This window comes from Grampus griseus (assembly GCF_964374135.1).
Source record: "Grampus griseus genome assembly, chromosome: 2".
Classification (NCBI taxonomy): Eukaryota; Metazoa; Chordata; class Mammalia; order Artiodactyla; family Delphinidae; genus Grampus; species Grampus griseus.
In genome coordinates this window covers 13,797,576-13,928,459 of record NC_139018.1, presented here as the reverse complement: position 1 = coordinate 13,928,459, position 130,884 = coordinate 13,797,576, and the positions used below count along the sequence as shown (strand labels likewise).

At 43.1% G+C, this 130,884-nt stretch overlaps 1 protein-coding gene across 1 annotated transcript; it reads left to right on the top strand.

The window, feature by feature from the left end:
* Positions 1-16,168: 16,168 nt before the first annotated feature.
* On the top strand, positions 16,169-129,200 carry KCNK13 (potassium two pore domain channel subfamily K member 13; the record flags this gene model as incomplete). The annotated part of the gene is made up of 2 exons (XM_082648901.1): positions 16,169-16,508; positions 128,308-129,200. The coding sequence occupies 2 exons, from the start codon at positions 16,169-16,171 to the stop codon at positions 129,198-129,200; spliced, it is 1,233 nt and encodes a 410-aa protein (XP_082505027.1).
* Positions 129,201-130,884: the final 1,684 nt, after the last annotated feature.

The window sequence follows — 130,884 nt, the reverse complement described above, 5'->3', positions numbered from 1 at the left end:
CTGCTTTGTGTCTGTGCCCTTCACACGCAGGATCGCGCTCTCCTCAGATGACTTAGAGCCTTCTCGTTTTTTCTTCTGCGTGAGGCTCATTTCCAGGTTGTCATCAGCTCCTTCATCGTAGAATTTAGAATAGAGGTCAATGTTAATTTTGTTTTGTTTGGGGTTTTTTTGTTTTGTTTTGTTTTGTTTTTTTGCGGTACGCGGGCCTCTCACTGTTGTGGCCTCTCCCGTTGCGGACCACAGGCTCTGGACGCGCAGGCCCAGCGGCCATGGCTCATGGGCCCAGCCGCTCCGCGGCATGTGGGATCCTCCCGGACCGGGGCATGAACCCATGTCTGCTGCATCGGCAGGTGGACTCTCAACCACTGCGCCACCAGGGAAGCCCCAATGTTAATTTTGAAAGATTTTTTTAAGATACTAGTTTTCCAGACTGTTCCTCAGAGGCCGAGGATGTTCACATCAGAAAGATGCTGGGGTGGGTTAGGGACGGGGGCTCCTCCCTTCTCCTTCCCTGATCAGAGGAGCCTTCCTTCACCACTTTTATATATTGGCTTCTCTAAAGGATACTATCTGGGTGGTTTTTTGTTTTGCATTCTGCTTAAAAACATAAAGTGAAAAGCCACTGAATTCGTTTAACCAGTTTCTTCCACTGGTAAGAAAAGTTAGGCTTAATCCTTTTCGCACCCTGCCTTCTACTTCAGGGGCATTCAAACCCTATATCAGATGAGCCCAGGTGCCTTGGAAGGCAACAGGGAAGGTGCCCTGGACTGGTAGTAGCGGTGGGACCGGCCCAAAGCAGGAGCCCAGGAGTCTGAGCTGGGTGTCCAGGGGACTGCCATCAAAGACCTTTGATTCCCACCAGCACAGTGGTCCATCCTGGGTGGGCATGGGGGGAGTGCCAGCCTCCAGGCAGCAGGGGAGCATCACAACCGCCTCAAGTAGTCGGCCAGCTCCGGGCAGGACCCAGGAAGCCTGGGCTGCTCGGGGCCCGGGCCCAGCCAGTCAAAGGATAGCAGACTCGGGTATGTGGCTCATCTGATCCACATGACTGCAAAGTGGGTCGGAGCCCAGAGCTGGAGTCAGGCTGCTGGGCTTTGAATCCCAGTTCTGCCACCACTTCTCTGTGCCTTGGTCCCCTCACCTGTAAGATAGGGGTGGGGTAATAATCATTCCCGTTGCAGAGGCTCATTGAGACTGTCCAGTGAGTTAGGACATGAAAGTACCTGCACAGAGTGGGGACTGTACAGGGGACACCCTTGAGTCCTTAGGCTTATCCTCATTTTCCTGATAAGGAAACCTGGACTCAGACAGGTGAAGTGCTTGTCCAAGGTCACACTTCTAGAAGGTGCTCTCACCAGTGTTTGGACCCAGGTCCGGCAGCATCCAGAGCCTGTTCTGTACTTCCAGGGGGCCCAGGCTCCCGGGCAGTGTGGTGGACAGTAGCCGAGGAGATGGACCATTTTCCCCCAATCCACTGTGGACAGATACTTTTATAGGATACAGGATCAGGGGCTTGGATGTCACAGCACTGTCAGATTGCTCAGAAAGTTTCTAAATGCTCACTTTTTCTTTCTGTACTCATCACAGGCTGGCCTGGTCCACAGCCACACTTGGAGCGGCACCCTAGACCCAGCAGGGACCCAGAGTGCCCTTCTGGAAGCTGAGACAGTCTCTGTAGGATGTGCTGGTTAGGTACATCAAGGTACAGTTAGGGGAGGTCCAAGGTCAAGGGGCATGTACCCAGTGGGTGTGCAGGCCCAACCCCGGAGAGCTGCCTCCTGTGGCCCTTGCCCTGGTCAGCATGGGCTCAGCGAGGCAGGGCTAGGCCAGGCCAGCGTAGTACCAGGTCAGTACCACGAGCTCTCTGGGCACAGTTGATAGCACATGTGGAAAATAAAGTAATGCCTCAAGAGTAATCAACATGGGGTTGATTAAATCCCATGAGGTTCAGCAAAACAAGAGGTTCAACCCCATCTGGTCCTTTTATTAATGTGACTGGCTAAATTACCCAAAGTGCTACAAAAAAGCATCATCAACGCCTGTTAATTTTTTTTTAATATTTGTTTAGTTATTTGGCTGCGCTGGGTCTTAGTTGCGGCACAGGGGATCTTCATTTCAGCATGAGGGATCTAGTTCCCTGATCAGGGATCAAATCCAGGCCCCGCTGCATTGGGAGCCTGGAGTCTTAGCCACTGGACCACCAGGGAAGTCCAAACACTTGTTAAGGTTTGAGGAAACCACTTCTGTTATTCTCAGGTTGGGGTTCAACAATTATTTCTCCCCAACTCAGGGAACCCTCGCCTCCCCTCTATCTGCCGTAGCTGCGTGCCACTTTTTATCCTTTTTCCCCACTTCCTTCCTTCCTTTCAGATGTCATGGAATCACTTATCCAGTGACTTTATACCTGCTGAGGGCAAACTTCCGTATAAAAGAATCCACCCTCTTCTTCGCAAGCTGCCCGATACAGGAGACTCATCTGCTGAGTAAGGAGTTTCTCTGCATGTGGACGAAAGGAACCTCTGCCTCTTTTTCTTAAAAAGTTTTATCTTGTTTTTTTGAAATCTTACCTAGCATCCTTTTACAGAGATGGACATGTAGCCAAAAATCTAAATGAGATTTTCATATTGGACAATGAATTTCAACAGTATTCTAAATGCTTAAGCATTTAAGAGACCCTCCCCAAACTTTTGGAGGCAGGAAATTGTCATCCCTGACACTTGGTGACTTAAAGGAAGTCACTTGGCATTTAGGCAGGAGGATTCCATGTCCCCTCACTTCTCTGGTACTCTCTGGTGAAGAGAGGAATGATCTGCCACCAGCTTCTTTCTTGGGGGAGGGAGGGAGATGGGATTTTTAAATTATGTTTTATCCTCATACTCCTGGGAAAGGAGGCCTAGTTTTAACCATAGTTGATAAAAATCAGCCTTAGAAATTCACTGATTTGGAGACTATTTTTCTACATAATGTAATAGCTGATGTTCCCTGACTTCTTCCTATGTTTCAACTCCTGTACTTAAGTGCTTGTTTAATCCTCACATCAGCCTTCTGTCTTTTTTTTTTATCTTTATTGGAATATAATTGTTTTACAATGTTGTGTTAGTTTCTGCTGTGCAACAAAGTGAATCAGCTATACGTATACATATATCCCTGTATCCCCTCCCTGTCTCACCCTTCTAGGTCATCACAAAGCATCGAGTTGATCTCCCTGTGCTATGCGGCTGCTTCCCACTAGCCATCCATTTTACATTTGGTAGTGTATATATGTCAAAGCTACTCTCTCACTTCTTCCCAGCTTCCCCTTCCCCCCGCCCTGTGTCCTCAAGTCCGTTCTCTACATCTGAGTCTTTATTCCTGCCCTGCCACTAGGTTCATCAGTACCTTTTTTTTAGATTCCATATACGTCCGTTAGCATATGGTATTTTTCTCTTTTTGACTTACTTCACTCTGTATGACAGACTCTAGGTCCATCCACCTCACTACAAATCACTCAATTTCATTCCTTTTTATGGCTGAGTAACATTGCATTGTATATATGTGCCACACCTTCTTTATCCATTCATCTGCTGATGGACATTTAGGTTGCTTCCATGTCCTGGCTATTGTAAATAGTGCTGCAATGAACATTGTGGTACAAGACTTTTTGAATTATGGTTTTCTCAGGGTATATGCCCAGTAGTGGGATTGCTGGGTCATATGGTAGCTCTATTTTTAGTTTTTTAAGGAACCTCCATACTCTTCTCCGTAGTGGCAGTATCAACTTACATTCCCACCAGCAGTGCAGGAGGGTTCCTTTTCTCCACTTCCTCTCCAGCCTTCTCTTAAATAACATCCATAAGATCCCACAGTGAGCAGCAGCACCAAGCCTCACTTTCCTGGTGTGGAAGTGTTCTTGTGTGGAAATTATATAGTTGTCCTTAATAGAAATTATTAATACCACATAACTTCAGATGAACATGGTTTCTGCATCAGATTCAGTATGCTTAAAATGAGGATCTTAGATTTGATTTTGTTGCAACTTTTTTTTTTTTTTGCGGTATGCGGGCCTCTCACTGCTGTGGCCTCTCCCGTTGCAGAGCACAGGCTCTGGACGCGCAGGCTCAGCGGCCATGGCTCACGGGCCCAGCCGCTCCGCGGCATGTGGGATCCTCTCGGACCGGGGCATGAACCCGTGTCCCCTGCATCGGCAGGCGGACTCTCAACCACTGCGCCACCAGGGAAGCCCTTGTTGGAACTTTTTTTCCCACATGAGAGTAAAAATTCACTTTCTAAGAAACAATGTCTAACATCATTTGATCCATTGTGAAACCATTTTTGGGTGATCTAAGTGTTTGATTCAAATCTTAAGACATTTTGAGTTCCCCCCGCCTTACTGTAGAGTTAGAGCTTTAACTAACCCCATCCTCGAGAATTCCTTGAGAATACTTGCTTTTGACTGAATATGTCAAAGAAAAAGGTTAGATAGGCATTCTTTTTTTACATTCGTAAAATGTAGCAATTGTGTTGATGCCTGAATGATACTAATTGCAATGATAAAGTATAATGACAGAAGTCTGTACAGGAACTCAGTGACTGGCAGAAATAAATTAGCTTAACAATTGTATGGAATTAAACCTAAAATTCTTTTGATTATGTGCTAACACGTGTTATGCACAGGTCACATCCCATTATGATTAAATCTTTGCCGAGTTTGCTAAGTTTAGTAGCCCACTTATTTCAAGCAATATGCAGGACAAAAGTACTACAAACAAAACTGTACAATTTCTTACTGAATTTCTATCAACTAGTAAGTTATATGTCTTAAGTGGCCGTTGCTTACATAGTAGGATTCACAGGCAGAAACAAAAGATGAGGCCAGAAAAGGGGCTCCTGGGAGATGCCAACAGAGCAGCGTAGAGGCAGGGACCACCTCTGAGCCCCGTCCCTGTCCACCGATCCCTGAGGAGTAACACTGACCCACAAGTACTGAGTACTTGCTGTGTCCCGGCTACTGTTCTGTGACTTATGCATATTAACTAACTGAATCTTCATAAGAACCTGATCAAGGAGGCATTATTATTATCCCCATGTTACACATGGGGAAACTAAGATGATTTGTCCAGAGACAGTCACACAGCTGGCAAGGGGCAAAGCTGGGCTTTGAACCCAGGCAGGACTGCTGGGAGGAGCCGGGCAGCAGGTGTGGCCAATGCTCCAGTCAAGGAGCAGGGCTCCCATACATGATTTGTAGCTGTAGCTACAAAACCAGGTGCACTTTCAGACACTGTAACAGTGCACGGTTGGCGGGACAGAACCCGCTGGCAGTGCACAAAATCAGCCACTAAATGCCGCCTTAGCGTGCAGGGCTGAGCCACTGCAGTGTTAAAGCCAGAACCCGGCAGTGGAGCCGGTTCCTTTCAAGAGAGAACATCGATGGCTGAAAACTTTGCCTTGTTGAGTGTGTTCTCTTCAGTTCTCTGAAACCTGGCGTTTCCACTGACTCAGTAGATCTAAAGCACAGAAAACTGGCGGCGTAGAGGATGCTGGAGGGGGGAGGGCAAGAGGCAGCCCAGGAAGTGGGGAGCAGGGATGTGTTGAAATGAGGGCACCTCATATATTTAAGGAGGGGTGACGAGTAATCACAGAGCCAAAGCATTGCAAGTCTGGGTACGATTAGTAGCCCAGTTTTTACAACAGAGTTCCAAGCAGGTCTCTCAGCGCAGAATCCAACTGCTGTGTATAGGTTACACTTTATTCTCTCTAGATCTACCAGACGCTCTACTGAAACTGCAGTCTGATTAATGTTAATCGGTCGAAGGCACTTGGCTCAGTTTCTCCTGTTCCCTTTGTAGCAAGGTTTTCGGAGAGCCCCATTGCAATGGCCAGTTTTCTTAATACGCACAAAGAGACTCTCAGAAGGGAAAGGCAAAAGAGAAATTGCATCCGTAGGGAATTTATTATGGGTTATGATAGTAGGTAACTTTATATACATCATCACACGTGGGGCAGGTTATACCTCATTTTATAAGAGGGAAAAAGTAAGGTTCAAGGTCACAGAACTAGTGTGTGTCCCTTTGTGGCCCCAAGGACACAGGTGATGCCACTGTGCGTGATCTGGGTGGCTCTGTGTTCATAGGTTCTTTAGAAATTAACATTATGACAGCTGAATGCTGATTTTGTTTTCTTCAGATAATTGACATTACTAAAATTTAAAAGCCTCTGTAAATATTTGTTATTTAATAATACTTTATTAATATTTTTACGAAAGACTACATTAGTCAGGATGCTTTTATAGTTACAGAAACCAGATTAGTTAGGCTTAAGCAATGAAAGAGACTTCTAACACGAGTCTAGCAAATGTCAGAGGATCATAATGTAACCAAGTCTACCTTCAAGTCTCAGCTCTGCTTTCCAGAATCTGGACATCATTCTCAATCAAGCGCTCTCCACCTGGAGGCTGAAATTCCCACTCCCTCACCACCACCGCACGCTCCAGGATCCCATATTATATCCGGCTAGTCATTTCAGAGAAAACAAAATACTTCTTTTCCAACTGCGCTGGCCAAAGTCCCCTGACACGTCCGATTGGTCAGGTTGAGTCATGTGTCCATCCATGATGCAAGCACTCCAGATCAGAGCCTGCCCCTGCTGAGGAGGGGGCAGGTGCAGAGTTCACCAAAGACAAGTGGAAGATGCCTGAGGGCCAATCCAGAACAAGAAGTATCTCTAGGTGAAGTATTAATATTGTGCCAGAGGAACCTTCTTTATACCTTTTTCTTAAATAATGTGTGCAAGCATGCAGATTTTGTTTAAAAGTAAAAGATGCAACTAGAGATTATCATACTAAGTGAAATCAGTCAGAAAGAGAAAGACAAATACCATATGATATCACTTATATGTGGAATCTAAAATATGACACAAATGAACCTATCTGTGAAACAGAAACAGAATCACGGACATAGAGAACAGACTAGTGGTTGCCAAGGGGGAGGGGGTTGGGGGAGGAATGGATTGGGAGGTTGGGGTCAGCAGATGTAAGCTAGTATATATAGGATGGGTAAACAACAAGGTCCTACTGTATAGCACAGAGAACTATATTCAGTATCCTATGATAAACCATAATGGAAAAGAATATTTTAAAAATATATATGTGTAACTGAATCACTTTGCTGTATAGCAGTAATTAACATTGTAAATCAGCTATACTTCAATTTTAAAATAAATAAATAAATAAAAGCAAAAGGAGACCAAGAAGGAAATTTTAAAATCCAAGTTTCTCAAAAGCTGGTTATATAAGTGAACCCTTGTAACTTGAGTGTTCTAAAGCAGTGATTTTTCAAACTTCGGGTCACAACCCTTTAGTGAATCATGAATCAGTTTAGGGTGTCATGACCAGCACTTTTAAATGAAAGATAGTAGAAATTATCTGTGTGTAGCACAAAGTAAGGTTATTATTTTTTTCTTTCTTTCTTTTTCTTTTTGGTACGCGGGCCTCTCACCATCGTGGCCTCTCCCATTGCGGAGCACAGGCTGCGGACACGCAGGCCCAGAGGCCATGGCTCACGGGCCCGGCCGCTCCGCGGCATGTGGGATCTTCCCGGACCGGTGCACGAACCCGTGTCCCCTGCATCGGCAGGCGGACTCTCAACCACTGCCCCACCAGGGAAGCCCCAAGTAAGGTTATTTTTGTTTCAATTTGTGTGAGTGGGTTCAGGGTTACAATCTAAAACGTATTCTTTCCCAGGTTTGCTAGTTCACCCACTCTGAATGAAGACAGATGGTCACCTGGGTGATGACTTGAGGTTTTACCAAAGCCTGAGCAGTGACTCACTCTTCATGAGAATTGTCTAGCCCCAGCTCTGCTCCCTTCTGCCATGAGACCTTAGGCAAGTCATGTGATGCCTCTGAGTCTTCATTTTCTCATCTGTTATGTGGGGCTAATAGCTATCCTTCCTGCCTTGTGCGATTGTTGTAAGAATCAAATGAAATGGAGCTCCTAAGCACTAGTAAGAACTCCCTCAATGTAAATTGGAACGATTCTTGATAAGTACCAAACTGGCAGTCTCTCCCTGGGGCATTTAGAGAATGGTTAACTCAAGTGTAAAAAATAAAACCCATGCCTTCTGAAAAATTAGCTACTTGCCACAAATATTGCTCCTTCACCCACTACTAAAGGCAGGTTTTTCTGACAGACGGGGGTAGATTGAAGAGTCCTTGCATGCAGCAGGGTGGCTAGTAGGCCTCTGGATTCCAGAGGCGGGGGCTCTATTTTCAAGGGAGTCTTTGTCCAGGGGCCCAGGCTCTCAAACGCGCCCTGAACAACTCTGCAGAGCTGACCCACATACTTCCTGCCCTGAAAGCACGGATCCATGTTGCCTCCTGCCTCTGGGAAAGAGGGGTCCTCATGGAGGCTGAGTTGGGACTGAGGGTGGGGTTGGGAGTCCATGTTCACGTAAACCCCACGTGTGAGTTGACCCTTCGGCCCTGGGAGGAAGTCCATTTTACAAATGAAGAAACTGAGGTGCAAAGAGATCTGTGAACTGCCTACAGTTGCCTTCTTGAAGACAGAGGGATGCCTCTGATACCACAACAGCCTCAAGCAATGGGCGTCTTTACTTGTGCTTGGATTGGCAGAATCTTCCTTAAGAGAGAGGAATGAACTGTGTGATCTCAGCCACTTACCTCTCTAGGAACAACCTGGGAGGAAGCACTTAGGAAGAGCCCAGCCTAGCCCTGGTTCTGCCCTTCCATTCCATTCTTCTCTGGCATTCCAGGACACACTTGGCCGTGTATGACGTCTCCCCTGGGTCTCTAGTTCCTGCTCTTGGTGTGGCACCCATCCCCTGCCCAAAGCAGAGCTGGGTGGCCTTAAAAATAAGTGCAGCTGTGGGGAGAGGGGATTGAATGCATGAGGGCACGTTTAGGGGTGATGGAAATGTTCCTAGCATGATGGTGGCATTGGTTACACTTTACAAAACCCCTTGCATTATACACCCAGTTGGTCATTTTTATTGAATGTGAATTATAGCTCCATAAAGCTGCTTTTTAAAAACTTAAAGAACGTACAAGCTCAGATATGTGCATTGTATGTAAATTCTACATAAGAAAAGATCAGGAGCTGAACTCTAGTTATATATATACTGAAGTATTTAGGGGCAAGTGTATTGATGTCTGCAGTTTATTTTGAAATGCTTTAAAATAAGGTGTATTAAAGGACGAGTAGATACATGATAAAGTATAGAAAAATTTAATTGTACAATCTAGATTGCGACTCTCAAATTCTTTCGACTTTGGTGTGTGTTTGAAAATTTCACTATCAAACGTTGTGGGGAAACCACGTAACTTCCGGTTTCTGGCAGCGCCAAATGGCTCCTATTGAACCAATTCTTTCACAAATAAAAGTTATACGCTCTGGGGTGGAGCTTATACCAGCCACTGAAAGCGACCAAAAGCAGGCAGAAAAGAAGAGAGTCAACGGCGGAAAGAAAAGCACTCCACTGGGTGAGTTTCCTGTCTTTTCACCACTTTGGGCCTGAGGTCAGGTTTTAGTCTGAGGTCAGGTTTATGCATGGCAGGTAAACCACCACCAGTGGGAAAGCTACAGTCTTCTTGGCTTGGAGATCCAGAGTACAGGGTTTGGAGCGTCCACAGCCTCTGAGAGTGAAGAGGGAAATGACAGAAGAAAGAGCCAGAGGGGATTCCCAGTGTGTTTGTAAACTCTCCTCAAATCTCTGGCTGACCGCGGAACCGTCAGTGCGTGGCTAAGGCTAAAAGAACTGAGCTAGAATTTGAGATACTTCCCGCTGTAGAGATAATATTGCAGTTGAGTTCAGCCAGGTTTACTGCCTGTTTAAGAAGTATTGTTTTTAGAGGAACAGAATCCAGAATTTCTCCATCATAAATTATATACAGCAGTCACTAGCCACATGTGATATTTAAATACGTTAACATCAAATAAAGTTAAAAATTCAGTTCCTCACTTGCACTAGTCACATTTCAAGTGCTCAGTAGCACCACGATGGACCACTTTATAGAACAGCATAGATATGAGATACTTCCCTCATCACAGAAGTGATGGACAGTGTTTATCTGATCAATTAAAATGTGGAGATTGTCAGAACTGACCAGAAAAATGGAAAGAAAGAAGACTGAACTGCTATATGCTGTCCATAACAAATCCACCTTAAATATATATAAAGACAGAGATAGGTTAAAAGTAAATGGAAAAGATACCATGCAAATGTTAAGTAAATGAAGCCTGTGGTAACCAGATTAATATCAGACAAAATAAACTTCAAAGCAAAGAGTATTACCAGAGATAAAGACAGACACTTCATAAAAATAAAAGGGTCACTACATCAGGAAGATATAATAATCATAAATGCTTATATTAAATAACAGCTTCAAAGTATGTGAAACACAAATTGACATAAAGGGAGAAATAGACAATTTGACAGTCATAGTTGGTGATTTTAATACTCTCAATAACTGTTAGAATAACTAGAACAAATGTCACTAAAGACAGAAGATCTGAAAAACACTTATCAACAACCTTGACGTAATTGGCATTTATAGAACACTACGTCCAACAACTGCAGAATACATATTCTTTTCAAATGCATATGGTACATTCACTAAGACCATATTCTGGACCATAAAACAAGTCTCAATACATTTAGGAATACTGAAACATACCAAATATGGTCCTCTGACCTGTGAATGAAAAACACTGCCTGCCTTATCAGTAAACAAAAGATGTGGCAGCCATCAAGCCACTGCAGCCACTCCCAGTGGTGCACCCTGAGGGAAAGCACAGGATACTGGCCCTAGATGGCTCAGGTGCATATCAAAGGAATGATTTCAATGAGCCCAGACGTTGCATCTTCCCATACCCCGGAAAGTGCTAAATACATTAACTTGAGATACCCAGTTTTCTTTACCAGTAATCTTTTGGTGTTCCAGCTACCTGGTTTTTGTCGGAAAACTCCTATATACCCTGGATCCTCCCCTCCCTCTTCAGAGCAGTCCCTCAGAACTACCTGAGAAGCTGTGTCCTGGGCTTGAAATCCTCAGAAAGTCTGACAAAACATAATTCTTAACTTTCAGGATGTGCCTTTTTTTTCACTTGACCACATTGAAAATGTTATAATTTGTCTTTAAAAACAGACTTAAAAAATTAACACAGCTAAATAATTTGTGGGTCAAAGAAGAAAAAATTGGAAAATATATTCAACAAAATGATGTAGAAATACAGCATACCAAAATTTTTAGGATGCAGCTAGCCCAGGGCTAACAGAGATTTATAGCTGAAAAATGTGAACATTGGAAAAGAAGATCTAAAATTTGTGACCTTACCATCCACTGTAAGAAGTTGTAAAAAGAAGTAAAGTAAACCCAAAAGGAATTAGAAGAATGAAATATGAGTAGAAATCCCAAGTGGAATTTATCCCAGAAATGCAAGGTTGGCTTGACATTAGAAAACAATAAATGAAATTCAAGATATTAACAGAATAAAGGAGAAAATTATATGATCGTTACACTAAATGCAGGAAAAGCATTTGATAAAATTCAGCACTCATTCATGTTTAAAAAAAACCTCTCAGAAACAAAAGTAAAAGGAAACTTCCTCAACCTGATAAAGGGTATCTATGAAAAACCCACACTGTAGTTAATGGTGGAAGAACTAAAGGCTTTCCTGTAGGATCATGAACAAGACAAGGATGTCTGCTTCCACCACTTCTAGTCAGTATTATACTGAGGTCCTAACCATTGCAGCATGACAAGAAAAAAAAAGGTAAACATCAGAAAAGAAGAAGCAAAACACTATTTCAGATGCCATGGTTATTTACATAGAAAATCCTAAAGGGGGACTTCCCGGGTGGCACAGTTGTTAAGAATCCTCCTCCCAATGCAGAGGACACGGGTTCAATCCCTGGTCCAGGAAGATCCCATATGCTGCGGAGCAACTAAGCCCATGCACCACAACTACTGAGCCTGTGCTCCAGAGCCCACGAGCCACCACTACTGAGTCCAAGTGCTGCAACTACTGAAGCCTGCGCGCCTAGAGCTGGTGCTCCACAACGAGAGAAGCCACCTCAATGAGAATTCCACACACCGCAACATAAGAGCAGCCCCCGCTCACCGCAACCAGAGAAAGCCCACGCACAGCAATGAAGACCCAACACAGCCAAAAATAAATAAATAAAAGAAAATCCTAAAGGAATCAACTACTTCAGCTAATGAGTGAATTTAGCAAGGTTGCAGGAACCAAGTTAATTTGTAAAAATCATTTGCATTTTTACATACTACAGCAAACACTTGGAAAATAGGATCTTGATATTTCATTTACAATTTCATCAAAAAACCAAAATACTTTAGAATGAATTTACAAAGATGTGCAAGATCTCTACATGAAAATTTGCTAAGTCTGAAATAAACTGAGGGCTATACCTCATTCATGAATTAAGATGTCAATTCTCCCTAAAATAGATCTGACACAATCCTAATCAAGATCTCACAAGGTTTTTTCTGATGAAATTAACAGGCTGATTCTACAATTTTGATGGAAATGGTAAGATGCTATAATACCCAAAGAAAATCTTGATAAAGAAGAGCGAAGTTGGAGGACTCACACTTCCTGAATTCAAGACCGATTATAAAGCTACAAGTAATCTAAATACTGTGGCATTCTTATAAGGATAGACAAATAATGAGCAGGATACAGATTCCTATAATAAATTCACTTTTTTCTTTTCAGCAAATGACACTCAAATAACTGTATAGCCACACGGACAAAATATACCTCGACTCTTTTACCTCACGCCATACAGAAACAGACTTAAGATAAATCATTGACCCATGTACAAAAGCTAAAACTATAAGATTTCTACAGGAAAAAAACCTGTAAAACTTACGCAACCTTAAGGGAGGTGATGATTTCTTATTACACAAAGAGATCCAAACATAAATGAAATGATTGATAAATTGGGCTTCACCAAAATTAAAAACATAAACATCAGAAAACATCTTTGAGAATTAGGCAATCCAGAGACTTGTTGAAAATATTTCCAAGATACATATCTGAGAAAGGACTAGTATCCTGGATCTATATAAAGAATCCCTACAGTTCAGTAGTAAAAAAGAGAAACAAATCTTTTAATGGATATTCAACAGATTTTACAATATTTCAAAAGATAAAAAAGCAGATATACGAATGGCCAACAAGCACATTAGTCATCAGGGAAATGCAAATTAAACTACAATGAGATACAACAACACATCCACCAGTATGTTTAACATTAAAATGACTGATACTGCCAAATGTTCACAAGGATGTGGGACATCCAAGACTTGTATCTTGTTGGTTAGTACAGCTACTTTGGAAAAATGTTAGGCAGTTTCTTATAAAATTAAATACACACCACCCCTATGACCCAGCAATTCCACACCTAGGTATTTACCCAAGAGGTATGAAAACATATATCCGCAAATACTTGTGCGAGAATGTTCCTAACAGTTTTATTATTTATGATGGCAAACATTTTTAACAGCCCTGGTTTCTATCAATAAGAAGAGAATGAATATTCAAACAATTAAAAAGTAGCAATAAAAGAACAGATTACTAAGGCATATAACATGGATAGATCTCAGAAATACAGTGCTTTACACAAAAGAATACATAACTGTATGATTCCATTTATATGAAGATCTAGAACTAAGCAAGACTAAGTTCTACAAAGTGAAAACAAGTTGATGGTGGAAAAATCCAGAACAGTGATTTCCTCTGTAGGAATGTGGGTAGGGATTTGCTGGGAAGGGACATACAATATTTGGTTGACAGGCTGCATAGGTAGGTGTTTAATTTGCAAGAGTGTATGCATTTGTGAGACCTCATTTAATGGTACACTTAAGATGTGTGCATTTCATAGTATGTAAATTTTATCCTCCCCCCAAAAATCTGGAAGTAAATAGGGTTGTGTTGAACTCTAGGTAGTAATATGCAGGGAGAACTTGGGGGGTGGGGTGAGGAGGGGGCGTGTAGTGATGTCTACAACTTACTTCGAAATGAATCCAAACAAGATGGGTTGATGGATGGAAAGAGGGATGGATAGATACGTAATAAAGCAAGTATAGTAAAATGTTCGTTGAGAATAAGGCTATTCACTGTAAAATTCTTTCAACTTTATGTTTGAAATTTTTCACAATAAAATGGGATGGGGGAGTAATTGCAGGACTCAGCCAGTGTGTATACACATGCTCCTCCTGTAAGTGCTGCCACCTAAAACTCTTGCCCTCGATAGGCTAGATAAAAGAGGGGTATCTGGGGGTGGATAACGGGAGAGGAGTGGGAGAGGAATCCTAGCAGCATCAGGGCTTCTTATGGCAGATGTATTGGAACCCGGAAGTGTGTTTTTTTTATTCTCTGCTCTTGGGGAGTATAGGTGGGTGGCCTCTGAGCCTGGGGTCGCTCTCTTGGGAGGCGAGGAAATTCTCCTTAGTTCGAAGATGCCCATTCATCTTTCCTTCTTGTATTCATATTCACTCCCAAATGCTAGGGGCTGGTGATTCCGAAGGGGCAGTGTGTGGCTGGGTACGCAGGTGGGGGCGAGATGTGTCTGAAGGGGACGGAGCGCCCTCTTCTGGCCCTGGAGGGGCCCACACAGGCCCGCTAAGCACCTGACCTGACCCTCCTCTTGAGCACCCACTCCCGGGATCTGTGCGTCCGGGATGGGAGCGCCGCAGCCCCCGGGTGGCCCAGCAGGGAGCCGGGCATCAGCAGGCGGAGACTAGTGCTGGGGGCGGCTCCGCGCGGCCGGGAGGCGGAGGACGGGGTGGAGTCGCCACCGCTGCTGCCAGCCGAGCGGCTCCACCTGTTGCAGCGTCGGAGCGCGCGGACCAGGCAAGGCAGACCGCGGCGTGGACCTCTGCTCCCCCCGCAGAGGGACCCGGAGGACAGTGCTGACAGAGCGGCGCGGAGGGTGCACTCCCCGGTGAGTGAGACTCGAGCGCGGCGCCAGCGCCCCTTGAAAGGCGGGGTCTCGGGGAGGGGCCCCGGCGGTTTGCTAGCGAGCCTGTGGCTAGGGTGGGGTAAAGCCCTCTCAGCGGAGCCCTGTCGGCGCAGGATCTCTGGAGCCCACCGAGGCAGCCAAGCCAGGGTGCAGGAGATGGAATTCTCCGGGGTCACTGCCTCCTGCCCGCGTGCTCCTCCAGTCCCCGGTCCTTGGCAGCCTCCCCAGAAGCTGGGGCTGGCTCGCGGCGTGCGCTTCGAGCGGGCGGATCCGACACGTGGGGGTGGAAAACGCCCCCGCGCAGGATCCAGAAGCCAAGGGCGTCTGGTCGGGCAAGGCTAGGAAGGCTGCCTGGGGGAGAGGCCCCTAACTTCCTTCGCTCCGTCACTCCAACCTCCCTTTCTGGTCTCCTCCTCCAGCAAGTCGGCCCGCCGGACGCCGCGCAGCGTCGGGGGCGGGCGGGAGGTCGGAACCCGTGAACCGCGCTCTGCGCAATCCCTCTGTCCGTGCGCCCGCCCGGGACCTGCTCCAGCCTCTAAGCGCCGGCAGCCGGGCCGGTGACCCGAGAGGCCCGAGGCTCCGCGCGACGCCGAGCCTGGGACACAGCACTGCGGCTGTATCTGAGGAGGCACTTCCAGCACTAGCGGACTGAGAGCCCGCGTCCTAGACGTCAGCGGCTTGAGAAGCGACGGTCAAGGAGACAGAGACCGCGGGGCTCCGCTCACCCGTCAGCGCCCGAGGCCCCTTGCTTTGGGGGAAGGTCAAGCCCACCCGAGTTTGCCTTGAAGATGCGCCACGCCCCCTCCCCAATCTGAGCCGGGCAGGACACCAGGGGGAAGCAGCGGCTGCATCCTCGTGCCAAGCAGAAGCGGACTCCGTGCCGGGTCACTCAGCTCTTCAGCTTTTAGGAGAACTCTTAGGGGGGCGGGGACGGCGGCGAAAATGCGGATTTGAAACCGGGAGTCGAGGCGGACGTGGGGGGCTGGCGCTGCAGGAGCGGTCGACGCGGCGGCCCCGGGAACCGCGTGGCCTGGAGGAGCGTCCGGCGGTCATGGGCGAGCTGGCTGTCGCGCGGCCAGGGGCAGACTGAGCGTCGGGCCGAGACCGCACCTCCCGGGGCGCCCGGGTGACAGTCAGCCGGCGGACACGGCCGCCCGGCTTGGGGCTGCCCCGGGGGTTTAGCCATGGCCGGCCGGGGTTGCGGCTGCAGCTGCGGCCCGGGCCACCTGAACGAGGACAACGCGCGCTTCCTGCTGCTCGCTGCGCTCATCGTGCTCTACCTGCTGGGCGGCGCCGCCGTCTTCTCGGCGCTGGAGCTGGCGCACGAACGCCAGGCCAAGCAGCGCTGGGAGGAGCGCCTGGCCAACTTCAGCCGCCGCCACAACCTGAGCCGCGACGAGCTGCGCGGCTTCCTTCGCCACTACGAGGAGGCCACCGAGGCCGGCATCCGCGTGGACAATGTTCGCCTGCGCTGGGACTTCACCGGCGCCTTCTACTTCGTGGGCACCGTCGTGTCCACCATAGGTAAGTGGGCCCTGCGGTAGGGCGGAGGGGCGACCATCCTCGCTGGCGTTTTTCTGGCCCGGCGCTTCGAAGGGCGGGACCGCGCTTCCCAGCCCTGCATTCATCCACCTCCGCGCTCGGCCAGGTGGCACCGATGTGAGCTGTTGCCTGATCCACAGGTGGTATTGCCTCCCTGCTTCTTTAAGTGAGGTCCACGGACCAGCTGCGTCAGCATCACTTGGGAGCTTGTTATAAATGCAGTCTCAGCCCCTCCCCAGACCACTTGAGTCAGAATCTGCGTGTTAAAATCTCTAGGGAATTTGAGTGATCCTTAAATTGGAGACGTTCTGCTCTGGGAGTGTTCCTAGTTAAGGAGACTGAGCTTGAATTCATGGAACATTAGGGAGAAAGCTTACAGATCGGGACAGGAGCCTATAAACATGAATTGAGTTAGTACAATGCGTGAGGCACTGGTCTGAGGGGGAGAAACAAATTTTAAAAAGACTGTCCATGACTTAAAACTTAATAGAGAGAAAAAATAGATCGAAAACAAGATTGGAAGTAAGGAGGCAAAAGTGCTAATGAGGATGGAAATTGTTTTCTGCCAGGAGGAAGCAGGTGGGGGTGGGGAGAAGGGACCTATGGGCTGAACCGCTAAGTGTTGGCCTGATTGGGCTCTGGAAACTAAAAGTGCTTTACACTGCGGAGGAGGAGAGAATTGCGTTCAGGGTCCAGTGAGCTCCCTGATCTGTAGGGAATAGTGGAAGGAAAGCTAGGGGAGTCTCCTGGCTAATGGGATGGAGGGGGGAACTCTAGTGACAGACTCAGGAGCTACAGCTTATCTAGAGGCAATTGGAAGCTATTGAGAGTTTTTGAGCAAGCGTGTTTCATGGCTGCCGTCAGTTATGCCTTTATTACTAGCAGAAGGAAAAAGATTGGGAGTCTTTGCACCACACTCCTAAGGACTGTTCATGCGTAAAGCATACTTGAGTGATAAGGGGGTTGGGAAAGATGCTGTAGAAATTCTGAAGAAAGCAGAGAGCTGGAGCGGAGGAGGGGGCTTTGAAAGGCTGCGCAGAAGGGGAGCGGCTCCCGGCTGGCTGCCGGAGCACCGGAGCCGCAGCAGGGCCGGCAGGGGGCTGTGCAGGGGCTTGGCTGCCGTAGCCCCTGTGCTGCCGGGAGAGCTGTCAGTGAGGCGGTGACAAGGCGGACTTCTTTGAAGCTCCCACACAAGGTTGTCTTTGGTAGACGTTCTTTCAGGAGAAGGAACACAAGGTACAACAGGGATCAGCCTCAGGCCTGATTAGTCAAGAAAGACTTCCCAGGGTTAGTCTAGAAGCCCAGGGCTTCAGGTGGTGAGTAGGAGGCAAGGTGGAGAGGACTGGCCTGATTCCAGATACACGGGCTGCGTCTGAAGTGCTTTGTGCTGAACTGCCCAGCTCACCACCGCAACCCTGTCTTATTTCAGGCGGCCCTGCCCATCCGTGGGCCGTTATGACACCACAGTAACTGGGTATCTGGTAAGAAAGACTTTCATAGCATTCTCCACGATGACCAGAACACGGGCCCTGACGGGGATGGAGACAGAGTAATACCCTCCACAGCTCTCTCCCCCAGCCCACGTTCTCCACTGGACTCTCCTAGCAGAATTGCCTAAGTCCTCCCATTTCTCAAAAGACAGTTCCAGAACTTCTATGTAGGGAGGACTTGGGGTGAGCAAACTGATTGGGAAGGGTTGCTGTGGAACTTTCCTTGAATCTGCTATGTCTGTGTAGCTGGTACAGGGTTTTGATTTAGATTATTCATTTGGGGGTGGTTTTGGTGGGAGATTGGGGAGCTAAGTCCTCCCCACGCCCTCCACAGGCCCCCCCGTTTGTACTTCCCATGGCCGTGGACGTAGGAAGGAGCAGAGTGTGTGTAAAGACTGGTGAACACCAATGCCAGAGGAACCGCGGATGTCGTGGATGGGTGGGCATATAAGCACACAGTCATCCGGGGGCACAAATAGAATAATGAAGCCTGATGGAACAGAAGGAAACCTGGACCGAGAGTCTGGACTTGGAGCTACTGACCCTGCCTGTACGTTGGGCCGGTTCCTTAACATTCTGAGCCCCATCCTTCTCTTCTGAAATACCTACAAGTGCCCACCTTGGAATCTGGCACATTGTAGCTGTTGAGTAAATATTAGTCCCGTCTCCTTCCCACACCTGCCCCTAAGCCTGCCCCTCTCTCAGGGTTCTTGCCAGGGATAATGAGCTCATATAAGTGAATGTTCTTTGAAAAGGACAAAGCACTATGTAAGTATGGGCTTTTTTTACTTTCTCATTTCTCACATGTCCTTAAATTGTTTCATTAATCGCTGATGTAATAACAGCACTTGCAACCCTTTATTGGGGTACATAATTAGGCACATACTGTGATTATTATGTGAATATGTGATGCAGCTAATTTCATCGATTAACCACAATTTCAATCAACACAATTCATATATGTGATATGTGATTCATATGTGTGAAGTGTGATTATCCCTGTTTTATAGATGAGGAAACTGAAGCTTCATGTTCTTTGTAAAATAAAGAAAAAAAAAAAAAACCCATCTGTAATGACATCACCTAAAGTTGACCATGGTTGACATTTTGGTCATTTTTTTAAATTGAAGGTTAGTTGATTTACAATGTTGTGTTAGTTTCAGATGTACAGCAGAGTGATTCAGTTATACATACATATATATCAGTTTTTTTCAGATTCTTCTCCCTTATAGGTTATTACAAAATACTGAGTATAGTTCCCTGTACTATACAATAGGTCCTTGTTGTTTGGTGCATTTCTTTCTATTCTTTTTCCCTATAGACACACCTATGTACATATGTATTTTTCTAAATTTGGATCATATTCTATAAACCCTTTACATCTTGTATTTGAATCGTAGTATTACATGATGGTTTTTTCTTCTAAAAATTAGTTCCACTCTGTTTTATTCTGCAAAGCTGTTGAGGTAACAGATAACAAGAAAGCATACAGTAGAATAATCATAAAATGTAAATAAAACCTCAGAACTAGGAAAAAAAGAAGAACAGAAATATGGAAAGCAGTTGGATCTAGGAAATCGGTAGAGAGGAGCTTTGTCTTAGCTGAAGTTCCCTCAGAAGCAGCTTCTGAGCCAAGAATTTGAGTGCAAGCAGTTTATTGGCGGATTCAAGGGAGACAGGGAGGTGAAGGAGGAAGTGATACAAGAGAGGGAAGTCAGTCAGTATAGGGTATGGTATTAGGCAGAAAGCATAGTGGGCAACTGATCCTTAATCTCAAGTGGAAGCTTGAGAACAGTGCAAAGCTCATTAACCGGACTTACCCCAGGCAAGGGAGCTGGGGTATTTATACACCCACACTAGTCAGAACGTGGTTAAAAGCTGCTTGGAGGGTGGGGGAGGCACAAAAATATAATTCCCAGGTACTTCTGTCCTGATTTTTCATGGACGGCCCAAGAGTAGCCTTCTGATAAGATATAGGCACTGGCCATTTGAAGTCAGGCCAGTGTGTCCAGAAATGATAAAGGAGATGCCAGGGGGTGAGGACTCAGTACCACCAGTGACTATTCAAGCTTCAGATTTGGCTGCAGGCTCCATGGCGGAGTCATGACCCACACTGGAATTTTGTTTTTTGGCTGTGTTGGGTCTTCGTTGCTGCACGCGGGCTTTCTCTAGTTGCAACGAGCGGGGGCTACCCTTCATTGTGGTGCACAGGCTTCTCATTACTGTGGCTTCTCTTGTGGCGGAGCACAGGCTCTAGGCATGCGGGCTTCAGTAGTTGCAGCACATGGGCTCAGTAGTTGCGGCACACGGGCCCTAGAGCACGGGCTTCAGTAGCTGTGACGTGCGGGCTCAGTAGTTGGCGGCACGTGGGCTCTAGGGCATGTGGGCTTCAGTAATTGTGGCACACGGGCTCTAGGAAATGCGGGATTGAGTAGTTGTGGTGTGCAGGCTCAGTAGTTGTGGCTCATGGGCTCTAGAGCGCAGGCTCAGTAGTTGTGGCACATGGGCTTAGTTGCTCCGTGACATGTGGGATCTTCCCGGACCAGGGCTCGAACCCGTGTCCCCTGCATTGGCAGGCTGATTCTTAACCACTGCACCACCAGCGATGTCCCCACACTGGAATTCTTAGTAGACAAAAGGAAGCATACACCTTTTCCCAATATGCAATTCTCAAAAATATTTTCCTCTTGGGATTTTATATGGGAAACATTGCATAGGACAGTGGGTGATGCTCACAAACAACAGTTTCCTGGAAAATGCAACTGAGGATTTCATGCAACTGTCGTTTAATTTAAAAGTCAGAGCAGAGTAAAAAACACTGTGGCCAGTTTCTCAGAAGTTTAAACATAGAACTACATGTGACCCAGAAATTCCACTCCTAGGGAATATATATCCAAAAGAATTGAAAGCAGAGACTCAAACAGATACAGGAACACCTCAGAGATGCTGCGAATCCGGTTCCAGACCACCGCAATAAAGCGAATATCACAGTAAAGCGAGTCACATGAATTTTTTTTGGTTTCCCAGTGCATATGAAAATTATGTTTTCACTGTGCTGTAGTCTGTTAAGTGTGCAATAGCATTATGTCTAAAAAATGTATATACCTTAATTTAAAAATACTTCATTGCTAAAAAGTGCTAACCACCATCTGAGCCTTCAGTGAGTCATAATCTTTTTGCAACAGTAACATCAAAGATCACTGATCACAGCCCACCATAACAAATATAACAATAATGAAAAAGTTTGAAATATTGCAAGACTTACCAAAATGTAACACAGAGACACGAAGTGAGCAAATGCTGTTGGAAAAATGGCATCAATAGACTTCCTCGTCACAGGGTTGCCACAAACCTTCAGTTTGTAAAAAACACAATAGCCGTGAAGCACAGTAAAGCAAAGCACAATAAAAAGAGGTATGTCTGTATTTGTACACCAGTGTTCATTGCAGCATCGTTCACGGGAGCCAAAAGGTGGAAGCAACCCAAGTGTCTATCAGCAGATGAATGGATAAACAAAATGTGCATACATACAATGGAATGTATGGACAACGCAGATGGACCTTGAAAATATGATACTTAGTGAAATAAGCCAGACACAGAAGGACAGATACAATTCGACTTAGATGAGGTGTTTAGGATAGGCAGATTTCATAGGGATGGAGAGTAGAATAGAGGGTACCAGGGACTGAGGGAAGGAGGGAAGGCTTCTTTAATGGCATTTTTGTTGGGGATGATAAAAAAGTTTTGGATATAGAGAGTGGCGATGGTTATACAACAATGTGAATGTATTTAATGCCATCAAATAGTACACGTATGAATGGTTAAAACGACAAATATTATGTATATTTTACCACAGCATAGAAAGAGCAGAATATTAAAACACGACTCAGGGAGTTGATTCTGAAAGAGGCTGGTGATCAGACTTGAAACAAGAATGAATTTGAAGCACTCAGAGAAGTAGATTGACGTTATACTCTGTAAGTGATCTTCTGTAAATATCTTTTTCTCTCAAATAGGCATCTATTAGGCATTTGTTTTTGTGTTTGCCTGTGTATTTATAACTCAGCTTCTGTCCACAAAGGATATGAGATCATTTGCATATTGATATGGTCAGGGTAGCCTTAAGCCTTGGGCTACCCCGTCATCTCAGTAGCTTAACACAACAAGAGTTTACTTCTTACTCAGCCAAAGCCCATTGCGGGCGAGGTGCTTTACCAGGACAGTTGTCTCCTGGGTTGGCCCAGTGTTCCAGGATTCTTCTATCTTATGGCTGCTCTTTATCAGCTCATGCCTCCAGTACTGCCCAGGAAGGGACAGAAAGGGTTGAAGAGTGCAGCCACCTGCAATTAAACGGCCACCACCTGGAGGTGACAAGAAGTCACCTCCACACGCGTTTCATTGGCCAAATCAAGTCCCATGGCTACACCCAACTTCAAGGATGTAGAGAACCACACTCCTCCCATTAAGTCCAGAAGTGGATAAGACTTGATCTCGGTGAACAGCACGGATGCCTACCGCACATATATGCACTAGAAATGGATACTAATGGATTTAAGACATTGGGGAGATGAGAAAACATGAGTAGGATAGGACAGTGAAGCCACACATTGTTAATACACAGAGGTATATGTCAAAAGGACCCACGTAATTGCCAGATTTGGCTGTGAGTTTTCCAGTTGTTGAAAGAAAGAGGCAAGGGCAACCATTAAATGGTTCCTTTTATCCAGGCTGGCTGCTTGGAAGACACCCAGCTTTTTTAGATGGGAATAAAAATTTCTCCTATAGATTGTCATGAAAGGGACAAGACAATGTGATGAGTAGTCTTCTCCACTGCATCTCAGCTGTGAAAGACAACCCTGTGCTCCTGCACGGCATAGCATCGCTCAGTACAAGGTGCAGTTCCGGAAGAGCCCCTCTGCCTAAGTCCAAGGTCATGCAGGGCGGTGTCCAGCTTCCAATTGTATGGTCCAGTAAGAACGTCTAGAATTCTCTACTGGCGGTTCCCAAGGTTCACTGTCCATAAGTACTCACCTGAGGGGAGTGTGGTGCTTCTTAAAATGCAGGTGTCTGGATCCGCCTTTCAGAGCTCCTGATGCATTTTAAGAAACTTCCCCAGATGGCTCTGATAGAGGCAGAACAGGGAGCACACTTGAGGCATGTGTGATAGGAGTTGGCCTAGGGTTGAAAATTGAGACCACCCCCAAGGATTCTTGCTACTCAAACAGTGATCCGTGAATCAGCAGGACAAGCATCACCTTGGACCTTGTTAGAAATGCAGAGTCTCAGGCCAACCCCAGACCACCTGAATTAGAAGCTGCTCTTCAACAAACCACCTGGTGAATTGTAGCCACGTTAAAGTTTGAGAACTCGAGTGTAGGAGGCTGTTATGTGATATTGTGATGTTGCTGACCAGGGGAGGCCCCTCCCTGAGCTTTGAAACTTAGGCAAGCCAGTGGCAGGGCTAGAATGGAGAGGGGTGAGATGTGCTTGTCTTTTGCCTTGGTGGACCTCCTCACCTGCTGGTGATTAAGGAGGCGAGGGGAACATTAATTTAGAACAACACTGGGACTTCCCTGGCGGTCCAGTGGTTAGGATTCCACGCTGCCACTGCAGGGGGCCACAGGTTTGATCCCTGGTCGGGGAACTAAGATCCCACATGCTGCGTGTCGAGGCCAAATAAAAACAAAAAAGGGGAAAAAAGGCGCAAATGAAAACAAATGAGATAAGGAAAAACTCTTGAAAAAGAAAAATCTAGAACAACACTTATCAGATGCAGGGATGTGCTGCGTCTGAGCTGAGAAAGTGGCTTGTATGGGTCTGGGAAGCTCAGACTCAGAGATGACCAGCCCCGCCTCAGTGGTGGACCACTCAAAGTAGGCGACCAGATCTTCAACACAGTTTTATCTATTTTAACTAAACAGAGATGATCATAGTGGCGCCCCTTTTTGGACCTGGGTGTGGTTCATGATTAGCACCTGTGCAGCGGTATTCTACAGGGCTCTCGTGGGGTTCAGGAGCCGGGCAGACAGGTGTGTGATTTGGCCTGGCCAATGTGCACACCTATGGGGTGCTGGACTGGATGTTGTTTTCAGAATCGTTTTTTTTTTTTTTCTACATGGAAAGAGCTTTTGAATCAAATTATATTAGATCCAAAAAATAAAATACTGGGAATCACCACCTTATAGTCTAAAGCTATGACCGAACATCAAAGATGATGAACAGGCATTGCGAAAGAGTAAAAACATCCCCTGAATACATTAATAAATATCATATGTTAGCAGATGTCATACGTGTGTCAAGATTTAACTGACACATTGAATTGGCACTTTACATTTTACAAAGCATTTGCACACAAATCTTAGGAGATGGGCAGAGAAGTTACTATCAATTCCATTTTGCAGATAAGGAAACTGAGGTACCGATAACATAAGTATTTTATGACCACGTGGCTATAAAGCAGCAAAGTCAAGATTAGAACCGGATTTCATTTCGTTTATTGTCTGTTGATAAAAGAAATACATATTCATTTTAGAAGACTGGAAATATATGGGAAAGTATAAAAAAGAAACTAAAAATCACCCATAATTCTACCATCCAACAAGAACCACTGTTAATATTTTGGTTTATCATATTATATTGGACCTAAAGTACTAAAGATTTTACTGAATCTAATATGCATCATTATTTTATGTACCATTAAGAAAGCAAATAATGCTGCCAGTTAGATCTTGACATGCTAGCAATTGTGAGATTATCCTGATTTCCGAGATATTAAAATATTGGGAAAAATATCTTAAAATCACTGAAATATATTTTGTATCTGTTTTCCATATAACCATTATAACATGAGCTTATAACAACTCTTGTATAAAATGAGCGTATAACAACGGATGTAATTAGGTAAAAATGAATCTCATTATAGTTAGAATTTCTTTGATTTATATTAAAGTTGCTTAATTTTAAATATTTATTAAAAATAGAGTTCATCTCTGAATCAACTAGCTACTCCCCCATTTTTCTTTTGGGAGCAAGAGATATTGTGTTAATCATTGTATGGTTGTGCTTTATATTTTGAGAATTTTAGCCGTTTGCCATGTTTGTATCTTACTTTCCATCTGTTACTTTCCATCTGTCGTTTCCTGTTTAATGTTTATTTAGATATAGAAACATTTTTAATTTATGTACCATTTCATATTTTAGTTTTTCCTTCTGATTTCTTCCATTGCTTTTGTGCTTAGAAAATCTTTTCCCGTCTGTAAGAGTGCTTATTGGTTTTTTTTGTTTTGTTTTGTTTTTGTGGTACGCGGGCCTCTCACTGTTGTGGTCCCTCCCATTGCAGAGCACAGGCTCCGGACGCACAGGCCCAGCGGCCATGGCTCACGGGCCTAGCCGCTCCGCGGCATGTGGGATCCTCCTGGACCGGGGCACAAACCCGTGTCCCCTGCATCGGCAGGCAGACTCTCAACCACTGCGCCACCAGGGAAGCCCTATTGTTTTTTTTTTTTAATTGAGGTGACATTGGTTTACAATATTATGTAAGTTTCATGTGTACAGCGTTATATTTCTACTTCTGTATACGCTGCAATGTGCTCGCCACCAGAAATTTAGTTTTCATTTGTAGCCATACAGTTGATCCCCTTTACCCATTTTACCCTCACCCTGCCTCTTTCCTTCTGAGAACCGCCACTCTGTTCTCTGTATTTACGTGTTTGTTTTTGTTTGATTTAGTTTGTTTGTTTATTTATATTAAAAAAAATTTTTTTTTGCGGTACGCGGGCCTCTCACTGTTGTGGCCTCTCCCGTTGCGGAGCACAAGCTCCGGACGCGCAGGCTCAGCGGCCATGGCTCACGGGCCCAGCCACTCCGCGGCATGTGGAATCTTCCCGGACCGGGGCACGAACCTGTGTCCCCTGCATCGGCAGGCGGACTCTCAACCACTGTGCCACGAGGGAAGCCCTGTTCATTTATTTTTTGTTTTTTATATTCCACATATGAATGAAATCATATGGTAGTTGTCTTTCTCAGTCTGATTTATCTCACTTAGCATAATACCCTGAAGGCCCATCCATGTTGTCACAAATGGTAAGATTTCATCTTTTTATGGCTGAGTAGTGTTCCATTGCATGTATATATGTGTGTGTGTATCACATTTTCTTCATTTATCTGTTGACGTGCGCTTAGGTTGTTTCCATATCTTGGCTATTGTAAATAATACTGCAGTGAACATTAGGGTACATATATCTTTTCAAATTAATGTTCTCATATTCTTTGGGTAAATACCCAGAAGTGGGATAGCTGGGTCATATGGTAGTTATATTCTTAACTTTTTGAGGAACCTCCATACTGTTTTCCACAGTGGCTGCACCAATTTACATTCCCACCAACAGTGTAGGAGGGTTCTCTTTTCTCCACATCCTTGCCAACACTTGTTATTTCTTGCCTTTTTGATAATAGCCAGGATGCCAGTTTTTGTTCAGTATTTTTTCAGCTGCTCTGCACTTTTAGTCATAGCAATAGTTGTTAAAACACTTTAAACTATTGTTTCATGTGAACAATGATGGGTACATTTTAAGACTGTAGCCAAGGAGCAGTGCTGCTCATGGGGAATGAGGGAGCAGAAAGCGTGGCTGGTAGGAATTTGCATGCATTCATTCCAGGTAGGGTCATCTCTCTTGGGATCTACTACCAAATTTTCACGGGGAAGCTCTCAGACTGTCCATTCTGAGAACGCTGGATTTGTTTAATTATTTGTTTCCTACTTAGGAAACTTCAGTACCTATCTTGGAATTAGAGACTTTGCAGGCCATAGCTCTTACTCTCCACTGCCCAGCATTCTCATACACACACGTGTTAATTTCAGCTTGTTTCACTAGAAATTCTCGTTTATGTTATAAAACAGCGATTTCCTCTTCTTTTACCCTAAATTCCCTCCTGTTCTCTCTTCCCCTTCATACCTTTCTCTGTGAAGGAGAGATGGCTTTGGTATGAATGTAACCCAAATAATTCTGGGGCTCCTTAGGGTTCTTAGGGTATAGTGTTCCCTACAAACAAGCATGTTCCATTAGCCCAAAGTAATGGAAAAATAAATTCAGTTTTTGCTTGTGTATCTCTAAAGAATCTTAGGCTCCAACTTATAACACAAAGGAAAGCTAGCTTCCTCTCTCCCCATCTCCCAGTCTCTCATTCCTCAAAGGAATTCTGGAGCCTTTTATCCCGAAACCCCTCCCCAAATCCTCCCCAACGGGCAGCCCTCTCAGTCTTTCTGTCCTTCCTTGTCTCTTCTCCCCCATCTCTCTCTGCTCTGTATTATCATGATTGACTTAACCTCTCCGACTTCTTTTAGCTTCCCTTCATTCAGCCTAGTGTTCATAGTAAAGCATAGCCCCAAGAGCGGACCCCACAAGCAACAGTCCTTTCCCCTGAGGAGGAAAGAGAGGAGGACAGGGGATGGTTCCTATCACCAGCCCGTCAGTGACTTTATACGCGGGGACACTCCCACCCTGTAGAGGAACACATTCCTGTGTTTGGATCCAGAAGCCCACGGTCCTGCTGAGGACAGTGGGGAGACACACCTCATCAGGACACATCTCCATCGTCGTGCTGCTCTCCCTTCGCCCTCCAACCTTCTGCCTCCTTCTCTTCAGCTTATCTGATTGCTGGACATTATAGCACTTTTCTGAAATGCTGCACGTTTAGCACACCCACCGCATCTTCCTTTGGCCGGAGAGCCGCCATAGAAGCGTCATGAAATGCTCAGGATTTATTGTTCCCATTCTCTGATCAACCCCCCAGCATCTCTGCTATTGATCACCTCTTCTTGGAAGGGAAATCCTGTGGTCAGTGAGCCCAGGGGTCAGACCAGGAATGCAACTGAGTGGGACTTAGAGATGTGGGACATTAGGGAGCAGTGGAGCATGTGCCCTGGAAAGAGCAGCCCCACCACAGGCATTCAGATTCTAATTGCAAAACAACATTGTCCTGGCCAGACAGGTCTGAGGACAGCTCGACTCCAGAGTGTGAGTCCCTCAGTTAAAGCTTTGATCATCCGTGAGCTCCAGGCTGCTTTCCCTTTGGGAGGGAGAAGGATAAGAAGCTCTGAACTCTTCTTCATCAGTAGCAGCATCTTGATCTTTGCAGTTCACTTAAGTACCTGTTTGTGCAGGACACTTGATCATCACAGAGGGGAAATCTAACATATTTGCTGTCACGTTGTACACCCACTAATCTCTAAAAGGAGATGGGGGTAGTTATCAATATATTCTCTTAACTCTTCTGATACTCATGACTAAACATATTGTATTGTAATCCATAAGTACCTACTATTCTGGTTTTTTTCCTTTCCTTTTATGTTATTTCCTATACACTTTCTCAAGAATTCCATGTGTTCAATTAATGTAGAATAGTTTATTTAACGGTCCTTAAATTATTGGATTTGGGGGTTATATGTGATTTTTTTTTTACTCTTGTGTTTAATTAAAAATTATGAAATTTATTGGGTGCTTTACCATAGGTTAAACCCAGTACAATCTTTACATATGTTTAATTCTTATAACAACCCCATAAGTGTAGGTACTGTTAATATTCTCACATTACAGACCAGGATCCGAGGCCCAGAGAGCTTCCAGGCAGTGTCTGAAGTTACCCAGTGGAAGTAGTGTGGGGCATCCCTTTAGAGCTTATACTGTGACCCACCACTTCTTTGCCATTTCTTCCTTTGGGGTCCGTGTGGGGAGAATTGCCAGTTAAAGAGATCACAACCTCTTTTTTCAGTGGTGATGGTCCTTAGGCAACCTGGGGTAATAGAAGAAGACAGAGATAGCCTGGGTAGCAGAATGTCAGGATGGTAAAAGGTTTGGGTGGTGTTCTGCCTACCTCCCAGGAGTCCACATAATCAGAGCCTGTACTTCCCATTGGAATATTTGATGTCCTCTCAAAGTTGCAAGCGTCCTCCCATCACCATGACAACTAATGTGCCTGCCCCCAGAATTTTACTCTCCAGTTTGGACATATTTGATCCCAGAAGTCACTTCCTGACTCTGCCCATGAACTCTTGGAATACTGGCACCAAAGTGGTGTCTTGGGTCTTCCCTAGTATTAAGCATCTGATGAAGATCAGGTTGACCTTAGAGACCAATCTTAGAGACCAACATCGATCTTAGAGACCAACCAGGCAAGTGGTTTTCAAACTATGCTCCAAGGACCCCTGGGATTCTTTGTGGTATATAAGTACTGTCTTGAGAGCCAAGGGGGACACATCAAGTTCTTATCTTTGTTGTATGTATTTATTTATATATGTCCGAAATAGTTATCCTATTCTGCTACCTTTTTATTGACTATTGTTTGGAATGTAGAAAAGATTTTTATATACCCAAATACACTCATTTTCACTGGCATTTTTTTCTATATTTTTTCATAAATTTAGGTCCTCTCTGTGGTTGAGATAAGTATTCTTATCCATTCTCTGTTTAGTTCTAACTCATCTCAATGTTTTTCAAAAAGACTGTTTTATAAATGCTTTTTTATGGCTGGCTATATAATTATGCTTTGATTTATTTCTAAAATTATCACATAATAGTTTGAGAATGTGCATTTTCCAGAGTTCTCTTTTTTATTTGAGTGTTTCTGTGTATCCTGGTATCTGTATATATTTCAGTTGGATTTTTTCTTACCTTACAGAATTTTGGAGCAGGAGGGAACATAATCCCCAACCACACTCCAAGCCTAGTAAACACACCCAAAATAACATTTGTGTGTTTGGGGACATATAAATTCAGTGTTATTGATTTCATCACTTGTGTAACTTTAAATTTTATTAATAATACTTTTATTTACTTCTTTATGCTTTCTATGCTAACTATTTTTAAACTTACATTTGATTAAATTCCTGCATTATATTAGCAGAGACTTGCTGACTTTTGGATCATCTCTCTAGTTTTAATTTTTAAAATAAACCACCTAATTTTTTTAATTTCCCGGTTTTAAAATTTTTATTTTTTTATTTTTGGCTGCATTGGGCCTTCGTTGTTGCGCACAGGCTTTCTCTAATTGCGGCGATCGGGGGCTACTCTTTGTTGTGGTGCGCAGGCTTCTCATTGCGGTGGCTTCTCTTGTCGTGGAGCACGGGCTCTAGGTGCGCGGGCTTCAGTAGTTGTGGCATATGGGCTCAGTAGTTGCGGCTCGCGGGCTCTAGAGCACAGGCTCAGTAGTTGTGGCGCACAGGCTCAGTTGCCCCGTGGCATGTGGGATCTTCCTGGACCAGGGCTCGAACCCGTGTGCCCTGCATTGGCAGGTGGATTCTTAACCACTGCGCCACCAGGGAAGGCCCTACCATGACTTCTTTATCCATTCATCCATTGATGGACACTTAGGTTATTTCCAAGTCTTGGCTACTGTAAATAATGCTATGGGATTGCAGATATCTTTTCAAGTTAGTGTTTTCATTTCCTTTGGGTAAATACCCAGAAGTAGAATTGCTGGATCGTATGGTAGTTCTATTTTTAATTCTTTGAGGGAACTTCATACTGTTTTCCACAGCAACTGCACCAATTTACATTCCCACCAACAGTGCCCAAGGGTTCTGTTTTCCACACACCCTCACCAACACTTGTTACCTCTTTGATAACAGCCATTCTAACAGGTGTGAGGTGATATCTCATTGTGGTCTTAATTTGCATTTCCTTGATGATTAGTGATGTTGAGCAACTGTATTTCTGCTTTGGAAAAATGTCTATTCAAATCCTCTGTCCAGGGGCTTCCCTGGTGGCGTAGTGGTTGAGAGTCCGCCTGCCAATGCAGGGGACACGGGTTCGTGCCCCGGTCCGGGAAGATCCCACATGCCGCGGAGCTGCTGGGCCCGTGAGCCATGGTCACTGAGCCTGCGCGTCCGGAGCTTGTGCTCCCCAACGGGAGAGGCCACAACAGTGAGAGGCCCGCGTACCGCAAAAAAAAAAAATCCTCTGTCCATTTTTTTTTTAACATCGTTATTGGAGTATAATTGCTCTGCCCATTTTTAAATTGGATTGTTTGGGGGGTTTTGCTATTGAGTTGTCTGAGTTTTACATTTATATATATATATAAAATATTTATTTATTTATTTATTTGGCTGCACCGAGTCTTAGTTGTGGCACTCGGGATCTTCGATCTTCGTTGTGGCATGCGTGATCTTTTAGCTGTGACTTTCGAACTCTTAGTTGTGGCGTGCGGGATCTAGTTCCCCGACCAGGGATCGAACCTGGGCCCCCTGAATTGGAAGCGTGGAGTCTTAGCCACTGGACCACCAGGAAAGTCCCTATATATTTTGGATATTAACCCCTTATCAGATAAATATGATCTGCAAATATTTTCTCCCTTTCAGTAGGTTGCCTTTTCATTTTGTTGATGGTTTCCTTTGCTGTGCAGAAGCTTTTCGGTTTGGTGTAGTCCTTGTTTATTTTTGCTTTTGTTGCCTTTGCTTTTGGTGGTTTATAGTTTCTATCTCTCTTTTCTCTCTTAAAGTAGATGTTCATTCAATCTTACTCATCTGTGGGGTTCCTTCTTTCTTAGTTTCCTGCTACTTCCTATAAGCCACTTCCATTCCCACCAGAATCTTGAGATCTTTCTTTGGGACTTAAAATTTGAAAACTGAATTTATGCTACAGTTAGCATTTTCCCCACTAAGGGCTTTTTAAATTAATTCTGGCTGTTGATGTTTTCTGCTTCAGATGTTATATTTTTGGTATTTGGTGTGGAGGCCTGCTATATATACTATTTCTTGACCTACTGTATTTTTAGACTTAGTTTCTTTTATTTAACAGCCTGTGACTTAATACCAACATCTGTAAAAACAAATGTGTAGAAGGCATGCTTTGACCACACAGGGATTTACTGGTGTTCCATTTCATGGAATGATGGATGGAGACCATCCATCTGGGAGCTTATAACTTGAAACAACAACTATCACTCTCTCTTCAGTTAATTAAGACAGATTTCCTGGAGGATATGAAGTCTAGGGGCTGTTTGGGAAGAGTTGATGACCTGCTTATTCTTTCAACAGTTCTTTGAGTTCTGGAAAGTAAGGCTCAGAGAGAGTCAGTAAATTTCCCAAGTACACACAGCTGTTAAGGGAGTATATCAGCGTCAAGTTACCAGACCCAAAAAGTAGTGGTTGAAGCAGACAAAATTTTACTCTATTCCAGAAAAGAGGTCTGCACTGCATATAGACAATTCAGGGCAAGTGTGGTGACTGCATAATGTCAACAGGGAGTCAGGTGTCTTCAGCTCTGCTATCCCTAGGATGTTGCCCTCGTCCTCAGGGCTCAATGTGGTTGCTGGAGCTCTGGCCATCATATCTACACCATAAGTAGCAGTAGTAGGAAAGGGAGAGTCTTTCAAGGTCTGAGGTCATTTTCTCTAAGAAGCAGACTCTGGGCTAAATGTTTGGGTGGAAGTGATTTATCAAGGAAGTACTCCGGAAGAGACTAGTAGGAGAGTGAGGGGTGTGAGGATGGGAAAAGGGAAGAAGCCAAGTAGGAGGTTATCTTATGGAGCTCTGCAGCATAAATTACACCTTGCGGTTTGTCCCACCTTGGGGCAGAGGAACTGGGCTTTTAGACGCCCACACCAGACACTCACTGGCTCTGGCTGGGGTGGGAAGAACGAGGCACTTTGCTGTTTCTGGGGGGGAAAAATCACATTAAAAAGGGCGGGGTAATCCTTTGTTGTGAGGTTGTCCTGTGCATTATAGGACGTCTAGCAGTGTCTCTGGACTAAAGAGAAAATTTTGAAACACAGGGTTTGGAGTGTTTGCCTCTGTCCATGCCTCACCCACACCCCGACACCTCACCTTTAACTTGAATTGTTAACTGTAAAGTGGCTTTGTTCTTTTCTTTTAAAAAATATTTTTTCCATTAAAAAAATTCCTAAACTAATATATGCACATTTGAATAGATTTTCAAATAATTCAAAAGTGTTTAAAGTGAAAAATCAAAGTCTCCTTTTACTTTCTCATCCTACTCCCCAGAGGTAACCATTGTTTTTTTTACACATACTGGGGTTCTCTTTTCTTTTTTTGGTAATAGCTTTATTGAGCTATAATTCATATACCATAAATTTCACATATTTGAAGTGTACAATTCAGTGGTTTTTAGTGTATTCACAGGGTTTTGCAACCATCAACACAATCAATTTGATGACATTTCATCATCTCCCAAAGAAACCCCATCCCCTTTAGCAATCACCTCCCATCCCCTCCAGCCCTAGGTAACCACTAATCTACTGTCTGATTCTGTAGATTTGCTTATTCTGGACATTTCATATAAATGGAATCATATAGTACACAGCCTTTTGTGCCTGGCTTCTTTGACTTAGCATAATGTTTTCAAGTCATCCATCTTGTAATACATATCAATACTTCACTCCATTTTATTACTGAATAATATTCTATTATATGGATGTACCATATTTTATCTATCAGTTAATCAGTTGATGGACATTTGAGTTGTTTTCACTTTTTAGCTATTATGAATAATGGTGTACAATGATGAATAAGTGTACAAGTTTTTGTGTAGACATATGTTTTTATTTATCTTGGGTAGATTTGGAATTGTCGGGTCATATGGAAACTCTATTCTCAACCTTTGGAAGAACTGTCAGACTCTTTCCAAGTAGGTGTATCATTTTATATTCCCAACAGTGTGTGAGGGTTCCTATTTCTTCACCTCCTTGCCGAGACTTTCAATAACCTGTCTCTTTGGTTACATCCATCCTGTGGATGTGAAGTGGTATCTTATTGTGGTTTTGATTTGCATTTCTCTAATGACAAATGATGTTGAGCGTATTCTCACGTGTTTTTTTTTTTAGTCATTTATATATCCTCTTGAAAGAAATGTCTATTCAAATCCTTTGCCCATTTTTAAATTGTTTTTTTAGTAATTGAGTTATAAATGTTCTTTATATATTTTAGATTCAAGTCCCTTATCAGATATATAATTTGCAAACATTTTCTCCCCTTCTGTGGGTTGTCATTTCACTTTCTTCATGGTATCCTTTGAAGCACAAACATTTTAAATTTTGGTGAAGTCTAATTTACCTATTTTGTCATTGTTGTTGCTTATGTTTTCAGTACTATATCTAAGAAACCATTGCCTAATCCAAAGTCACAAAGATTTGTACCTGTGTTTTCTTCTGAGAGTTTTATAGCTCTGCTCTTACATTTAGGCTGTTGATCCATTTTGAGGCAATTTTTGTATATGGTATGAGACGTGGGTGCAGCTTTATTTTTCTGTGTGGTATCCAGTTCCAGCACCATTTGTTGGAAAGACTATTCTTTCGCCCACTGAATAGTTTTGACACCCTTGTCAAAAATCAATTGACCATAAATGTGAGGGTTGATTTCTGAACTCTCAGTTCTATTCCACTGATGTATATGTGTATCCTTATGCTAGTACCACACTGCCTTGATTACTGTAGCTTTGTAGTAAATTCTGAAATCAGGAAGTGTGGATCCTCCAACATTGTTCTTCTTTATCAAGATTGTTTTGGCTATTATGGGTCCCTTGAACTTCCATGTGAATTTTAAAATCAGCTTGTCAGTTTCTGCAAAGAAGACTTCTGTTGAATCTGTAGATCATCTTGGGGAATGTTGTGATCTTAAAAGTATTAAATGTTATAATCCATGAACATGGGATGTCTTTTCATTTATTTGGATCCTTTCATTTCTTTCCAATGCTTTGTAGTTTTCAAGGTATTGAATATAAGTTTGGCACTTCTTTTGTTAAATTTATTCCTAAATATATTATTCTTTTTAGTGCTATTGTAAATTAAATTGTCTTCTTAATTTTATTTTGAATTGTTTATTGCAAGTGTAGGGAGTACAGTTGATTTTTATATATAGATCTTGTATCCTGTGATCTTGCTGCACTCATATATTCTAATAGTTTTTTAGTGGATTCCTTAAGATTTTCTATATAAATATTATGTGATAATATCATCTATGAATAGAGATAGTTTTCATTCTTTCCTTCCAATCTGGATGTCTTTTGTTTCTTTTATTTCATGCCTCCAGTACAGTGTTGAATAGAAGTGGTGAGAGTGGACATTCTTGCTTTATTCCTGATCTTGGGGGGAAAGTTTCGGTCTTTCACCATGAAGTGTGATATTAGTTCTGGTTTGTTTTGGTAGATGGCCTTTATTGGGTTGAGAAAGTTCCCTTCTATTCCTACTTTGTTGGGTGTTTTTATCACAGAGAGGTGTTGGATTTTTGTCAGATTATTTTTCTGCATCTGAGATGATCATGTGGTTTCATCCTTTCTGCTACTGATGCTAGGGTACTGCATTAATTAATTTTAGATATTAAACCAACCATGGATTCCTAGGATAAATTCCACTTGGTCATGGTTTATTATCCTTTTCATATATTGCTGCATTTGGTTTGCTAGTATTTTGTTGAGGATTTTTGCATCTATATTCAAAAGATATATTTGTCTATTTTTTTTCCTTTCTTGTGGTATCTCTGTCTTGCTTTGGTGTCAGGATAATACTGGCCTATAGAATAAGTTGGGAAGTATTCACCTATGGTTCTTATATAACTTTCTGAGGTTGCCCAGCATATACAACTGTGGTATGAATGTTCAATAATTTGTTCCTTCTATTGTGGGACATGTGGTTTGTTTCTAATTATTTGCTAGTACAACAGCTCTATAAAGCATATTTTAAATTTTAATATTTAAACTTTCAATTGTAAGTATTTGTAGGTACTGCTAAACTTTTGAGTATTTTAAATTTTAAAATTGTCTTAACCAATTTGTAAGAATTTTGTTATTCTCACAGCTAAAGCATATTGTATTCTTCTTCTTCCTTGGTATTACGCTAAATGCTCTAGATACACAATTTTTCATCCTGTGATGTAGGATTATTGTTTTCCTCATTCTATTGGTGAGAAAACTGAAGCACAGAGGGATAAATAGCTTTCCCAAAGTGATACAAGTAGTAAGTGTTGGAACTTTAGTTCAAACTTTGTTTAGCCATGATTTAAATTTTGGAGAGGAAGTTAAGTCTCTGAGATAGTATTCTAGTGAAAACTGAAATAAAACCTATGACTCCAGTTCTATTTTTACCATCAATGGATTTGATGTTAGTGATGAATATTATTTGCAAGTTATCGTTTTGAAGAACCTGGGCTCCCAGGCTGTATAATAAGGAAGACATCTAGATGTCCCTCACTGGGTTTGAACAGTCTTTTCTCCCTTCTTATTGTCTTAGAACCACACTCAGCACCCATCTTATATCAAGCAGAAAATTTAGTTTGGTTCAGTCAGAATTTATTGAATCCCTACTATGTGTCCAGCCTGATAACCTGGGTCCATGCATAGCATTCAGGAGGCGTATAAATTTGGATGGGAAAAGAATTCCGTCTTTATGTCTACTAACCTCGAACTAAGCAGCCTCTAGCGTTTCCTTCAATAGAGAGTATAGGCAACAACTCAGAGGCAGAATGAGTGGCACCTGTAGCTTTGTCACCAGAAGAAATCACAAATGTGTTCCTTTTATTTAAGAATGTGGCAGATCCCACCATGGTCATCCCCCCTCAACATACTTCAAAATCATGGTAGTTGTTAGGCCTGTTCTTGTTATTTAATGATATAATAAAGTTGCTCATATACTATATCACACATTTGTTTCCTAGTTTAATAACTTTGTTTTAATATAGTTGCTTTTGTAATTCTATGCATTTTATTTCATTCATTTAAAAAAAGCATTCATAGATGGAACCCGCAGGCTTCCCGAGATTGCCAAAGGCTCTATGTCACAGAAAACAGGAAGTGAGAACCAGACTGAGGTTAGGCTGATTCTGAATGAAGACAGAAGGGGAAATTGTAACTGTTGTTATTGCTTCTCCTTGCATGGCTGGCAAAGAGCTTTAATCCACTTGCAGTTGTTTGAAAACTGACTTGAAAGACTTATTGCTCAATCACTGTGCATAATCTCATCTTTTCCTGATGATTCAGAAGACATTTCAGGATGTTGCAATGTCTTTTTTTTTTTTAATTTTATTTATTTATTTTTGGCTGTGTTGCGTCTTCGTTGCTGAGCGCGGGCTTTCTCTAGTTGCGTCGAGTAGGGGCTGCTCTTCGTCCCAGTATGTGGACTTCTCACTGTGGTGGCTTCTCTTGTGGAGCACGGGCTCTAGGTGCGCAGGCTTCAGTAGTTGCAGCACGTGGGCTCAGTAGTTGTGGCTCGTGGGCTCTAGAGCACAGGCTCAGTAGTTGTGGTGCACGGGCTTAGTTGCTCCGCGGCATGTAGGATCTTCCTGGACCAGGGCTTGAACCCATGTCCCCTGCATTGGCAGGTGGATTCTTAACCACTGTGCCACCAGAGCAACCCCTGTTGCAGTGTCTTGAGGGTCAGGTTTGGAGCATAAAATACCACACTCCCTCGGAGCAGTGCGGAAGCAGTAAGTGTTTAGAAATGTATTTATAGGGTGTACTTTTCCTAGGGTCACAGGCTCGGTTCAGAGCTGCCTCACTGTGTCCTTACCTTTGTGTTCTCAGCTGATGATGGTGTCCCTCTGACTCTTAGCCCACCGCCTCTCCTGTGGTTACAGTGTCACATGTACTCTTTGTTGTAAATACAGGTTTGGGAATATATACTACTTCTTCGTGGTTATTTAACATTACTTCTAGTTTAGTATTTAAATTAGAAGATGCAACTTTGGCCAAAGGTGACATGCTTTATTTGACCCACAGATGCTGGTAAATGTTTGACAATCAGCTTAAAAAACAAACAACCCTATTTGTAGCATTTGCCTGTTTCTGTGATGTAAATATTCCCCAAATGGCTAATTTCAAGCTATGAACATGAAGTCACTGAAGGCAAGAGTAGAGGAAATATCCTCTTGTGAGCCTATAGCAGCCAGCTCCAGGACATGACTGTGGGCTGCAGGGTGTTGGAGAAAATTCAAATCAGCTGTCAACTTTTAAAAATGAGATTTCCAGTCAAAGTCTAGATTTCTGATTTCTCTTGGAAAATGGGAAACCTGGCTATGCTGGGCCCACATTCCTGCATGCCAACCACTGGGTGAAGAAGAGCTATGGGTGCTCCCTTTGGGGAGCCCACTGGTTCCCTGGTCCCACCCCATCTAGGTTGAGTGTTACCTGCCATTCATCAGTGTGTTTGACTTCCTTCCTGTCGCCTGGCTTAAGCACTGTGGTTCTTCCTACCTCTTTGAGATATAAGAACCAAGTGATCTCGTCACCTGGCTCTTTATCAAAAAATCAAGAAGGAGTTGCAGAGTTGTGTCCTGTATGAAAATACTTTTTAGAAATTGCTTCCAGTTTGATCATGGGACAATCAATTTTCCCCTGATGGGATGCATGGAGATTTTATTCCACTCTTGTTGGTTTCTCTCTGATCATCCCAGATCAGTAGGCAAAAGAGCTTTTCTTCTTAAGCTGTGTAATAAATGAGGTTGAACTAGAAAAGCATGAACTTTATGACAGGCTAAAGGTTTTCCTATGGGAAATTAAGACCCACTAACTGGAAATGACGAAAAGTAACAAGTTCAAAGGAAACTCAGTGGAGTAATTAAAAATGTATCAAGCCCTGTACAGTAGGCAATAGACACAGCACAGTGAAAGGAAAAGAGCATCTCTGAGTTCTCCTTGGATACCGGCCATGTTGATTTTGGATAATGCCCAAGTGTCTGGGGGAAGGATCATTCTTAAACCTGGGACGCCAACCCCGCCAGAGTGATTGTACTGTAAATACCTCATTATTTATGGGTATTAAGGGACCCAGAAAAGGTAATAGACACTTTAATACCGTGTTCTTGGGTGAGGTGGAGTGCTTCTGCAGATGATTTAGGAATTTGAGGTTTAGAAAAGGGCTAAGGGAGAGTCTTGGAGTTTCCAATGCTGAGGGATGAGGGAAAGTCAGTCAGAAAAGCAGTGATGTTAGGAATTGCATTATATATGTACTTACTTAAACATTGGCAAGAGTGTTATTTAAGAATAAAGTCAATTTCATTGTGGGAAAGGGAGCTCCATTTTTTTAATTCAAACAGAAAGTCACAAAAATTATAATCATCCTCAACATTTCACTCAGTCCCATGTAATTAATTTTTTTTTATCTTGATCTTTTGTTAGCACTTTTATGAATTCATCAGTTTTCCATTAGAGTTCTGAAAATGCTTATTCATTCACTTCAGCAGTATAGTCAGTTATCAGAAACCTGTACTTGTCAGAGTCTTTTCCATGAATTCCTTGAAGATGAAACGCTTTTATAGGAACATTTTTGCAAAAGCGTCAGAGTACACCCAGAACTGTCTGTAAATGACAAAACACTTAAAAATGACCACGGTTAAAGACTTGATGAAAGTTCATAATAATGCAATTGACAAGAAAATTTAGTTTTTTCTGAGATATACATTTTTTTTTTTTTTTGCGGTACGCGGGCCTCTCACTGTCGTGGCCTCTCCCGTTGCGGAGCACAGGCTCCGCACGCGCAGGCTCAGCGGCCATGGCTCACGGGACCAGCCGCTCTGCGGCATGTGGGATCTTCCCGGACCGGGGCACGAACCCGTGTCCCCTGCATTGGCAGGCGGACTCTCAACCACTGCGCCACCAGGGAAGTCCTGAGATATACATTTTAAAGTAATAACTAGAATTATGACTTATAACATTATACCAGAACTTGTAAGATTTTTAGAAATTTCATGTAATGTCTGAAACATTTATATTAACATATTTCCATACAAATAACCCAAAGAAAGTTTAGTATTAGTTGTTTTCTTTGTTTTTTTATACTGCAGGCTCTTATTAGTCATCAATTTTATACACATCAGTGTATATATGTCAATCCCAATTGCCCAATTCAGCACACCACCATCCCCACCCCACCGTGGATTTCCCCCCTTGGTGTCCATACATTTGTTCTCTACAACTGTGTCTCAACTTCTACCCTGCAAACCAGTTCATCTGTACCATTTTTCTAGGTCCCACATACATGCGTTAATATACGATATTTGTTTTTCTCTTTCTGACTTACTTCACTCTGTATGACAGTCTCTAGATCCATCCATGTCTCAACAAATGACTCAGTTTCATTCCTTTTTATGGCTGAGTAATATTCCATTGTATATATGTACCACAACTTCTTTATCCATTCGTCTGTCGATGGACATTTAGGTTGCTTCCATGACCTGGCTATTGTAAATAGTGCTGCAATGAACATTGAGGTGCATGTGTCTTTTTGAATTATGGTTTTCTCTGGGTATATGCCCAGTAATGTGATTGCTGGATCATATGGTAATTCTATTATTAGTTTTTTAAGGAACCTGCATACTGTTCTCCAAAGTGGCTGTATCAATTTACATTCCCACCAACAGTGCAAGAGGGTTCCCTTTTCTCCACACCCTCTCCAGCATTTGTTGTTTGTAGATTTTCTGATGATGCCCATTCTAACTGGTGTGAAGTGATACCTCATTGTAGTTTTGATTCGCATTTCTCTAATAATTAGTGATGTTGAACAGCTTTTCATGTGCTTCTTGGCCATCTGTATGTCTTCTCTGGAGAAATGTCTATTTAGATCTTCTGCCCATTTTTGGATTGGGTTGTTTTTTTCTTTAATATTGATCTGCATGAGCTGTTTATATATTTTGGAGATTAATCCTTTGATTCATTTGTGAATATTTTCTCCCATTCTGAGGGTTGTCTTTTCGTCTTGTTTATGTTTTCCTTTGCTGTGCAAAAGCTTTGAAGTTTCATTAGGTCCCATTTGTTTATTTTTGGTTTTATTTCCACTACTCTAGGAGGAGGATCAAAAAAGATCTTGCTGTGATTTATGTCAAAGAGTGTTCTTCCTATGTTTTCCTCTAAGAGTTTTATACTGTCCGGTCTTACATTTAGGTCTCAAATCCATTTTGAGTTTATTTTTGTGTATGGTGTTAGGGAGTGTTCTAATTTCATTCTTTTATATGTAGCTCTCCAGTTTTCCCAGCACCAGTTATTGAAGAGATTGTCTTTTCTCCACTGTATATCTTTGCCTCCTTTGTCATAGATTAGTTGACCATAGGTGCGTGGGTTTATCTGTGGGCTTTCTATCTTGTTCCATTGATCTGTATTTCTGTTTTTGTGCCAGTACCATATTGTCTTGATTACTGTAGCTTTGTAGTATAGTCTGAAGTCAGGGAGTCTGATTCCTCCAGCTCCATTTTTTTCCCTCAAGACTGCTTTGGCTGTTCGGGGTCTTTTGTGTCTCCATGCAGATTTTGAGATGATTTGTTCTAGTTCCATAAAAAATGCCATTGGTAATTTGATAGGGATTGCATTGAATCTGTAGATTGCTTTGGGTAGTATAGTCATTTTCACAATATTGATTCTTCCAATCCAAGAACATGGTATATCTCTCCATCTGTTGGTGTCATCTTTAATTTCTTTCATCAGTGTCTTATAGTTTTCTGCCTACAGGTCTTTTGTTTCCCTAGGTAGGTTTATTCCTAGGTATTTTATTCTTTTTGTTGCAATGGTAAATGGGAGTGTTTCCATAATTTCTCTTACAGATTTTTCATCATTAGTGTATAGGAATGCAAGAGATTTCTGGGCATTAATTTTGTATCCTGCAACTTTACCAAATTCATTGATTAGCTCTAGTAGTTTTCTGGTGGCATTTTTAGGATTCTCTATGTATAGTATCATGTCATCTGCAAACAGTGACAGTTTTACTTCTTCTTCTCCAATTTGTATTCCTTTCATTTTTTTTTCTTCTCTGATTGCCGTGGCTAGGACTTCCAAAACTATGTTGAATAATAGTGGTGAGAGTGGACATCCTTGTCTTGTTCCTGATCTTAGAGGAAATGCTTTCAGTTTTTCACCATTGAGAATGATGTTTGCTGTGGGTTTGTCAAATATGGCCTTTATTATGTTGAGGTAGTTTTCCTATATGCCCACTTTCTGGAGAGTTTTTATCATAAATGGGTGTTGAATTTTGTCAAAAGCGTTTTCTGCATCTATTGAGATGATCATATGGTTTTTATTCTTCAGTTTGTTAATATGGTGTATCACATTGATTGATTTGCATATACTGAAGAATCCTTGCATCCCTGGGATAAATCCCACTTGATCATGGTGTATGATCCTTTTAATGTGCTGTTGGATTCTGTTTGCTAGTATTTTGTTGAGGATTTTTGCATCTATATTAATCAGTGATATTGGTCTGTAATTTTCTTTTTTTGTAGTATCTTTGTCTGGTTTTGTTATCAGGGTGATGGTGGCCTCATAGAAAGAGTTTGGGAGTGTTCCTTCTTCCGCAATTTTATGGAAGAGTTTGAGAAGGATGGATGTTAGCTGTTCTCTAAAAGTTTGATAGAATTCACCTGTGAAGCCATCTGGTCCTGGACTTTTGTTTGTTGGAAGATTTTTAATCACAGTTTCAATTTCATTACTTGTGATTGGTCTGTTCATATTTTCTGTTTCTTCCTGGTTCAGTCTTGGAAGGTTATACCTTTCTAAGAATTTGTCCATTTCTTCCAGATTGTCCATTTTATTGGCATAGAGTTGCTTGTAGTAGTCTCTTAGGATGCTTTGTATTTCTGCGGTGTCTGTTTTAACTTCTCCTTTTTCATTTCTAATTTTATTGATTTGAATCCTCTCCCTCTTTTTCTTGATGAGTCTGGCTAATGGTTTATCAATTTTGTTTATCTTCTCAAAGAATCAGCTTTTAGTTTTATTGATCTTTGCTATTGTTTTCTTTGTTTCTATTTCATTTCTTTCTGCTCTGATCTTTATGATTTCTTTCCTTCTGCTAACTCTGGGTTTTGTTTGTTCTTCTTTCTCTAGTTCCTTTAGGTGTAAGGTTAGATTGTTTACTTGAGATTTTTCTTGTTTCTTGAGGTAGGCTTGTATAGCTATATACTTCCCTCTTAGAACTGCTTTTGCTGCATCCCACAGGTTTTGGATCGTCGTGTTTTCATTGTCATTTGTCTCTAGGTATTTTTTTATTTCCTCTTTGATTTCTTCAGTGATCTCTTGCTTATTTAGTAACGTATTGTTTAGCCTCCATGTGTTTTTGTTTTTTACGTTTTTTTCCCTGTAATTCATTTCTAATCTCACAGCGTTGTGGTCAGAAAAGATGCTTGATATGATTTCAGTTTTCTTAAATTTACCATGGCTTGATTTGTGACCCAAGATGTGATCTATCCTGGAGAATGTTCTGTGCGAACTTGAGAAGAGAGTGTAATCTGCTGTTTTTGGATGGAATATCCTATAAATATCAATTAAATCCATCTGGTCTATTGTGTCATTTAAAGCGTCTGTTTCCTTATTTATTTTCATTTTGGATGATCTGTCCATTGGTGTAAGTGAGGTGTTAAAGTGCCCCACTATTATTGTGTTACTGTTGATTTCCTCTTTTATAGCTGTTAGCAGTTGCCTTATGTATTGAGGTGCTCCTATGTTGGGTGCATATATATTTATAATTGTTATATCTTCTTCTTGGATTGATCCCTTGATCATTATGTAGTGTCCTTCCTTGTCTCTTGTAACATTCTTTATTTTAAAGTCTATTTTATCTGATATGAGTATCGCTACTCCAGCTTTCTTTTGATTTCCATTTGCATGGAATATCTTTTTCCATCCTCTCACTTTCAGTCTGTATGTGTCCCTGGGTCTGAAGTGGGTCTCTTGTAGACAGCATATATATGGATCTTGTTTTTGTATCCATTCAGCAAGCCTGTGTCTTTTGGTTGGAGCATTTAATCCATTCACATTTAAGGTAATTATCAATATGTATCTTCCTATTATCATTTTCTTAATTGTTTTGTGTTTGTTTTTGTAGGTTCTTTTTTTCTCTTGTGTTTCCCACTTAGAGAAGTTCCTTTAGCATTTGTTGTAGAACTGTTTTGGTGGTGCTGAATTCTCTTAGCCTTTGCTTCTCTGTAAAGCTTTTGATCTCTCCATCGAATCTGAATGAGATCCTTGCAGGGTAGAGTAATCTTGGTTGTAGGTTCTTCCCTTTCATCACTTTAAGTATATCATGCTGCTCCCTTCTGGCTTGTAGAGTTTCTGCTGAGAAATCAGCTGTTAACCTTATGGGAGTTCCCTTGTATGTTATTTTTCATTTTTCCCTTGCTGCTTTCAATAATTTTTCTTTGTCTTTAATTTTTGTCAATTTGATTACTGTGTGTCTCAGCGTGTTTCTCCTTGGGTTTATCCTGTGTGGGGCTTGATGCACTTCCTGGACTTGGGTGGCTATTTCCTTTCCCATGTTAGGGAAGTTTTCGACTATAATCTCTTCAAATATTTTCTCTGGTCCTTTCTCTCTCTCTTCTCCTTCTGGGACCCCTATAATGCGAATGTTCTTGCGTTTAATGTTGTCCCAGAGGTCTCTTAGGCTGTCCTCATTTCTTTTCATTCTTTTTTCTTTATTCTGTTCTGCAGCAGTGAATTCCACCATTCTGTCTTCCAGGTCACTTATCCGTTCTTCTGCCTCAGTTATTCTGCTATTGATTACTTCTAGTGTAGTTTTCATTTCAGTTATTATATCGTTCATCTCTGTTTGTTCTTTCTTCTAGGTCTTTGTTAAACATTTCTTGCATCTCCTCGATCTTTGCCTCCATTCTTTTTCCAAGGTCCTGGATCATCTTCACATCATTATTCTGAATTCTTTTTCTGGAAGGTTGCCTATCTCCACTTCATTTAGTTGTTTTCCTGGGGTTTTATCTTGTTCCTTCATATGGTACATAGTTCTTTGCCTTTTCATCTTGTCTATCTTTCTGTGAATGTGGTTTTTGTTCCGCAGGCTGCAGGATTGTAGTTCTTCTTGCTTCTGCTGTCTGCCCTCTGGTGGATGAGGCTGTGTAAGAGGCTTGATGGGAGGGAGTGGTGGTGGGTAGAGCTGACTGTTGCTCTGGTGGGCAGAGCTCAGTAAAACTTTAATCCACTTGACTGTTGTTGGGTGGGGCTGGGTTCCCTCCCTTTTGGTTGTTTGGCCTGAGGCAACCCAACACTGGAGACTACCTGGGCTCTTTGGTGGGGCTAATGACAGACTCTGGGAGGGCTCACACCAAGGAGTACTTCCCAGAACTTCTGCTGTCAGCGTCCTAGTCCCCACGGTGAGCCACAGCACCCCCCCAGCCTCTGCAGGAGACCCTCCAACACTAGCAGGTGGGTCTGGTTCAGTCTCCCCTGGGGTCACTGCTCCTTCCCCTGGGTCCCGATGCACACACTACTTTGCGTGTGCCCTCCAAGAATGGAGTCTGTGTTTCCCCCAGTCCTGTCGAAGTCCTGCAATCAATTCCCACTAGACTTCAAAGTCTGATTCTCTAGGAATTCCTCCTCCCGTTGCTGGACCCCCAGGTTGGGAAGCCTGACGTGGGGCTCAGAACCTTCACTCCAATGGGTGGACTTCTATGGTATAAGTGTTCTCCAGTCTATGAGTCACCCACCCAGCAGTTATGGGATTTGATTTTACTGTGATTGCGCCCCTCCTACCGTCTCATTGCGGCTTCTCCTTTGTCTTTGGATGTGGGGTATGTTTTTTGGTGAGTTCCAGTGTCTTCCTGTCAATGATTGTCCAGCAGCTAGTTGTGATTCTGGTGTTCTCGCAAGAGGGAGTGAGAGCACGTCCTTCTGCTCCGCCATCTCGGTTCCTCTCGGAGCTCCATTTTTAAAGACACTTCTTTTTGAACCTTAACCCAGTGAGACGTTTTTCATGACTCCTTTGTAAAAACCCTCTACATTCTCATGATCTCATGTTTGTTTGAGAGGCGATAGGACCCAGTGCTAAGTCATCCTTCCCTTCAGATTCTTCTTTACAACAATTTGTGTAAAATGAAGAGAGGAAAGGGTTTTTAACTGATGGACTGAGTTTATTAAACACAGATGCAGTAAAGCCACAGTTAAAAACAAAGAAAAATACTGAGGTTTGCAGGCAGAAGGTAAGGAAACATGGAAGATAGACGTCAGAGAGAGCATTTTGAGGTAGAAGGAAAACCCACCAGTGAGGAAAGAAGATGGGTAGGATGTAAGATACAGAAAACAAGCTTTTCAGACATCAGCATCTTCATTTCTTTGTCTTTAGAGAAGCATCATGATGCTGTGAAAGGGCAGGGAGACCAAACAGCCACCACTGGTACCCATTTTGCACCAGATGCTAAATATCCTCTGGGCACTGGGCAGACACTCCCAGTAGGTGCCCAGATTATAATAATTAAATTGTTGAGCCCTTCAGTGTGCCAGGCACTGTACTAAGTGATGATTTGTGTAATAATCATCCTGTTTGATCCTCAGAACAACACTCTGAGGTAGGTGATGATGTCGCCATTTCAGAGATGAGCAAACTGAGCCTTAGGAAACTTGCTTCTCATCCCACAGCTGGCAGAAGGAGGAGCAGGTCCATCTGGCTTCAAAGCCCACACTTTTTCCAGACTGCTGTGTCACCTTCACCAGCATCAGATTGTATTGTGAACTAATTAATTAGTTGAGCATAATGCTCCCCAGAAACATGATGTAGAATTGCCACTGTTCTCCTAGCACTGGCGAAAAAAATTAATTCAAAATATCGGTGAAGATGGAGTCAGCTCCACTTCCACCTGATTTTATTCTTCCTTGATAGTATTTTTTTTTAAATAAAAGCTATTACCATTGCCCTGATTACTCTTTGCCACCTCTGCATTTTCAACAAATCCAGAGTGAGTCAGGGAGAATGGTGGATGCTTCTGATGCTGTATTCCAAGGAATCCTAATCCTGCCAGTGTGCGCAGCCTCAATTAGACGTGGTGTGAATATTGCTAAAGGGCTAAAGAACCCAAGGAGAGCAGACAGTACTGGGCTTGTCTGAGGATCCTCTCTCCCAGTCACTTGCAGAGAACATGATGAGCTGTCTCAGTTCTCTAGGGTGAGTCCCTTGCAGAAGACACGAAGTTCTCCTTGACCATGCGTGGGTGGAGACTTAAATCAAATCTTCATTCATGGAACTCTGGAATACAGTCCTCAATCTTTCTCGATAACTTAAATGGTCTTATTCTGTAGCTGAATTAGTGCCTGGCATTTGGAAATGCTGATTTATCACATAATTGGCTTGGCTGTATTGGGATTTGTTTAATGGGGTTTGGTGGGTGCCTCTTCCTTCCTCCCTCCCTCCCTCCCTCCCTCTTTCCCTCTTTCCCTCCCTTCTTTCCTTTTCCTTTCTTTTCTTTTCTTTCTATTTATTTTGGCTGCATTGGGTCTTCGTTGCCATGTGCGGGCTTTCTTTAGTTGCAGCAAGCGGGGGCTACTCTTTGTTGTGTTGCAGTCGCTTCTATTGTCGCAGAGCACGGGCTCTAGGCGCACGGGCTTCAGTAGTAATGGCGCACAGGCTCAGTAGTTGTGGCTCATGGGCTCTAAGTGCAGGGTCAGTAGTTGTGGCACACGGACTTAGTTGCTCCGTGGCATGTGGGATCTTCCCGGACCAGGGATCGAACCCATGTCCGCTGCATTGGCAGGCAGATTCTTAACCACTGCGCCACCAGGGAAGTCCCTGGTGGGTGCCACTTTCCCGCTCTGGCTCCTTTGTCTCATTACATCATATCTCATCGCTTCTGCTTCAGCATTCACTCCATGGGGAAGGGTGGGGAGTCTCCCAGTACCTTTAGGTCTTGCTGTCCACATGGAACCGTGAATCCCCTGTCTATCTCATTTACTTCTGTGTGTCTGCAGCTAGCACACAATGCCTGGCACACCACAGGCCCTCAGTAAATGTTTGTTGAGTGGATGAATAAATGGAACTACTTTCCGTGCGTTTTGACTGTGATGTCCTTGTGCCCTTCCTTTGTCGCCACTGGATGAGAACCCGGCATTCATATGATCTCCCAAAATGACTGTTTCTTCTGATAGCCAGAGAAGACAGTGATCCAGCGCAAAGCCCCGAACCGGGGCTGCTCAAATGAATTATCAGAGGTGAGACAAGTGTGAAGTGACTTATCTTAATGTTTAATAAAGCAAAACAGGGCTTCCCTGGTGGCGCAGTGGTTGAGAGTCCGCCTGCCGATGCAGGGGACACGGGTTCGTGTCCCGGTCCGGAAAGATCCCACATGCTGCGGAGTGGCTGGGCCCGTGAGCCATGGCCGCTGAGCCTGCGCGTCCGAAGCCTGTGCTCCGCAATGGGAGAGGCCACAACGGTGAGAGGCCCGCGTACCGCAAAAAAAAAAAAAAAAAAAGTTAACACGATAAAAAAAATAACTGATTCTGTGAGAGGAAATACCAGAGTGTGGAGTTCTTGCTTTACTTGCTTCCTTTTCCTCTGTCTTAATGAGATCGAGTCCTATCCCTGGTCACCTAGAAGGAGGACTAGTCCCCATTGCACGTGCAGCACAGCATCATCAGGTTTATTGGGCACCTACGGGATGATGTGCTACATTATCAAGGATTTTTCTCTAGAATTAAAGTTTTCTCTAGAAATGCATTTGTCCTAAACTTGTTTCTAAGTTAATCATTTTGTTAGAAACATTTTAATGAATTAAATGTTTGTGTACTGATATTTATCATGTATCAAGATTTATTATAGTATTGGGTTGGCCCAAAAGTTCGTTTGGGTTTTCCTGTAACATCTTATGGAAAACCCGAACTTTTTAGCCAACCCAGTATCATAGTGAGAATTTAGCTTTCTAAGCCTAGAATTCACAAAGGATAAGACTGAGAGGATTTGGGTGAAAACACAAAACTTCTGTGTACTTAACACCTAAAACAAAAGATAAAACAATCAACTACAAAAAGTGTTTCTAGCTAATGAAAAGAGTTAATGTCTGTTATATATACAATAAAGAAAACATGAATACCCGCACCCCGGGAACAACCTAATATTCCATCAGTAGGGAAATGATTAAGCACATTATAGTAACAGTAGTAACTGCTACCATTTATTGAGTACCTACTATGCACCTCACATGGTTGTCTCATTCCACCCTCACAAATTCATCCATAACTGGAATGCAGTGAAGCTATAAGAAGTATATTTTTTACACAGAACATGATCATAATATATAAAATAGAAAATATGTCATAAAACAATATCCTATTTATATAAAGAAAAAATATATACATAACCTGATAACATAAAGAGAGAAAGATAGAAACCCAACAGTGTGATATAAATCACAGAAGAGTGGGTGACGTGATTCTAGGATATAATTTGTTTTAATGCTTATCTTTATTTTCCAATTTCTACAATGAAGAAGTTACTTTAAAATTTTATGGACATTGCAAACTCAACCCCTGTTTTTTTTAAGAAATGGATTACATGTGATCCTACCTCCTCAAGAAGTATATATTGAACATAATTTAAGCTACTTTGGATGTTTGAAGCTTATCATCATGGGCAAGAATATCACCGTGTTTCTGAGCTAGGAAGGAATTCTACCAATGCCATCAAGGAACCACTGTGGTTAGCATTATTTGTCTTTACATTAACCTGTGACCGCTAGAACCTTCCTTTGCTCAGATGTCCCTTTGTCCTGGGATCAAGTGGCTCTTCCTAATAGGAGTGCACATCAAAATCTCCTAGGAAACTTTTTTTTTTTTTACATCTTTATTGGAGTATAATTGCTTTACAATGATGTGTTAGTTTCTGCTTTACAACAAAATGAATCAGTTATACGTATACATATGTTCCCATATCTCTTCCCTCTTGCGTCTCCCTCCCTCCCTATCCCACCCCTCCAGGCAATCACAAAGCACCGAGCTGATCTCCCTGTGCTATGCGGCTGCTTCCCAGTAGCTATCTGTTTTACGTTTGGTAGTGTATATATGTCCATGCCTCTCTCTCGCTTTGTCACAGCTTACCCTTCCCCCTCCCCATATCCTCAAGTCCATTCTCTAGTAGGTCTGTGTCTTTATTCCTGTCTTACCCCTAGGTTCTTCATGACATTTTTTTTTCTTAAATTCCATACATATGTGTTAGCATACGGTATTTGTCTCTTTCTGACTTACTTCACTCTGTATGACAGACTCTGGGTCTATCCACCTCATTACAAATAGCTCAATTTCGTTTCTTTTTATGGCTGAGTAATATTCCATTGTATATATGTACCACATCTTCTTTATCCATTCATCTGATGATGGACACTTAAGTTGTTTCCATCTCCGGGCTATTGTAAATAGAGCTGCAATGAACATTTTGGTACATGACTCTTCTTGAATTACGGTTTTCTCTGGGTATATGCCCAGTAGTGGGATTGCTGGGTCTTATGGTAGTTCTATGTGTAGTTTTTTAAGTAACCTCCATACTGTTCTCCACAGTGGCTGTATCAATTTACATTCCCACCAACAGTGCAAGAGGGTTCCCTTTTCTCCACACCCTCTCCAGCATTTATTGTTTGTACATTTTTTGATGATGGCCATTCTGACTGGTGTGAGATGATATCTCATTGTAGTTTTGATTTGCATTTCTCTAATGATTAGTGATGTTGAGCATTCTTTCATGTGTTTGTTGGCAATCTGTACATCTTCTTTGGAGAAATGTCTATTTAGGTCTTCTGCCCATTTTGGGATTGGGCTGTTTGTTTTTTTATTAAGCTGCATGAGCTGCTTATAAATTTTGGAGATTAATCCTTTGTCAGTTGCTTCATTTGCAAATATTTTCTCCCATGCTGAAGGTTGTCTTTTGGTCTTGTTTATGGTTTCCTTTGCTGTGCAAAAGCTTTGAAGTTTCATTAGGTCCCATTTGTTTATTTTTGGTTTTATTTCCATTTCTCTAGGAGGTGGGTAAAAAGGATCTTGCTGTGATTTATGTCATAGAGTGTTCTGCCTATGTTTTCCTCTAAGAGTTTGATAGTTTCTGGCCTTACAGTTAGGGCTTTAATCCATTTTGAGTTTATTTTTGTGTATGGTGTTAGGGAGTGATGTAATCTCATACTTTTACATGTACCTGTCCAGTTTTCCCAGCACCACTTATTGAAGACACTGTCCTTTCTCCACTGTAAAAAATGTGTAACTGCCTTGACTGCTTGACTGGAGTTTTTTATTCAGTGGGTCTGAGGTAGGGCCTTGGAAGCTCCATATAAAACAAACTCCAGAGCTTCCTTTTTATCTTCTTTGAGAGCCAGTGTTATAGTCAACATGTCTTCTGCTGCTGCTATCAGCTGCCTTAACTTTTCTCAGGTTATTTGTGTGAGGACCCAAGAAAGGCTTCTTCCTGCTGCCAACACATTAGAGCAGTCATTCTCAAACTTGTTCAGATGATGAGATACCTCATCGTCTTAGTCGTCCTTGCAGACTACAGTGAAACATTGTGACATTTAATTCTCTTATAAAAACTACAGACAGTTTTGTTAGCAGTAAGTATGACCATGTTTTCTGTACTGCCTCATTTTCTTACAAGTATTAGAACTCACTTGGATTAGCTCAAGGCAAAATGCAGAATGTGTTATAAGGATAGAGGGGTAGTTTCTGGACCTGTGGGGCAGGAAGCACAGCCAGCCCTCCCAAGAGCCCTAAACTATGAGGTAGAAAACCAGCAGGAAACGGCATTTTCTCAATCTCTTGTTTTTGACTTCTGCTTCCTGCCTCTCCCCACTCTTGGAGGCTGATGGCCACCCCTCAGCCCCTGAGTTTTTATCTCCTGAGTTGAAACAACCAGCAATGACTGCCTGCTGTTTCTTAGTCCCGCCTCTGCATTCCTTAGAGAATCTGATTGTCCATATGTACGTCAGGTGTTCATCCCTTGTCCAATCAGTTGAATCTTAGGGGGTTGGATCAGGCAGGATGAACATGACTGCAAAGGCAAAATCCCCAGGGAGGAAATAGGTGGAGGGAAACCCCAAACCTCCTTCATTTTATCTTATTTTACCTCTTAACATGAGCTCCCCTTCCTGTACACCTTGAGACATGGCCCAGTATAACCAGCCATGTTATCAACAGCCACAAATTGTGTTCCGCATCCTTGATGGGAGAATATTCAGAGTCCTGTGAGCTGCAGTGGAGAGAGGATCCTGGTTCCCAGGTGTGACCACCTACCAGCTGCCATTTGTGGACTAAGCAATCAGGTTACATCACCTACAACATAAATTCCCCTTTAGAAAAAGGAATGGGGTATAGGAATCACCATGGCATCATGTCCAGTTATCACCCATTGGTGTAGAGTGTATACAGCATCCCGAGGGCTGGAGAGAGAAAAGTGAACCCAGCTCCTTCAAACACAGGTATCAAAACCCACACACACTAACTTAAGCAAACAGAGAGAGTCCATCACAAGGATCCAGCTCACTCTCAAAATCTCAGGGCAGACCTGGGGGGATGACTCTCAGTCTCTCTCTGGGCCTCCTGTAGCTGCGTCACGTTTCTCTCTCTACTTCTGTCTCTCCCAGGCCCTAACCTGGGCACTCTTCATAGGCTCTAAAATATGAATTCAGAGGAACTAGAAATTCCTACTGCAGGGTTCTTTAAGTACCACTGGGGCTACATATAATTTTAGGTGGTACATGGAAAACACTATATTTTTAAATGGGTATTTAATTGACATTTATGTACTCCAATTTTTATGTATTTAAACAACGCGCACACGCACGCACGCGTGCGTGTGCGCGCACACACACACACACACACACACACAAAACCCTCTGTGATTCTTGCTCTCTCTGTTTAGGAGGAAGTTTAGTTAGCGTTTCCAAGTGCTGCAATTTATATAACAGTATTAGGTCCATGACCACTCAAGCTAAAGGTCGATACGGCCACATCATGGAGAGAGCTTCTGGAGACCCTAAGAGCCTCACCCAGATTTCCTTGGGAATGGAACTCGTCACATTAATGGGCTTCTCTTGTCATCAAGAAATACTAGGATCCTATTCCGAATCTTTAAAAAAATAATTTTGTATCCATCTTTGAAACTAAAGAATGAAAATCACCTATTATCTCACTAACCAGAGTTAGGGCTTCCACTTTTGTGTGTTACTTTCCAAACACTGTGTGTATGGTTTTCACAGAGTTGAGATGAAATATTTCTAAAATATGTTAACCCACTCTGTTGTATCAGTAGGTAGAGTTTTTGTTTGGGATTCTGCATGGCTTCCAATACTGTTATGAACTGTTATGAACAACTGCAATTACAGCCAGTATCAAAAATGGACCTCTCTCCACCCTTATTCAAGTCACTCCCTTGGTGACTTTGTAAACGTCCTCAATAATCTCTGATACACCTTGTTTCTTGTTAATGGCCTCCTTTTCCTGAAAGTTATGTATAGGGGAAATCCCAAGAAAAATATAATGTCCATTAGTTGAGTTTCAGGAAATTGATCATGGATTTATCTATATGAGTTATTAGATTGTTTCTGACTCAACAATTGGCTTTGAATGTCTCATCAAGTTTTCTGTTTGAGGCAAGTGGGGAAAAAGTGCTGATTGTTTAGGCGAGTTTTGAGGGCTCTAGATGAAAGGCATTGCTACCACAGAGCAAAGTGAAACCCTGTGTGATCAGAGCAGTAAGTCAACATCTGTGAGAACCTGACCATACAGCAGAAAAGTGGAAATTGGGGTGGGCATGATGTTCACAGAATTATTCAGAAGGGTTTGGAACATCTGCTTAAGGGAGAAAGTCCCAGAACCACATTCTTTCTCCTACCAAGCAAACATAATTTTTCCTTCCAGGGGAAGCGAGTAGTGCAAACAGTTTCCAAATGGCATGTATTTGGCTTTGACATACAGAATGGTTTCTTCCCGCCCACCCACCCCCAGCAAATTTCCTTCTCTGATAGATATATATACACCTGACTAATGATGCAACTCTTGAATTTTCTCGAGCTGCTGTTCTATTAGCACATTACCTAAGTCTTGGTTTTCTTCTGCCTTTCCCTCTGCAACTCAATATTAAAATTAATTTGCTTTTTCTATGTTAGGAAGTACCTAAGGGCTTAGATAAAGTTTCTTGGGCATTAATCCCACTTTGGTGTAAATAGTGTAGATAATCTACACCTGGATAAATAGGGACTGGCCACAGTCAAAAAAGAACAAAACTAAAAAGTGCTTGATTTAGGAACCCTGAGGCAAGGAAGTGTGAATTCACTTTACATTCTTAAAACTCCAGAATAGTTGCCATGGGTGCATTTCTGTGGCTTAATTTTTCGTCATTGGCTCATTCTCAAAGCTCAGTGATGTTTGACCCTCATCGAGTCTGAACTCGAAGTAGATACTGCGTAATGAAATTACACTTAATAAACCGCTTTCCGGGGAATTCCCTTGTGGTCCGATGGTTAGGACTCCGCGCTTTCACTGCCGAGGCTCCGGGTACAATCCCTGGTCGGGGAACTAGGGCACTGCAAGCCATGCAGCATGGCCAAAAAATTAAAAATAAGTAAATAAACGCTTTCTGGCTGGTACCTGTGACCTCCAGGACATAAGGCTTTTCTGTTTCCTGGCGAGAAAACTGCCTACCTCATAGAAGACAAGGCCTAATCAGCCCCAAGGTTATTAGGCAGGCATCTTAAGTGTGAAGCGGAGGATTGAACAAATGAAAACAATAATTTTATCCAATTAGTAGTGGTTATTTTTGTAGCTTTGATTTGTACACGTGAAACAGTGGAATGATTTTGAAAACTATTCTGAAGATCTGCTACTTATAAAGTTGTATTTGCATCTTAGGGTAGCTGTCTGACTCCTGCAGATGCCCTACATGCTTACAACTAAGTGGGCTGCAGCTTACCTGTGGATTTACCCCTTGCAAGATGCTCCACTCCTCTGTATCTTCGTTTCTCCATCAGTAACAGGGGGTGATGATAATCACAGCTCACGGAGTTGTGCTGAGGAATGAAGGAATGACATGGGCATGGCGTTTAGAACCATGCTTTTTCACTGACATCACTCTCAGTACCAAATGGGCAGGGGACTCTTTCTGAAATCTTCATCATAAGTCCCAGCCTGTCTCTACTCTGATAGCTTGTCCTGGATCAGTGATCCCAGTGAGGGCGTCTTGTCCTTTGCATGGCAAAACTAGTACTGAGACAAGGGAGCGGGGTCTCATCTTCAGGAATGGCCCATCGGAGTGAACTCCTCTGCAACTATGGGGGTGCTCCATTAATTCTGGTTGAAGGTGGAGACGTACACCTGTGGTGTGGTACAGGTGACTGTAACCACCATCGCAGAGAAAGCTCATTGGACACCAGACTCAGCACATAGCTCTTGCACTTACTGGAATACATTCACCTGTGGATGAGAGAAAACAGGCTTCCAGGGGTTAAGTAAACATCCTGCACGTTCTCAAATGCCTTGTGACAAAGGCAGGACTCCTTCCTGGACGATGGGATTCCAGGAGTCATAATCAACCCTGGCTGCACACAGCCACTCTCAGACGCTGTCTTCTCTCCTGCCCCGTTCCTGGTTATCAGAATCAATTACATGAACAGTATCTTCTCTCCTGGGTCCCTCCCCCAACCCCTGTGAAATTCCTTCCCTTGTCTATATATAGCCCTTGGGAACTGGAGCCTTTCTTGGCGCTTCTAAATCAGTATGGTGTGTTTTCTCAGATGTTCACACTGAGTTTCCATCTCTCTGCTGGTTGCTGTTTTCTGGATATCTAGTCGAATTGGAAAGCTTTAATCTACCGTGTTAGAACATTAGAGTTGGAGGAATTTTGTGTTCGTTAACACTCTGGGAATTTTAATGGCAACTTGGGTGATTTTATCCAGGAGCTTTTCCCATGAAAAATAATGCAGGTATTTTTGGAGATTGAAAAATACACGGGAAGTTAGAGCACCCTCTCCACACCAAGGAGAAAAAGGTGTCTTTTTCCCTCCCTTGGGCCAGAGAGACCTGTAAGCGCATCGTGCCCCTCGGAAGACTTCTCTTTTCTTCTTCCGTTCTCCCTAGGCTAAATGAAGCATGGATCTTGTCCAGATGCTTGAGATCAGCCTCTCAGCTTCCTTGAAAGCTACCCCGTCTTTACCTCTGCACATTTCTGGCAGCCAGGAGTCAGCCCTTTTGTCCGCTTGTCATCCTCCATTCTTTCTCTGCTGATCTTTCGCCTTTCTTCTGACAACCCCCTTACTTTGCTCCTGTGCCCAGTTTTCCTTCACCATCAGTTTTCCGCTTCCTGTCAGAACCTCCTAGTCTCGCTCCTCCTCTAGGACGGGAGGAATGAGAGCTTTGCTCGACCCCCCGCACCTGCTCCTTTACATGCTGTTTGGCCCCCTCCCTGCCTTCTCTTTGGGTGTCAGGAACTGAGTCATTTTGGGGCCTTCTCTCTGGACCCTTTCCTCGCTGAAAGCAGTAACCTTACTTTCTATAGAGACTATCTCAAATCCATTCTTCTCCAGGCCTTTCTTTGATGAGTTTCTGAAAACACAGATTGTCAGAAGCCTGTTCTCTCTCTTGACACAGCAGAAGCAGCCCGCCGGCAACAAGTCACACTGCCCTCGTTGCAACATGTGTGCCCATGTTTGGGGACTCTGTGACTTGCTTGATACTTTTATCTTTTAAAAAATTTCTTTGAAGCTTTTGTGTGATCATCTGACGAATTCTGCCAGAATTGTCTCATGAGGGTGATATCCATTCTGTTTCTCTCCCAGGCAGTGTGTCCTCATGGGATGACCAGGTTAAGCCCAAAAGAAGATTCTGCGCTACTCAAGTTTGGCCAGGAAGGTGGGAGAGTCCCAGGGAATCCCTTCCTTTATGAGGCATTGCCATCTTAAACTTGGGGATTGACTACTTTCCAACTCCATCTTGCTATTAACGAATAGTAGGGTGGTGGGGTTGCGTTCAGCCGTACTCCTACGACCTTCAGTAATACTGTCCCTTACCCACGCGGGTCTCCTTTCTGGTCTTCCAGTCTTCCACGCTCCTTTCTGCTTCCGGCCCCTTTGGACTCGCCTTTCCTTCTCTCAGCTCTATATGAAACTGGGTCAGCGTCCTTCAGCCTCACCTGAGGACATGCCACCTTCTATTACCCGCTCTGGGAAGTAGCCCTCCCCTCATTTACCTCCTCTCTAGCCCTTACCTGAAATGATGGATGTTAGAGGCAAAGCTGTCACTTGATTTTCACACGCAGGATAAAGCAAGTGGCAGAACAACCAACATTTGAGCAACTCAAGTCCCTATACTTTTGTGGGGACACCCTGTGTCCCCACACAGGCACCACCCACCCTGTGGTCCTGGATCGTCGTCGCTGAGGGTGATAGTGTATTAATGGGCTTAATGGGCTTAGCATCTCAGGCATTAGGTCTTTAGGTACAAAATCCATTGCCTTCCTCCATTTAGGTACAAAATCCATTGCCTTCCAGAATCAAGGAAGTTATTGTTTTTTTCTTGTCAATTTTCTTGAAGTCCCTTGAATCTAATCGCAAACAGACAAGGACAGGCAGTAATTTGTGTCCCGAGAGAGCCAGGAACAAGAGCTCCATTTATTTTGTAATTTGTAATTTCTTTGTCTCCAAGGAAAAGACCCTGGGTAAAAAAAAATCATAATTGAGAGTCCAGCAAAGGTTTTGTGCTTCCTTGTGAAGCTGCATGATGTTACAAATTATTACCCAGGGCCTTGGTAAGAGCAGGAGCAGAGAAGGAGGTTTTCAGTGGAGACGAGATCTTCAGATGGCTGGGCAGGCTGAGTGGGTGGTGCTGGGGGGCAGAAAGCCAGTCCTGGTAGGGGCTGGATTCTTGGGTATCTGGTCCTACTGATGCAAGTTACCCCATGACCTTGGCCACTCTACCTCCCTGGGTTTCAATCCTTTATCTAAAAAATGCAGTTCAATCAGGGCATTTTTTCTTAGGTCTGTCATACCCAATAACTTCCTTTTTATGTCAAAAGTTTTCTTACGGTACTAAAATGAAATTTTAACAAATAAGATATTCCTTTACTATCCTGAAATGAGACTGTATAAATAAAATAAGCTGTCTGTACACATAATTTCAAAAAAGACAGTATATTGACTTAATTTTAACATGAAGAAGAAAACAAAGGAAACTATAGTAAAATAATATGTACATTAATAAATCCATTCTAGGGTCTGACTCTAATGAAATAGTCTGGTGCTACACCTACAGGTAGACTAACAGGTGTGCTGTACCACACACAACTGCACTACCTTCCGCAGTGGGATATCTGAGATCGTGTGTTAGAGTTCTCCAGGGAAACGAAACCAATGGGGGAGAGAGACAGAAATAAGAGGAGATTTATTATAGGAATCGCTCATGTGGTTATGAGACCAAGAAGTCCCACATTCTGCTGTCTGCAAGCTGGAGAACCAGGAAAGCTGGTGGTTTAACTCAGTCGGAGTCCAAAGACTTGAGATGGGGGGGCGGGGGGGGGCTGAGGGGTTAAGTCCCGATCTTGGTCCAAAGCCTGAGAACCAGGAGCCCTGATGTCCAAGGGCAGGAGACAATGGGTGTCGCAGCTCCAGCAGAGGGAACAGATTCTCCTTTGTCAGCCTTTTTGTTCTGTTCAGGCCCTCAACGGATTAGATGATGCCCACTGCTTTGGTGAGGGTGATCTTTACTCAGTCTACTGATTCAAGTGCTAATCTCTTCCAGACACATGTTCATAAACACACTGAAAAATACTGTTTTACCAGCTCTCTGGGCATCCCTTCACCTAGTCAAGTTGGCACATAAAATGAACCATCACTTATGGTGAACAACTCATAGTAATACTTAAAATCAATGTTGACTCTTCCCTCAATTTATACAGCGGTTGCATTCCTGGAAATTAAATTGTATGTAAAAATGGTTCCCCTCAAAAGGGTAAACAAGAATTAGGTTCTGGGCTTCCCTGGTGGCGCAGTGGTTGAGAGTCCGCCTGCCGATTCAGGGGACGCGGGTTCGTGCCCCGGTCCGGGAAGATCCCACATGCCGCGGAGCGGCTGGGCCCGTGAGCCATGGCCGCTGAGCCTGCGCGTCCGGAGCCTGTGCTCCGCAACGGGAGAGGCCTCTGAATATCCAGCGGGATGTCTGAATGTCTGCAGGAGGCAGGATGCTTCTTTAATGTGTTGACCGTCCTGTACATTGCAGGATATCAAGCATTTCTGTTCACAGCCAAACCACCTATTTCCTAAATGCTCTGCGGGGGCAGCACTGCCCTGTTGAGACTCTGTCTTCCGTGAACCCAGGATATGCTGCTAAAACTTGGATGTGCACACGTTACCTGGAGGATCTCATTTCGTACATATGATTCATCTGCTCTGGGTTGGGCCCAGGATACTGCATTCCCATCAGGCTTCCAGGTGCCACTGCTGCTGCTGGACTGGGGCCACACTTAGAGTAACAAGGACCTACGGGACTCACACGGCACCAAGCTTCTTGCACTAAGCTTCTGTAGATTCAGTACGTGGCTCTCCAAAGTGGGGTGTCTTTGAGAACCACTGCTATCAAATCTCCTGGGGTGCTTTAAAAAATGTACATCCCTGGGCTTCCCTGGTGGCATGGTGGTTGAGGGTCCGCCTGCCGATGTGGGGGACACGGGTTCGTGCCCCGGTCCGGGAGGATCCCACATGCCACGGAGCGGCTGGGCCCGTGAGCCATGGCCGCTGAGCCTGCGCGTCTGGAGCCTGTGCTCCGCAACGGGACAGGCCACAACAGTGAGAGGCCCGCGTACCGCAAAAAAAAAAAAAAAAAAAAAAAAATGTACGTTCCAGAGTCTCACCTGGACGTCTTGAATCAGGAATTCCCTGTTTCTGCATCTTAATAATTAATTCCCCGAGTGTGGCCTTAAAATCGCTAACGTTGAAAACCCCCAAGTACGTATCTTGACATCTCTGGATCGTGAGGATCTTTGTGGAAAAAGCCCTGCTTCTCCAACAAAATCTCAGATGTGGCGCAAATCAAAAAACTCCTAAAATATCATATGATATCACTTATATGCAGAAGGTAAAAAATGATACAGATGAACTTACTGACAGAAACAGACTCACAGGCTTAGAAAACAAACTTACGGTTACCAAAGGGGAAACATGGTCGGGGGGAATTAGTTAGGAGATTGGGATTAACATATACACACTACTATGTATAAAATGGATAATCAACAAGGACCTACTGTATAGCATAGGGAACTTTTCTCAATACTCTGTAATAACCTATATGGAAAAGGAATCTGAAAAAGAATAGATATATATGTAACTCAAATCACTTTGCTGTACACCTGAAACTAACACAACATTGTAAATCAACTATACTCCAATATGAAATAAAAATTTAAAAAAAACAAAACTGTTCTGGTTCATCAGATAGCAGTTGGAGAGTCAACCACTCCTCTGAAGTTCTAGAAATCTTCTATTTCTTGACTGGGTGGTGGTTACACAGATGCTCAAGGCTTTTGTGCACTTATTCACTTTTTTCTGAATGTATGCCACATTTCACATACCGGGAAGACCTCTCCTCGGTGGCTTTAATAGATGTGGTCGTTTAGCCCAGGGAAAGCAGGAGGGGAATTGGTATTTACTATTCAAGCCCAGTTATCCTTTATTTCCCAGCTGTGCTCTTTTTCTGTTGGTTTCACTTATTCTAAGCTACTGGTGGGAGAGGGCAGCGTGGGAGACACAGTGAAATACTTCCTTTTGTTGTCCTGAGACCAAGCAGAGAGCTGTTGACCTGCTCTATTGGAAAAGGCATCTGGGGGCATCTGGAGAAGGGGTCGAGTCTTCCTCTTTCTGGATATAGAACATCCCTCCTCTCCCTCGATGCAGCATCTCTGCCCTGCATGGCTCAGCCACGATAAAGCCACTTTCCCTCTGTACTGGCAGGTGGTTACCACGAGAGTGTTACAGCTAAACCTTCTAAGAACATGTTTACCTAAATAAGGCCTCTGATCTCCTCAGATGAATTACCCTCTCTGGTGATTTCCTGGTTGCACCCCGTTGGTGCAGCCCTTGGAGGTGGGTCGCTGTGTCATGTTACAGATGCTGCAATAGACTCCACTCCTCCTGTAGGGGTCTAAAGCGGGGAGGCCAAAAGTTCAGCAGCTTGGGGCTGGCCCACCCTGACCTTGTACCCTGGTTCCAAGAGCTAGGACTTCTCCCCTTTGGCCACGCCTCTGCCTCGGCCCATTTCTGGTGCCCGTGTCTCTGCCCCAAATCCTATTCTGCTTGTTCTGCTTCGCTCTTGTGCCTTGTCTTTTGTCGATCTTCTACGGCTGGCTGCACAGCCGGCTGCCATCCCATACAACTCCAAGAGTGCCATTTACACTGTGCCCCGTGGGCAAGGCAGCGCTGCTGGGGTACTGGCATCAAAAAATCAAAGCCCCCTGCCTTTTTTTTTTTTTTTAAATAAGGCAGGTCATTTGACTCATTTGACCCCATTTGTTCTTACTCTGCCGGACCATGCATGTGAAGTGAGCTCAAGCGTCCAGAAAAACTGGATGGACAACACAATAGATTACTTCTGGACAGTTGGGCATTCGTGGAATATCTGAGAAGAGCTGCTCAGTTCTTCCATGGCTTACCCAAAAGAGTACAAATTATCTGTTTTTATCCAAGTTATCAGTAAATGTTATTAGTAGAAATATCCAATGCACAATGAAACTGGCAACAGTTAACACTGAACATAACAAGATGTTACAAATGAGAAACTCATGATTGTAAACTTGTTGGTAAGTTTGAAAAGTACAAAACAATTGAAGTGGGAAAAAACAGGTATAATAGGAAACACCTACACAAAATAAAACCAGCAGAAGGAAACATGCATGCACATTGAAAATTGATTTTTTCCCCCTCAGTGGCATTTTTCACGGAAATAGAACAAACAATCCTAAAATCTATATGGAACTACAAAAGGCCCTGAATAGCCAAAGCAATCTTGAATATATATATATATATATATAAAATATATATATAATATAAAATTATATATAATATTATACAAATACTGAACCATTATGTTGTACACCTGGAAGTAATACAATGTATGTCAATTATACCTCAATTCAAAAAATAAAAATTGAGTTTTTTAATCAGAGGAATCAATCTTGGCACAATCTGGATATGCAGATTTTGACCCAGGAAATTGCTGTTGGTTGAAATGCGGTCATCAAAGCAAACTCAGATTGTCAGAAGCCATGATGGACAGCATTCATATAGACAAAAGTAATTGAAGAACCATGTATTTTTAGTAATATTTTAGCAGGGAAAAACTCCTGTTGAAAAAATTTTAAATCGGAACAACATGGTAATAGTTTAACCGCACAGAATGGAAAAATTGTTGAGGGATTAAAGTGGTTTATGATGGAATTCACTGAGGAAAGTATAGTTTCTCAATGAAATTTCTTCAGTGTTGGTAAAATTCAGATTAAAATCTACATATTCTTAAAGACAGAACAAAAAAAATGTTTTTAAGGGCAAAGCACCAAGTGGGTCAAATAGAGTCTTCAAAAATGGTGGGTGGGGACAAATGGGACATGATGACTAGATGACTAAATGCCATTTTAGATTGGATCCTGGGACAGAAAGAAAAAGGATGGTGGTGGAAAAATTGGTGAAATCCAAATGAAGTCTGGAGTTCACTGAATAGTAACGTACCAATGTTGGTTTTTTAGGTATGGCAAATGTATCATAGTAATATCAGATATTTATATTAGGAAAAACTAGGTGAAGAGCATACAGGAACTTTCTGTATTATCTCTGCAACTTTTCTGTAAGTCTAAAATTGCTCCCCAAATATGGTGGGCTCAAAATGGCCTGGACCAGAGGGAAAAACAACCCAAGCTTCCCACTGCAGCTCTCCTATGAGCCTCGCGGCTCACTTCCCGGTGGAGCCCTATGGTTGTGCTGCATTGATTTCTTTCTAGGGACTTGTACCTAATGCCACGCCTGCCCTCAGCACCCGTGAGCTCATGGCCAGCCTCTGGCCTCTCCCCACAATGCTTTCCTCCGGTTCCAGACAGCCTTCTACTGCTCATCCTGGAACCAGCTCCCTTGGGTCTCCTAGTGTGTAGACCTAGCGCTCCAACTTGGCCAAATATTGCAATCATCTGAGAAGTTTAACAATTTCTGGTGCCTGGTTGCCACACCCAAATATTCTGATTTAAGTGGTCTGGAGAATGGCCTGGGCCTCTGGATTTAAAAAACCTCCCCAGGGGCTTCCCTGGTGGCACAGTAGTTAAGAATCCACCTGCCAATGCAGGGGACATGGGTTTAAGCCCTGGTCGGGGAAGATCCCACATGCTGCGGAGCAACAAAGCCCATGTGCCACAACTAATGAGCCTGTGCTCTAGAGCCCGCGAGCCACAACTACTGAGCCAGCGTGACACAACTACTGAAGCCCGCGCACCTGAAGCCCACGAGGCTAGAGCCCATGCTCTGCAACAAGAGAAGCCACTGCAATGAGAAGCCCATACACCACAATGAAGAGTAGCCCCCGCTCGCGGCAACTGGAGAAAGCCCGTGTGCAGCAACAAAGACCCAATGCAGCCCAAAACAAATAAAAATATAAATAAATTTATTAAAAAAACAGAAAACCTCCCCAGGTGATTCTAATTGCAGCCAAGTTTGAGAACCCTTGGCATCACCTCACCAAATCCTATTAGTCCTTGAAAAGCCTAGTGAAGCCCTGACTTAATTACAGCAGCCCTTCCCTGTCCTCTGGACCATGGAGGTTACACATGCTCCTTCCACCATAGATGATTGCATATGTACATTACGCCCACTCTGCTTTCATATATGTTAGTTAGCACTCTGTGGGCAGTTTTGTTGCATATTTTTTTACATCTCTACCACCAGGAGGTTCGTGCTCCTGATTCTCAGGATGTTGTGAGTCATCCCAGGAGTGAGGAATAAATTGCTCGTTTCTCTTCTGGAAGCAGATGGCCTTGACTGTCCTGAGGGACTTCATTGTTAGGTAAGCACCGGCCTCACCGTGTAGCAGCCCACAGTGCCTGTTTCCTCTTCTGCGGGTGGCCCTTATCCCTGATGCAGTTGCTGGTCCTTCTCTGATCACTTCCTTGGCAGAGCAGAGACTCTCGGGTGCCCTCCGCGCGTGGCCTGGGCAGAACGTACTCTCTTGTTTGCACTTAAAGCCAAAGTCAGATCGAAATCACTTGACTCCCACTGATTCATTGCACATTCTGAGAGAGTTTGGGACCTGGGACCCTTTGCTGCAGTGCTGCAATGCTTGCACCTGGACAAACATCTCCTAGAGCTACAAATTACAGAGAAGTTATAAGGGACTAAAAATAATTTGTGGGCAAATTCTGGACAAAAGATACAAAAAGACCAAAAAAACTCCCAACTGCCTCTTCTGAAGAGCTGGGAACAAAAACAGGGTGTCCAGAGCAAAAGCAGGGTAGTGCACATGCCCCCTGCACTCAACACCGCCAGAGGGGTGGGCAAAACACCTAAGCTACCGCTCCAGCCCGGCCCCTGGACACACCCCTACCCTCACCTGTAAGGAACCCGGCAGCCCCCTCTCAGGGAGAGAGCAAGGGAACATGTTACTTGTTTCGCTCCCTCCTGCGGCCACAGGGGCCCCAATAAAGCCTTCCTGAATTTCTTGTCTGGCTTCTAGTCAATTTCTATTGATTGTGGAAGGCCAAGAACCCTGGTCAGTATCAATTCCAGTGTCCAGGTGGAATTATGCCTTTGAAATACTGGATCTGGGCTGGGATCTGGTCTCGTTTCAGCCTCTGAATGTCAGTATTCCCAAACACAGAGAGGAGCTGGGGAATTTTTTTGTTTGCTTCTTGATTTTTTTTTTTTTTTTTTTTTTTTTGCGGTACGCGGGCCTCTCACTGTTGTGGCCTCTCCCGCTGCAGAGCACAGGCTCCGGACGCGCAGGCTTAGCGGCCATGGCTCACGGGCCCAGCCGCTCTGCGGCATGTGGGATCTTCCCGGACCGGGGCACGAAGCCGTGTCCCCTGCATCGGCAGGCAGACTCTCAACCACTGCGCCACCAGGGAAGCCCTTGATTTTTTAATAGCAGTTGATGGACTCTACCCTAGATCTTCTGATTCAGAATTCAGAGTCTGAAGGGTGACAGCTGGGAATCTGAGTCTTCCTAAGTTCCTCAGATGATGCTGGGGGAGCCAGCCCACTACTGCTGGTTTTGGGCTCCACTGGGAACTGTATCAACCCAAAGCATCAGGGGACTGGTTTGGAACTCAGGGTTCCTCGTGAAAACCTCCTGGAATTTACAAAGACGTCAGGCCCAAGCCCTAGCCCTGAAGAGTTGGCTGTGGAAAGTTGCAAGTGGTCGTGAACATCTGAGTGGTTTGTAAACTCCCCAGGTGATTCAGATGTGCAGTCCTGATCTGATGCCGGGATCAGCAGACTTTTTCTGTAAAGGGCCAGTGAATAAATATTTTAGTCTACATGGTCTCTGGTACAACTGCTCAGCTTTGCCATTGTGGTGTGGAAGCAGCCAGGGACGTTATGTAAACGCATGCGCATGCGCGTCGCTGTGTTCTCGTAACACTTCATGTGTAAAAACAGTCAGCAGGCTGATGTAGCTCTCGGGTCATAGTTTGTCCACCCCTGATAGAACCCCCTGGGGAGCTACAAAATCATCTTGTCCCCCCAGGGCCAATTAAATCAGATTCTCCATTGGGGGTGCCCAGGCGTGGGTATTTATGAAAACCTCTTCAGGTGAGCTTTCAATCAGCCGGGATTAAGACCCACAGCTGTAGTATACTATGATTGCACACCTCATTCTAAAAGTCTTGCCCTGACACGATGTTTAGTCTGCTGCAGAAGATTTTTTCTTTCTTTGTATGTTTGTGTGCTTGATTTTTAAAATTTATTTAAATGGAAGTATTCCAGGCATACTGTTCTATGCCTGCCTCTCCCTGGACCACAGTTTTTTAACGAGATATGACATATATGCCGTCAAGTGTACAGATCTTAAGTGTACAGCTTGATGAATGTAAAAACATTTATTGATTGTATCCTTCTTGTATAGAAGATTGTATATTGTGATTGTGAATTGTATCCACATATATTATAGCCATGTAACCACCACTCAGATCAAAGTATAAGACACTCGGAGAAGCCCTGTTCCCCTTCCCAGTCAGTAGCCTCCGGATGCTTTTTTGAAACCTGCCTTGAAATCCATGTTCTCTCGGAATAGGTGTCACTAAGTCACCGAGTATTTGGCGCTTGCTTTGCCCACAGATCTTGGCATTACAGGGGTGAAAGCAAGCATAGGGTGTGCCTGGCATCTTCCACTATACGTTTCGTTGCTGTGGCACACGGAGCCCTTGGAAGGCAAGCTCTGCAGGCCCCATTGGCCCATGATCCTCAGGGAACAGGGAGGGCTTTCAAGCAGGCCTGGGCTAGTGAGCTCACCACACTTCCATGGATTCTCCTGGGAAGGTAACAACAAGCCCGAGTAGACAGCTCATTTCAGCACAGCAGGCAGCATGAGCTTCATCTTCGCGTGGTCCCCTTGCCCCGCGCATCCCAGGGAAGCCGTGTGCAGCAGGCCCAGGCGAACGCTGCTCCCCCCGTGGGCCTGTGTTCCAGCTGAGGAACCTGAGCACAGGATCCCCTGGTCTTATCAGGGACTGCAAACAAATGTGCTCAACGTTTTTCCCACAGAGAGACATTAGCTTTATTATTTGTTTTAACTGTGATGAAATTCACATAGCATAAAATTTGCCTTTTTCAAACGTACAGTTCAGTGGCCTTTAATACATTCACAGCGTTGTGCCACCACCACCTGTATCTAGTCCTGAAACATTTTCATCACCCTAAGAAACAACTCCATCCCATTGTCACCCCCAATCAGCCGCTCCCCTCAGCCCCTGGCAACCACCAACCCGCTTGCTGCCCCTGTGGATGAATCTGTAAAGGCAGTCATACAATATTGTGACCTTTGGGGTATGGCTGCTTTCATTTAACATAATGTTTTTGAGGTCCATCCATATTGTGGTATATATCAGTGTTTCATAGTTGATGGACTTCTGGGTTGTTTCTACCTTTTGGCTATTATACATAGTGCTGCTGTAAACTTTCATATATAAGTATTTGAGTACTTGTTTTCAATTTTTGGGGTATAAATTGAGGAGTGGAATTGCTGGGTCATGTGATAATTCTATGTTGAACTTTTTGAAGAACCTCCATGCTGTTTTCCACAGCAGCTGTAACATTTTATATCCCACCAGAAAAGTACCTGGGTTCTAGTTTCTCCATATCCTCACCAACACTTGTCATTTTCCATTTTATTATTGCCATCCTAGTGGGTATCTCACTGCAGTTTTAATTTGCGTTTTCCTAATAACTAATGAGGTTGCATGTCTTTTCATGTACTTATTGGCCTCTTGTATATCTTCTTTGTGGAAATATCTATTCAACTCTTTTATTCATTTTTTAAATTGTGTTGTTTGTCTTTTTGTTATTGACTTGTAGGGCTCTTCATGTATTCTGGATACAAGACCCTTATCACTAGACCCTTATCAGATATATGATTTGCAAATATTTTCTCCTACTTTGCAGATTGTCCTTTGATACTGTCCTCTGACGCACCAAAGTTTCAAATTCTGATGGAGTTCAATATACCTATTTTTTTCTTATGATTTTTGTGTCATACCTAAGACACCATTGGCAGATCCTAGAATGTAAGCAAATCTACTCCATGCGGGGACTTCCCTGGTGGTCCAGTGGTTAAGAATCCACCTTCCAATGCAGGGGACACGGGTTCAATCCCTGGTCAGGGAACATGCAGATCCCAGATGCTGCAGTGCAACTAAACCCACATGCTGCAACTACTGAACCCATGCAGTCCGGAGCCCCCGCATCATAACTAGAGAGAAGCCTTCATGCTGCAACAAAGAGCCCATGCACTGCAACTAAGACCCAATGCACCCAAAAATAAATAAGTAAATACATACATAAATATATTTTTTAAAAAAGTCTGCTCCATGCCTTAGAGCGGTTTTGGAAACATCCTTGAACATAGCTGCTAATACTCAGCTTTGCTCAGAATATATGCAGAAACACTAGAATTATCTCCCAATAGGCCAACATGCAAAGGCTGAGATGAGAGACAGAGCTGAAAAAAGAATCTTCATACCAGTTTAGGGGCTGCAGCCAGCTGTCCCAGAGTGAAAGACTGCTTTCTCTTAATCTGGTCATATGATCCAATCTTCCTTTTCAGCTTAAACTAGCATAAACTGGGAGTTCATTTCTTACAAGTGATTGAGTCCTGAGCAATGTGGTGATGTACAGTGGTGGTCTTCTGTTCTCCTAAGTTTTCATACAATCAGTAACAGCAACTGGCTCATAACTGATGTCGGAGAGGCAGCAAAAATAATCCCTCAACAAACTCCCCTTTCCAGCTCAATGCCAGACTTGAACTCCCGTCTTTGGGCAAGATGCTTTACAGGACATCTGAACTGTCTACCCCAGATGCCCTTCTGACCTGGCGAGGTGGGTTTGGTCACCCCAAGACACCCCTTAATGAGTGTTTTCTGTGTCCCTCTGCAGTGGGGCCCTACCCCTGGCTGTGCTTCCACGGCTGGGATATCTGAGGATTCTCCAGGAAAGCCCTTTGGAACGTGTCCATCTGGCTGGGTGGTCAACCTTGAACTAGGAAGTGGCACAGTCCTTTGTTTCTATATCCCAAGGCCTAGACATTGATGAGAGTAAAGTGTTCAATAAATGTTCTTTTTTTTTTTTTTTTTTTTTTTGCGGTACGCGGGCCTCTCACTGTTATGGCCTCTCCTGTTGAGGACCACAGGCTCCGGACGCGCAGGCTCAGCGGCCATGGCTCACGGACCCAGCCACTCCGCGGCACGTGGGATCTTCCCAGACCGGGGCACGAACCCGTGTCCCCTGCATCGGCAGGCAGACTCTCAACCACTGCGCCACCAGGGAAGCCCTAAATGTTCATTTTTAAGAATAGCTAATAATAACCATGAACACTGACTTAAGTACTAGTTCATTCCATCCTCACAATAGCCTTATGCAATGGCGTTCCTATTTTACATTTGGAGAAACTGAGGCATGAGGTTTTCATGTCCAAGGTCACAGAGCTCATAAATGATAGAGCTGAGATACAGGCCTAAACAGAATGGCTTAGTGCCCATGCCCTTTTTACAGCTGCCCAAACAAGTGATGAAGTCTCCCTTTGCCTGGCAATGGCCCATCTTCTTGCTTCATTCCATTTTATTCCTTCTGGTTTTCTTTAGTTAAGTGTTGGTATATGTTTTTTGAGTCAACCAAGTATTCATTGTGTTACCACTGTGTGCTCAGAGCCCCTTGCTGCGGACACTTTGATCCTTGGTTTCCATTCTGCTTACTCTTCAAGTGGATATGTGTGTTGTGTCGTGCTGTGCTGTGTGTGTGCTGTATGTGCTCATGCCATTCCAGTGAAGATAGCCAACTAATCCCCTCCAAGAGTTTACTTTGAATTTTATTTATCTACTCCCGTTTACCCAAAATAATCACCATATATATATACACTCATAAAAGTATTCTCATGGGCTTCCCTGGTGGCGCAGTGGTTGAGAGTCCGCCTGCCAACGCAGGGGACACGGGTTTGTGCCCCGGTCCGGGAAGATCCCACATGCCGCGGAGTGGCTGGGCCCATGAGCCATGGCCGCTGAGCCTGCACGTCCGGAGCCCGTACTCTGCAACCAGAGAGGCCACAACAGTGAGAGGCCCGCGTACCGCCAAAAAAAAAAAAAAGTAGTCTCATAACAAGGTCTGAATATGGGTCCCTGGAGTCTTGCTTTTGTTTTTCTGATGGGGGAGTTGGCAATATCTGTATCTAGCCCGGTGGCAACTTCTAGTCAGAACTTAACATTTGGATCCATTAAGAGGCCGCTTCTTACCACCAAGCACTCTGTGTTGGCAACCAGAGTGTGAGGTTCTCCGGCCTGATGAACTGCAGAGAAGTACCTCTGGCTGGGCAGTGTAGGAAGGGAAAGAGTGAGCTGGTGAATAGAAGCGTCTGGGTATTTTTCCTTGTTGTTATTTTGACGGAGCTGGGAATAGCCATAGAGATACTTTACTAGTCCAAGAGCCCAAGGAAACTTCTCATCACTGTGGTTCAAGCAAAACCCCCTTGCCAGGGGCTGGACGGGGTGCTGCTCTCCTGACAAGCGGGCCCATCAGTAGTTGTCTTCAAACTTTTTGTTCGTATGCTTCCTAAAAGAATTTTGGAAAACATACATTTTTAAGTCAGCATCTAGAATTTCATCATAAATGCAGATAGTAAAGATGGCTTTTTAGATACACTGTAAATATTGATATTTAAAACAAAACTGTCCTATCTTTCTTTTAAATGTACCCAATGGAATCTAAATACCATAGCAATTTGATACCCACCAACCACCACCCATTTAAAAAACATAAAAACAAGATTTTCTTTACCTGTCAGAAATTTCATATTGTTTCATTTTCTTTTGGAACCTGTGTACCCATTCCACTTCCCCCACAGAAATTTATACTAATGCATTTTACACATAAATCTTTCTTTGATCACCTTTCTCCTACAACAAAACTATATACATATAAGTTTAAATTTAAGTTTTTGAATTTCCTATGATCATAAGACTTAAAATTTTTTAAAATTTCTTCGTGATTGAGTTATCCTTCAATTATTAGAAGTATATTATTGATCAAAACCACATGAATATGTAACAACTTTGGATAAACAAGAAACACATAAAAAGTAAAATTTTACTGAAAATACATTTCTAAATGAGATGAATGGAGCTTTATAATTTTTTCCAATTAACTTATCATTGAATGAATGTTACTTATTGCTAGAAAGAATTCGGCTTAGAATTCGGAATTCTATTCCGATCTTTCTTGAATGTAAGCGTGCAAGCAGCCTTGTTTATATAAACAGGCAAATAAGAATGGAAGGAAATTTTGTTTAGCAATGTCACTCAATTTTCTGAATGTCTTCTGAGTTACATGCCCAAAATCATACATGCATTTTCATCAAAAATTATATTTAATGACTGTGGTAAGCTAAATGCTGCCCCGCTCCCCCACCGCCCGCCCTGCCGGTATCTCCACATCCTAATCTCTGGAACCTAGGAATATTACTTTGTATGGCAAACGAGGCTGTGCAGACACGATCAAGTTAAGGATCTTGAAATGGGAGAATAAGCCTGGATTATCCACGTGGGGCTGATGTAATCACAAGCATCCGGAAAAGAGGGACACAGGCAGAGTTCTGTGAGGAGAAGGTGGTGATACGAAGACAAAAGGAGAAAGAGTTTCAAAGATGCTGCTCTGCTGCCTCTGAAGGCAGGGGCCACGAGCCAGGGAATGTAAGGCATGCAGCGCTAGAGGCCGAAAAAGACAAGGAAAAGTTTTCTCCCCTCAGATCCTGGATCCTCCAGATCCTTCAGAAGGAACCAGCCCTGCCCATACCTTCACGTTAGCTCAGTGAAACCATTTTCAGACTTCTGACCTCCAGAACCATAAGAGAATAAATTTGTGTTGTTGTAAGTCACTGTGTTTGTGCTGAGTCGTAATAGCAGCTGAAGGAATCTAATATGTTATCAACCGACAGTTCAGTTACATCCCCCTAGTAAGTAAAGAATTGGAAACCATGACCACCGTGTCTTCATTCCAGCCCATGGGAAGTGGCAGGGGAAGAAGAGGATGCACATAATCCAGAAGTTGCCCCATCAGTCACGTGATCTCACCTAATTAAAGGAAACAGGGAACTGTGGTTTTTTTCCTAAGTGGCCATGTGCCAGCTCTTTTAGGAAGGTTCTATTACTATAGAAGAAGGGGAGAATGAATTTAGAAGGAAAGTAGTGTCTGGCTTAGAGTTGTTGAGGGAGAGACGGTGGTGGCATTAGCCATATGGAGAAGTGGATGATGAGGGATTTGGAGTCCTTCCGCAACAGGACCTGAAGCGTTGGTGCAGTGAGAGGGGTAGGGAGGCAGTGACTCAGTGCCTGGATTTCTGCCTTAACTGAGTGGCTGGCTGTGTCGCGCGCAGCAGAGGTTGGGACCACTGTGTAGAGCGTGCTACAAAGTGTAGGAATAATATACGTGCCTTATCAGAACTGCAGGTTTGTGTAAATATTGACTCTCATCGACAGGTTTCTGTTAACTTAATTAAGGAGAATGTTCTGTTAAAGGGATAGAAGAGAAGTTGCTGAAGCAGCACTTGGCAACTTCCTGCCCTCGCCTCTCTGTAAGCACTGTGACTTCCTTAGGGTACGTTTTACACCCACACCAGGAAAATGTTCTGGCGGGGACATCATCATGCCAGAGCCGTGTCATTAGCTAAATGGCATTCGATCATTTGTATGCATTGTAATGAGACAGCTGAATCCTCGACAAAATGAATCACCTGGGTCCTGTTTTCTGTTGATTGTCATTGGCTGTCTTATATTAGCTCTATTTTTATTTTCCCTTATGATAAATGTAGTCTACTCTCCTTTTAGAAAAAAGTCAGAGGTAGAGAACAAATGTATGGATACCAAGGGGGAGAGGGGTGGGGTGGGAGGAATTGGGAGATGGGGGTTGAGGCATATACACTATTGCTACTATGTGTAAAATGGACAACTGAGGGGAACATACTGTACAGCACAGGGAACTCTACTTAATGCACTGTAGTGTCCTAAATGGGAGGGAAATCCAAGAGGGAGGGGATGTATGTGTATGTATGGCTGATTCATTTTGCTGTGCAGTAGAAGCTAGCACAACATTGTAAAGCAACTATACTCAAATAAAAATTAATTTTAAAAAAACATAATAAAATAGTAATACATTTTTAGTAGAGTAGCTAAAATTAAACAGGACTGATGATCCTAATCATTGGTGAGGATGTAGAGAAACTGGCATTCTCACACATTTTTGATGGAAATTTCAAATAATACAGCCACTTTGAAATAGTTTGGCATTAAAGAAAAAATAGTGAAATATACACCTACCATATGATCTAGTATTCCACTTCTAGATATTTTCACAATAGAAAATAAAGCATGTATCTATACAAAAATAAAAGTCAGAAACTTCAGAGAAGTAGAAGGAAGGAGGAAGATGACACATAATCCCACCAGCTAAGGTCCCCCTTTATTAGCACCTTGTTGGATTTCCTTTCAACCTGATCTCTATGCATTATTATTTCTTTTTTTTTGCGGTACGCGGGCCTCTCACTGCTGTGGCCTCTCCCGTTGCGGAGCACAGGCTCCGGACGCGCAGGCTCAGCGGCCGTGGCTCACGGGCCCAGCCACTCCGCGGCACGTGGGATCTTCCCGGACCAGGGCACGAACCCGTGTCCCCTGCATCGGCAGGCAGACTCTCAACCACTGCGCCACCAGGGAAGCTCTGCATTTTTAACTTACGTATTCTGCATCTTTTTCTTAAGTAAACACCATGATATAAGTATTTTTCATAAATTCACTAGTTTTACAATAGTCTGTGTTGAGCATGTACTATTTTATATTTTATTTGGGCATTTAGATTGTCTCTGATTTTTCAGTTACCTATAATGCTGTCAGTACTAACCAAGTTATTTCTGTATTTAGCCTCTGTTCCTCAGAAGTAACAGAAGTGAAATTTCTGGATAATAGGATATGAATATTTTAATGGCTTTTCACTCATAATTTGACATTACTTTTGCAAAATATTTATATTTTAAGGATCCTATGTGAAAATGTTGGGTCTTATTTAGAATGTGATATTTACCAACTGGCCCAAGGCGTTCAGTAAACAGCAGAATAAAGGAGAAGCTGCAACTGGGTGAGACCAACATTAGAACTAATTTTTAAAATTGCAGCTGAGCTGATAGAAGAAAAAGTTTGCATGGATTTGCTTTGTGACACTCTGTTCATTCTTTCAATACATACCCAGTAAGCCCTCGCATCAAAATCAAAATCACACAGGCTGAGGAAGGATCCTAGTAGATTTCCCATCACACAGATTTTTCCATCACGCGTTATCTCAGCAGTCAGCGTGAGGTAATGGCATTTTACAGATGAAGATATGAAGCTTAATGACTTAGCCAACCAAGATCACATAGCCAACTAGTGGTGGGACATAAACCCAGGCTTGTGGCTGCTTTGATTGGATTTATTGAGCTACCGCTATATTCAAAACAGCATGATAAGCATAATGAGAAACAGGTGAGAAGGCCAGGCCCAACCTAAGAGCTTGCACTTATTGAGGGAGATCAGATATGCTTAAAAGGGTATGTTCGTCTGCTCGGGCTGCCATAACAAAGTACCACAGGCCTGAAGGCTTAAACAACAGGACTTTATTTTCTTATAGTTCTGGAAGCTTGAAGTCCAAGATCAAGGTGTTGGCAGGGTTGGTTTCTTCTGGGACCTCTTTTCCTGGCTTGAGGATGGCTGTGTTCCCCCTGTGTCCTTACATGGTCATCTCTCTGTGCCTGTCTGTGTCCTGATCTCTTCTTAAAAGGATACCAGTCATACTAGATTAGGGCCCCATCCTAATGACCTCACTTTAGCTTAAGTAATTAATAAGGTAACTTTTTAAAGACTCTGTCTCCAAATATAATCGCCTTCTGAGATCCTGGGGGTTAGGACTTCAACATATGGATTTGGGGGACACAATTCAGCCCATAACAAAAGGTCATAGTGTCCAAAACGTTGTGAGTCCTCAGTTATGAAATTTGGCTAATTCTAAGCCAGTGCCTCTCAGCCTCAGCTGCACTTTAGAATCACCTGGGGATGGGCTTCCCTGGTGGCGCAGTGGTTGAGAGTCTGCCTGCCGATGCAGGGCACACAGGTTTGTGCCCCGGTCCGGGAAGATCCCACATGCCGCGGAGCGGCTGGGCCCGTGAGCCATGGCCGCTGAGCCTGCATATCCGGAACCTGTGCTCCGTAACGGGAGAGGACACAACAGTGAGAGGCCTGCGTGCTGCCAAAAAAAAAAAAAAAAAAAAAAAGAATCACCTAGGGAGTTCTTTTAACAAATAGCTGTGGACCCCCCGAGTCACACTTGACTGGTCTGTGGAGCACCTGACAAAGGTGTTTTTTAAAAGCTCCTTGGTGATTTGAATGCGTACCCAGGACTGGGAGCCTTGTTGCATTGAAATACCAAAGAGACACCTGAGCTGGTTTTGTTGTCTGAAACTGTCCTGCTTTCTGTCCGGCCAACACTTAGCTGTATGCATAGAATACCTCAGCATCAGCAAAGTATCAGAGCAGCCGCTCAGTTTTGAGTCTCCACTTCATGCACACTCAGCTTTCTCTCTCAGTCATTAAAGGAGATAGCCGTTCGTTGAAGGCCTGTGGTACACCAGACACTATGCTGATGTGAGAAGCTGAATAATGACCCCCACAGATGTTCATGCCCTAATCCTTGGAACCTTGAATACGGAGATTATTCTGGATTATCTGCATGGGCTCAATTTAATCATACTGCTCTTAAAAGCAGAGAACCTTTCCTAGCAAATGTCAGAGAAATATGACCCAAGAAGAGCAGGAGAATTTTGAAGCATGAGAGGGACTTCATCCACCACTGCTGCCTTTGAAGATGGAAAATAGGGGACAGTAGCCAGGGAATGCAGGCAGCCTCGGTAACCTAGGAAACTGGGCAGCCGGGAACGGCCTTCAGCTCTCAACCAGCAAGGAAATGGGCCCTCAGTTCTATAACCTCACGTCATTGAATCTGTCAACAACCTGAACGAGCAAGGGAAACATTCTCCCGTAACAGCGCCAGAAAGGGATGTAAGGAGTGCGGCCCTGCAGACGCTTGGTTTTAGCATGGTGAGACCCAAGTCAGACTTCTGACCTCTGAAACTGTGAGATTATAAATTTGTGTTGTTCTAAGCCACTAAATTTGTGGTAACTCGTTACAGCAGCAATAGGAAACTAATACAGCTTAAAAGTGAAAAATAAAATAATAACACATTCTCCCTGCTGTCGTGGAGCTTAGCAACTTAAATTTGCAAAATTTATAAAAGGAGAAACAAATCAAGTTTCAACTCAAGTCTTAGGCTCAAGAAGTTTTTGAATTCAAGGGCCCTGGGTGTTAGGTGGTGTGTGAGGCCCAAATTATGCACTTTTTAAAAGTGTAAACATAACTCTTATATGCACTGGGAAACCATATATATACATACATATACATTTTATTTATCCATTCATCCATCAGTGGACACTTGGGTTGCTTCCACATCTTGGCCATTGTAAATAATGCTGTGGTGAACATAGGGGTGCATACATTTTTTCAAATTAATGTTTTGATTTTCTTTGCATTTATACCCAGGAGAGGAATTGCTGGATCATATGGTAGTTCTATTTTTAGGTTTTTGAGGAACCTCCATACTGTTTTCCATAGTGGCTACACCAATATGTATTCCCACCAACAGTGCACAAGGGTTCCCTTTTCTCCACATCCTCGCCAGCACTTGTCATCTCTTGTCTTTTTGATAATAGCCATTCTCACAGGTGTGAGGTGATATCTTATTATGTTTTTGATTTTCATTTCCCTGATGATTACGAATGTTGAGCACATTTTCATGTGCCTATTGGCCATCTGTATTTCTTCTATGGAAAAATGTCTATTCATTTCAGTAGGTCCTCTACCTATTTTTTAATCAGTTGTTTGGGTTTTTTTTTGATATCGAGTTGTAGGAATTCTTTGTCTATTTGGATATTAACCCCTTATCAGACATATTGTTTGCAAATATCTTCTCTCATTCAGTAGGTGGCCTTTTCATTTTGTTAATAGTTTCCTTCACTGTGCAAAAGCTTTTTAGTTTGATGTTGTCCCATTAGTTTATTTTTGCTTTGGTTTCCCTTGCCTGAGGAGACATAACAATATATATATATATATATATATATATATATATATATATATATAGCTAAGACTAATGTCAAAGAGCATACTGCCTGTGTTTTCTTCTAGAAGGTTTATGGGTTCAGGTCTTACATTTAAATTTTTAATCCATCTTGAGTTGATTTTAGTATGCAGTGTGAGAAAGTAGTCCAGTTTGATTCTTTTGCATCTAGCTGCCAGTTTTCCCAACACCATTTATTGATGAGGCTGTTTTTTCAGAATGTTGTATATTCTTACCTCCTTTGTCATAGATTAGTTGACTGTATAAGTGTGGGTTCACTTCTGGGCTCTCTATTCTGTTCCATTGATCTATGTGTCTGGTTTTTGTACAAGTACCATGCTGTTTTGATTACTGTAGCTTTGTAGTGTAGTTTGAAATCAGGGAGTGTGATACTTCCAATTGTACTGTTTCTCAAGATTCTTTTGGCTGTTCAGGATCTTTTATGTTTCCATACAAATTTTAGAATTATTTGTTCTGGTTTTGTGAAAAAAGCCATTGGTATTTTAATAGGGATTGCATTGAATCCATAGATTGCCTTAGATACTTGTAGATAGTATGTTCATTTTTACAATACTACTTCTTCTAATCCATGAGCACAATATGTCTTTCCATTTTTTTGTATCATTTTCAATTTCCTTCATCAATATTTTATTGTTTTCAGAGTATAGATCTTTCACCTCCTTGGTTAATTTTATTCCTAGACATTTTTCTCTTTTTGATGTGATTGTAAACAGGATTGTTTTCTTGCTTTCTCTTTCTGATAGTTCATTATTAGTGTATAGAAAAGCAACATATTTCTGGATATTAATCTTACAACTACACTGAATTCATTTATTAGTTCTAATAGGTTTTTGGTGGAGACTTTAGGGTCTTCTATATATAGCATCATGTCATCTGCAAAGAGTGACAGTTTTACATTTTCTCTTCCAATTAGAATGCCTTTTATTTCTTTTTCTTGTCTGATTGTTGTGGCTAGGACTTCCAATACCATGTTGAATAAAAGAGGCAAGAGCGGGCATCCTTGACTTGTTCCTGATTTTAGAGGAAATTTTTCAGTTTTTTTCACCATTGAGTATGATGTTAGCTGTGGGTTTGTCATAGATGGCCTTTATTATGTTGAGGTATGCTCCCTCTATACCTACTTTGTAGAGAGTTTTTTTTTTTATCATAAGTGGATGTTGAATTTTGTCAAAAGCTTTTTCTGTATCTATTGAGATGATCATATGGTTTTTATTCTTCAATTTGTTGATGTGGTATACCACATTGATTGATTTGTGTATATTGAACCATCCTTGCATCCCTGGGATAAGTCCCACTTGATCATGTTGTATGATCTTTTAATGTATTATTGAATTTGGTTTGCTAATATTTTGTTGAGGGTTTTTGCAACCATGTCCATCAGTGATATCAGGCTGTAATTTTCTTTTTTGTGTGTGATATCTTTGTCTGGTTTTGGGATCAGGGTAATGCTTGCCTTGTAAAATGAGTTTTGAAAGTATTCCTTCCTCTGAATTTTTGGAATAGTTTGAAAAGAATAGGTTTTTTAAAAAAAACTTTTAATAGATCTTTATTGGAGTATAATTACTTCACAATACTCTGTTAGTTTCTGTTGCACAACAAAGCGAATCAGCCATATGTATACACATGTCCCCATATCTCCTCCCACTTGAGCCTCCCTCCCATCCTCCCTATCCCACCCCTCTAGGTCATCGCAAAGCTGATCTCCCTGTGCTCTGCTGCTGCTTCCCACCAGCCAACTATTTTAAATTCGGTAATGTATGTATGTTGCTGCTACTCTCACTTCGCCCCAGCTTCACCCTCCCACCCCATGTCCTCAAGTCCATTTTCTATGTCTGTCTCTTTATTCCTGCCCTGCAACTAGGTTCATCAGTACCATGAAAAGAATATATTTTTAACTCTTTAAATATTTGGTAGAATTCACTGGGAAGCTGTCTGGTCCTGGACTTTGTTTGCTTAGAGTTTTTTTTCTTTTAATTACTGATTCAATTTCATTACTGGTAATTGGTCTGTTCATATATTCTATTTCTTTCTGGTCCAGTCTTGGGAGATTGTACATTTCTAGGAATTTGTCCATTTCTTCTAGGTTTTTCATTTTATTGGCATATAATTGTTTGTAGTAATCTGTGGTCCTTTGTATTTCTGTAGTGTCAGTTGTAACTTCTTTTTCGTTTCTGATTTTATTGATTTGGGCCCTCTGTCTTTTTCTTGATGAGCCTGGCTAAATGTTTATCAATTTTGTTTATCTTTTCAAAAAACAAGCTCTTAATTTCATTGATTTTCTATTGCTTCTTTAGTCTCTATTTCGTTTATTTCTACTCTTATCTTTATGATTTCTTTCCTTCTACTAACTTTGGGTTTGTTTGTTCTTCTTTCTCTAGTCACTTTGGGTATAAGGTTAGGTTGTTTATTTGAGATTTTTCTTGTTTCCTGAGGTAAGCTTGTATCGCTGTAAACTTCCCTCTTAGAACTGCTTTTGCTGCATCCCATACATTTTGGATCATTGTGTTTTCATTTTCATTTGTCTCCAGGTATTTTTTGATTTCCTCTTTGATTTCTTCAGTGACACATTGACTGTATAGTAGCATGTTGTTTAGCCTCCATGTGTTTGTGTTTTTGAAATTTCTTTTCTTGTAATTGATTTCTAGCCTCATAGTGTTGTGGTAGGAATAGATGGTTGATATGATTTCAGTCTTCTTAAATTTACTGAGACTTGTTTTGTGACCTAGTATGTGATCTATCCTGGAGAATGTTCCATATGAGCTTGAGAAGAATGTGTATTCTGCTTTCAGATGAAATGTTCTATACATATTAAGTCCATTGGGTCTAATGTGTCATTTAAGCCCAGTGTTTTCTTATTGATTTTCCATCTGGATGATCTGTTTATTGATGTAAATGGGGTGTTAAAGTCCCCTATTCTTATTGTGTTACTGTCAGTTTCTCCCTTTACGTCTGTTGATATTTGTTTTAAGTATTTAGGTGGTCCTATGTTGCATGAATATGTATTTACAATTGTTATGTCTTCTTCTTGGATTGATCCCTTTACCATTACATAATGTGCTTCTTTGTCTCTTGTTACCGTCTTTGCTTTAAAGTCTATTTTGCCTAATATAAGTATTGCTATCCCAGTTTTCTTTTGATTTCCATTGGCATGAAATACCTTTTCCCATCCCCTCACTTTTGGTCTTGTGTGTCTTTAGATCTGAAGCAAGTCTCTTATTGGCATCATATACATGGGAATTTTTTTTTATCCATTCAGCCACTCTATGTATTTTGATTGGAACATTTAGTCCATTTACATTTAAAGTAATTATTGATAGCTATGTACTTATTGCCATTTTGTTAATTGTTTTAGGATTGTTTTTGTAGTTCTTTTCTGTTCCTTTCTTCTTGTTTTGTTCTCTTTCCTTGTGATTTGCTGACTGTCTTTAGTCTTATGTTTGGATTCCTTTCTCTTTTTTGTGTGTGTATCTGTTTAAACACATTTTTAACAACCCTGCACTTTTACTCTCTGCCCCTCATCATTTAACATTTCTTAAGTCATATATAACATTTTTGCTTTGTGTATCCCTTAACTACTCATTGTGGTTATAGATGATTTTTACTACTTTTATTGTTTAACTTTTCTCCTAGCTTTATAAGTGGTTGAACTAGTGCCTTTACTGTATATTTGTCTTTACCAATGAGATTTTTCCCTTTGTAATTTTAATGCTTCCAGTTGTTGCCTTTCCTTTTCCACTTAGAGAATTCCCTTTAGCATTTCTGGTAAAGCTGGTTTCATGGTGCTTAACTCTTAGCTTTTGCTTGTCTGTAAAAATCTTTATCTCTTCTTGAAATCTGAATGATAGCCTTTATGGGTAGAGTATTCTTGGTTGCAGGTTTTTCTCTTTCATCACTTTGAACTTTGAATATATTGTGCCACTCCCTTCTGGCCTGCAGAGTTTCTGGTGAAAAGTCAGCTGATAGCCTTATGTAACTTGTTGCTTTTCCCTTGCTGCTTTTAATATTCTCTCTTTATCTTTAATTTTTACCATGTTAATTACAGTGTGTCTTGGTGTGATCTTCTTTGGGTTGGTCCTGTTTGGAGCTCTCTGTGCTTCCTGGATCTGGATGTCTGTTTCCCTTCCCAGGTTGGGGAAGTTTTTATCTATTATGTCTTCAAATATGTTCTCTGCCCCTTTCTCTACTATCCTTCTGGGACCCCTATAATGTGAATGTTACTGTGCTTGATGTTGTCCCAGATGTCTCTTAAACTGTCCTAATTTTTAAAATTCTTTTTTCTTTATTTCTGTTCAGCTTGAGTGATTTCCACTTCTCTGTCTTCTAGTTCACTGATCCATTCCTCTATATCATCTAATCTACAACTGATTCTTCTGAGTGTATTTTTTTATTTCCGTTATTGTATTCTTCAGCTCTGTTCGGTTCTTCTTTATATTTTCTAACTCTTTGTTAGAAATTTTCATCTTCTTACTGTGTTCATCATTCTTCTCCCAAGTTCTCTGAGCATCTTTATGACTATTACCTTGAACTATTTATTGGGTAGGTTGCTTATGTCTACTTTACTTAGTTCTTCTGGGATTTTATCTTGTTCTTTCCTTTGGAACGTATTCCTCTGTTGCCTCATTTTGCCTATTCTCTGTTTTTATTTCCATGTATTTGATAGGTTGATTATAGTTACTAATCTTGGAGAAGTGGCCTCATGTAGGAGACGTCCTATGGGGTCCACCAGCATACTCCCCTCTGTTCACCAGAGCCACATGCTTTAGCATGCACACTATGTGGACTGCATGGGCCCTTCTGTTGTGGTTTGCTGACTACCGTGGTCATCTAGCAGGTGTGGCTGGCCCCTGGTCTGGTTAGTTGCCAGGCCCTGCCTAGTGCAGATGCTGTTGGATGCTGGTAGGTGGGGCTGGGTCCTGTCACAGCTGGTTGCAAGGCCTGCGGAGTTTCAGTCCTGGTGCTGGCTCACTGCTGGGTGGGGTTGGATTATGATGTGACTGGCTATGGAGTCCTGGGGTGGGTCACAGGGCTAGTGTTGGCCCACCGATGGGAGGAGCTGAGTCCTGGGGTGGCTGGCTGCCGGACTGGGGGTCCTGGAGTACTAGTGTTGGCCTGCTGGTGTGTGGAGCTCAGGTCCAGGGGGTCCTGGGGCTGGTGTCAGCCCACTGGTGAGTGTGACTATGTCCTGGGCCATCTGTTGGGTGGGGCTGAATCCTGGGGTAGCTAGGGGCTCAGGGTCCTGTGGCAGCTAGCCTGCTAGTGAGTAAGGCTGTATCCCTACCCAGCTAGCTGCTTGGCCTGGGGCATCCCAGGACGGGTACCAATTGGCTGGTGGGTGGGCAGGTCCCAGCACTAATAAGCTAGAGGGAGGATTACAAAATGGCACCTGCCAGCACTAGTGTCCTCATGGTATAATGAACTCCTAAAAATGGCTGCCACCATCATGTGTGACCCTAGGATGAATCCCAGTTGCCTTCTGCCTGTCCAGAAGGCGCTCCAAGATCAGAAAGAGAGTCTGACTCAGGCTCCTTTCAAGTTACTGCTTCTGGCCTGAGTCTCATAGTGTGTAAGATTTTGTGTGGAGTCTCTATTTCCTACAGCCCTCTGCCTCTCCCAGGAGTAAGCTGCACTGGCCTTCAAAGCCAAACGTTCTGGGGGCTCATCTTCCTGGGAAAGGACCTCCAGGCTGGGGAACCCAATGTAGGGCTTGTACCCCTTGCTCCTTGGGGAGAACATCTGCAATTATAATTATTCTCCTGTTTGTGGGTCACCCACCCAGGAGTATGGGTCTTGACTATACTGTGCCTCCACCCCTCCTACCTGTCTCATTGTGGTTCCTTCTTTATATCATTAGTTTTAGAAGATCTTTTCTTCTAGTCTTTGGGTCATCCTCATTGACAGCTGCTGTGTAAATAGTTGTAATCTTGGTGTGCCCATGGGAGGAGGTGAGCTCAGGGTCTTCCTACTCTGCCATCTCAGGCACTCTCCCAAATTCTGCACTTTTGTGGGAGGTTTCTGGTAAAAGGAGAATGAGGACCCTGTTACTGCAGATTGATGGAAAAAGGAAATTTTTGTAGCTATATATAGGAAGGACTGATCATACAGAAAGGGTAGACTTTATATAAAGAAAATTAAGTAATAATAGCTTCTCAGACTTCAGAGGAATACCTATCCTCTCCTACCCTCAGCCCCCAAATCTTCTTAATTTTATTATGAAAGCTTATGGTAAAAATCGTATGCATCTAGTAAGGAAATGCTCAAAATTAAAAAAGAAAAAGAAGAAAATTCCACAACGATGGGCGTATGTCAAAGGAACATAGGAGCCAACTGAAAGAACTCCAAGTGGCCAAAGCTGAAACAATTTGAGGAATAAAATAAAGTAGTATTGGATAATAACCCAAATATAAAGTAAATATCCATGAGCCCATGCTAATATAAGTAAATGATTCAGTAAATAAGTGGGGAAGCAGAAACAAACCTCCCGTGAAGAAGAATTCCAAATCATTTATGTAGGTGCTCCACCCTCAAGGAGGTGAATGGAGCACAGCTCCCCACCCCTTATGTGTGTGTGCACAGTGACCTCCTCCAAGAGCACAGGGCAGAGAAGGCTAGGTGGGGACACAGATAACTGTATAGTGGAGAAACCTGTCGGACTCTCCCTTAGCCAGGTGATCAAGGTTTTAGCATCGTCTGTGATAAGGCATGTGGATAGTAAGTTTCCTTGACACGATGTGATGAGAAGAGCACTTCCCCTCTGTGGTCTTCCTCCCCAAGGATGTGATATTAGACATATCACCCAGTCTAATCAGGAGAAAGCATCGGACAAGTCCCAGTTGAGGGACAGTCTACAAAATCCCTCACCAGTACTCCTCAAAACTCTCAAGGTCACCCAAAACATGGAAAGTCTGAGAAAGTGTCACAGACTAGTGCCATCTACGGAGACATGATGACTCAATGTAACATGGTCTCCTGGATGGAATCCTGCAACAGTAAAAATACATTAGATAAAACAAAGGGAATCTGAATAAAGAATGGACTTTAATAATAATGCATCAATATTGGTTCATTAATGGTAACAAATATACCATACTCATAAAAGCTGTTACTATAGGGGACACTGGGTGTAAGGTATATGGGAACTCTTTGACTGTTTTTCTGTGACTCTAAAACTATTCTAAAATAAAACGTAATTTTTTAAGTAAAAAAGAAAAGCATATGCACCTTACAAATGTTTCTTCCATGGACCACATATGTTCCGTAGAGTAAGAATAATCTTTCTATATTTTCTGAAGGGGGAAAGGAGCACTGCGTGTGTGGATTTGGACACGGCCCCCAGAGTGGTTAAGAGGCAGGGGCATTTATTTTTCAGGTAGTTTAAAAGTAGAAGCACTCACCATACTTTATTATTTTTTTTGTACACCACTTTCTCTGTCTCACATACGACTCACTCATCATCCTACATTAAAGCTATTTGATGTTCCAAGAGTATGTTTCATTTAACAAAGTATAATCCGTGACCATTTTGAGTATACTTTTGGGAAATAAGGAAAAAATACGCATCATGGAAAACAGACGGAGCTTTGGTACTTGCCTGAGTTGAAGGCAAACCTGGTTTGACCCTGGGCCTCTGGGAGCCCAGCTCTAGCCTGTGCCATTTAGGAGAGCTTTCCACTCTAATTGTCAATCCATCTGCACATGGAAATAAAAATGGGTGCATTACCCTCTAGTCCATCAGAGGGAGCATAGGAATCGTGTATCTCATCTTAAACAGTGGACTTGATGGCGCACACATTTAAGTACTTTGAGAGGTGGTTAAGTTCTCTATCTTCAAATGAAGCTAATTTACTCATTCAGGAAAAGATTGACAATTTTTCAAGCAGCACTTTATTTCCAGTCCCAGGGAAGATTCAACCGGTGGTAGGAAAAAAAAAATGTATGTGTGTGTGTGTGTGTGTGTAGTAAGAGTGCCTGTATGTATTGTTGACATTTCAGGAGGCCTGGGCCTCCTCGGCCAGCTGTTCCTCGTGATTCCTCTCCTCACTGCCTTACAGCTCATCCCTTGCCACTGACTTCTCACTGCTTGGCACACTGGCGGCTCAAGTGTTCAGTGAATGAATAACCCAGACAAGGCTGGTGGCAGAAAAAGAGCCAACACACAGCACTGTTACTGTCCTAGAGATGGAGGTTGACGAGGAGGAGGGAGAGGGATTCTCTGTGTGTGTCTACTTCCTTCATCCTCTGCAGGCTCCTCTGAGGGCGGCAGTCCTTCCAGTCTCGTTCCCCTTTGGAGGCTTTTCTCATCCTTTCTCTTACAGAGTACTTTTCCTGAGCATTGCTCTCCTAATCAAACAAGAATAGTGTGGTACTTGTCAGAATTCATCCCCTTCCCCCCCTTTTTTAACTTAATATTTGATACACACAGAAGAATGTGTGGAACACAAATGTAACTTACAAATCTTCCTAATAAGGGGAACCCACCACCTGCTCTAAGAACTGGGAGTGTTACCTACACTGCTGCGTCTCCCGACCTGTTCCCACCTCCCCACCCCCAGAAGTGACCATTACCTCAAACTATGTGGTTATCATTTCCCCAGTTTTTAAAAATTTATACTTTCATTACATAAGTATATAGCCCTAAGGAATATACTGTTTCATTTTTGGCTTGAGGTTTACAAAAGATGCACCACACTGAATGTAGTCAACTGCAATGTTCTCCTCAGCCTCAAAATTATGTTCCTAAGATTCATATATATTATGTGGAGCTCTTAACTGTAGTTCATTTACTTTGGGGTCTGTATAGTATGCTGTAATATGAATATGCCAGTTTACTTCTCCATTCTCCTGACTTGGGGCATCTGAGCTTTTTCCAGGTTTTGTGCCGTTATGATTGAGGGCCCAGGGAACATTCTTGGTGGACGTCTCCTGGTGCATTTTCATATGCGCATTCATTAGTGTAGTAGTTCTCAGACGTGAGCATGCATCAGAAGTCTCCAGAGGACTTGTTGAAACACAGATTGCTGGATCCTATGCCCAGAGTTTCTGATTCAGTGGGTCCCAGAGATTTTGCATTTCTAATAAGTGTGCAGGTGATGCTGCTTTTGCTGCTGGTCTGGGACCGCACTTTGGGGACCGCTGTCCTAGAGGAAACACCTCGGAGTTGGATGGCTGGGTTGCAGGGGATGTACCTGTTATAAGGTAATACCCAGTTGTTTTCCAGTTGTTGTATCATCTTATTTTCTCATGACAGTATAGAAAATTTCCATTGAGCCATATTTTCACAAATCCTTGGTTTTATTCGTGTTCTTTCTCTACATTCAATGTGACTGACACTGTAGGAAGGGAAAGGATTTATATACTGAGACAAGTATGTTTTACACTTTTTAAAATTGAAATATAATTGATTTACAATATTGTGTTAGTTTCAGGTGTATAGCAAAGTGATTCAGTTATATATTTATATTTTTTCAGATTATTTTCCATTATCGATTATTACAAGATATTGAATATTGTTCCCTGTGTTCTTTGTTGCTTATCTATTTTACGCATAGTAGTCTGTATCTCTTAATCCCATACTCCTAATTTATCCCTTCCCCCTCACTTTTCTTCTTTGGTAACCATAAGTTTGTTTTCTTTGTCTGTGAGTCTGTTTCTGTTTTGTAAATAAATTTATTTGTATTATATTTTAGATTCCACATGTGAGTGATATCATACAATATTTGTCTTTCTCTGTCTGGTTTACTTCACTAAGTCTGATGTTCTCTAGGTCCACCCCTATTGCTGCAAATGGCATTATTTCATTCTTTTTTATGGCTGAGTAATATTCCATTGTGTATATATACCACATCTTCTTTATACATTCATCGTTTTTTTTTTTTTTTTTTTTTTTTGCGGTACGAGGGCCTCTCACTGTTGTGGCCTCTCCCGTTGCGGAGCACGGGCTCCGGACACGCAGGCTTAGCGACCATGGTTCACGGGCCCAGCGGCTCCACGGCATGTGGGATATTCCTGGACCGGGGCACGAACCCGTGTCCCCTGCACTGTGCCACCAAGGAAGCCCTATCCATTCATCTTTTGATGGACACTTAGGTTGCTTTCATGTCTTGGCTACTGCATTTTACCCTTTTTAAAAAGACAGAGATCTTTACACTATTTGAGTGTGTTTCTTTGGGCTTAACAAGCAAAAGAATGGACTCTAACAGGTTTGCCAAGGGAATTAAATAGTGAACAATTGATATAACTTTAAAAGGACATCATTTACCAGTGTCAGGGGGAGCTGGATGGTTTAGACATTTAGGTTCTTTGCAAGTAGCAATAACAAAACTGGAGAAGGTTCTCACACACTAGCTGAAACGATTACAGACATTTTTGTCTGTTCTCCCATCAGAGTACAATGCTGGTTAATCAAAAGGCACTTCTTTTTGAGAAGATGAAGACTCAGGAGGGATGTGTTTGAAATTTTTTTGATATTCTGACAGATAAGATGATCTAGGACTGATGTATCACATGCCAGAACTGGAAGAAGAGAAGAGATGGGTATTTAAAATAAATAAGAGGAGAGAGGAGACTGTCCTGTGCAGGATGTGGAAGGATTAACTTGCCCACAAGGTGGCAAAACAGAACATGGTAGAAAGAGTATCAGCTTTCATCTGCCAGCCTTCAGCTTGAATTTTAGCTCCTCTAGCCAAGCTCTGGTGTGAGAACTGGTCCCAACTGCTTGCTCTGTCCTGAGCCTCAGTTTCCTCTTCTATGAATTGGAATCAGTCCCGTGTTGCAGAGGTTTACATGAAATAACACACACAGCGCCTGGCACATGGTAGGACACCCAATAAGCATTCCATGTCTTCTTTTCCTTTGGAACAGGTTTATAAGTATAGTAAGTATTGCCATTTTTACATTAGCTCACTGTTTGCAAAGCCCTTTCCCATATCTAATTCTCATAGTGCCCAAGAGGATGCTATTTCCATCATCCTCATTACGTGCTCATTCACCTCACCTGCCTCACCTCTGAGGCGGTCACCTCTGTAATTAACGTCACTCCTTGCTCTCCGCGCACCGTTTTGAACTTTGAAGAGCGGTGCGCATGCGCCATGGTTCCTCACTCTCTGCGTATGGATGACGAGATCATTACGGACTGGACAGGTGTCTAACCTGATCCCCTCCTTGGCTCTGCAAAGATACAGCATGAGGAGACCTAACTCTGAGTACTTCCTCTGCACCAGACATTTGGCGGGCTTCTCATCTAAACCTCATAAAACATCTGAGGTAGATTCAATTATTACTTTCATTTGATACATGACTAACTAGCCACAGACCGCAAAAATATTTTGCTAAGTGAAAGAAGCCAGTCACAGAAGACCACATATTGTGTGATTTAATTTACCTGAAATGTCCAGAAAAGGCAGATCTATCAAGGCAGAGAGTAGGTCAGTGGTTGCCAGGAGCTAAGGGGATCGAGGGAAATGGGGAATGACTGTTAGTGGGTATGGCGTTTCTTTATAGGATGATGAAAGTGTTCCAAAATTGATGTGCAGGTAGTTGCACAACTCTGTGAATATCCTACATTGTAAATGAATTGTACTCTTTAAACGGGGGAGTTTTATGGGGTGTGAGTTATATCTCAGTAAAGCTGATTTTTTTAGAGTCTTATTTAAAACAAAACAGGCTCTGAGCAGTTAGGGAACTTGACCAAGATTATAAGCACTAGTAAGTAGCAGGCAGACTGAGTTCAGAGGCCACACTTGAGGCTTCTGGGTTCCTCTCTCCCCATTTGTCTGCCTGACAAGCTCCAGCTGGTCCTTCAAGATTCAGCTCAATTCTTCCTCTTCCGAAAGGTTTCCTGCATTTCCAGGCAGCCTCCGTGCTCCCTCTCCGGGGCCCTTATTGTCCCAAGAAAACCTCCTCTGTAGAGCACTTTCCACAGTGTCCTGTAAGGTGAGCTGCTTGTTTGCTTCCTCGGTATAACCATGTACGCTTCTAGAAAGCACGTAAATCCAGGGCTATGTAAATCCAGGGCCTAGCTAGTGTCCGGCACCAATTTCATGTGTTCAGTCCTGGCACTGTGGCTGAAATAATGGGGCAATAATGGGGACCCTTCCACAAAGCGTCCTTCGGCACCAGCATCAAAGAAGACTCCTGAGCGAAACGGCCCCATGTGAGATACATTTATGGACCCAGTTGGGTATGATGAGGTCGACTGATGCCTTCTTCACACTGATGAGGCCCAAGTGGCCAGTCTAATCTCCGTGCAGATCACTGAGCATTGCTTTCTTTTCTGTGATTGCAATTTGGACCCTCACCCCAGACAGCCTTCTTGTAAAGCCCGTGCAGTTGATAAGATCGGATACTAGAAATGACTGTGTGTCATTGGGGAAAAATACACTATTGCCTCTGGAAAAATATTTGCAAGTTCATGTCCAAGTGGTGGGAATGAACGCTATTCCTTATACACAGAGCTGACACTTCTTAGTTTTTGACCCTCCATCTTTCCTCCTAATGATAGTTTTTAGAGCATAGCCTTGGAAGATTAGTCAGAACCCAGCTGAAATGGAAAGGGATTTTAAGAAAAATTAAATTCCTCCGTAAGATCCAAGATGTGTGAAATGTTGATGTTTGTACATACACACACACACACACACACACACACACACACACACACAGACTGCAAGGAAATACATTAAGATGTTATCAGTAAAGCAGCTCACATTAATTATCTCTTGTGTTGTGCTGAGTTCTTTACACTATAAACTCACTTAAATCCTCCTACTCTTGAACTATTATTTGTCCCTGTTTGGCCGTTGGGAAATCTGAACTGCGGAGAGCTGTGTTAACCGCCTTTTTCTGGACAGCAGGATTGTGAGGGGTTTTTAATTGCTTTTCTCTGGTTTTCTGCGTGTTCTGAATGTTCTACAGCGAACATGTGTCATTAGGAATAACACATATGAAATGTTATTACAAACAAAATGTTGTTAAAAACAAACCAGGTCTTCCCTGGTGGCACAGTGGTTGAGAGTCCGCCTGCCGACGCAGGGGACACGGGTTCGTGCCCTGGTCCGGGAAGATCCCACACGCCGTGGAGCGGCTGGGTCCGTGAGCCACGGCCGCTGAGCCTGCGCGTCCGGAGCCTGTGCTCCGCAACGGGAGAGGCCACAACAGTGAGAGGCCCGCGTACCGCAAAAAAAAAAAAAACAAAGAATGCAGCAACCGCTGAGGAGAAAACGCTTTCCCAGATGATGGGCTGCCCCGCCGTGGGGCTGGTGGGGGTCAAGCTGGCCTATTAATCATGCACAGGACTGACTCGAGAGTTTCTGTCCTGGCTGCAAGGCTTACTGAAGCATGCCAGCTTACTTTTAAAGTCACGTGTGAATGCCTGACATTTCGCATTGTGAAGTCGCAGAGGAATTGTGCTCAGTGGCTCATCTGAGGGAGTTTCACCTCCACGCTGCCGGTGACCCAGGTCCTCTAAGAAAAACACACACATCTGTGCGTAATCCTTCAACTGGGACTCATTCAAAAAGAAAACAAAGATAAGGATAAAGTGGATTTCATGAAAGAAAACCGACCATGTGCTTGATGACTTCTTGGCAAAGGCGGACAGGAAGTGTGCTGCCGGCCAGCATCTCCTTGGCCGCCCCGGGCCTGTCTCGCCTGCCACAGCATGTGGTCAACGTTTATCTCACCGAGAGCCAAGGGAAGGGAGGTGCTGAGGTTCACCGATGGCTCGCACTGTTTCCAGGCTGATACGTGATTTTTCAGATTGTCAAAACATAAAGATGTTGAGGTTCCATTGTTTTCTGTTTGGTGACCAATGCCTGGTGTCAGGTCTGGGAAGACCTTTCCTGCCTTCATTGCCGTTGGGGGGTGATTTCTGACTGATGTGGCTCCCGCGTCACGGGTGGGCGTGAGAAGCATCTGGCCTGGTGGGGAAGGTTGGAGGGCACTTGGCTTGCCTTTCAGCTCTAGATCGTGCAGATGGCCTCTTCAAGAAAAGGAAGCTTTGGGACTTCCCTGGCGGTCTAGTGGTTCAGACTCCGTGCTTCCACTGCAGGGGGCATGGGTTCTATCCGTGGTGGGGGAACTAAGATACTGCCTGTCCCCGTGGCCAAGTGTTGAGGTCTTATAATTGAGTTTAGGGGCATGAGCTGCTCACAGAGTTTTAAAGAAGTTTCCCAAATTGCCTGAAAGGACTTATCAGAAGGAAGGGTCCACATTCACTGGGACAGCGGGAGATGCGGATAAGCCACTTTCTTCCCCCAGGAGAAATAAGGAGAGGCCTCCAGCTGTCATCACTCACCTGACCGGAAGGGAACCATTCCCCAGGTGCTGCAGGCCCACCACTGCCACCCACGCCACCTGCAGGACACGCACACCTGGCCTGAGTAAGCCACGGCCAGGGCAGCGGTGGTATGGACCGACAGGCCCGATGGTATCAGGAAATGGAAACATGTTACTGAAGAGGGAGGCTGGTCTGAGGGTCATGAACAGTGACCAGAACGTGAGTGAGAGCTGATGCGATGGGACGGGGCAGACGGCTGAAGGTCAAGGAAGTCGGTGCCTGCTGGGTGTGTATTCTCTATATCTCTGGTCTGAATGGCTCCTCCTTTCCTGCAAAACAAAGTAGATGGACCGATGGTCCCTGATCTATTTTGCAGGCCTCCTGTTTGCCCATCACAGAGCTTTGCTTCTGTTCTTGTGGTTCCCATGCAAGAGTCACTTCTAAGTGGGAACAGGAAGCTGAGCATAGGTGGCTGCTGATTGAAGTGGGGCGTCTGGGGACAAGGAATCCGGAGACTCCTTACCAAGTAAGTCCTGAACCCAGAAGGGGGTATTCTTTAACAAGGACCCCACAGAAAGCATAACGTAAGCCTCTCCCTTAGTGCAGGGACACAAACTAACTAACTGAATATAGGGTTTGTTTGTTTTTAATTTTAGTAACACCTGAATTCTCTCAGGTTTTACTGAAAATAAAATAGCTGATACTAATAGTCATCATTATAATAAAAACAGTACATAGCGTTCTGTAATGAAATGGCCCCTTACTCTCCGTCTCTCCAGTTAAGTTTTTTGAGCTACTTGAGGGTGGGAGTCTTCCACCTCCATCCTCAGAGTCTAGCCAGAATAGATGTTGAATGAAGGCTCAAGGATGGTCTGGGGGGAAAGACTGGAGAGAGAGGGAAGGTCCTCCAGTCTCCCCGCCCCTCATTCCAGGCTGAACCAAGGGTGACTACAGACCGGGTCTTCTTTTACATACCACTTGGGGTGGTGAAAGTCTACCACCAGGTAGATTTTTTAAATCACAAGCCTACTTTCATGAGTAGCTCTACATGTATTACTCTGGCTAAAACAGACAATGAAAGAGAATTGAACAGAAACAAAGAAAGAGTCACAAAATAGCAAACCGGGCAGGGAAAGTAGTTTCTAGGACCAATTAATTACCCACAGGTCAAAGGGCAGCTCAGTGAGTTTTTCTGATTCGTATTTCTTCCTTTTCTGTTTGTGCTCATTTAAAAAGAGCCAAAGAATTCTATCAAACATTTACAGAAGAGCTAACACCTATCCTTCTCAAACTCTCCCAAAATATAGCATAGAGAGGAACACTCCCAAACTCATTCTACGAGGCCACCCTCACCCTGATGCCAAAACCAGACAAAGATGTCACAGAAAAAGAAAACTACAGGCCAGTATCACTGATGAACATAGATGCAAAAACCCTCAACAAAATACTAGCAAACAGAATCCAACAGCACACTAAAAGGATCATACACCATGATCAGTGGGGTTTATCCAAGGAATGCAAGGATTCTTCAATATACGCAAATCAATCAGTGTGATACACCATATTAACAAATTGAAGGATAAAAACCATATGATCATCTCAATAGATGCAGAAAAAGATTTTGACAAAATTCAACACCCGTTTATGATAAAAATGCTCCAGAAAGTAGGCATAGAGGGAACTTACCTCAACATAATAAAGGCCATATATGACAAACCCACAGCCAACATCATTCTTAATGGTAAAAAACTGAAACCATTTTCACTAAGATCAGGAAGAAGACAAGGTTGCCCACTCTCACCACTGTTATTCAACATAGTTTTGGAAGTTTTAGCTACAGCAATCAGAAAAGAAAAAGAAATAAAAGGACTCCAAATCGGAAAAGAAGAAGTAGAATTGTCACTGTTTGCAGATGACATGATACTATACATAGAGAATCCTAAAGATGCTACCAGAAAACTACTAGAGCTAATCAATGAATTTGGTAAAGTAGCAGGATACAAAATTAATGCACAGAAATGTCTTGCATTCCTATACACTAATGATGAAAAATCTGAAAGATAAATTAAGGAAACACTCCCATTTACCATTCAACAAAAAGAATAAAATACCTAGGAATAAACCTACCTGAGGAGACAAAAGATCTGTGTGCAGCAAACTATAAGACACTGGTGAAAGAAATTAAAGATGATACAAACAAATGGAGAGATACACCATGTTCTTGGATTGGAAGAATCAACACTGTGAAAATGACTATACTACACAAAGAAACCTACAGATTCAATGCAATCCCAATCAAACTACCAATGGCATTTTTCGCAGAGCGAGAACGAAAAATTTCACAATTTGTGTGGAAACACAAAAGACCCCAAATAGCCACAGCAATCTTGAGAAAAAAATGGAGCTGGAGGAATCAGGCTTCCTGACTTCAGACTATAGTACAAAGCTACAGTAATCAAGACAGTATGGTACTGGCACAAAAACAGAAATATAGATCAATGGAACAGGATAGAAAGGCCAGAGATAAAACCATGCACATATGGTCACCTTATCTTTGATAAAGGAGGCAAGAGTATACAATGGAGAAAAGACAACCTCTTCAATAAGTGGTGCTGGGAAAACTGGACAGCTATATGTAAAAGAATGAAATTAGAACATTCCCTAACACCATACACAAAAATAAAGTCAAAATGGATTAAAGACCTAAATGTAAGGTCAGACACTATCAAACTCTTAGAGGAAAATATAGGCAGAACACTCTATGACATAAATCACAGCAAGATCCTTTTTGACCCAGCTCCTAGAGAAATGGAAATAAAAACAAAAAATAAACAAACGGGACCTAATGAAACTTAAAAGCTTTTGCACAGCAAAGGAAACCATAAACAAGATGAAAAGACAACCCTCAGAATGGGAGAAAATATTCGCAAATGAAGCAACTGACAAAGGGTTAATCTCCAAAATCTACAAGCAGCTCATGCAGCTCAATATCAAAAAAAACAAACAACCCAATCCAACAATGGGCAGAAGACCTAAATAGACATTTCTCCAAAGAAGGTATACAGATGGCCAACAAACACATGAAAGGATGCTCAACATCATTAATCATTAGAGAAATGCAAATCAAAACTACAATGAGATATCATCTCACACCAGTCAGAATGGCCATGATCAAAAAATGTACAAACAATAAATGCTGGAGAGGGTGTGGAGAAAAGAGAACCCTCCTACACTGTTGGTGGGAATGTAAATTGATACAGCCACTATGGAGAACAGTCTGGAGTTTCCTTAAAAAACTACAAATAGAACTACCATATGACCCAGCAATCCCACTACTGAGCATATACCCTGGGAAAACCATAACTTAAAAAGAGTCATGTACCACAATGTTCATTGCAGCACTATTTACAGTAGACAGGACATGGAAGCAACCTAACTGTCTATCGACAGGTGAATGGATAAAGAAGATGTGGCACATATATACAATGGCATATTACTCAGCCATGAAGAGAAACGAAATTGAGTTTTTTGTAGTGGGTGGATGGACCTAGAATCTGTCATACAGAGTGAAGTAAGTCAGAAAGAGAAAAACAAATACCGTATGCTAACACGTATATATGGAATCAAAAAAAAAAAAACGGTTCTGAAGAACCTATGGGCAGGACAGGAATAAAGATGCAGATGTAGAGAATGGACCTAAGGACACAGAGAGGGGGAAGGGTAAGCTGGGACGAAGTGAGAGAGTGGCATGGACGTATATACACTACCAAATGTAAAACAGCTAGTGGGAAGCAGCCGCATAGCACAGGGAGATCAGCTTGGTGCTTTGTGACCACCTAGAGTGATGGGATAGGGAGGGTGAGAGTGAGACACAAGAGGGAGGGGATATGGAGATATAAGTATATGTATGGCTGATTCACCGTGTTATACAGCAGAAACTAACACAATAATGTAAAGCAATTATACTCCAATAAAGATGTTAAAAAAAAAAGAAAACTATAGAATTCCCACCCTCTCTCACCTCACTCTCCTCTCCAACCAAAATCCCCTGTGTGGGAATGCAGACAAGTTATTAACTATTGGATTGTAGTCTGTTGGTTAAAACACTTGTTTACACATGAGCTTGCTAAACCTGTATACTACAAAGCAGGCTCCTCTAAACAAGCACGGAAATCAGTTCTGATATTTCCTGCCGCTGTACATCCTCTACATCATTTTTTTAAGTTAATTAGTCTGTACAATTCAGCATAAATAGTTCCATTCCCTTTCAGGTTCAGAGGAAGTATGCAAGTATGGAGTAGTAGGAAGAACACTGAACTTGGAGTTCCCAGGAAGATACTGCTGTGAACTTGGGGAAATCTCTTAAATCTTTAGAGCCTCAGTTTCCTCATTTTTAGGGGGGTGATAATGTCACTTCCCTGACCACTCTCATCTGGCTGTTGTGAGGGTCAAGTGGGTCAGTGGCTGTGCTAGCAGTTTGAGAAGTGTCAAGCTCTGTTCCAACGCCATGTGCTTTCATTATTACGAAGAATAACCAGCACAGGCTGTTAAACATTTCCCTTCTCATGAGCTTATGTCCTTTGAAGCTATTGTTATTTTCTTGAGTAGAATCAGCTCTTGTGAGGCGTGCCCAGAAAATTCATTGTGGACATCGTTGTTTTTAGACCGCTAAGATTAATCCACATGAGTGAAATTTATCATCTTCCTTCAGCATCTTTCAGCATCACCCAAAAGTATATCTTATTTTTAAATTGACACATAACTGACGTATAACATTGTGAAAGTTTACGGTATACAATACGTTGATCTGATACATTTATATTACAATATGATCACCATCACAGTGTTAGCTAACACCTCCATCATGTCATATAGTTATCATTCCTTTTTTATGGTGAGGACATTTAAGATCTAATCTCTTAGCAACTTTGAAGTACATAATACAGTATGATTAGCTGTAATCACAATACTATGCATTAGATTTCCAGAATTAATTCAGCTTTGTGCCCCTTGAACAACATCTTCCCAATTCCCTCACACCAAGCCCCTGGTAGCCGCCATTCAACGCTCTGTTTCTCCGAGTTCAGCTTTTTCAGATTCCACATATAAGTGATATCGTACAGTATTTGTCTTTCTCTTGTCTGACTTCTCTCATGTCGCATAATACTCTCAAATTCCATCCAGGTTGTCACAATGGCAGGATTTTCTTCTTTCTCGTGACTGAGTAATATTCCATTGTGTGTGTGTGTATATATTTATACCATACCTTCTTTATCCATTCGTCCATTCATGGACACTTAGGTTGTTTCCATATCTTGACTACTGTGAATAATGCTGCAATAAACATGGGAGTGCAGATTTAAAAAAATAAATTAATAGAGCCAAAGTAAACACACAAAAACGTGGCCAACCTTCCTTCTGACTTCTCGACCTTTGGTTTCTCCTTGCTGCACTGGGGTTGCTGTCTACTTAATTCCACTTGCATTTTCCTGCCCGTAATAAGGTGTACACTCAACAGTGTGACTATCCCCCACCCCCCACTTTGCTGCTTTGTGGCCAGTGATCCTGTTCTTGTTTTAAAAGGACACATCAGGAACAAATGAAAGAAGACTATTAATTGTGAAGTTATTCCTAAAAATGGAGGAAGTAAATGAGCTGTAAACATGTGAGCCATGTAATTGACTCTCGGCTGAGTGTTTACCGTATTACAACTGCAAGTACCAGAATTCATTTTCCCACCCAGTGGCTTGACACAATGGTAATGAGTGGCTTGCACACACGATTGTGTGTTTAAAAGCCTGTAGTTTCTTATAATTAGAAATTGATTTCACTGTTAGCCTGGCAGGCGGTTTAACTGTTAGTGTGAAGGCAGGATTGTTCCGCCTCTGAGGAATTGCTGTCATCGTGTGGAGTGGGGCGATGTCCCCTGCCTGATTATTCAGCCCTTGGGCAGAATCTCCTCCTCTGACCCGACTCATTTGGGGTCATTTTCCTGCTTACCAGCACCCATAACAGGAAATAAAATTAAAAAATTTTAAATTGAAGGGTAGCTGATTTACAATATTGTGTTAGTTTCAGGTGTACAGTAAAGTGATAGTTATACACATGTATATTTCTTTCATATTATTTTCCATTATAGGTTATTACAAGATACTGAATATAGTTCCCTTTGCTATACAGTAAATCCTTGTTGCTTATCTACTTTATGTATAGGAGTGTGTATCTGTTAATCCCATACTCCTAATTTATCCTTCCTGCCCTCCCTCTCCCCTTTGGTAACCATAAGTTTGTTTTCTATGTCCGTGAGTCTGTTTCTGTTTTTGTATATAGATTATTATTTTTTATTCCACATATGAGTGATATATAATATTTGTCTTTCTCTGTCTGACTTACTTCATTAAGTGTGATATTCTCTAGGTTCATCCATGTTGCTGCAAATGGCCATATTTCATTCTTTTTGTTTGTTTGTTTGATTTTTGCGGTACACGGGCCTCTCACTCTTGTGGCCTCTCCCGTTGCGGAGCACAGGCTCCGGACGCGCAGGCTCAGCGGCCATGGCTCACGGGCCCAGCCGCTCAGCGGCATGTGGGATCTTTCCCGACCGGGGCACGAACCCGTGTCCCCTGCATCGGCAGGCGGACTCTCAACCACTGCGCCACCAGGGAAGCCTTCATTCTTTTTTATGACTAATATTCGTTTGTATATATATATATACCACATATTCTTAAGCCAATAATCTGTTGATATTCACTTGGGTTGTTTGCATGTCTTGACAATTGTAAATAGTGCTGCGGTGAACATTGGGGTGCATGTATCTTTCTGAAAATTTTTAAATTTTATTGATATTTACTTTTTTATTTATGAAAGAAACTGAAATTCAAAGCAATTAATTTTACTTTTTATTTACAGTTTTTTAGTTCATGCTATTTTTTCCAAAACAGCAATATTATTATTTTCTGTTTATAAAAGTAATGATAAGCTCATTTAAAAAAATTAGACCGTTCAGAAATATATCAACTATAAAGTCCCATTGTAAATCCTACTCCCCCAAATAACTACTACTATCTACTGTCCTGTCTATCCATACTTAAATAATTCATTTTGATTTTCTAATGCGATCATGTATCTACTGAATTCTGTAACTTATTTTTTCGTTTTAAAAAGTGCTAATGTCATGTGGTTGATAAAATGTGACAATGTGCTTCAAGTGTCTAGCCCAGCACCTGGCACATAGTTAGGACTTGGTAAGTAGTGAGATTTACGAAAGTAAGGTTTGGGGGTTCCCTTTGGCTTTCAGATCTTCATTCTCTATTTACCATGGATAATTGAGAGTTCATATAAAATACCAGAGAACTGAGGCTTACAGTGAGGAAGCTAAAAATCTAGCCTATGGGGCTTGACCTGGTATCTCTGAGGTGACCCCTCAAAGATGCGCCTACAGCTGGGTGATGTGTGCACTGCACAAGAGGAGTCGAGCGGAGAGCTCAAACCCAGCCTGCATGCACTCCACGCTCTGCACCCAGGGGGCTACATCTGCCCAGAGGGAAGCCTCTTTCTGATTTTCACACAAATTCCCACACCAGCTAAGTGGCACCCCCTTGACTACTAGTAAGAGGTTGCTTCTTATGGGGTAATTTTCTATTACATCCTAAGACATAGCACAGCATCACCCTGAAGAAGTTGGTCTGGAATATTGAGCTCCCCTAAATGGGATGCTACTAACTCCAGCAGGCCTCCCAGAGTGCACCGGGCAACATTTCAAGATGGACTTGCACAGGCATCTGGTGTTATGCTTGGAGGACCAAGGCTTCTGGATTCCAGACATGCCCCAGAAGCAGGGGAAGGAGGTAGGGAGGGCCTACCCTGCACATCCACGCAAGTGGTGCTTAGAAGGCAATAGTGGGGCTCCAGACAAGGCCCAACAAGGTAAAAAGGATTGGTTCCATTAATCACACAGAGTGTGGCTCAGGGGACTCTGGAAGGAGAAAACCACATGGGAGCCAGTGTGGTCCAGGCATCTGCTTGGCCCTGGAGAGACAGCAGAGTAAGACGATGAGGTCCACCGTCTCATGGAGCTTTCATTCTGTTATAACAAGTACATAAGGAGGTGATTTGAGATAGGGGCAAGTGCCGTAAAGAAAAATAAAGCAGACTGAGATTATAGTGTGCATCTGGGCAGAGGGCCAGGCTGTTCTTTAGGTGGCCAAGGGCCTGGGGATACTGAAGCTGAGATGTGAAGTCAGCAGTGTGAATGAAGAGCTGGAGAAGAGCATTCCAGGCAGACAGCATAGCAGGTACCAAGACCCTGTGGCAGGCCAGCATGGCCAAAGCACAGTGAGCTAGGGGGACAAAATAACTAAATGAGATCGGAGACGAGGTGTGATTTAGAGCATGCGGGGCCCTGGAAGCCATGGTGAGAAGCTGGCGCTGTGTACTTTCCTGCAGTGGGAGGCCACTGAAGGATTTTAAGCACGAGAGTGACAAGATCAGAGTTATATTTTCAAACAATCGTTCTCAGAATGAAAAATTAACTTAATGATGAACTCTGCGTGCTGGGAGGAACTGGTGTTGTAGGTGAGCAGGAGAGGAAGCAGAAACGTCCTTTAGGAGCATCTGCAGTGGTCCAGGCGAGCAGTGAGGTCTTCGGCTGTGGGTGGCCATGCAGATGGGGAGTGGTCAGGTTCGCGATGTCAGGGATGCAGGAACCACGGTCTCAGGGGAGCCAGGATGGCTATCATGAGAGCCACTAGGATAGTAAAGGTTGAGACAGGCCCCCTGACTTTGGGGTGTGAGGTTAGAGGGTGGTTATAATAACCAGCAGGAAACCACACCCCAGAGCCTCTGAGCCATCATGTAGGCTCCTGAATAAGGGTTAGATTCTCCCAGTGCCTGGTCTCAACTACAGGATAAAAGACTTGAGAAATGTGTTCCTTTCTTCTGGTTCTCGAAGACCTCCCCCTCATTAAGAACATTCTGGTTCTTGAAGGCCTATTAAGAAGCAATGAACTTAAACATTTTAAACATACCATACGACAAAGCAGTCATTTCGATCTGGGGAAATGGAGACGACGAATGGTGCTATTAATTGTTAAACATTGATGCAGGGCTGAGATCATGAGTCATCGCCCCTTCCATCCCAGCCCCCTCTCTCCAAAGAAATAAATCTGGTACTAAAGCTGGACAAGCACAGAAATAATTTGAAACCCACTTCATGTTAATGCTCCTGCTTTGAAAATCCCACAGGATCCCCTGTAAGATCCCAGTGAACCCTCTGAATTATCTGAGGAAGGTGAATTATGTCCAGTAGAGTTTGAGGGTTAAGGGTAGTGGAAAGGAGCTGAAGATAAATGTGCCAGTGCCTTTTGTAGGTTTTAGGTTCCGTGGTGAGAAATAAATCAAAGGTTCATTCTCTCCCCGGGGCAGTGAATTTGTTATGCTCATTCCTCCAGCCACTTCTGGCCGCGCTCTCACATATCCTGGAGAATAAGTGAGTAAATAATGGCAACTTAAAAGCAGCATGTGGTGGAGGGGGCTCGAGCCTCAGCCACCTACCTCTTCCGTTAGGGGAAGTCATACTTTTCTCATCAGACCAATTTACGCTCTTACCAAGAGTGAATGAGAGGAAAGACTTCTCTCCACCACCCACCATCCCCTCCCCCAGAGATGGGGGTCCTCCTGCACATCTTAGCTTCTCCAGGTCAAAACCAAGAGAGCTGGCCCCCTGCTGGCAGCCCAGCCAGGACCCTCCTTCCCAGTTCTTGGCTCTTCTCCAGGAAGAGACTCTAAAATTGACCACATTTCAAGGAGCATTTTCCCCAGTGCAAACACAAACAAGGATGTGGCACCACTTCAAGGCTTAATAGCGTAACCAGAGAGCTGTTTGCTTTAAACCATAGATTTTGTCTTTTACAACTTGATTGAAATATAATTGACATACAATAATCTGCACCTATTTAAGGTATACAGTTTGATGAGTTTTGACATATGCATGCCTCCAGGAAGCCAACTAAAGAATTAAGATAATGAACATCCCCATCATTTCCAAGAGTTTCCTTGCGCCCTGTTATAATCCATCCCTCCCTTCCCCATTGCCAGGTAACCACTACTACTCTGTCACTATGAATTGTTTGCATTTTCTAGAATTTGTGTGTAATTGGGATTATACAAGTTTTAAACTGGCTTCTTTCACTTAGCGTAATCATTCTGAGATTTATCCATCTTGTTGCATGTATCAATAATTCGTTCCTTGTTATTGGATGTCCATTATTTCTAGCATCGTTTGTTCTGATGTTAAAAACATTTTCAATTCTCAGTTGAATTGCCTAGGTACCTTTCTAAAAAATCAATTGACTGTGTGTGTGTGATGTGGGTCTATTTCTAGACTCTCTATTGAGTTTCATAGATCTGTGTGTCTATCTTTACACTAATACCTCATTGTCTAGATTGTTTTAACTATATAATAGCCTTGAAATCAGGTAGTATAAGTCTCTAGCATTGTGCTTTTTCAAGTTGCTTTGGCTATTTCAGGTCCTTTGCACTTCAAGTTGCTTTTTCAAGTTGCTTTGGCTATTTCAGGTCCTTTGCACTTCTATATAAATTTTAAAATTAACTTGTCGTTTGCTACCAAAAAAAAATGCTGTGGGATTTTGATTAGGATTGCCTTGAGTGTATAGACCAATTAGGGGAGAATTGACATCTTAACAATATGAAGTCTTCTATTCACTCTGCTGTACAGTAGAAACCAGCACAACACTGTAAAGCAGCTATACCCCAATAAAAATTAATTTAAAACAAACAAGCAAAAAAACCAATATGAAGTCTTCTGATCCATAAACATGGCATCTCTCTCCATTTATTTAGGTGTTTCATTTTTCTCAGTAATGTTTTATAGTTTTCAGTGTACAGGTCTTGCACATCTTTTGTCAAATTTTCCTTAAATATTTTCCTTTTTTTTCTAAACACCTTGATTGGAGTATAATTGCTTTACAATGGTGTGTTAGTTTCTGCTGTATAACAAAGTGAATCAGCTATATGTATACATATATCCCCATATCTCCCTCTTGTGTCTCCCTCCCACCCTCCTATCCCACCCCTCTACGTGGTCCCAAAGCACCAAGCTGAGCTCCCTGTGCTATGCGGCTGCTTCCCACTACCTATTTTACATTTGGTAGAGTATATACGTCCATGCCACTCTCTCACTTCGTCCCAGCTTACCCTTCCCCCTCTCCGTGTCCTTAGGTCCATTCTCTACATCTGCATCTTTATTCCTGTCCTGCCCCTAGGTTCTTCAGAACCTTTTTTTTTTTTTGATTCCATATATACATGTTAGCATATGGTATTTGTTTTTCTCTTTCTGACTTACTTCACTCTGTATGACAGATTCTAGGTCCATCCACCTCACTACAAATAACTCAATTTTGTTTCTTTTTATGGCTGAGTAATATTCCATTGTTTACATGTGCCACATCTTCTTTATCCTTTCATCTGTCCATGGACACTTAGGTTGCTTCCATGTCCTGTCTATTGTAAATAGTGCTGCAGTGAACATTGTGGTATGTGACTCTTTTTGAATAATGGTTTTCTCAGGGTATATGCCCAGTAGTGGGATTGCTGGGTCACATGGTAGTTCTATTTCTAGTTTTTTAAGGAACCTCCATACTGTTCTCCATAGTGGCTGTATCAATTTACATTCCCACCAACAGTGTAGGAGGGTTCTCTTTTCTCCACACCCTCTCCAGCATTTATTGTTTGTACATTTTTTGATCATGGCCACTCTGACAGGTGTGAGGTGATAGCTCATTGTAGTTTTGATTTGCATTTCTCTAATGATTAGTGATGTTGAGCATCCTTTCATGTGTTTGTTGGCCATCTGTATACCTTCTTTGGAGAAATGTCTATTTCGGTCTTCTGCCCATTGTTGGATTGGGTTGTTTGTTTTTTTTTGATATTGAGCTGCATGAGCTGCTTGTCTATTTTGGAGATTAATCCTTTGTCAGTTGCTTCTTTTGCAAATATTTTCTCCCAAGTATTTTACAGTTTTGATGCTATTGTAAATATTTTAGTTCAATTTTTTATTGTCGTATATACTGCTAGTATGTAGAAATACAATTGTGTTTGTGTCCTGCAATTTTGCTAAACGTATGTTAGTTCTTAATTTTTTTTGAGATTCAGTTGGATTTTTTTATATAGACAATCATGTCTCCTGTAAATGAAGACTTCTTTCTTTCCTTCTAAGAACTGTTTTAAATGCATCTTTAATCTTTCATATTTTGATTTTCATTCCTTTCAAAATACTTTCCAGTTTCTATTTATTTCTTCTTTGACTCATGGGTTATTTAAGTGTGTTGTTTAATTTTCAAGTAATTGGGGATTTTGTGCCAATCCTTTTCTTATTATTTTCTAACTTAGGCCCATTGTGGTCCTCCACGTACTTATTATTTGAATGCTTTGAGATTTATTGAGTTTTGTCTTATGGCCGAGAATATTATCTATTTTGGTAAAGGTTCCACTGCACTTGAGAAGAATGTGTGTTCTGCTCTTGGTGGGTGGAGTTTTCTACAAGTATTAATGAGGTCTGGTTGGTCAACACTTTTGTTCGAGTCTTCCATATCCTTACTGATTTTCTATCTGCTCGTTCTGTCATTTATTGTGAGACATGTGTTGAAATCTTCAGTGGTTCTTCAGTGGTTATCATGGTTTTATTTCTACTTACCGTTCTAGCAGTTTTTGCTTCATATATTTCAAAGCTCTGTTATTAGTTGCTTAAACATTTAGGGTTTTTTTGTCCTCTGGATGAATTGGTCCCTTCTAAGGAGATCTAAGGAGATCCCCTTAGAAATGATCCTCTTTCCTCCAGCAGTGTTCCTTGCTCTAACCTATGCTTTATCTTTAATGAATATAAACACTCCACCTTCTTTTACTTAGTGTTAGTGTGGAATATCTTTCCCATCCCTTTACTTCTAAGCTCTCTGTGCCTTTATATTTAAAGTGGGTCTCCTGTAGACAGCATATAGTTGGACCTTGCTTTTTCTTCCCCCAATCTGAAAATCAGTGCTGGCTAATTAGGTGTTTAAACATTTACAGTTAATGTGATTTGATGATTAGTATGATTGGGTTTAAATCTACTATTTTACTATTTTTTCTGTTTGTTCCATCTATTTTTGTTCTCACTCTCTTTTTTTTTTTTTTCATTTTCTGCCTTCTTTTGGAGTAACTAAGTATTTTTTATTATTCCATTTTATCTTCCCTGCTGGCTCATTAGCTAAAACTCTCTGATGTGTTATTTTAATGGTTGCTAAAGGTTTATAATATCCATATTTAAGCCAGTCTATGTTCGAGCATTATTATGCCTCTTCACATATAGTATAAGTACCTTAAAATAGTGTATTTCCATTTCTCCCCTCCCAGCCTTTGTTCTACTGTTGTCATACATTTTACTTCAACGTATGTGCTGCCTGCTGTTCAGTGTCTGAAAACTGTCATTTCATGTATTTTGTCCAATAGTTTTAGTCATTTAAGGCAAGAGGGTAGATTTAGCTCGTTATTCCATCATATTCAGAAGAGAAATCCTAAGAGTTTTTTAGCCACATCTTTTTAATTTTGAAGTAAAAGTTTTTCATCTCTGTTCATTACAGAAATTTTAGAAAATGTCAGACTGTACTAAAAAGAAAATATTACCCATAAGATTATCACCTAGAAATAACCCCTATTAATATTTTACCATATTTCCCTTACCTTTTTTGTTTTTACATTCTCACACAATTGAACCTATATATAGTCTTACAATTTAAGGGGAAGAAAGACATTTTCTTAAATAATGAAAAACTCTTCACCAACATCCTGTTATTGGCTGTCTCCTAGTTCATCACCTGTTGGCTGTTTAGTGTGCCTACCCATTCCTGCCCTAGTACCATGCTACTAATCCATAAAACACAAATAAGTCTAGGGCACCTGATCCATCATAGGTACTACCCAAGCCATGAGGCCATGAATGAGATCCTCTTCCTTCATCCCAGGGCCTTAAGACCCATCATGTCCGGGGAGGGAGGAATAACCTGTAAACAGATCATTTCACACAGATAACAAATGCTGCCAACGGCAAGAAAGGAAAAGAAACTCTGTCAGGGAAGCTGAGCAAATCTTCCCAAAAAGGGGGCCTTTGAACTAGGTCTTGAATGGCAAGAAAAGGGGCACAGCAGGCCAAGGACACGTACAGGTAGCATTCCAGAGGTGCAGAGCGGCCTGGTGCCTTTGGAGGACACCCAAGCTCTGCCATGTGCCGGAGGAGCAGGACGTGGCAGGAAAAGCTTCAGGAGGCCAGATTCTGGGGTCCTGCTAAGGAATTTATATTTTCTCCTGTGAGCAACAGGAAGCTCATAGAGGTTTTTTCAGAAGGGAGCAATCCATAAATCATACTTGCTTTAGTTGCCATCACTCAGTGAAAGGTGCTGGCGATGCAGGAATGAACAAGTAACGACACACAGTCCTTGCTCTCTGGGAGAAGACCACGCTTTGCATTGAATTGTGAATACACTGTAAAAACTGTAATAGCGATGTGTTACAGCTGTGCCCCACTGAGAGACGAGGTCAGGAAAGATTTTGCAGGGTTTATTGCTCAGCAGGAGGAAAAGCAATAAGGAGATCAGAATAGGCCTGGTGAGACTAGAGGAAGGCCTAAACTAAGACCATGAGGACCATGGTGATGGAAAGGATTCAGGAGGCTTTTCTGAAAAAGAACTTAGGTACATGTTGGATTCAGGGAGATGGAAGAGGACAAAGGATGATTGAGGTTCCTAACTGTATTCACAGATGCATACAGAGCAGCTACTGTGTGCCAGGCTTTGTGCTAGGCACTGGTGACGTACCAGCAATCAAGTCATTCCCAGCCCTCCAACTGCTTGGAATCTAGAAGGTGAAACAGACAAACCAACCAGCAGTTACAGCACTAAGTTAGGCCTACCATAGGGATATGTAATGTTGCTCACAGGAGTGTACATAGGAGCTCACAGAAGGGACACACAACTTGGTCAGTCCTCAAAGATTTGGTGGACTCAGGATGTCTAATCCAAAACTTGAGATACACTGTAGAAATTATCCAGCCAAAGAGGTGAGTGGATAATAAAAGAGAGTTCTAGGCTTAGGTCCAGAAGTTGGGGAGAACGTGACAGTGGTGTAGTATGAGAGGGGTATAGCAAGAGATGAGATTGGAGAAGCAGAGAGAGGCCAGCGTATCTGAGGAATTTGGACTTTATTCCAAGGACTACTATAGGGTTTGAAGCAGGAATGTCAATTTTGCATTTTAACTGAAGTTCTAGTTGCAGAATGAAGAATGGGTAGGAGTGGGACAAGACCCAGGCAAGAGAGATGATGGCCTGGACCAGGGATATGGCAGTGATGGATCAGATAACTATTCCAGGGCTGGAATCAATGAGACATGAAGTTTAACCAGATAAAAGATGTAGGGCAGTCAAGCTAACCCCAAGGGTTCTGCGTTGGGGTAATGGTGATACTCTTCACCCAAAAGGGAGGGAAGGATTTGGGGCTTAAGGATGATGACTTCAGTTTGGAGCAGGTTGAGTTTGAAGTGTCTATGGGACATGTAAATGCAGATGTCTGGCTTACTGGAGAGATCTGGGTTGAGATATAACTTTAATGACATCAGGATATAGATAGTAGTGAAAGCTCAGAGAATGTGTTAGCGCTGTCAGAGTGTGTTGAAAATGGGAAAAGGACAGAACACAGAGAGTGGTGAGGAAAACCGACATTGAAGGGGAGTGCAACAAGAGACCACTCAGGAGAACAAGAAGGACCTACCAGAGGCCTGTGGAAAAGCAAAGGAGTGTGGTGTCATGGAAACTAAAGCTACAGGGAGTTCCAACAAAAGAGGGGTCAGTTGTGTCAAATGCTGCAGAGAGACCACAGAAGAAGAGGACTAAAACATATCCATTGGCCTTCCTGAAAAGAAGTTTCAGTGACTTGTCTGAGAACGGTTTTCTGGAGATGGGAAATTAAGCCCATATTCCAAAGGTTCCAGAGGAGTGAACTGGAGATACGGAATGGAAACAACTGATTCTCTCAGCTGTTTGAGGACATTTGGCAGGGAAGTAGAGGAGAAGGAAGAGAGGTAGTGACCATAGGAGGAAATGGGAGAGACCTGAAAAGTGTAAATGCTGATAGGATGGGTCTAGAGAAGGAGAATGAAAGATATAGGAGAAAGAGGAGGTAAGTGATGGAGCAGGACCCCTTGGGAGACAGGTGGGAGACAGGCACACATGGCAGGATTAACCTTAGTTGGGGAAGGGCCACCTCATCCGTGGTGCAGAAGAGAAAGCAGAAGCGTGTGGAAGCAGGGATGTGTGTAGGTTTCTTGAGAAGTTCTGTGCTAATAGCTTCTATTTTCTCTGGGAGGTGTCTGGGTAGTTGAATTCACACAAAGATGAGAAGACAAAGAAAAGAGCAAAGTGTTGGCATTCCTTGGGGAGCACCAATCCCATGGGGTGGATGGAGAAGGAAAAACCAATGAAGGGATGACCAGAGAAACGGGAAGAACCAAGCGGTTCCCTGAAGCCAAGGGGAGAGTTTCAATAAGGAGGAAGCGGATCAACATAGCAGAACAAGTGAGGACTACAATGAACTGCTGGATTAGGCAAACCCAAGAACAGTGAGGCAGGAGTCAAATTGACAGAACTATTAGGAAAGTCATCTGGAGACAGCAAGTGTAGACAACTCCTAAACTTTAAAAAGATTGAGTGGTAAATGGAAAGAGGTAAAAGAAATTCATCTAAGGGCAGTTCAGGGTAAGGGTTTTTTTCCCCTGTGGTCCTGCCATTCTCTCCAGGCGGGTGGTGTGGCTCCTTGGAGCAGATGTTCGTTCATCTAGTGTGGTTTGGAGCTCGGGCTGGAGGCGGGGCTTGTCAGGGGCTAGTCTGCACTCGTCACCGGCTGTTCTGGGTACAATAGGCAGGTTGGTAGACGGAACTTTTGTGGCTCTTCCATGGGAACGTTGAGGAACAGAGGTTAAGTAGCTTGCCCAAGTTTCCACAGCTAACACGTAGCAGAACCAGGTTTTGAACCCAGGGAGTCTGGCCGTAGAGTCCACAGGCTTAACTACTCTGATCTCCTGTTAAAGGTGGGATCCCCAATCCAGCCCTCAAAAGCCTTCATGAACGAGACACTCCAACCCACAAAGTCCAGAAAAATATTTGGAGCTAGCTACTTCAGGGAAGGCCTGTCTCATGTACAAGGAAGCAGATTTCCACTTTCAAGTGTACATGCTAAGGAAACTTCTTTAAGGAAGCCTATGGCTAACAGACCTCATAGGTAACCCATTTTAACCGACACGGGGACTCCTGTTCAGGGGGCTTCATTCTGGAGATTTCTGAGGCTTGAGAGATCTGTAGCTCATGGCCTTGCTGGGCTACATCATAGTAAGGGCCTGATCTGGGCCTTGACATTCCGTCTCCATCCCCTTCCTGCTGGCACTGTCCTGGGCACACCATGCTCTTTCGAGCCCCTTCCTAGGCACTGGAAGTTCCCTAGCCTGGAACATTGTTCCCATCATTCTTTACCTAGACTGCTCAGCTCAGGCATCCTCCATCTACCTCCCAGGGGAAGCCTTCTCTGATGTCCCTGGCACTCCTCCCCTGGCCTTTCCCTAAACCCAGTCAGAGTTAGGGGTCTCCCCACAGTATCACCTAGCACCCCAAAAGTCAGCAGGGTTTACTGATTAGGAAACAGCTTTGGAGTCCAAAAGACTGTATTTCTCTTACTGGTTCTGCGTCTTCTCGGCTATGTGACTCTGGGCAATTTATTGTACCCCCCATAAGTCTCATGTGGAAAATGGGAATAATAATACCAGTAGTACCTACCTCATGGGCTCCTAAAGTAAGTAATCCGTGTAAAGCTCAGAGCACAGAGCCCGGCACCCAGTAAACTGTTGCTATTATGATTATTATCATTCACTTATACTTGGTATGTTTCTGTCTTCACCGCTGCACTTGCAGGCGGGAACTGGATTTACTCTTTCTTCATGGTCTCAGGGCACAGCCATAGCCCGGCATGCAGTGGGTAGTCAGTGAATATTGTGGTATGAATAAATTTCCTGTTTGCTCAAGGTCCTCCACCTGATGTCACGAGAACTGGAAGGGGACCTGGGAGGAAACACGGGCTGCAACCTGCAGCCTCTGAGCTGTGAAGAAGATCCCGAGGCAGGGAGCCCTCTTCAGGTGCGGCAGCTGCAGCCACGTGCCCTGTGCTCCCAGCTTTTCTCCCAAGAGCAGTGACACCTGGCAGGCTTTATGCACCCACCAGGAAAGGTGCTTAGAGCAAGGGCAAACAGCCTCTGTCCTGGGGGCTGCAGGTGACGGTGAGCGGGTCCTGGCATGGACCTGCCACCTCATGTGGTTAGTTCCATTTGGATTCTGACCTCTACCTGGTCCCTCGTCTCTGATATGTCCCTATGCCTTGACCTCTGTCAGGATTCTTGTACTTTGTTCTACCTGGCTATAATTAGGTAGCTCATGTTCTCTTTGGTTTGACCTGAAAGCACTGGAATTTTCTGCCCTTGCCAACAATCCTGAGTGATCTCTACCAACCCTGCAATGGGCTTTCCTACCACAGTGCTGTGTTCTCGTACCCACAGTGCCTGCTCCCCTACCCATTTGAATAAAGACCTGAAAAGAGGTGAAGGGGCGAATCTTGCAGCTATCCAGGGGAAAAGCAGAGAGAGTAAAAGGTGCATGGGTGGGCCTGGGATGCAGAAGAAGCAAGGAGGTCACTGGGGCTGGAAGAGTAGAGGGGCTGGAGAAGTCGGAGGTGAATTAGGGAGGGGGCAGATGGGGTCCACTTTGTAGGTTCTTGTAAGGACTTCGGTGAATGGGGGTCACTGGAGGGTTTGGGACCAAGGAGTGTGTGATCTGACATATTTCAGAAGGGTACCTCTGGCTGCTGTAGGATGTTTCAAGGACAGCAGCAGGGAGACCAGTCAAGAGGCTACTGTAAGTATCCAGAGAAGACAGCTACAGCCTTTCTGCGCAGGTTAGAAATCAGAAATGGGGCCCACAGACTCAGCATCTGGCCCTCCTCTCCTTCCAGGTGCCCGCTGCTCTCAGGGCCACGTGCACGGCCAGTCAGTGGACAGTGCGGCCACTGTACGCTGTCTGTTACTGATGGCTGGCTCCAGTCAGATATGAATGGAAATGCTATTCCAGGTGCCATGGTGAGGGCAGGATGGTGGGTGTCAAGTGTACCGTGTGATTGGGCCATTGTGATTATGTAAGGAGTTTTCCCAAGGCGCACGATGAACACTCAAGTTTACAGAAAGCATCACTCAGCAAACGCTGTGCAAGGCACGATGCTTGGCCCCATATGTCAGTAACAGCGGCCCCTTTAAAGGGCTGACTTCAAACTTGAAGGCACCACTCTAGCATTTTGCCTGTATTAGGTCATTTAATCCCCACAAAAACCCTATGAGGAAGGTGTTACTACCTGGTTTTGCAGATGAAGGAACCAAAGCATAGTTTAAATAATTTGCTCAAGGTTAAGATAATGATCAAACCCTCTCTGCATCCCTTTCTAGCTGAGTGTCCTTGGGAAAGTGATGGGGCTCAGATGTGAGCCCAGACAGACCGACTTCAGGCTTGGTGTTCTTAACCATTGTGTGTGTGTGTGGCGGGGTGGCCCCGGGAGGGGGAAGGCTGAAGGAAAAGACTCTGCTTTTAAGGAACTTAAAGTCTAACAGAGTACGAAGAAGTGCTGATCCGGAACTCAGTCCAGGCCTTCAGGCCACAGCAAAATAAGAACACACAGATGAGCAAGAGAAATTGTGGGAGTTCCCTGGAGGTCCAGTGGTTAGGGCTCGGTGCTTTCATTGCCAAGGCCTGGGTTTGATCCCTGGGCCGGGAACTAAGATCCCACAAGCTGTGCAGTGCAGCCAAAAGAAAAAAGAAAAAAAAAAAGAAGAAAGAGAGAAGTTGTTTGTGCGGAGAGCAGAAGAGAAGTATATTCCAAGGGAGCTGTCAGGAAACCACAAATATCTGGACATGGATGGGACAAATTGCCCCTTCAGATAAATTCTGCTGCCTTTTGGGCCTCAAGTCACTTCGGCCAGGTTGAAGGAATCTCTCTGTTGAACCTACACCAACCACTCTCTTTTGCCTTCGCAGAGAAGCTCATCCAGAAGATTCAAAAGCACAAAGAGAGAGCTGACTTTTTTATTACAAATTAAACTTTAAAGCTTTGAGTATCTGGTATGTGCTGAGCTCACAGTCTAGGAATGGGCAAGCGTTCGTCAATAACTAGCGCGGTGAGGTCAGGGCCTGAGAGAAGCAGGAAAGGCAGTTGCCAAGGGCCTCGAAGGATGAGGACATATGTTCTGTTTTGTTTGGGGGTTTTTCTTGTGGAGGGGAGGGGGAGGCTCATAAAAAAATCTAGAAATAGAACTACCATATGATCCAGCAGTTCTACTCCTGGGTACATATCCAAAGAAATGAAAATGCTAATTTGAAAAGATGCACACATCCCACTGTTCATAGCAGCACTATTTACAATAACCAAGGTATGGAAGCAACCAAAGTGTCCATCAACAGATGAATGGATAAAGGAGATGTGGCACATGTATACAATGGAATATTACTCAGCCATAAAAAGGAACGAAATTGAGTTATTTGTAGTGACATGGATGGACTTGGAGGGTCTTATGGTTAGTGACATAAGTCAGAGAAAGACAAATACTGTATAATAGCACTTACATGTGGAATCTAAAAAATAAAGCAAACTAGTGAATATCACAAAAATAAAGACTCACAGATATAGAGAGCAGACTAGTGGTTACCAGTCGGAAGGGTGGGGGGGAGGGGGAAGATAGGAGTAGGGGATTAAGAGGTACAAACTAATATATATAAAATAAATAAGCTACAGGGATATATTGTACAACACAGGGAATACAGCTAATATTTTATAATAACTATAAATGGAGTATAATTTTTATAATAAGTATTGAATCAGTAAGTTGTATACCTGAAACTAATATAATATTGTAAATCAACTATGCATCAATAAAACAGCCAATAAGAAAACAGACAACCAAACAAATATATATGGTAGAGGGAAAGATTCTGTTCACACCACCTACAAAAGCTAAGAAACAGAATTCGGTGCGACAAGATTTGTGATGGATTTATATGAGGAAATTACAAAATTCTACTAAGGCTTATTTTTTAAAGATTTCTGTGAATGGATAGAGATACAATGTTTTCCTGGTGGGAAAACTCAATTTAGTAAGGACGTCATTTCTCTACAAATGAATCTCTAAACATAAGGCAACTCTAATCAGAAATCCAAATACCTTTTCTGGAACTTAACCAAATAATTCTAGCTCATCAGGGAAATTGGACATGAAATAAGCTGGACATTTTTGAAAAGAAAAAGGAGGAAGAGAAGAGGGGACAAGGAAGAGGGAAGAGTCTTCACGGATATTAAAAAAGGAGAACTGCTTGGGTTTTGGGTACCAGTCCCAGCATAGACAGATCAATGGAACAAAATACATAATCCAGAAACAAATTTAAGAAAGGTGCCGGGCTTCCCTGGTGGCGCAGTGGTTGAGAGTCCACCTGCCAATGCAGGGGACGCGGGTTCGTGCCCCGGTCTGGGAGGATCCCACATGCCGCGGAGCGGCTGGGCCCGTGAGCCATGGCCGCTGGGCCTGCGCGTCCGGAGCCAGTGCTCCGCACCGGGAAAGGCCACAACAGTGAGAGGCCTGTGTACCGCAAAAAAAAAAAAAGAAAGGTGCCTCTGATAAAAATGACATTTCAAGAGAGTGGAAAAAGAATGGACTATTTAAAAATGATGCTGAAGAGCCTACACATGTGACAAAGTTGTGTAGAACTAAATACACACACACATGAGTACGAGTAAAAAAGGCAACATGTAAATATAAGATGGTAGGTTATAGCAATGTTAATATCCTGGTCATGATATTATACTGTAGTTTTGCAAAGTATTAGCAAAAAACTGGGTAAAGTATAAACACACTATTATTTCTTATGATTGCTTATCAGTTTGCAATTATCTCAATAAAAATTTTAACTAAAAATAGTACTGAGAAAAACAAACTAGTATTTTCAAAATGTTAGATCCCTACAGTTAAACAGGAATGATTATCAAGTTTTAAAATTCAAACTGTAAGTGAATACCAGTATATTCTTGGGGTAAGGAAGGACTTTTCTCTCCATGACTCCTAAAGCCAAACGCCACAAAAGAAGATTGATGGAAACTGATAGATTTTCCTACATAAAAGTTAAAGTTCAGGGCTTCCCTGGTGGCGCAGTGGTTGAGAGTCCGCCTGCCGATGCAGGAGACACGGGTTTGTGCCCCGGTCCGGGAAGATCCCACATGCCGCGGAGCGGCTGGGCCCGTGAGCCATGGCCGCTGAGCCTGCGCGTCCAGAGCCTGCGCGTCTGGAGCCTGTGCTCCGCAACGGGAGAGGCCGCAACAGTGAGAGGCCCGCGTACCGCAAAAAAAAAAAAAAAAAGTTAAAGTTCGGCATAGCAACAAAACATGTAAAAATAAACGACAGACATAAATTGGGAAAACTATTTCAACATATGTAAAAGATGACAAGTTAATTTCTTAAAAATCTATGAAGTGCTCTCACAAATCAATAAGAAAAACAGTAGATACCCTAATTGGAAAATGGACTAGACATGAATAGGAGTTCACAAAAGAAGAGAAACAGAAGGCCAATGAACATGAAAAATGTAGGCAATGAAGCAGAAATTGGTAGAGAAAGAAAGTATAAATTATGGAAGAAATATAGTTGAAGGAAGCTGAGAGGTGATATCTTATTTACTGATACCTGATTACTGATACCTGAGTTAGCTCAGCGTCTGAAACATAGCACATGCTCAATAAATGTTTGTTGCAGGGATGAGTAAGCAGAGAGAACACAGGTTACTTGTCAAGGAGAAGGAATACTTCCAGATGCACATGGGAGAGAAGAGAAAGGTAGAAGTGTAGCATAATTTTAAGGGAGAAATGGGCAAATTAGGTGGACTTTGATCATACAGCCTGTTTTGCCAGTTAAATCAGAAATGATGTCATCAGAAGAAAATCCCTTTGTGTCAACTCCAGAAAGCCTCCAGTGAAAGTACACTCAGATAGGAGAGTCCCTGAGATAAAGTTTAGGGTTTAAACCATTCTTTTCAAGGCCTATTGTCTGAATATGCAGCCGCTCACGCTTCTTCCCATCCCCCAGTGGGTAATGAGTGACTTTGCCCTTTTCCAGCCCCATGATTTTGCCATCAAATCTGATGCCGCTCAACATAAACAGTGTGACTGACGAGATGCACATCAGATTCAGGGTGCACCTGAATTCTGGTTTGCACTGGGCACCTCAGACTTGTTCTCCAACTTTTAAGTTCACATTTCCTTTTTCGGAAGTAACTTAGCAGAGACCCTCGCATTTGGGTTAATAGCCTAAGTTCACAGGAAGTGTTTGTCTTCAGTGTTTTTTCCCTCAGTGGAAAAATCAGTCCTAATGAACTAGCCCTTTCTTTCCCCACGACTAGCTAAAATACCATTTTATTATACTATTTTCAAACAGCTCCGCCGGCAGTTGTTATACCAATTCCATTTGTGCCACAGGTGTCATGGTGCTTTCTGAAATGGGTTCTCGACTGGCTTTGGGCAAAAGAAAGTTATAATTGCTTTCTGGAACTAATAATATCAAAATTAAATGTTTTTAAGAAAAGGCCCCAACCGAGCCCCTCAAGGCACAGTTTATTACAGAGCAGTGACTCATTTAGATACAGCCCAGAAGGTGCCTCTACCAAGAATGAGGTTTGAGTTTCTAAAGACTTTTTCAAAGAAATGGAGGGTAGGAGACTAGAAGCAAAGGAAGGAAGGGAAAAAAAGGAAAGAAAAACTTGATTTGCTGCAGGGAGCTTTGATTTCCTAGAGCCTAGTTTTCTTTGCAAACATGAGGATGTTTGCCAAATGTTTCTAGGAAATTGTAGGTGATGCAGGGTAGGTATGGGTCCAGTAGTAACGTACTGTCTTAGCTCAGGCTGCTATAACGAATACCGTAGACTGGCTGACTAATAAACCACAGAGATTTCTTTCTCTCAGTTCTGGAGGCTGGAATTCCAAGATCAGGGTGCCAGCTTGGTTAGGTTCTTGGGTGACAGCTCCCTTAGGTGTTTCAGACTGCTATCTTCGCCTTGTATCCTCACGTGGTTGAGAGCAGAGAAGAAGAAACTAGCTCTCTCTGGTGAATCTTATAAGGGCACTAATCCATCATGACAGCTCCACCCTCATGACCTCATCTAATCCTGTTTACTTCCCAAAGGTTCCACCTCCTGATGCATCACGTTGAGGGGGTAGGGTTTCAACATATAAATTTGGGGAGGACACAAACGTTCAGTCTGTAACATGTAGGAAATTTCATGAGTTTCTAGGGAAGCAGTACAGACTGGGGAGGAACATATATTATGATAGTATAAATAACACATTGATTTCTTCAGTCTTATATGATTCTGTCATTTAGCTTGCCTGGGCCATACTTCTTTCATCCTTGTTAGATCATCTAAGTAAAACCCTAAAAGCTAGAGAAACATCAGTATTCTGTAGGTCTTTGACTTTCACACCAGATTTCTAGAAGCACTAGGGTCCCACGAAGGAGCTAAAAGGCTGCTGCTGTGGGAGAAGCGAGGTGTTGAGAAGGTGGGCTGGGAGCCATCCCAGGTCAAGCAGAACAGGTGGGCATCACTGTTGTGTACACCAGCTCCCACCACTCTAGGAGAACCTTACATCCCTCTCAGCAGCAGCACGAAATTCAAAAAGGCAGGTGCATTTGCTTGTGCTGTATCTGGATATCCATTAAAATAAAGGTATCAATTTCATAGTGTCTTGCAGCCAGATCCTCTCACTCATGTGGAAGAAAAGGCACCTTTCATCAGTTGCCACCTGTGTTGTGCTAACATTCTACTTAATTGAACCATTTCTTTGTAGTCTTGGGGAGGGCAGTTTTGTTCAAGAGAGAACATAATTACAGGTGCTTTTTTTTAAATAAATAAATAAATTTATTTATCTATTCATTTATTTTTGGCTGTGTTGGGTCTTCGTTGCTGTGCATGGGCTTTTTCTAGTTGCAGTGAGCAGGGTCTACTCTTTGTTGCAGTGCGCGGGCTTCTCAGTGCAGTGGCTTCTCTTGTTGCGGAGCACGGGCTCTAGGCACACAGGCTTCAGTAGTTGTGGCTCGTGGGCTCAGTAGTTGTGGCTCGTGGGCTCTAGAGTGCAGGCTCAGTAGTTGTGGCACACGGGCTTAGTTGGTCTGCAGCATGTGGGATCTTCCCCGACCAGGGCTCAAACCGGTGTCCCCTGAATTGGCAGGCAGATTCTTAACCACTGCGCCACCAGGGAAGTCCCTAGGTGCTTGTTTTTAAGGAGTAGTTTCACTATTTAAAAATTAAGAAAGGGCTTAATTTGTGACCGTAGCCACAGGGCACAATGCTGGACCAGGAAGGAAAACTGAAAGAGGCCAGAGAAAGCCAATTTCGCGTCCCATCGTTCCTTCTTGGTAATTTTCCAGTGTTTGGTTGTGGAGAAAGAACCGTGTCAAAGGCGAGACATTCTTAGCTTGATGTTACTAGTTAGTAAGGACTGTCTTTTTAGTTTGTATAAGGAAGATTAGGGTGACCACAAACATGGTGTCATGTGAAATCCCATCAAGTCAAAGGGATGCTTTGTTTATCGGCAGCACTCAACAGAGTGTTTAGGATGGGAAAGGAGAGACTTTTTAAAAGTTTTAGAAGGTCTTCAAGAACGATGAGTCATCCTCTTGTTCCTTTGCCTTAGTACAGGGGTGCCTCAAGTGTGAGGTGAGTGGAAGTTGTTTCTCTCCTGTAGGGCGTGTCAGCATTTGGTACACAACCACAGCTTTCCATTAGAGCGTTCAAACCCTGGCTTGTCATAGAAAAATCCTGACAGGGTGTTAACACAAGCAGTTTCTGGTGTTATTGTGTTGTTTGAGTGGTCATTTACCATTAAAAACTTCACTATAAACAGGTAAGTGTGTGTTGTGTACGTTAACTTCAGTTTATACCCTAGCAGCAGTTAGCCATCAATGGAAGCATCTCTTCTGGAATCCATTCTCAAGATGTGGCTGTTGGGACTTCCCTGGTGGTCCAGGGGTAAAGAATCCGCCTGCCAATGCAGGGGACACGGCTTCAATCCCTGGTCCGGGAACTAGATCCCACATGCTGCGGGGCAATTAAGCCTGAGCGCCACAACTACTGAGCTCGCGCGCTGCGTGCTGCAAACTACAGAGCCCACGCACCCTGGAGCCTGCGCGCCACAACTAGAGAGAGGAAACCCATACGCCACAACTAGAGAAAAGCCCGTGCACCGTAACTAGGGAGAAGCCCTACAATGAAGAGCCCACACTGCAACAAAAGATCCCATATGCCTCAACGAAGACCCTGCGTGCTGCAACTAAGACGCGACGTGACCAAAAACTAGATAAATAAATTAATTAAATAAATTTTTAAAAAGAGGTGGCTGTTTAGCACTATGAATATTGTTATGAAAATCTATGCCATAGGGCTGGGGTCCCCAACCCCCGGGCCAAGGAGGGGTACCGGTCCATGGCCTATTAGGAGCCAGGCCGCACAGTGTGGCCAAAATAAAAAATGGAGGGAGGAGCTGGAAGGGCAGGGAAATAGAGAAGATGCCTGGTGAACAAACTGCAAGTCCCAGAGGGAAGTCATTTCATTATCCATCGCTTGCTATGTAGCAGACTGCTCCAAAGTAGTGGCTTAAACAACAACCATGGACATTTCTCATGATTCTGTGGACCTGTTGGGCTCAGCTGGTGGTTCTTTGGTTCCATCAGGTATCATCTGGTGTAACTCATACAACTGCATTTAACTTGGAGCTTGACTGGGGCTGGAATGTCCAAGACGGCTTTACTTAATATCTGGGGAGGCCTGAATGGCTGGGGAGAGCCGAGCCTCTTTCTGCAGCTGAGGGGTCACGCTTCTTACACGGCAACTCATGGATCCAGAGAGAAAAAGACAAAATTGCTGGGCTTCTTACCATTTAAGCCTGGAACTGGTGCAGCCTCACTTCTACCACATTCTGGTGATCAGAGCAAGTCTCAAGGTCACCCAGGATTCAAGGGGAAGCGAAGTAGGCTTCACCTGTTGATGGGAGGACCAATAAATGCTTACAGGGATGGGAGCAGTTAGCTCAAAATCATCTCTGGAAACAGTTGACCACAGGCAACAAGAGTAAAGGAGGGCAGTCTGGATGGAGAACCTGGGTTCAAGCCAAGCCTCCACCACTCATGAAGGTTACCTGGCTTACTGGTGCCTCAGTTTTCTCACCTGTAACACAAAAACTTGGACGTGAAGCCTGTATAGAGATAGTGTGCCTGGTGAGACCCTTGACTCTTCCATCATTGGAAACCACTCCCCACCCCCCAACCTCCCCCCCAAGAATAATCCACGGGGTCTGCTCTTGCCCCCTTTTTCCTTCCCAGTTGAAATTGGAGGGTCTTTTGAAAAAAACACCCACAAACCCCTATGAAACCTCTTTCATCCCACACAAAGAGGCTTAACATTTCTGAATCAAAAACCAAAAAAAAGAACTTTACTGGTGGCGCAGTGGTTAAGAACCGCCTGCCAATGCAGGGGACACGGGTTCGAGCCCTGGTCCAGGAAGATCCCAGATGCCGCGGAGCAGCTAAGTTGTGCATCACAACTACTGAGCCTGCGCTCTAGAGCCCGTGAGCCACAACTGCTGAAGCCTGAGCGCCTAGAGTCCGTGCTCCGCAACAAGAGAAGCCATTGCGATGAGAAGCCCGTGCACCGCAACGAAGAGTAGCCCCCACTCGCTGCAACTAGAGAAAGCCCGCACGCAGCAAGAGACCCAATGCAGCCAAAAATAAATAAATAAATAATAATTTTAAGAACCCCCCCAAAAATTCTAAAAATAAAATTTTTTTATTAAAAAATTTTTAATAAAAAATTTTTAAAAAGATTATGAAAACATTTATTCAAATCAAAGTTTGATTTCTCGGTGTATTAACGAGATGAATCAAGAGGAATGCTTCTTCTGGGCAGGTGTTTACCTGCAATCTGAGGAAACATTCCAGAATATTATAAAATATTTTTCTCAGTTTAAAGGTAATAAATGATATAAATCATTAAGAAAGAATTATCACCACCCTGAAATAACCGATTAAAACTTTTGTGTCTTTCCCTTTATTTTGTTTTTTTCTGTGTATGTTTGTGGCAGACATTGCCTGTTTTGAGGTCCCTCTCTTCCTCAGGGGTGCTGGTAAACCCTGACCAGTCTAAGAGGAAATCCACTCCTCCTGTAGATAACTGGTTTGAGAAGTGGGTGTGTGACTTGGTGCTGCTTAATGGTATACAATGGGAATTTTGCTAGGGGGTTTCTGGAAAGGATTCTCTCCTCCGATAAAGACGTAAACAAGGCAGGAACACAATATGTTCTGACTCTGGACACTGATGTGTGAGGAGGTAACTCCTGAAGCTTTTGGCGTGGAGGGGGGACTAGACGGCATGTTGATGGAGCCAGAGCCAGAAAGGTGAAATGTTAGAAAGCCACCTAATGAACCGTTCCTGGAGCTGCCCTATCTCCAAATTTCATGTTCTATGAGATAATATATCCCCTTCATGTTTAAGCTACCCCTACTTATGATTTGCTGCTACTGGCATCCAAAAACACCCTAAGTGCTACAATATATATAGCTGTATACATATATTTTGTAAAGTTTATTCTTTCATCCAACAAATATTTAATGAGGATGTCCCAGGCTTGAGTCATTCCGCAGACACACTTTGGCTCTGCTTTTTTCCACTTAACATTTTCTCTAGTCATTAAAAATTATTTGTACATGTAATTTTTAAATTGAAACATAGTTGATGTACAATATTATATAAGTTACAGGTGTATAATATAGTGATTCACAATTTTTAAAGGTTCTCCATTTATAGTTATTATAGAATATTAGCTATATTCCCTGTTTATATGTCCTTATAGCTTATTTTGTACATAATATATATATCTTATGTATACAGAATTTTTAAAAATTTATTTTATTGAAGTATAGTTGATTTACAATGTTTTAATTTCCACTGTACAGCAAAGTGATTCAGTTATGCATATATATGTATAGGTATATATTCTATTTCATATTCTTTTCCATTATGGTTTATTACAGGGTATTGAATATAGTTACCTGTGCTATACAGTAGGTCATTGTTGTTTATACATTTTATATATAAAAGCTTACATCTGCTAATCCCAAACTCCCACTCCATCCCTCCCACATCCCCCTCCCCCTTGGCAACCACAAGTCTGTTCTCTATTATCTGTGAGTCTGTTTCTGTTTTGCAGATAAATGCATTTGTGTCATATTTTAGGTTTCACATATAAATGATATCATATGGTATTTGTCTTTCTCTTTCTGACTTACTTCACTTAGTTTGATAATCTCTAGGTCCATCCATGTTGCTGCAAGTGGCATTATTTCATTCTTTCTGATGGCTGAGTAGTTTTCCATTATTTATATGGACCACATCTTCTTTATCCATTCGTCTGTCAGTGCACACAGGTTGTTTCCATGTCTTGGCTACTGTAAATAGTGCTGCTATGAACATAGGGATGCAGGTATCTTTTCGAATTACAGTTTTGTCCAGATGTATGCCCAGGAGTGGGATTGCTGGATCATATGGCAATTCTATTTGTAGTTTTCTGAGGAACCTCCATATTGTTTTCTGTAGTGGTTGCACCAATTTACATTCCCACCAACAGTGTAGGAGGGTTCCTTTTTCTTCACGCCCTCTCCAGCACTTATTATTTGTAGACTTTTTTTTTAACATCTTTATTGGAGTATAATTGCTTTACAATGGTGTGTTAGTTTCTGCTTTATAACAAAGTGCATCAGTTATACATATACATATGTTCCCATATCTCTTCCCTCTTGCGTCTCCCTCCCTCCCACCCTCCCTATCCCACCCCTCTAGGCGGTCACAAAGCACCCAGCTGGTCTCCCTGTGCTATGCGGCTGCTTCCCACTAGCTATCTATTTTATGTTTCGTAGTGTATATATGTCCATGCCACTCTCTCACTTTGTTATTTGTAGACTTTTAATGATGGCCATTCTGACCGGTGTGAGGTGGTACCTCATTGTAGTTTTGATTTGCATTTCTCTAATAATTAGCAACGATGAGCATCTTTTCACGTGTCTATTGGCGATCTGTATGTCTTCTTTGGAGAAATGTCTATTTAGGTCTCCTTCCCATTTTTTCGACTGGGTTGTTTGTTTTTTTATTCCTGCGTAGTATGAGCTGTTACATTTTGGAAATTAAGCCGTTATTGGTCGCATGATTTGCAATATTTTCTCCCAGTCCGTAGGTTGTCTTTTCATTTTGTTTACCATTGCTGTGCAAAAGCTTATGAGTTTGATTAGGTCCCATTTGTTTATTTTTGCTTTTATTTTTATTGCCTTGGGAGACTGACCTAAGAAAACATTGGTATGATTTATGTCAGAGAATATTTTGCCTGTGTTCTCCTCTAGGAGTTTTATGGTGTCATGTCTTATATTTAAATCTTTAAGCCATTTTGAGTTTATTTTTGTGTAGAGTGTGAGAGTGTGTTCTAACTTCATTGATTTACATGTGACTTTCCAACTTTCCCGACACCACTTGCTGAAGAGACTGTCTTTTCCCCATTGTATATTATTTCCTCCTTTGCCAAAGATTAATTGACTGTAGGTATGTGAGTTTATTTCTGGGCTCTCTATTCTGTTCCATTGATCCCTATGTCTGTTTTTGTGCCAGTACCACGCTGTTTGATTACTGTAGCTTTGTGGTATTGTCTGAAGTCTGGGAGGGTTTTGCCTCCTGCTTTGTTCTTTTTTCCCTCAGGATTGCTTTGGCAATTCTGGGTCTTTTATGATTCCATATAGATTCTAGGATTGTTTGTTTTAGTTCTGTTATGTATGTGTAATTTTTTGTTGTTGTTGCTGTTTTTTGCGGTACGCGGGCCTCTCACTGTTGTGGCCTCTCCCGTTGCAGAGCACAGGCTCTGGACGCGCAGGCTCAGTGGCCATGGCTCACGGGCCCAGCCGCTCCGCGGCATGTGGGATCTTCCCAGACCGGGGTACGAACCCGTGTCCCCTGCATCGGCAGGTGGACTCTCAACCACTGAGCCACCAGGGAAGCCCTATGTGTAATTTTAATGACTTCATTTTAATGGCTACTTTTATTTAGTCCTTGCCCTGTTATCTGACACTTAGGTTGCTAAAGATTTTCATTATTAAAAGTAAAGCCAGGGTGACATCACTGTATGTAATTAGTCACATTTCTAATACTTTGGGGGATATATTCCTAAAAATAAAAAAAACAGAGAGAAAGATATATTTTTAAGATGTCTGATGCATATTCCCAAATTGCTTTCTAGACAGTTTATGCCAATTAGTATGTCCCCATGCAATGTTTGAAATTTGCTACTTCATCTGAAGTCACTCTCATAATATACATTTTTCCCCAAATGTTTCTGGAAAAAATTATGATTTAAGTCTACAGGACACATTTGCCCAACAAGTCAATGGCATAAAAAAAAATGGAAATGGAGACTGTTAACAAATGAAAGTGACTTAAAAGATATAATGCATGGACCTTGTTAGGATCCTGATTCATACAGATGGTCTGTAAAAATATATTTTTGAGAGACTGAAATATGGACTGGGTATTGGTGTTAAAGAGTGAGTGTTGGGCTTCCCTGGCGGCGCAGTGGTTGAGAGTCCGCATGCCGATGCAGGGGACACGGGTTCATGCCCGGTCCGGGAAGATCCCACGTGCCGCAGAGCGGCTGGGCCCGTGAGCCATGGCCGCTGAGCCTGCACGTCCGGAGCCTGTGCTCCGCAACGGGAGAGACCACAACAGTGAGAGGCCCACGTACCGCAAAAAAAAAAAAAAAAAAAAAGAGTTAGTGTTAATTTTGTTAGGTGTGATAACGACATAGTGGTTATACTGGGAAAATAGAGTCCTTGTCAGTTACAGATGCATCATTATTAATGGATGAAATGGCATGCTGTCTGGGATTTACTTTAAAAAATTCCAGCAAATAAAGGGGGTAGGGTGGAATAGGAGAAACATGATTGGCAAGATCTGAACAATTGCTGAAACTGGGAAATGAGGGCTTATTATAGCAGTCTCTCTACCTCTGTGTATATTTGAAAAATATAATGCAAAGCTTTTTGATTTTTCATCTTGACTAATTTTGAAAGAATATGTAGTTGACACTATACGCATAAAAGGGTGGGAGACGGCAGACCTAGTCTCCTCTCTTCATGGTCTAAGTGAAGGGCTCTTTAGGGGTTGACTGGGACGCTGGCAGTGCCTAATTGCTTCATTCCTGGGCCCAAGGACACCAGGGAGCCCGGTTTGGTCCCAGGAGCACATTAAAACAGATCTGAAATGGCCAAGGGAGCTCAGCCGAAGTAGACTGCCAGGCGAGCTCCCTTGGCCTCCAAACCAAACCTAGGTGCCCTTGATCCCCAATCAGCTACCTCATCTGCTCCCAGACTCAGGGGCTGGACACAAATCAGGAGACTGCAGGCTTGAAGCACAGGAAAGAAACTGTATATTGGAAAGCACCACCTGTGACAGTCAGATTCATTTGTGTGCCTATGAAATACAAAGAGACCGAATGCATGGGGTGTAACAAGTTTTTTAAACCGATGTAATGGCATCACTCGTTGGGAGAGGCACACGTACGTTCAGAAACGTAAGTGAAGACTGTAGGGTTTCAGCTTCTGATTCAGCCGATCCCCTGATTTTGGTACCAGATCTGGCAGCTGCTGCAGTCTGGGTGTCTATGTAAAGCATTAGACGCTTGGTTAATTTCCCTCTCAGTTCTGCTTACAGTGTGTACACCTGACAGTGGTTTCACTCACTTAGCGTAGGCAGGTAGAAAGATCACAAGCCTGGGAGACGAGATAAATCTAGGTTCTAACTCTGGCTTTACTTTACATCTGTACACCCGGGAGCGGGCCTGGGTATTAGGAGTCAGTGATACCTGGCAGAGGGCAGGCCTTTGATAATACCTGTGTCCTTTTCCTCCACTAAGGAGGACCCTGAGGCTTATTATTCCCAATTCAAGGGATCCGTAATGCTCAGTATTATGGGACTCAAAAAAGTGGGAGACTTTCTATGAAAAAGCCTGCATTATTAGCTGACACACTGTTAAGCTCTGAGAGTAGTAAAGCCATGGCAACACCTCTAACTGCAAATATTAGGAAGCTGTCTCCCGTTGCTTCTATGAATAACACCGCTTGTGCCATCTTCTGTCATTTTTGCTGATTGAAAAGATGGTAGTGATCAAGCAAATAGTGCAGGTAATCGAAAGTCACAGGTTTAGGGAGGGTGGGAGGGAGGGAGTCGCAAGAGGGAAGAGATATGGGAACATATGTATATGTATAACTGATTCACTTTGTTATAAAGCAGAAACTAACACACCATTGTAAAGCAATTATACCTCAATAAAGATGTTAAAAAAAAGTCACAGGTTATCCTTTCTTTCATAAAATTGAATGTTTTAAAACCAACCAAACAAGATAGAATATAGAGATTTTAAATCCCTGGAACGTGTTGCAAAATCACTAGACGTCTCAGTCATTGGAAAAAAATCAGCTTGTCAAGCTTGTCAGCTGGCTTCAGCAACACGTCTACATGGATCTCAGTCATTCATCCCGAGTGAGGCTGCATTTGGGACCCTGAAGCCAGGATAGCACCACTGTGACTTTACTTTGGCCCTTGACTCACTCTGCCTTGTTTTGCAGACAGCAGTTTATCTGTCGCAGCCTGGATGATGGGCTCCTGGAGGCCGAGGACCTTGTCCAGGCCATCATTGTGTGGCCCAGACACCTAGTGCTGCCCCTGACCTTAACAGATGCTCAATAAATAATTGTTCTTACCTTTGACTGAGAGCTACTCATTACTCCTGCTTCTCTGCTCTCCAAGAGGAAAATCATTAAGTTCCTTCTGGGATCAGAGGAAGATTTTGTAAAAGAAAACATTTGCCCACTTGCGTCTTGCGTTACACAAGAAAGCTCTCTGATTGTTGGCAAATGCCTCCCCTCACTCCTCCACATATACACCTGTTGTTACCTCTGGGCCTTCCCTTATTTTTAATATATTTTTTAATTTAACAAATACAGCTCAAAAAATGAGTTGCCCTGTTGAATTGTTTTTTGTTATTGTTGTTTTTTATTGGGATATAGTTGCTTTACAATGTTGTGTTAGTTTCCACTGCACAACAAAGTGAATCAGCTGTATGTATACATATATCCCCTCCCTCTTGGACCTCCCTCCCACCCCACCCCCCATGCCACCCAACTAGGTCACTGCAGAGCACCCAGCTGAGCTCCCTGTGCTATATAGCAGGTTCCCACTAGCTATCTGTTTCACTCATGGTAGTGTATATATGTCAATCTCAGTCTCCGAATTCATCCCATCCCCTCTTCCCCACCGTGTCCACATGTTCATTCTCTACATCTGTGTCTCTATTTCTGTCCTGCAAATAGGTTCATATGTACCATTTTTCTAGATTCCACATATATGCGTTAATATACAGTATTTGTTTTTCTCTTTCTGACTTACTTCACTCTGTATGACAGACTCCAAGTCCATCCACGTCTCTACAAATGACCCAATTTCGTTCCTTTTTATGGCCGAGTAATATTCCATTGTATATATGTACCACATCTTCTTTATCCATTCCTCTGTTGATGGACATTTAGGTTGCTTCCATGTCCTGACTACTGTAAATAGTGCTGCAGTGAACATTGGGGTGCATGTGTCTTTTTGAATTATGGTTTTCTCAGGGTATATTGGGCCTTCCCTATTTTCAATAACTTTATCCTTTTTTTGGAATGTTGTTGGGTCAATAAATGGCCGCAGATAAACGTTTCTTCTTTTTCCTGCGTGTTGCCTCGGTTCTGTTTCAATGAAGACAGCCGCAATACTCTGCTAGCCTTACAGCTTTGGGGCAAGGGCTCCAGCTTTCATTTTTATATCTTCTTAGTGCAGAAGCATTCACAAGCTTACTGGTTTCAGGAATTCACTGAGCCAGAGGAGGTCCCCCCCCCGCAGCCCTAAGTGATCAGGAACTAATCACTCCACACCTTGGTCACTCCTCCATGTTCTTCAGACTGGGTAGAAAAAGACACTGCTCTCAGCTCAGTCCTTAAACTCAGTAAGTTTTTTCTTAATTCTCTACTACTTCAACCGCCTCATTGCAACTCAAGCTTGGGGATAAGAATTAAAGTTACTAACAAGAGAAAAGACAGCAAAGAGAGAATTTCCTTACATCATAATGAAGATATCTAACAAATGAAACCTACACTGTCAAGAGTCACTAAAGGCCTTTAATTTTCAAAACAAGAGTTCCCAGAGAAGAGATGATGGTCTGACTTTCTCTCTACCATTAAAGGGCCAGGACTGTAACTCCCAGTGGAATTATTCCCTGCCCCTCGCTCCTTCCTTACCTGATCACCCATTCCACTCCACGCCAACCAGCTAAAAAGCAATCAATATCTTCCTGCAGGCTCTTGGCTATATATTGTTAATTTCCTACCCTAGATAGACCCTTGTATGCTGAGAAAGGAAAATTGAATTTACTTGGAAAACTAAATGGTAACGCAGTATGCACACCTAGGTGTTTGGGAAAGGTGGCCCATTGGCTCCACATGAGGAAGCAGGAAGTCATAATCCCAGAAGTTCACAAATCGCGAGGTCTGATCTGACCACGTCCCAGGATGCACTGGGAGGCAGCCACGGGCTGAGCTGTGGCAGCAAAGAAAAGTGTTGGCTTGATGATAGCAGGGTGTTATCAGGAAAGAGGATAATGGGTGAAACCTAGAGATCCCAATGATGCGGCCTCGGTTAGGAAACTGAGCTTGACAATAAAGGAAAAAGAAGGAAGGTTTGACAAAGAAGGAGGTTTGACTTGAATAAAAAATCTGAACCCAGGGTGGCATGATGAATACTTATTTTTCAGATGGTGTTTATTATCAGAAGGACTTTGATGCCCATCCCCTCAAACAAATCAGACTCCTCATGTTTACTGAATCATTTGCTTGGAAGAATTTCGTGTCCCTCACGGTGAGCTGAAGATTAGTGCCCCTGAGTGAGAAATACTGAGTGTATTTTTCTTCCGTTTCTCCTTTTTCTTAGTGATGTCCACTGTCCTACAGTTGGTATCCTTGGTATCCTTACTATCATATCTGTGTGTAGGGGTAGAAAGGTCAAGAAAGTCAAAACTGTGAACAGTAAGAGACAAAGGCAAGAGAGACTTTTTATATGTTATCAAACTATAACAACTGACACGTCAGTTACCACTCCCAAAGCATGAGAGTTTTGTTTAAAGATGGGAAAATCTTGAGCAAATTGTTCATTTCCGTATATGCTGGCATGTGCTGTTTCTCTGCCTGAAACATCACCACCACCACACACACACACACGCACACACACACACGCACACGCACGCACACGCACACACATATACACACGCACACATATATACACACACACACACACACATACACACACACACACATATACACACGCGCACACACACACACACACACGCACACCCTCCTTGCCTTGCCTAACTCCTCTTTAGCTTTAGGTCCTCCCTGTTTAGTCTTCCTAGACTCCAAGTCTGAGATGTGTTTCCCTCTTAATACCTCCCATAAGACCCTGCACATTCTCCAGCACCATGCTTATTACAACACTGATCACAAAACAAAGTAATCACTTCACTACATTGGAGCTCCATGAAGGCAGAGACCAGATCTATCTTTCTCCACAGTTCTATCCCCCATTCCTGGAATGGCAGCCAATAAGTGTTTATAGAATAAGTGAATTCTGTAAGACTTTTCTTTGTATGAGCCTTTGTTTATCTCTCTGAACAACGTCTGTTAAGTATGGTCGTTCAGGTCATCTACTGTATGAGGACATCTACAGCAGAATCGGGAGGGGAGGCTGAAATCCAGCCCACATTCTCACCACCAAGCCACTGTCAGTGGTGGTATCCACTCAGAGGAAGAGGTACCTTGTTCTGATTTGCACTGTGGCACCATATGGACTTTGAGCAGCCCAGCTCTGAACAACACTTAGTGTCTTCAAAAGCAAGTCAGAATTCTCCCTCTCCTTCCTAGAAAGGCTAGGACAGAGTGCTTTTACGAAACTGTTTATTCAGGTCCTTTGCCAGCCATCAAAGCCAAGACTGACCCCCATTCACGGCCGAGATCTCCCTCACTCTCCTCTGATTTTTGTCTCCTGCAGGGTTTGGGATGACGACTCCGGCAACAGTAGAAGGAAAACTCTTTCTGATCTTTTATGGCCTCCTCGGGTGCTCCAGCACCATCTTGTTCTTCAACCTCTTCCTGGAGCGCCTGATCACCGTCATCGCCTGCATCATGAAATCGTGCCACCAGCGGCAGCTCCAGAGGCGGGGGGCCTTGCCCCAGCAGAGCCTGAAGAACCCGGGGAAGGGTGAGGTGGACAGCGCGGCTGGCTGGAAGCCCTCCGTGTACTACGTCATGCTGATCCTGTGCATGGCCTCCCTCCTCATCTCCTGCTGCGCGTCCGCCATGTACACCTCCGTGGAAGGCTGGAGCTACTTCGACGCGCTCTACTTCTGCTTTGTGGCTTTCAGCACCATCGGCTTTGGGGACCTTGTCAGCAGCCAGAATGCCCGGTATGCTAGCCAGGGCCTCTACCGCTTCGCCAACTTCGTCTTCATCCTCATGGGCGTCTGCTGCATCTATTCCTTGTTCAACGTCATCTCCATCCTCATTAAACAGTCCGTGAACTGGATCCTGAGGAAGATGGATGGTGGGTGCTGCCAACAATGCCAGAGAAGACTCTTGCAGTCCCGGAGGAACGTGGTGATGCCAGGCACTGTCCAGAACCGGTGCGACATCTCCATAGAAACGGATGGAGTCATAGAGAGTGACACGGATGGGCGGCGTCTCTCGGGTGAGATGATCTCCATGAAGGACTTCTTGGCGGCCAACAAGGTCTCACTAGCCATCCTCCAGAAGCAGCTGTCCGAAACGGCCAATGGCTGCCCCCACCAGACCAGCACTCTGTCGTTGGACGATGAATTCTCAGGGGGGATAGGAGCCTTTGCAGTAATGAACAACAGGCTGGCAGAGACCAGTGGGGACAGGTAGGGGCAAGGAGAGAATGGACAACGAGGGTACTGTCAACCAGCTCAGCTCTGTGCCCTGGCTGGGTTCATTCTGTTCCTTCTAGCCTGGAGCCCAGCTTGAGAAATCTCATCTTCTTGTCTCCAGCAAACAGCCACTTCCCAGGGCTGCGGGAACCTGCAGCCCCGATGCCTTTCTCCTTATCTTTATTCTTTAAGTCTGAATTCAGTCTTTTAAAAATGAGCCACAAAAGCAGTCTAAGACATCATATTGTCTTCTTTACCCACCTTGCTCCAGGGCTTTAACTGCCTAAGAGAGGGAGGGCTTCCTTCAGCCTTGATCTCCTGCTGCTCTATCCTTCATTTGGAAGTAAAAATCCTGAAGATCCTGACTTTCCCCTGGAACTCTGAACAGCTGAATTCACTGCCCCTCTTAGTCCCGTCAACAAAGGGAGGGTGGGAACCGTTTGAGAATGTGACTGGGCTTTCTTTTTGCTGGGCTTCCTTCTGGGCAGATTCATCCATGGGGCCATGGCTAGGGAAAGCCTCTGTTCCTCTTTATACCTGCTTCTCAATTTTTGTTTTTCTTTTCTTTTGTTTTTAAGCTCTTAACGCTTGACTAAGGTGTCTGTGGGACCTCAGTGTGGTAAGAAGAGGAAATTCAGCTTCAGGCCTTTAAACTGAGGCATGGTGGTGGGAAGACTCACTCTCGTCACTAAAGAATAGAGCTTAACGTGTTAAGCTCTATTCTTAACACGTTAAGCTCTGTTCTTAACACGTTAAGCTCTATTCTTAACACGTTAAGCTCTGTTGAATGGACCCTTTGAATGGTCCCAGAGCCCGCTTCATTTTTACCAGGGTTTGGGGCCCATTGCAAAGATAATGGCTGACTATTTATTAGAATCGAAAGTTTAATAAATCCTCCTTTTATTAACGAAGATTACATGAGTGCTCATTAAGGGCATTGCGGGGAGGCTGCCTAATTAAACAGGCACGTACTGCGCTCAGAGAAAAAGGAAACAGGAAGTTCACTTCTAGGAATGCGGACATCATCTTGGATTCTTGGCTGGAGAAACATTCTAGACCAGATAATGAAACTTGGCTTCACTTGTCTAATCCGTTTCAGTTCTGCCTTGTGGTATCGTAACAAGTCTAATTACATAACCTCCCATGTTGTTAAAGCGGTCCATGCTAGGAACAAGAGCTGTTGATCTTCTACGTCTGCGCAGGAGAGAAGATTTGGGGGGATGAGAGCAGAGTTCATAAGAGATAGCTGCACTTTTTATAAGATAAGAATGGTGTCCAAAAGGCACTTTCAGAAATGAGGAAGAAAGATGGGCGCCATAAAGAAGACAAAGCAGAAAAGCTCTGCCCAATGAAACTGAGCTGTTGAGCAGATGGTTCCTAATGGGAGGACCCTTAGGGACCATCCCATTCAACCCCCTTGTGTTTGACACAAGGAAACAGAGGCACGCGGGGATTGCTCCTTGTCTGAATGCTCAGGGCTGATGGGACGCAGCTAGGAGAAGCGCCCAGGTCTCTGCTGAAGTCTGGGCTCTCCACCCATACTCTACCCAGCCTCGGAACACCCCCAACAGCTCCCTCTCCAGGCTGAGTTGCTTTTTCTTCCAGCTGGCAAACCCAGATATTTTCTTTACGGTACCAGGAGTGCCCTAGAACCAAAGTGCGATAAGCAGCAGCGCTGGGCT